At 33.5% G+C, this 144,179-nt stretch overlaps 2 protein-coding genes across 3 annotated transcripts in view; one reads left to right on the top strand and one right to left on the bottom strand.

The window, feature by feature from the left end:
* LOC129224055 (adenylate kinase isoenzyme 1-like) overlaps positions 1-37,625 on the bottom strand; it is a 72,853-nt gene extending 35,228 nt beyond the window's left edge. Inside the window, exons 1-2 of the mRNA XM_054858455.1 lie at positions 37,500-37,625; positions 19,427-19,457 (exon numbers count right to left, since the gene is read on the bottom strand). Coding sequence (XP_054714430.1) covers positions 19,427-19,457; positions 37,500-37,505 — 37 coding nt within the window. The 5' untranslated portion in view covers positions 37,506-37,625. The remainder of the gene's footprint in view (positions 1-19,426; positions 19,458-37,499) is intronic.
* Positions 37,626-63,085: 25,460 nt separating this feature from the next.
* LOC129224586 (uncharacterized) lies at positions 63,086-141,565 on the top strand. 2 transcript variants are annotated; one of them, XM_054859070.1, is made up of 14 exons: positions 63,086-63,289; positions 64,464-64,511; positions 71,321-71,369; positions 73,473-73,787; positions 91,056-91,188; positions 103,294-103,390; positions 108,386-108,428; positions 109,890-110,034; positions 112,295-112,420; positions 120,813-120,908; positions 126,754-126,921; positions 130,377-130,502; positions 135,302-135,395; positions 141,431-141,565. In XM_054859070.1, exons 1-13 carry the CDS (start codon positions 63,193-63,195, stop codon positions 135,380-135,382), a joined length of 1,524 nt encoding a protein of 507 aa, XP_054715045.1. In that variant the 5' UTR covers positions 63,086-63,192; the 3' UTR covers positions 135,383-135,395; positions 141,431-141,565. The 2 variants fall into 2 exon arrangements, with proteins under 2 accessions (XP_054715045.1, XP_054715044.1); XM_054859069.1 differs by lacking the exon at positions 141,431-141,565 and having other exon boundaries at positions 135,302-135,427.
* The last annotated feature ends 2,614 nt before the right edge of the window (positions 141,566-144,179 follow it).

Below are 144,179 nucleotides of genomic sequence, written 5' to 3'. Positions count from 1 at the left end.
ACGTTGATACTGTAATAATTATTAAACTATTTGTCTTCTTTACTAATAATAAAGCTCAAAGTTTGCCTGGATATCTGTCCGGATGTCTCTCTGTGACGAGCATAGCACCTAAACCGCTCGGCCGGTTTTCATGAAATTTGGCACAGAATTTGTTTGTAGCATGGGGGTGTGCCCCTCGAAGCGATTTTTTGAAATATCGATTTTGTTCTTTTTCTTTTTCAATTTTAAAAACAATTTACAGAGCTAATTATCATATCGTGGACGAGTAAATTACAAAATTATCATAACGTGGAACGGTAACATAAAAAAATGTTGAGAAGGCCAGGGCCCACCCAGGGCTGTCGTGCAACTGAGGAAGGAAGGAACCATAAAATGGCCGAGGAAATCAACATAGCAAATTGGGGAAAAATTCATCATCCATTGTTTGTAAATATACAGGCGAATCAAATGATCTTTTAATTTTTCTACTACGAGCAAAGCCGTGCGGGTACCGTGAGTAGAAAATAAAACTAAGCTCTGTTGAAGAGCTTTTTTAAACGGCTTTCAGATAATGTATTTGAATTTTACAAAAATATGACCTATTATGTAGTTTTAAGCAGTTAAACCAACGTACTAACCGATACATGGCGGCCATTTTGATGACGTCACCACAGGGGGTCTTGACCTCCAATCGATTGCCTCCCGGCGTTTTTTTGCTCTCTTATATGAACATAAGTGCTGTACAAAATTTCATACTGGTATCCGGAAGTGAAATGTTTTTGCACAAACTCCACCGACTATTAGGATGGATAGGAGGTAGGCTTTCATTGATTTTTTTTCCTAAATCATTCTGTACAGCAGCACCTACCAGGGCTACTAGTACTAAATCTTGCCCCAAGACAGAGGAGAGGTTCACCTACCATTTGTGTACTCGTCATCTCCAAATTTTTAATTTTACCATTTACATTCCTTTGCTTCTCATTGCCTCATATGTGTACGATACGAGGTTTTAAACTTATGCGTCGACAAAATTAATAAAATATAAATAAAAAATATAAATACCACAACGGACTTGAAGCTGAGCTTTTCCTGGTATTTGAAATATCAACTTTCTTTCATAAAGCATAATATTAAGCATACCTGCAATCGTGAAAATCGGGGCCTCTCATTTCTTTGATTTAAACATTAAAATTTTGTTTTTAAAGCTAACTTATGAATTTTTTTCCGAATTTTCGAAATTACGTTTTGAACTCGACAGATTTTACTTGAAATAACTTTAACTTTTAAACCGTTTTCAGAATCTTACATTTGAAGTATGCTATTGAAGAAAAGGTAGGGGTTCCAAGGGTTGTTTGGTTTAAACAACGTTGGTTTATACCATGGTTTAAACCAGTGGTCGGAAAAACTACATTTTTTTTGTAGCGAACTACAGCTACAACTACTTTAATATAAATGTAGTTTATTACAACTACAACTACTTTTTTCAAAATGTAGCAATTACAAACTACTTCTAAAAAGTAGTTGCTACTTCGCTACTTTTTAGTTACTTAAAAAAAAAAAAAAATAAAAAGCATTCAGTTATACACCGTTTGTGGATTGAACGAAAAAATTCATAAAATGATTTAGATTAGTAAACTGAATCATTTGAGCATGGTATATTATCAAGAACTATTCCTTCGCTTGCTGAGCCAATTTGTCATTCAAATATTTGTAACGATTTTTACGCATATTCGCTGCAACTGCAAGAAAGGATTTAAAAGTGGAATGAATTCAACCTTAAAATTTTTAATCCTTTCCTGACAGTGAATATTTCATTCAAGAAGTGCAACTCGGCTACTTGAAAATGTAAATAGATGCAGTCATAATTTGTTTTAAATTTTATATAGACATACATGTACATAAAATTGATTTAGATCATGAAAAACATCTTTTAAGCAAAAGAGAAAAACTTTAATTTTTATTATACAGTAGGCGCCGCTTAATGTGATCACTTTGGGAAAAATACAATTTGATAACAATAACCGAAAAAAATCCAGGAGACACAAAATAATGATTTTTTTTCCCAATTAAGGCGCATTTATTTTGGCAACCTCAAATTAAAATCACAGTGACTCAACTGAACGCAGTTTCAAATTATAAATTATTAAATTAACAGAATGGAAATATCTGAATTATAAAAAGCTAAAGCTATATTATGCAATTTTTAATCACATATTAATAGGTGAAGTAAAATATGACCATTTTCCCTGACATTCGTAAACCAGTTTCAAAGCACATTCAGCTTTTCTATCTTTTCCAGCATGGTTTCGCTTGTTGTTTAAATTTTAATTTAACTTCGCTTTGTTTTCAATCTCGACACAATTATTTAATAGTTTAAAGTAATGGCAACAATGGAGGTCCTGCATCAATGCTTGCAACATGTCCAGCGACTAAATTTTTTTAGGTGCAAAAGAAAATTTTCTTAGGGGGAGTCTGTGGTCACTGGGGGCGAACTTTCTTTAGCTTCATTCCTAGAAAAATTTTGAACTGCTATTGAAAACCACAAAATGCTACACAGAAAGTTAGTCTCGTCAGGGTTTGCCTACGTATTTCTGTTGATTGAGGAACAAAAACGGGGAAAAAATTGAAAGTTTATGAAAAAGTAATAACAATAAACGAAGACGCTGATTACAATATCCGACTTTTTTAACGTGTGTTAACATACAAGTGTTCCAGGACTTCGTGATTCTGATATAACATTACGCGAATGATAACATTAACCGCGATCACATTAAGCGGCGCCTACTGTATCAGTTAATTTTATAGGAACTTCTTTTTTTTTTGGCTGGAACTAATGAATTGATTTTGAGCTTCTAGCTAGAGGTCCGTACCAAAACACCATCTCCTTTCTTACGCCACTGATAAAATGAAATAAAAGCATTTTTTCAATTTCACCGAACAACCTCAAAAACTTACATTATTTAATAATTGACTTTTATCATGTTAATATATCCAACACCTAATCAGAAGGAAAGTTGCTTTTACATTAAAACAAAGCCATTGATTGTTTGGTGATATTTTGATAGTTGAAATTGTAACCGTAACTCCAGTAAATTAACCGTAACTCCAGTAGATAGCGTTAATTTTGTTGACCACTTTTTCGTTTCTTCATTCTCCTTAAATTAGTCTTACCTTTGTCGAAATCAGGGCCGGATTAGCCATAGAGCAGAAGTAGCAAATGCTACGGGCCCCGCGCCATGAGAAAAAATTCCAGAAAAAAAAAATAATTTCCGTACTTTAACCCGTTTAAATGCCTCTCTATCTCTCTCTTTTTATTTAGATCTAGCTTTTATAAATGTTCAGGTAAATTTAAAAAAAAAAAAATCTTATTTTTTGCGATGGATTGCTTTCCAGAAATTTCTCTCAACTGAAGACTTAAAAACGCAATTTTAGTTGATCTTTCTTAGTGGAAGGAGAAAAAGCTCTGTTGGGTGAGCAATGTTTCAAAACTGACCTAAAAATTACAATTTTAGTCAATGTTTGGAGAACGGAGGATTGGGTTTTCTCTAGATTTTTTTTTTTTTTTCAAAATGAAGTGCTATTCAAGCCTTAAAAAAAAGAAAATTTAGGTTGTTTGATAACAACAGAGGAAAGAGAAAGGGTTTTTTTTTTCCTGAAATTGTGTTCAAAACTGAAGTAAATTTCAGGCTATCTTTGGGAGGAAAGAGTTTGAGGTATGGTATAGCTGAAAACAAAATTTTCAAGCTATATGGAAAGATTAAAGAAAGAGATGAGGGTCTGATCTCCCCAGAAACAATTCTGACTTCAAGTTTCAAATCGCGATTTTAGATTATCAATGGAGCCGTTATCAGGGGGGGGGGATACGGGTTTGCATCGCAAAATGATAGAAACTGAAATCTTCAAGACGCAGGCTATCTTGAGTTCTAAATTTAGGTAAAGAGTGGTGGTTTGGAGCCTTTCCCATTGAATGTTGACTATTGAGAAGCTAGGCAAGTAAATGGGTATTCTCCTTTGAAATTTTTTCGAAATTTTGAAATCGAGATGGTTTAAGGGTTTTCTCTGGAATTTTTCGGAATTTAGGGTCTAAAAACTCAAATTCAAGCAATTTTTGTTGATAGCAGGAGAAGGAGGATGCTAAAACTTTTAAAGCACAAATCCTAAAACCACATTTTAAAGGTCTCTTTGGTGATGTTAGACAAGAGAGGGGGTAGGGTTACCATCCAAAGATTGTTTGAAATTGGCTTTCTTCTTAAAGCTTTTGAAATTGGAGTCCTGAAAAGGTAATTATTAGTCATCCTTAAACTCTCTTTGGTTACTTAACTTCACGTTATTTTGTCACCTTCAAAATTTTCCGCCCGCGACACGAGCCCGTAAATCCGACACTGTAAACAACAATGAGCAAAATTAAGAGATCGTGATAGAAGAAAAGAAAAATATTGTGAGACTTCACACTTATGCTGAGCGAAATAAATAAATTGTTAAGAGAATATTATATTTTCATAAACTAAAATAATTATGTGTAGAAGAAATACTTTAAATATCGTTTTAAATTTTTCCCTCTGAGTGGGAGGAAATTAGAAAGCTGCCGCCCATGCCCCGAATCTAACCCATTTCTTTTGCATCACCAAAGGTAGCCGAAATTTTTTTTATTCGAACTTGAATTTCAGAAAAATTCAGGAAGAAAATTGTTTAACATAATCGAAAACGCGCTAAAACTGTTTTCTGGAACTTCAGTTTCGATTAATTTCCATGGATGTAATCCTGAACCCGGTCCCGTCCTATATCGTCGCCTAATCAAGTGGCTTACAAGTGTGTATTTTTGACTATAATTTCGAAAAATTTCTATGGGAGTGTACCTCTCCCCCTCCAACATTGTTAACGATGGTCTAAAAAATGTACTTTTAAGACTTCAACTTCGAAAGTTTTCCGTTTTGCCTTGGAGAGTGCATGAACCCCATCCCATAAAGAAAAATAACCCGCGATGGCCTACCACAACTTCACTTTCAAGAAATTTACAGGGGATGGCTTTCGTGAACTCCGTCCCAAAATCACCAAAGAACGTTAAAAAAAATACCCTTTCAGAGTATATAGTTTTGAGAATTTTTGCTTAAAATTGTGTTTTTAGATTAATAATAGGTAACAAATTCGAAAAATTTCCCATGAGACCTCCTTAAACACCCCTCATCCCTCTCGCTACAAAATCATTAAAGATAATCTACAGTTTTATTTAAGACTTCAATTTTAAAAAACTGCCTGGAGAGAGTCGCTGTGAACCCAAATTTTTTCCTTTGATCTTACCTAAGATAGGATGCAATCGCGTTCTTTGACTTCAGTTTCTTCAAATAATGGCCTCCGAATCTTCTCTTCCTAATATCATCAGGAGTCGTTAGAATTTAGTTTTTAGAATTGAAATATCGAAAATTTTCTGGGGGGTAAGCCCCCGGATCCCTTCTTATTACATTGTCCAAAAATTGCTTCTTTGGAATTAAAAGTTAAAAACGTGTAGTAACAGGAAGACGAGGGGCAATATAAGGGGGTCATAACCATCGTAAGATCTAAAATTATATCCACATTTATGTATTCATGCGTGTTATAAGTGCACTCCCGTCTCCATGAAGAAGTGCTCTATTGTTTACTATATCATGTAAAAACGAGGGCCCCTTGGAAATATTTGCTACGGGCCCCGCGCTGGCTTAATCCGGCCCTGGTCGAAATACAACATTTCCCAGCATGTCAAACATTACCAAAAATTATTTTCAAATTATCATGGCGTCATTATTCATAGCGTTACTCAATAATTCGCTAGTATATGTATGAGGACATATGAAATATGAAACATAACTAAGTGCTTACTTTACTTCAATGTGAAATTTTGAACTGCAATGCACTCGCGCGACAGTGCGATTCTTTTTACACGAAATGTATATTTTGCGAGCTTTTCTCGAGTAATAAATTTTGGAGCTAACGCGAATTCCTCACCCCGTAACACGAATATTTTCGAGTGGGAATCACGGGGCTTAAGTTTCTCCTTCTTTACTAGCTACTAAATATTAGTTTCGTGAATGAACTTTCCCTTTAGATTCACTGAAAGCGGAAGTTCTCCAACCGAAACATCGCTTTGTTAATTTACAAATCGCCACTACGCATCTTTTTCATTCTAAATATGAAGTTGATGAAACATAATTTCACATAAGCGGCTGTTTATCTTAAGTTTGAAAATGGGAGGAAAAATAGAAATCTTTGAGAACTAAAGAAATGTAAAGATTTTCGATATGCTTGAACAACTAAAAAGTGTGTCGAATATAATTACAATATCTACTGTACAGTATTATTGTAGTGTTTCATTTTTTTTTATTGCTACATACTAAACGTACCGTACTGTTTCATTTTATGCCATTATCTCCCACTGATTTTTGTGCAATCTAACAGTATTTTTATTCAATAACACAGCTTTTTAAAAACTACAGTAAAGTTTCAGTTCTCTATGTTTAAATTTGGTAATAGGAGGTTAAGAAATGAGTAAAAATAATTTGAGAGATGTTTCCAAATGTCTCAAAATTATTGGTATGCTCATAAAAAATCGTATATTTTCCCCCTTTTCCACAACGCGAAATTTCAACCTACGCTAGGAGTCTTGGAACGCATCCTTCTCGTAAGTTGAGATTCGACCGTATATGCAGATGATAACTGACATGGATACCGAGAGCTTTTTGCTGAACGAGCATATTTGCAAGAAACTGTAAAATTTCCTTGTTCATACATTTCTATAACACTGTAATATTTGTTGTTAGCCGGCCCAAGACAGTTCAATATCATCCTCTTCCATAACATTTACAGTAGCTTTCATACTAGGTGGATATTTTTTTTTTTTTTTTTGGCGCAATAATCTCGTTGACATCTAAAACAGAAACGCGGCATGGGCGCCATTATGCAAAGTTTTAGGGGAGGGGCTAGATATTTTCCCCATAGTTTAGCAGAAGATGTTCACATGGAAACTGATTTCAGTACAGATTAGAATTATTAAAATTTGACATTTTTAATAACTAATTTAATAATGGCTGGACAAGAAATGTTTTCACATTTTGGCGAAGAAAAAAGTACTAAAAGCAAGGAAGTTCTAATTTCTAAAGGGGAGGGGGGCTTGAGCCCCCCTCCCCTTTAGAAACTTTTTGGCCCGAATTTCTCCAGGGGGTGGGGGGTGGAGCAATGAAACGTTTCTTGGGTTATGCGTGCCTGCAATTCCCCAGAAAGTGGAATCAAACAAAACTTGGTCCAACAAAACAAACAAAAACAAAATTTGGTCCATATGTTGCCCTTAACAGGCACAGGTGCTGATTCAATTTTGGTGTCGATAGCTCAAACGAGAGCTGAGCTATCGAACGGTTTTTGTCGTCACTTGTGACTGCTATATCTCAAGAAATAATGAGCGGAATCAAACAAAAACATTTGGTCTAGTAGCCATTACAGTGTACCAGAGCTTATTCTACTTTCACGTCAATAGCTGAAAGTGGGGCATGCGAATCGAACGTTCTCCCCCTCCCCCCCCCCCCCCATTGCGAGGGCTATATCTCAAAAAGTAATACTTGGTGCTGGATGAAATTTGGAATAAATGTGAACCTATATGTAAACAAGCGTTGGTTCAATTTTGGCTCTAATCGCTAAAGGGGGGAAGTGGGGCTGATTTTTTTTTTTTTTTTTGGTGCGAATAAAAATAGCCTTATTAATGCAACAATAAGAAAGATAAATCGTAATACACTGTCGTCTGCGCATTTCGCGTGACTTAATTGTTGGAAAATGATCGGAAATATTATCTCAAATGATTCAAACTTATTAACGGTTGCCACTTTGCGTATGTTAACAAATAAAATATTTGTGTAGTTATTTTAAGCAAAGGTTTCAAAATAACATTTAATTTTCACTCTTTGCTTTGCTCTTGCGATAACTCGTGAATGGGGTTGTTTCCTTCAGTCAAAAGTAGTACTTTTTGTCACTGAAATTGATAGAATAAGCAAAAAAAAAAAATAAATAAATAAAATAATAATAATAATAAGGGGGACCCAGAAAATACTTTCATTTTCCCTTCAGCTATTTTTTAATTAATTTTTTTTAAACGTCCGATTTTTCAAATAAGGCGTGGCCTTGATGACGTCACAAATGATGCTCTTTGGCGCATCTTTCTACCACGTTTCCAAGTTATGATAATCAAGAAGCGAATTAAAATTGCCCTCTATGCTTGCTAAAAACCATATCGTTGCCAATACACGTGAGTAAAGATGCGAATGAAGTATTTTGCTCTGTGAATTTCAACACTACTGAATGGCATTTCATCATTTGTGATGTCATCGGCAGAAGCGTAAACAATGAAAGCGCACCGATTTAAATAATTTTTTTTTAAATGTTAAACTTAAACGAATTATTTTAAAAATAGTCAGATACTATGTTTTTAAGCATGCTCTTTCATTAAAAAAAAAAAAAAATACTTTTAAAATTTTGGAAACGATCCCATTGGGATGGTCGTCAAGTTTTGCGTGTGTGATTTTGTTTCTGCTGGAAATATTGCTTTCTCGTCAAGCATGGGGAGGGATCAGAATTCATAAAAAAGATATAGAAGAAAGTTTCGCGATGACCACAACATATTAGTTTAAAAGAGAAATAGCATTCCAAAACGCATTAAACCATGAGAAGTAATCTCTACAATGAAAAACATAATGGTTCTTTTAAAGCTCATTTGTCCTATTTATATAAGCTTCAAGCCCGGTTCTTGGGATAGACGACCTAGGCGGCCGCCTAGGGCGGCAAATTTTAAAGTTGAAACTTTTTTTCTTTTTTCTTAAAGTATGAATATTTGTTTCAGCGCCATAAGACTCACTGCCTCAATGCTAAAAATATATATATGTATAATTTAGAGATAGCTTGCATATGCAAAACCCAGTTTGGAATTTAATTAGAAACTCACTTTAGTTTTAAGCACTTTACTAATACTTTCATTTTATTAATATATTATTTTGTATTACTATTATTATTATTCAAGGGGGGCGGGGGGCACTTGTCAATATCGCCTAGGACGGCAGGACTACTAGAGCCGACCCTGGTGAGCTTCGCAATGATACATCACGTAAATTTATAATTAGACTAATGGAACCCGCACGGCTTTGCCCGTTATAGAAAAACTAAAAGATCTTTTGGTTCGCCTGTATATTTAAAAAAAAGTATGGGGAATTTTCTTGCCAATTGGCATGTACCCATTTTACGGTACCACGTTATGATAATTTTGTATCTCGCTAATTGATTTGTTCCCATGTTACGGTTCCACGTTATGATAATTTCGAAGTTTACTAGTCCATCTAATGATAATTTTGTCCTTAAAATTGGAATAGAAAAAGAACCACATCGAATTTTCGAAAAATCGCTTCGAGGTGCACACCCCCATGCTACAAACTAACTTTGTGCTAAATTTCATGAAAATCGGCCGAACGGTCTAGGCGCTATGCGCGTCACAGAGATCCTGACAAACAGAGAGACTTTCAACTTCATTATTAGTAAAGATGACCAGTAACTTTTTTTTTTTTTTTAAATCTTGAAATAAAATATGGGTTATTCTTTCGATTTTTAAAATTGTGAAATGTACTAGTGATTCAGTTGTAGATACTGCAAAATACTTTCTATGCTCAGAATACTTGATTTTAATTTCACTATTAAAAAAAAATAAAATACATTCTTCGCAGAAAGCTATAATTATGAGGTAACTGATTTAGAAGATTTTATTCCTGGTTATTTATAATTATGTCTTAACTCTCACAGTAAATTACTTCTTTGATTATTCATTTGTGCCAAGGTTGATTTAACAAATTTATGGTAGTTTTTTAGTAGTTAAAGATTTTCTAACAATATTTCCCAATAGAAAGCTCTACTTATGAGGAAATGAAATTACGAGATTTTACTTTAATTATTTAATTAATTATTAAGTAATTAGGTTCAAACGTGAATATTAAACATTCACTAACAATTAATTCCTTAAATATTCATAGCTTTTCAAAAATAAAATCAATCTTCTTACAAATAGTGTTTAAACCATATAAACCCGATTCAAACCAAAAAACCTGGTTTAAACCAAAAAAAAGGACGTTTTTTCTTCAAAAAAAAGGGGGGGGGGGCTAGGTTTTTCCAAACCCTGGTTCCGCAGAAAAAGTGGACATTAAAACACCATTGAGGTCCACTAACTACTACAGTACAGTGGTGGTCAAAATTATAAGGACAAAAGGAACAAATCTTTTTGCATTTGATCAGAAAGTTATACAAATTTTTTTACTGGTAACTAATAATAAATGAAATTTTTTTATATTCGTTGAAGGAAGCTTGAGTTCAGATATCCGTGCGATATAGACAAAATTATAAGGACAACTAGATTTGTCCGTTCTAAATAAAGCTACAGAACCGACGGGCGACGGTGCTGATGCTGCTTGGTTGCTGAAATTAGAATTTTGAACACAACGTCAAGGATCACAGTAAGCCTACAAATTTTTAAATATGCCGTTAGCCAAGGCTCTCTCATTTGCACCCCTCTTAACCCCTCGTACAATTGAGGTATTGTCAAAGATTGCCTGTTCTCCCGAGGATACTTCGCCAGTACCAAGCTGCAGTTCGTTCAAGATTGAGAAGCCTCGCAATCGTGGAAGAACTGCGGTAATCACAGAATCACCATACGAAAATTATCTACAAAATGATATAAATATGAAGGCTGAAAAGGAACGGAAGAAAATAGAAAAATATAAGCAGGAAAATGGAGAAGGTTGATGAGAAAAAGAAGAAACGAAAAAGAATTTGGATGAAATGTTTTCCCCTTGACCCCATCAAGTACTAGTACAGAAATGAAAGTTGGCCAGTCAAAAGATAAAAACAAAAGAACGATGACTAGAAAATCAAAACTAAAACCTGTACTTAAGGGAAACAATCCGATCCATCATCGTCGTCTCAGCCTTCTGATATCGAATGCCTTTCTTGTAGACATTTATGTTCCCAATCGACAGAAAGATGGTTGCTGCGAATGCAAGAAATAGGCCCATTTTTCGTGTGCAAGAGAGGAGGATGAGGACAATGAAGCTGATCATCTACGTGCCTTATGCAAACACTGAATCTCATCTTACCCCAATTGGTGGGGTAAGGTGGGATTTAGACTGAATAAATTAAAACATGCTTCTACTCTTTTCTGTTGGAAATAGGACATTGAGTTAAGTTTTATGCATTTAGAATACTTGAGAGATAATAAAAGCATAGTTTTCCAAATTATTTTTGAGTTTGGTTTGCCTCCACAACTGTTTTTTGGTTAAGTATTTCATCTTGCCCCACCCTCCCCTACCGGGGCAAAATACTTCGGAAGGAGCTGTTTTTGAGCCGGATGCATTTTTTGGTATTGAGGAGTGTAATCTTCAAGATTAAAAATCCTTTTTAGCGTCACAAAATTCGGCAGCATTATATTTCTTATCATTTAATATTAACATTTAAATTATGGGGAACATGCCAAATTAGCGAAAACTTTTTCTACTGCTAAAATGACATTGTTGCGAGTTAATTTACACTTTGATTGAGGTAGTGAGAAGCAAAGGGATGCAAGTGGCAAAACTAAGAATTTGGAGATAATCAGTACAACTGGTAGGTGAGCCTCTTCTTTGTCTGGTGGCAAGAGATTGTACTAATAGCCCTGGAAGGTGCTGCTGTACAGCATGATTTAGAAAATAAAAATAATAATGAAAGCCTACATAGGATCTGATCCTTAAACGTGTTTTATTCGAAACTTAAAATAGTCCACTTGCATCCCTTTGCTTCTCACTGCCTCAATTGATCTTTGACTGGATTACAGTGACGTAGGAGCTTCCTAATGTTGTTTAATTTCGTTTTGGCGGATCCTTTTACATTTCAATACAACTGTTCATGCTCGCCTTTTTTTATTATTTATCAGATTACTTATCTCTTAAATAGATTAATTTAACTATCTGACATATTATTTTTACTCTTGATGGAACTTTTAATTTTACTTAAAGACTTTTTTTTTAAATTTATCTTTTAGCAGATTATTTAGCATTTTGTGGCACTTCTCATGTTTTTAATGGCCTAATTTATTTATTTTACGAAATTTTGACATTTTAAATGGACTCAATTTTGAACTATCACTCTCAAAAGAAATAATTTTGTTTTTATCTCATTAAAAGTTACCACAAAATCCCAACAGGTCACTGGACACAAACCGGTGTTTGTTTGTTTCTATATCTTTTTTGAAATGAAATAGCCTTATAAAGAAACGCGTATCATACATAAATAATTAAATTAACATTAGAGAAAAATTATAGAATGAAAATAAATCAAATTGCACGAAAAATTGTGTAAGACACATAGAGTAAGAAGAGAGAGGACATGCTATACTAAGAAATTGAAGCCAAAAGTTGCACCGATGGTTCAGAAGATTCTTAGCTTCTCACTAAAGATCTTGGGATACATTTTGATTCAAAACATTGCATTCCTGAATTTCAATTGGTGTTTAATTTAAACTGATATATTGCTTCAAGTTTATGAAGCACGCTTTTGAAATTGCATGAAAACGCGAATTAAAATGCAAACCAATCCGGCAGCTACTTTATTCGGTTCCTTAGCGACATTGGTGATAAAAATTCTAGCGATGAGACCACGTTATCATAACCTTGCCCATCATCGCACCGATGTCTCCCATAATTTCGACTTCAATTTCATCTCCTTTTCACCATGGTCTTGTCCTCTCTATGTAAATTTCTCTACTCTATGACAAGACGTTATTATGTTCATTTATTTTTAAAAAAAAATAGTAAGGATTATTTTTTTAACGTGAAAAAAAACTGTGGTCCGGTCAAACTTTTCTACGGACCGGTGCTGCACCGCCGGTTGAGAATCAGTAGACTCCTAGTAGGTAGGATGGAATGCCCTAACTAGTGGAAAACAATGCAGGAAATTTCCTCAACTTTGAAAATTTAGCAAGGAAGCTTCCTTCTGCTCCTGTGAGCACGAAGTATGTACATATTGTAAAAACGTTTCAAAAGAAGAAATATATGAAACTAAATGGCATGAACCAACACCACACTAGATACAGTAGTGTATCTAGTGCGGTGTTGCTTAAACTCAGCCAGAAAATGCTGAAAAACGATTATTTTTGCATCAAAATGTTAGGGTTTTTTTTTTCTTTTTTTTGTAACACATTCTTTTTTAAAGTGTAATTTTGAACTTTTTAGAAACAATTTATTGAATACAAATTACAATGCTTTACTTCTTTTTCAGTAGTTTTATGCATGAGTTTTACATGATCAGCAGTTTAATAATATTAAATTCGTTTTTTGTTTAAATGTGAAATCACATTAAATGTCAATCATATCTTTTCATATTTGTTATAATTAAATTTACTCGTTTTGGCATGATTTTTACTTATGGAGAACGTCGTCTAATAATGAGCTATTGAATGCAATTTTACGTTATTTTTTCTTTATCATATTAAAACTTTATTTTAAACATACTCTTCGAAATGGCTAAATTCATTTCGTCGAATATTTGGTAGTCACTATTTCTCCAACAGCATGTTCGGTAGCATCTTCGGTGCTGAATAGTGATTGAATATTAGTTACATCCAAAATGTTTACGATATTTTTGAACTTTTTTTTTTTTTTTGAAGAAAGAATCAGAAATTCAAATAGAAAAAAACTTTTATTGAAGCCGGCTTAGCTCAAAAAAGCACAAACAAAATCTAAATACGAACAACTTACTGTCATTTATCTATACAAATAATCGGGTATATTCGTTAATTCAATAAGCTCTATAAAAGCGTTTTCCTTGTATACGTATGACACCCTAACTTTCATTCGAAGCTTGCTTTTTTGGGGGTTGAATATATTGAGCATTTGTTTTATACTAGCTGTATTATTGATCGGTATCACATTACTTGTAGGTGGAAACATCTGCAACTGAAACATCTTTGGAACAGCTACTTCCAGTAGAAAATTACTTATAGGTACTGATGAGTAATTCATCGCTGCGACGTTAATAATTGTCATAACTGGATCGACAATCGCTTTTTCAAAATGAAAAGTTATTTTTAAGCCATTTTTATGAAGTAGGGTGAAAAACATTCCTTTTTGGTTTGAGGATTGCATCTCTGACGACACATCTACAATTAATGATGACGGCGAAGGCACGGGATCGGTTTCTAAACTTTTTTGATGAAACACTTCTGAAGAAACGGCTGTTTCTGAGTCATCTAGTAATAAATTAAGAATGGAAAGGTTCTCAAAACTCTCATGCTTTTCTTGTTTAAAATGCTCTTCATTTTGATCAGCAACCGCGTCACCAATATGAGCACTCATCTCTATTAAATTTTTGCTTTCCATTTCCGGCATACGATCCAATGCAATGAACCTCAAATTATCATGTTTTTCTACCATTGAAGAAAATTCTATAGATCTCTGTTGCAATTCCATATGGATATTAGTTCGGAAAGTACTAAGAACATTTTTAATTCTCAAGGCACAGACCGGAAAACGTACGCTAAGTTTCATCAAAGCTGTGCTGATGTATTCTTTTGTTATTAGAGTTAAGTGGGTACGGACAATTGCTTTCTCAAACCTATCTACGATATCATCAGCCGTTAGTATGTTTTCAGACTTCGTAGTTTGAAGTTCAGAAGGAACAAGTAAGTGCCCGAATTCCCCAATGCTCCAGGATGCTACCTGAACTAAAGGTTGTTTTGTTGTCAAATCGTCTTTTAGATGCATCCATAGCTGCTGGACAATGTGGAGGTGTAAAGAGCTTGATTCCGATATCAATTGAATGAGACTGCTCACGAAATCGTTGAACACAAAGTTACCAACGATTGTGAGCACCTTGATCATTGTATCAATGTGCCAACGCTTAGATGGAGCATACAGTTCGGCTGAAATGAAAAGACTTGAAGAGCACTTCGACTTCAATTCCGGGTCAGCTTTTTCCAAAAATATTAGCAACTCGTTGGTGATACAGTTTATGTTATCCGAATTAATCAGAGCTAAACAAAGCTCCATTGATCTCTTTCTGATCGATATGTCTGGATCTTTCAGACATTCCAAAACAGTAGTACGATGCCTTTGTACAGTGTTAGTATCAGTTTTTACTGTCAGTAGTAATGTATTTAAAGCTATATATCTAATGTTTCGATCGTTATTTTGCAAAAATCGTCCTAATATATTAACACCTAGAGTTTGAAGACCTTTTTCTAATTTCAGATCCATAATGGATAGGACAGTTTCGTACAAAATGGAATTTCCAACATTATTAACTGAATCAGTATGAGTAGCAACTTGAGCTAAAATATCTTCCATAATTTCATTCATTTGCGAGTCATTTTTCCCCAGTACTCTGAGCAATTTCAGTAATTTTATCTGTAAGAAAGGATCACTGATTCCGCGTACATCATAATCAAGAGAATAACTTGAGGTGATTAAATTTTTCAACATTCGTACGAAAGTCGAAAAAAGTTTCTTATAATGGTGAAGGATGTCTAAATTTTTACACATTTCGGTAATTAAAACCACTGTAGCTAAAAGAACAGCGTGATTTTTTTCGCAAAGCAATGATCTTGTTACCGGTATAAACATTTCCATGAACTCTGGAGCTTTTCTTATAATGCGAAAAGCACAAAGAGCCGCCTTCTTCCGAACATACATATTTGGAATTTTCAGAAGCTTTTCTATTTCACCAGCTAAATCTTTGCTCATATCCAGAGAACATATGGCACTAAAAGCACATAATGCGAGGCCAACTACCTGCTGATTTTGACTGTTCAAGTCATTCTTTAAGGAATTCGTTACTAAAAGGTGAATGTCATGTTTTTCATCAAGGAGTAACATAACACCAAGGTAACCAATTCTCTTATCTGAAAATCTAGAGGATGCTATCAATTTGAGACACTCTAATTCAGCAAAGTGGACTGGATAGCCTAATAAGTAAATGTAGAGTAAGTTGGCTACGTTGCGGCTCCTCCACTTATTATTTTCTGCTCGAAATAAAGAACGTATGGGTGCACACTCATTTTGTACCATATCTCTCTCTTCAGCAGCAGTACGAGCAGATCGAATCTTTTTAATTAAATCTCGGAGCTTCATGGGTTTAGGCATGTTCAAATAAGTTCAAAAGTAAATGCTGCTCAAATTCTGTGACAATATCAATTGATGGCGACTATATAAGGACACACTAGAGACATACACTTGAATCACCTTTTAAGAAATAAAATAAAGTTATCAAATAAATGAGTTTTAATCAATTTTTAAGAGTAATTTCAAATTTTGAAGACACTGGACATAGAATATTTCATTACGTTTTCATGTTAATAACTGCGAGAAAAATGAAATTTCATCGAAGTAGTTTTTTAATTTAAAACGCTCAGTTTGAATGAATTCTATTGGTCGTTTGAAGATTAATTACGTGGGAAGTAACTTATTCTATGCATGATTCCAGAGTTGGCCAGATTGGACCCAATTGGGTTGGACCCAATGTTTTTTTTTTTTGAAGAAAAAAAAAACATTTAAAAAACCCCATTATTTAGCCCACTTTTGGGTTTTTTTAAATTTTCCGAGATGTTTTTTAAAAAATTAATAAATTTAAATACTTTCACAATTTAAACTTTTTTATTTGTTCTTCACCACTGACAATGGACAAAAAAAAAATTAATTTTGAAGTTTTATAGTATTTCTTGTCTCTTAACGGCATTAAAAAAATACTTCAAAGATTTTAAATAAACGTATTTAACTTTTTTCTTTAACTGGTTAATAAATAACTCAAATTGTCTTGACTAAGTCCTGTCACGTCTGATTTTCTTAATATTTGTAGATTGTACAGAGGAAACTACTCTGGCTAAAAGGCTTTCATGTGAATTATTTTTTGAAAACCAACACGTCACAAATCTCGAATAAACAAGGTATATTTTTCAGAAATTAACAGGTTTTACAAACGGTGGGACAGAAAACAGAATAGGATATTTTCATTATCTTACGAAAAAGTTTAATATTTCTTACTCTGTACACAGAAATAGAAAAACAGGCAACATAAAATTCAAAGAAATGTCTTGATTAAGCTGGAAATTCAGTAAATAGGGATTTAAACTACTTGAGGTTCTACAGTAGTTTTACATAACAAAATGAAATACAATCCAGTAAAATGTAAAAAAAAAAAAAAAATGTAGCAATTAAAAACGAGCAAAAGATTTTATCACCTGAGAAGTAACTTTGCCTTAACTGTTGGGGTAATCATAGAAACTAAACAATCTGAAACTTCACCATTTTTGGGTTTCATCGTCTTTTATACTTTTCTTCAGAAAACGCTGAATTTTCCAGTTTTTTTTACCTCAGGACAATTTTTGTGCTTTGTACATATACTTACGCTACAATATGCTACAAATACCCCTTATTTTCCCTAAAAAAAGACAAAAAACCCCACATTTCTTTTAAAAAACTCAGATTTAGTTGGGTTTTTCGGGTTTTATTTAAAAAAACCCTGGGTCCATTGGCATTTTTTTTTAAAAAACCCGGGTTTTGGCCAACCCTGCATGATTCAAATGCATTTTTTTTTTTTTTTTTTTTTGCAAAAGAAGTCCAATTTAAAGTACTAGGGATCATGTTACACTGATACATTAACTGAATCGATTATTTCAGAAAGGGCATAAGTCATATTTCTTCCGAAATTGAGTTGGCAGTGGTTTTGATGTATTTTTATGAAGATAAATCGTTTGGCGTAGAAGGGAAGTGGTCACCATTTTTTTTAGTGCAGGAAGGGCACAACTCGATGACTTTTGGTGTTTCTGTTCTCAATACGAATCTTTCATAATTTCGTAATTTTTTGTGAAGTCATTCGTTTTTCCCATGCGACCGGGATTTTGAGATACTTACACGAATGTTTAACCGCTATTACAGAAGGACGACTACAGCGGATCCAGAAACTATTCAAGGGGAGGGTGAATGACTTTTAGCATTTATTACCCTTTACAAAGTATCCTAAATACCAGTACTAAATCTCCGAATCTCTTACTTTCGTTTAACGTAAAACGAGATGGCCTGCAATCGTTAGACTTAAATTCTCAAACTTTTTCAGGGTAGAACCCCAAACTTCCCTTTTTACATTACCGAAGATCATGTAAAATTGTGTTTCCGATTGTTCAATGCCAAAAATCTGCCGATGGAAAGTTACTTTATTTAGCGTCAAGGAGGGAGCATTGCGCAAAATGTTCAATAATAGATGCTCAATGTTGGAGCTTTTTTATAACACAACATACCATCTGTTAAGGCCCCTAATACGAGTCGGCGCATCAGCTTAAGATCAGCCGTTTTGGATCGGAGCGCGTATTTGAGTGATTGTCCTCTCTGGCGAGTAATCGCGTTTGGTGATTGTTCACTGCGAGTGATTATTAGCGTCACATGAATTGTTAATTAAATAATGTATTATTTTCAGAAAATTTGGCGAAACCCGAAACTTTGTTCTGGTAACCCTAGCAGCGCAACAATGAAAAATCCGTTGAATTTTTTGAAGTGTTTTCGGCATCGGGGAATGATGAACAGTATCTGTGACGTAACCCCATAAAAGAAATCCCATGGCATGTGGAACGAACTGGATAACAAATTAGACGTTTGCCGTGTAACAAAAGGGTCACACATCGAACATCTGTAACTAAAAAAACGATATATATATATATATATATATATATATATATATATATATATATATATATATATATATATATATATATATATATATACGAATTCATATATCACTTATTATAGTATGTGCAGTAATTTCGAAAAAATGATTCTTTGAACCATCATTTGTACTTACCCTGAAAACAGACATGCATACATGCCAACAAATATACATACAGTAAAGTAAGAATAACAACGTATGAAAATTGACATTTTCTTCTGTTTGAACTTTGGCTTAATCTTTGTCCAATTGCATTCTTTCTTTCGGCTTTCTGTACCTCAGAGTGAGCTTTTGGCCTTTGTTTGCATTCCTAATCCTTATCGGTTTATAATTTTCTCATTGTTGTTTAGCTAATCCGCTATTTTTATCTTTTAAGCTGTTTGTTTATCTGCTCTTGGCTTTTGTCGAATGTCGTTTTATCCATAAGCTCATTACTTTTTGCATTGAATAAGGCGTTCCCTGTAACGCCGAAACACGTGTCTGCAGTAATCTACGAATTTGTGCTTTTCTGACGTTGTTGTTCTTACTTTACTATTCAGAACAAAGGTATTTATTTATTTTAAATATACATACGTTTGATTACTTTTAGATTTTAATATATTGGTCATTTAGCGTTCGCATGACATTTTCTTGTTGAATTAAAATGTAAAGCAAATATTATGAGCTAAAAGCTTTAGTTATTTACTCTTTTAAAGAAATATTGTAATCATCTTACCTATGACAAATATTACAGGCACTTTGATTTCCTGAAAGCAATAAGTCTGATTTTAGAAAGGCATTGCATTTTATAACTTTTAGCAAATAAAAAGAAAGTCTTCAAACAAGGATTTTTTCAAACAAAGATCTTTATTTACAACATAACATGTTATTACGGTTGTCAGTTTATCAAACATTTTTTCAAGAAAGATGCTAATTATCACTTTATGCAGAATTTTAGAAAAATATGCAACAAATTAGTCGTTTAATATATTTTTTTTTCTTTTAGAACTGTTTAGCTGATTTTTAATTTATTTTATAATTATATTTTCAAATGCATTTAAATTAGGATTTTAAATGGATATGCTTTTACATTTCCCAAAAGACACAAAATAGATACACATTTTCTATTTTAAATTGGTATAAAGTAAAAAAAAAAAATATTTCAGTTAAAATTTTTTTAACCAGATATTCGGTATTAGGTACATTTCTGTTTTTTACAATTTCTCAAAACCTTCAATAATAACACTAAACACTTATGATGGTTTACCAGGCGTACACAACGGGGGGGGGGGGGGGGGGGGGGGGGGGGAGCCATAGCGCAGGCTACGCCATTGAAGCTTTTACGGAGGTGTTTTAAAACGTATTTTTTTTTTCCTTCTTTTGGGGTTCTACCTAGTGGTGGGGGTCATCATGGTACGTGGGAGTGCGCCCTTGCTCTTGAGGCATGTGGAGACACCTAGGTTTACTTATCTGAAAACTATATGAAGAACGAACAGTAGCATTTAAAACGTGATCTTTTTCCCCGTTGACATAGCCGTTAGAATGATGATTGTTAGTTTGATGAACTCTCATGTTATTATTAAACTAATTGCATTTCCCGGCGTTGCACGGCCTACCTCATAAATAAATGGTTTCAAGTGCCGCATGTACGGCAGCCAGGATTTCTAAAAATTTCCCATCAATTTTCAGAAAAGAGCAATATTTTTATGACTCAAAATTTAAATTTTGACCTCTTTGGATTTCTTTAAAATCCTAAAACTTCAGTCATCTTTATGCAATAATCAGCATCAGGAGCGATCTTTCCACTTTGACAGCAGCATGTATTTATGAATTAAATTCTGGAAACTTCGTAAAATGGTTTCAGACTATTAATAATTCTAAAATTAACGTACGTCAACTTTTCATAATTTAGCCTATATAGGGGAATGTGGGGCAAAGTGAAATGGTGAAAAGTTACTCCGCTTTTAGCGACACTTACCTAGTAATATTTTAACTATGTAGTAACATAATGAGATTATTCCAATCAAGAAAAAATTCCCTCTGAAAATCAAAGCATATGATAATACAAGCAATTTTTAAAATTTGACACTCAAATTGTAATATTTTGTAGTAAGTCAAAAGTGATTTTGATGTTATCAAATGAGAAAGTTCTTGTTATTAACATTTTTGATATTAAATGGGGCCTTCTAAATTCGGTGCAGTATTTATTTGGTAATATTTAGCTTCTTTGTACTTTTAATATATTTCACAGTTAATCAAGTGCGTGCAGGGCAAAGAAAATGAGGCTAAGTGAAATAGTTCACTTAGTAGTTCATTTCATCGACTCATTCAATCATTTACTAAATCACTCACGTATTCATTTATTAAATAACTTTTTTGAGTTCCTTCATTTAATAGCTCTCTAATGAATTATTTCATTCACTTATTTTCTCATTCATTCACTAATTAAAACACGCAGTTATTTTCTTCATGTATTAATTACTTAATTATTTTATTTATTACATTTTTTGTTTTATTATCTTTTTATCTTTTCATTTATTGAATTATACTTTTATTTGCTCATTAGTTTGTTAAAAAACATTTTTTATACTCGAATAAAACATATTTTATTAGATAAATACTTCATTTTTCACTTTACTCCATAAAAAAAAGTGAAATTTTCCTTTTTTTTTTTTTTTTTTTTTTTTGAAGGAATAATTTTACTGTCAAAAATAAAAAATGTTTCAATGCAAGTTTTATTATAAAATACAATATTCTTTCTTTATGTACTGTGATTTTCAAAACAAATTTCCACTTTGTTCATTTTGAAAAAGCTCAGTCCTCTTAACCATTTCCCTTTGCCCTATATTCCCCTACTACATGTTCCACAAAAGCTATTAAAATTGGCAGAACGCACAGGCGATATTAGAAAGAAAAATAAATAAATAAAACATGAAAACTAAATTTATTACAGTGAAACCTGTGTAAGTTGGCCACTCGCGGTGCACTACTTAGTGGTCAACTTAGAAAGGTTGATTTATATAATAAGGGCTAATTCCGTGCCTGAAAAAAAGCGGTAAACTTGGACAGGTGTTCAACTTACAAAGGTAGTCAACTTCACAGGTTTTACTGTACTTTTCTTCACGAAAACATCGCCTGCTACGAATCAGAAATTCAACTTTACTAAATTTCAATTTCGCGACCAGAAACCGCAGACGATACTTCAGAAATGAATCTAAGGTCTAAGCCTCGTTTTAGAACATGGAATTATCTTAAAATGAAGAATTTGGGGTGTTCTAATTATCCCTCGAACTTTGGGTAAAGTTCACATTGTGCAGCTATTTAAGGGCTTTAACATGCTGCAAAAATCGAACAAATATGACAATTTTTAGATGAGATAATTGCAAATTATGTTTTTCTTTAAAACTGGAATAAAAATCATGGAATGCTTTTATTCTAAACGAAAGGTACCCTATGTTCACCCTGGCTCTCATGACAACGTGTATACAAAATTTCATGATGATTGGAGTAGTTAATGCGTGAAACAAGCAAACAAAAATATATAAACAAACAAAGTTACTTTTGCATTTATAATATTAGTAACGATTATATTCTGAAATTTTCGGAAAACTATTTTAATACTGAGACTAAGTAATTCTAAAATAAACGTACATTAACTTAACCGATTTTTTGCCAATCTATTGTGTTCCACAAAAGCTACACTAAAACAAGCAAAAACACCGTCGATATTTTTTTTAAAAAGCGTGAAAACTCAATCTGTTATTAAAAAAAAAGTGTTCACTCATTTTTCCACAAATAACTATAATTATGAAACAGACGATATTTTTTTAGGATATACAGTGGCTCCCAAAAGTGTTCGTACACTTTTAAATTTTTTAGAAAAATCAATATAACTCGAAACTGAATTCGAATATGAAGTTCAATATTTTTTCACATCATTCCTATGCCATTCTAAATACAACCCATTGGTTTTTTCAAAATATTGACGGATCTTCTTTTTGAAATGAATCAGAAAACGAAGAGACAGAGAGATAACATGCCACAAAAGTCATCGTACACTCAAATATTTTCGAATAAATTCATGATTAAAATTATCATATGCCATTTTATTAATATTTTTGCATTGTGTTGACCCTTAAGAGTCATTTGGCTTTAATTTTTTGTTTATTTATTCCTTAATATTGTGCTTATTACTGCAAAATGGCTGGTATTCGTAAAAACCCACAAACACCATTCAAAATTTGAATTTTTTTCCCACAGTAGTGGTAAATTGGTTTGAAAGGTCTCTAAATTAGTTAATTTATTTGTTTGTATGTAAAGTGCTTGATAAAATGCTTTAAAGAAAGGAATCGGACCGAAAACAAGGTAAGAAAATGTTAACCGGCAAAGTTGACAAAACGTGATCGGAGATTTAAAGTTAAAAAATTTATGAAAAATACACATTTGAGTGCTGTAAAAGTTTCTGCAGAGTTAAATAAAACATTTTAACATTTAATTTTCACCTAAAATTGTTCGCCAAGTTCTCTGATTAGCTGGATTAAATGGGACCTCTTCCCGCAGAAATTTTCTTGGTCGTGCGAAAAATAGAAAGCTTACGCTTTTCGCCGCAAAATCAATGATAAATAAGCTAAAAACGTTTTAGAATCACGTCTTACTTACAGATAAAAATAAATTCAACATTTTTGGTTAAATTGTTGTATAACTGTATGTAGAAGAAAAAATTAGGAACTTAATCTTAAGAACTTATTTGGATCAGTTAATCAGGACGGTGGAGGTTTTCTAATGTGAGGGTGCATATCAGCATCAGGACTTGGTAGTTTGTAATTTTTTGATGAAATAGTGAATCATGCTATTCCTTTAAATATTTTAAAAACCAATTTTGAACTCTTAGCCAAAAATTTGGTTATTGGAAACAACTTTGTTTTTTATCAAGATAACGATAAGAAGCACACGGTTTTCAACGTTTGCGTCTAGTGACTCGAAAATTGTCCTAAAGTTTAGAAAACACCCCCTCAATCTCCAGATTTTAACTTAATGTAACGTATTTAGAGATATCTGGAGGCTAGATTTCGAAAATAGGGCTTTGAAACGAAAATAGAGCTAGAAACAGTAAGACTCGAAGTGTGGTTGAACACTTACTCAGAAATTACGCAAAAAAAAAAAAAAAAAAAAAAAAAAAGAAAGAAAAATAATGAAATCTTTTCCAGACGTTTAAAAAGCGTTATGAATACTGTATGATATTCTACTAATTAATAACTTAATAAAAAGTTAGATTATTCAATAAGATATAGCCATTTTATAAAGTGTACGAAGACTTTTGTGAGATGAAATATCCGGCACTTTTTGGTTTTTGATTTTTAAAAAATTAAGTTTTAATATTTTTAAAAAACTTTTCATGTAGTTTTGTTAAAAATTGATCATAGATTCTATAATTAAATACCCATTCCGAAGTATTAATTCTAACCAATGGATTGGGGCCTATTTCGTTGAAAATCGTAGGTGTACGAAGACTTTTGGGAGCCACTGTATATACAGTGGCTCACAAAAGTGTTCGTACAATTTGATATTTTTTAGTAAAAGCAAAATAACTCGAAACTGTATTCGAATATGAAGTCCAATATTTTTTCACATCATTCCTATGTCATTCTAAATACAATCCATTGATTTTTTCAAAATATTGACGGATCTTCTTTTTGAAATGGGTCAGAAAACGAATAAACAGAGAAATAACACGCCACAAAAGTCATCGTACACTCAAATATTTTCGAATAATTTCATGATTAAAATTATCAAATGTAGATTTTTTAATTTTTTTGTATTGTGTTGACCTTTAAAAGTCATTTGGCTTTAATTTTTTTGTTTATTTATTCCTTAATATTGTGCTTATTACTGTAAAATGGCTGGTATTTGTAAAAAACCGCAAACACCATTTAAAATTTGAATTTTTTTCTCACAGTAGTGCTAAATTGGTTTGAAATGTCTCTAAATTAGTTCATTTAGCTGTTTGTATAGCAAAGCGCTTGATAAAATGCTTTTAAGAAAGGAATCGGACCGAAAACAAGGTAAGAAAAGGTCGACCGGCAAAGTTGACAAAACGTGATCGGAGATTTAAAGCTAAAAAATTTATGAAAAACACACATTTGAGTGCTGTAAAAGTTTCTGCAGAGTTAAATGAAACATTTTGCATTTAATTTTCACCTGAAATTGTTCGCCAAGTTCTCTTATTAGCTGGATCAAATGGTACCTCTTCCCGCAGAAATTTTCTTGGTCCCCCCCCCCCCCCCGTGCGAAAAACAGAAAACTTACTCTTTTCGCCGCAAAATCAATGATAAATGAACTAAAAACGTTCTAGAATCACGTCTTACTTACAGATAAAAATTAATTCAACATTTTTGGTTAAATTGTTGTATAACTGTAAGTAGAAGAAAAAATTAGGAACTTAATATTAAGAACTTCTTTGGATCAGTTAATCAGGACGGTGGAGGTTCAGTGTGAGGGTGCATATCAGCATCAGGACTTGATAGTTTGTAATTTTTTGATGAAATAATGAATCATGCTGTTCCTTTAAATATTTTAAAAAACAATTTTGAACTCTTAGCCAAAAATTTGGTTATTGGAAACAACTTTGTTTTTTGTCAAGATAACGATTAGAAGCACATGGTTTTCAACGTTTGCGTATAATGCCTCGCAAATTGTCCTAAAGTTTAGAAAATACCACCTCAATCTCCAGATTTTTACTTAATGTAACGTATTTAGAGACATCTGGATTCTAGATTACGAAAATAGGGCTTTAAAACGAAAATAGAGCTAAAAACAGTAAGACTCAAAGTGTGGTTGAACACTTACTCAGAAATTACTCAAAAAAAAAAAAGATTTAAATCTATTCCCAGACGTTTAAAAGGTGTTATGAATATTGTATGATATTCTACTAATTAATAACTTAATCAAAAGTTTGATTATTCAATAATATATAGACATTTTATAAAGTGTACGAAGACTTTTGTAAGATAAAATTTCCGGCACTTTTTGGTTTTTGATTTTTAAAAAATTAAGTTTTAATATTTTTTAAAAAATTTTCATGTAGTTTTGTTAAAAATGGATCATAGATCTTATAGTTAAATACCTATTGCGAAATATTAATTCTAACCAATGGATTGGGGCATATTTCGTCGAAAGTCGTAGGTGTACGAAGACTTTTGGGAGTCACTGTATTGAAAACATATTAAAGAGGAAAAAATTAGAATACCATAAACCACAAGCCCAAAGATGCGCAAAGCAACTAAACAAATAAGCCAGATAAATATAAACATTAATAAAACAACAAGCAGACAAGGTAACAAAATAGATAAATGACAGAGATGAAGCCAGTACTCTTCAGCAGTGGAAACTTCATCCTATGGTCGAAAGGCCAAAAAAAATTATACTTAAATTAAATGTAGGATGTCCTGTTACGAAAAAGCTAACATTCAGGATTACATTGGGCTAAACGCACATGTGAAAAATGAATGCAAATTTTTGGTACTAAGACCTAAAACTAAGCACTGGGGTTTCGTCTCGGACATTAGAAGCCAAGGCTATCAATAATGTCCCTCCACCGTACCGCCAGCGAAAAATCACAAGTCTTACACTATGTGTCTGGGTGCAAATTCCAATCCATAATCACCAGTTCAATTTTTGTGCCAGTAGATGAAAATAAAAATTAAAACAAAACCATCAAATGAATAAAAAATAAATAAAAGGATCATCCGATAAAACAGGTTCAAAAACATTCCAGGTCGACCGAAAAACACATTTCAAAAAACATTATTAACTGAAGTCCAATCACATGGATTCCTCCAGAAAATTCATACACGTGAACAGTTAGAGGATTGCAGTGAAGCGAAGTGTTGATTAAAGGCTATGCTAGAGAAAATATTATTCACGAGATTATCTGGGAAATGAATTAAGCAGTTTATTCGCAACTCCAGAGCTCGAATACGCTACCTTGCGGTGATTTACAAAACTGCCGAAAAAACTAAAACATTGCGTTCCACGTGTTCATTTTGGGCAAAACAAACAGTTTGTTATGTACATTTTTTTTTATTTGCGTAATTCATAATTTGGAATCGTCATCAGCAACAGCGTAATATCAAACATATCTGATATAAACTGTGAGTACACATTTTATTTATCTTGTTCTGAGTGAATTTGAATAAATATCAGTTTTTCAATTCGATGAAAAAAAAGCGGACTTAACAACATTGACTGGACACCATGCTGAAAAGTTACAGCTTTTTCTTAACCTAATTCCACATAAATGATTTAAATAACCTTGTTATTATATCATCCAACTGAAATGGACAGTATGCAAATAAATTTTCTTGAAAATATTTATCGCAGAACAGATTGAAAAATCCAGAAAGAACGTAAGAATTTGAGCAATAAAAAATAAAAGCTTGGAACTTTTATCGCTAAAATATCGCGCCTGTCATTATCGGTGTTTCGCCAAAAATCTGTTTATAGGGTCATTGTTTTAGTATTGTGTGAAAGAATAATGTATCTTTACAAGATTTCGCATATCAGTTAAATCATTTCCATGACGAATGAATTAAATGCATGATGATTTCTTTTGATATCCAATCATATACTGTTTGACCACGGATCGTATGGAATTGGCAAACATCCAGTTAAGGCGACTCCATTTGAATGAGGGGAAAAATAAAAATGTTATGCGCGTATTCCGCTTATTTGAATGAGACTCTGCTTAATTTAGAGGCTAACATACATCTGCAAAATCTGACATCCCTGAAAATTAATAGATGCTTCATTTCCGCGTGTAAACCGGATGTTTGCCTTTCCATACAATCCGTGGTTAGACAGTAATCATAGAAATATATTATCTAGAGTTCAATGTTACTCTTGGCAGTCTGTCACGTAAATGCACTATGTGACAAAAATGTCAACTAATCCCGGAAATGTCACAAAAATGCCAACAAATGCCGGAAATGTCACGAAACTGAACATAATATGTACTAATGTATAAAAAAAAACAGTACAAAATGAAAATGCTGTTCGAAGCGAACCAAAAATTAATGAATACCGAATTCAACATCGTGAAAATGGCTGCTTCAGAACAACTTACTGTGTGTTCTGCATTAATTGTTTACTTTCGAAATACTTTTTGATTTCTCATCTCTTTCTACATGGGTCAGAATAACCAAAAGACTTTGAAAAATCTTTTCAAATGAATACAGAACAAAAAATCAAACATGCGAACAAAAATTTCTGTCATTTCCTAAGTTTAGAAGCAATTTATACATTACGGCGTGCGTTTGTTTTAGTTTTTTCATCCGCCATTAGACAGTGACTGCAGCGTCCCCTATAGTTTGTTGGAGTTACGAATTTTTAAGTAGATTTATTTCTTGGTTGAATCATCACCGTAAGAGTAAATGCCTGTTAACTGGCAACGATATATTTGATGACGTAAGCGCAGATCAGCCAGTTTACCTTTAAACTTTCTCTTTAGTCCAACGAAAATCTTTTTGGTCCATAAATGTGTTGTGTAACTTTGCAAAGGAAATTACGTTTTCGTTTCCAAAGGAGAGCAAAAAACGTCATTTTTGCTCTGGATCTATACGAAGTGATCCATTGGATGCTAGATTTGGGAAATATTGCTAATTAGCTGGATCATAATATAAGACAACTTTGAATCCGATTCATAAATGTGGTTGCAGCAGACTGTAAATGAGTCTTATGGATGCATATGAGTTTTGTAGCATTGTGAATACTTATTTTTATGATGAATTGCCGAGTGAGATGCACATAAGTAATATCTGTCTCATCTTATTGATGTTTTACCTCAAGTACAAGTACATAATGATGACAAACAAAAGAAAAAGTTATTCTGTGTTACCTGTTATATTATAGTTAACTGAACATTGCATTTTCTACATTAAAGTTTCAAGTGTGATGTCGGCTCAAGAAAAACTGATCGTCGATAGAAAATTATTTTTGAATTCCTAGCATCATTAGATTTAAAAAAATCCTGACAGAGAGGGCTAATTTACCTTTATCCCGCATGTAAGAAATGTAGTAGTTTTGTATAGTTACAGCATTAGGTATTCAAAAGTTGCTACCTTATCCACTTCGGTAAGTATTTTTGAAGTGTTTATATAGAAGTAAAAACTTGCCAATCGACAATGTTATCACTCAATGAGTATAATTTTGATTTTTTCCCCCTAGCCAACAGTCTTTGAACTAATTTAATACTATAGTTCAGTAAATAAAAAAAAGTTTTAGCTAACGAAACCTGTTGTTGTATTTTGAAAAGTTGTTGCTGTTGCTACGTCTAATAAGTCTTAGAAACGAAAGTTTCTGACACTGAAGAAACAGCTTTAAGATTTGTTTAATTTAGTTGGCGATTTATTTCAGAAGACCCATTCACGGTTTTCATTTAGCTTGTTTTTTTGTTTGGCGGACAATTTTCTTTTTATTAGCTTAATGCAATCATTAGGCGAACTAATTTTTATTTTAACGCAACATTTAGTCTTATTTAATGGTTCGCTTTATCATAAGTCCATTAACTTTAAGATATTACCTCGCACTCGTTTTATCAATAATTTCGTCAATTAAGTCCCAACTAAGACTTTCACGAAAAGAAATAATTGCCATTTTGCCTGATAACTCTCCAACATAAGACTAAAAAACAGAAAAATAAAATAATAGTTTAAAAAACTAAAAAAACACGCTTTCGTAGCAAAACGAACTAAAAAGTGAAAAATAATCTTTGAATGATAGTAGTTGACCAATCACTTAATTTTAATATAATACAAAAAAGCGTGGAGGGCTTCTTATCAGTTGTCTTGAATTTCTTCCATTTGTTGTCCAAGCAAAAATGTAAATAGACAGCACCCCCACGCTTTTTAGCCAACTTTTCCAGTAAAAGTCAGAAAAAGAAGAAAAAAGCATGAAAGAAGGCTTAATGCATCTTAAAAATATCGCGAAAAACAAAAAAAAAGATCAAAAATAAATAAAATAATTAAATAAATATCGAAAAATTAAAAATTGGAAAGTAGGGTATTGAGATGGGGGAAAATGTCTGTCGGTCTGTCTGTCCTCCCCCCCCCCCCCCCAATAACTTTTGAATGGATAGTCAGATTCGAACAAACTTTTTTTTGTTCGAAAGATCTCGGCGAGGATACCTCATTCCCATATTTCACTTTTTGATTTGAACTATTTTTTGTTTAATTTTGAACAGTTCAAAAAAACTTAACATTAGCGCCTACGGGGAAATTGAAGGCGATTCCGAACTGTGAGGCGAATTTGCTTCAAACAAACTTTGTAGGAAAAAGATTTTGATGAAAAACTTGTATATAAAATATTTTTTTGATTTGAACAATTTTCCGTTCAATTTTGAACAGTTCAAATCCTTTAACAATAGCGCCTACGGGGAAACTGAAAGTCAATGTAGATTCCGTACTTGAAGGCGGTTTTACTTCAAACAAATTTTATTGGAAATAGCTCTTGACGCCAAAATCCAGGCTCCGACTCTGAGAATTTAGGGGCACCTGACTCCGACTCCGACTCCTGTGCCCGATAATTAATCGGACTCCGACTCCCCGACTTCGACTCTGACTTCGTAGCTTTGGCAAAAATTTATACACGGAGGACAAATGACTGAGTCCGATTCTCGGATATTCGACTCCGATTCCTTTATCTCAAAATGATATTGACTCCGACTCCAACTCCGCAGCTATGGTTTTAACTGCGAAATAATTATTGTTGATATGACTTTTTTTTTATTTTCATGCTTAAGTTTTAATTTAGGTATTTAGTTTTCGGGGAATTCGGAACTCCAGCGCTCGAATACGCTACATTGCGGTGATTTACAAAACTGCAAATGAAACTAAAACATTGCCACGTTGCGTTCCATGTGTGTCTGTCCCTTAGTAGTATTCTCGAGCTTCTCAAAATAATGTTAGTTTTCATTATTTCCTTAATAATTGGTGAAAGCGAAAATTCTGGATTAACAAACGTGGATAACGTTATACAAGGTAAAAAATTTTATTGTTTTGTATGAATTTGTAAGAATATGGGGGTTTTTTTAATCTTAAATTAATTAAACTTACCATATTTTACAGCAGTATTTAGTTGGAATGGACGGTATGCAAAATATTTTCTTGAATATATTATCGTAGAACAAAATGAATAACCGAGAAAGAATTTACTTTATTCCTTTTATTCTCAGTTGAAAGTTTTCGCCAAATTTGTTTAGGGTTATAGTTTTAGTATAGTGCGAGCAAAGTAGCCTAGGCGAGATTTCGCGTTTTTAGTTAAACCATTTTTAATTTTTATCATGAGTGGAATAAAATGGTAGTAAGATTACAGAATTCGATAAGTGAAAAGAAATAATGGTCAATCAACTGAAAAGAAAACTACCACCATATATCCGTGAGAATTTTGTTGATGATTTGCATGACATGACACAATTAAATCGTAACTCAGAAATTAGAAAAATCGAAACAGAAAATTTTTAAATTAACCGATTCGGGAATTCGAGAGAAATAACTCAGCTACAAATGGAAAACAATAATCGCTAGCCAAGCAAGGCAAAAAAGTATCTTCTTTCGATAACAATTTGTAATGTCATATTGAAATTTCTAGCATTAATTGTTATTCTTGTCAGGCCACAATTATTATTTAGTTTTATCAAGAATTGATAAATATCGAATCCAACATCGTGGAAATAGCTGCTTAGAACTACGAACTACGTAGTTTGCATTAATGTTTGACGTTTAGTAATGCTTCTTGAATTCTCATTTCTTTCTACGTGGGCCAGAATATTCACAAGACTTTGAAAATTAATTTAAAAAGAATAAAGCGAAAAAATCATACGTACGAACAAAAATCACAACACTTTTAGCATTTTCTCCGTTACCATGTGCGTTTGTTTTAGTTTTTAAGTCCGCCATTAGACAGTGACTTCAGTGCCCCCTATAGTTCGTTGGAGTTGCGAATAAACTCGAAGTCATTTATGTTTCTACATAAAGATATGCGCAGACGATTATTATTATTTTTTTTTTTTTTTTTTTTTTTTTGACAATGAAAAGTATTTTTTAAGTTGACATTTTATTGTTTTTATTTATTTTGGTAAGTGCATTAATTCATTTAAAAAATTATTTTTGGCAACAGGGGAAAAAGAAACGATTTTTTTTTTGATATGATGTATTTATTTTAATGAGCTTATTAATTTTAATTATTATTTTTTCGTTTTGAAAGCTGTTAAAGATTTTTTTTAATGGAAAAAAGTGTATTAGCTGCTTTGTTTAAAAGGTTCTGCTATTTTATTTGTTCGTATTTTTTTTTAATTTTATTTGTTTATGTTTTTCATTTTTTACGCATCGAATTTTTTTAGATGAGTGAGGAATATTTCATTCCTAGAAATTAGCTTAAAATATTAAAAAAATATGTTTGAAACAATTTGTGATTTTAGCTATTTTTGGGAAATTGATCAGGTACTAAAAAGTAGTATGGGTATACGGGAAAGTAGGCTCGTATAGTTCTAGACAGAACTTCTTGTTTGTATTACATTGAAATTAAGTGATTGGTCGACTACTATTATCCAAAAATTATTTTTCACTTTTTAGTTCATTCTGCTACGAAACCGTGTTTTTTTAGTTTTTTAAACTATTATTTTATTTTATGTATGAGAATGAAAACTTGTACAGGGTAAAAGGAAATGTTAGGCTTGATCTAAAAATGCCAAAGTTGAAACCAGCGAATCAATAAATGATAGCTATAAAACATCATGAATCATTGTATTTTTCTTGCAAATGGTACTTCCGTTACTTTGATTTTGCCGTATGCCGGCTGATGAGTGCTAATGAACACGAAACTGGAAATGTGCTCGGCTGGAAATGACTGAGCTGGCGGTGTACTTCATGTAGTTCTACTTTAGCCCTGGCGGTAATTTACTTAGAATATAGTTATAATTATTGCGATTTAAGAGAAAAAAAAAGTTTTAAAATTATGTTGGGTAGGTTGGTTCGGTCTAGTGATGCGGATTGGGTAAATACCCAGCGGGTAGGTAAATATTTTTTGGGTATTTACCCAAGACCTGGGAAACATACCCAAAAACTGGGTATTTTACGAAAAAATGCAAAAATGAATGGGATTTTTTTTAAAAGCTAAATATGAAATAATTGGTAAAACTGATACATGCATATGTATTACACAGTTTATAATATATTTTAATGAAAGACTTGATGAAATTATGAAATAAACATAACGTGAACCAAAGAATCTTTCTTTTCAATGTCTAATTGGAGATGTATAAGCAATTCAATGATGAGCATCAGGATTTCAAAATCGCAATCTAGGTTAGTCATATCCAAAATGAAAAAAAAAATTATATTAATCTGAATTTTTGGCATCTTGCTTGAATTCAAATTATGTTTTTCGCAATCACGAGCGTGTGTGTGTATGAATGCGAGGGTTTGTGTAGGCGCATGTGTGTGTGTTTGTGTAGACGCATGTGTGTGAGTGCGTGTGTGGGTGTGTATGTAGGCATATGTGTTTGTGTCTGTGTGCAGGCATGATTGTGTGTGTGTGTGTAGGAGTGTGTGTTTGTGCCTGAGCGCAGGCATGAGTGTGTGTATATGTGTGTAGGTGCGTGTGTGTGTATGCGTGTGTGTGTAGGATATGGACGCAACCTGGAGACGGTTTTCGCAAGAGGAGCAGCACCGTGAGGCCGGTCGACGCGACGGTTGTGCTGGCGGGAAAATAAAATGATAGGAATTCAAAACAGTCAAATGAAAACAATAAGCAATCGTGATTGCTCAATAAAAAGGAAGCATGAGGGATGTTTGGAAGAATAAACTGAGAAGCTATTATGATATTATGATGTTATTTATTTATTTTATTGCTCTTTAAGTGATAATGTGTCAAATATAGAAACAGTTTTCACATTAATTAATAAGCAAAAAAAAAATCAAAATATTCTTTTCTGTTGCCTTGCTCATTTGCATTTTCTCCCCGGTACTTCATGATGAAAATTTATTCAAACAATTTTTAATACATGCAATTAGTGATGTAGGGTGGGAAGGTAAATATTTTTTGGGGATACCCTGCCTTCGGATAAATATCCGAAGGCAGGATAAATCCCCTAGTAATTGCGCATTTTTCAAAAAAAAAAAATAGGTAGTATCAAAAGGTGGTGATTTTCTTTTTAAAACATAAACCGTAAAATGAAAGATTAAAAATATAAAAATTTACAAATTATATTTTTTTTAATTAAGAGCTTAATGAAATCTAAGGCTTGATGGAAAAAATGCGATGCAGAATATGCCTGAACACTTGAACTAGGTTTGAAGGAAATTTCTGCAAAAGATATAGGTAAATAAATAGTAATAATAAATTGAGCGACATTTCGTTACATTTTGATGTCATTCAGGGACATATTACTGGATTATAAAAGGCTAGGACCTTAAAAATAGATATTTGCTTTTTTTTTTTTTTTTTTTTTTTTTGTAAAAGTTACGCTTTTTACTTTTGTAGAATGGCTTTTTATTCATGAAATTTGGCTACATTGATTAGGCATATACAACACATTTAATGTGAATATCATATTAGATTGATAAGTTATTTCACACAATAGTTCTTTAAATATGTGATCAAAATACAATTTTTGGGCAAAAATTTATTGTTTTGTATATGATTAGTTGTATATATACATAGTGGAATACATACAGAAAAGTATTTTAGTTGAATATAAATTTTTGAAATAAATGCCCGGGTAAATACCCATTTTGGGTATTTACCTGGGTATATACCCTGGGTATTTTACATCACTAGTTCGGTCCGACGTGCCCCACAAAGAGTGGACCAGCCTAGCCCATATTCTTGGTCTGAAAAAGTGATGTCATAATTTTTTTTCTTTTTGACAAAAAATGAAAAAAAATGCCAATTACTGTGAACTAAAAAAACTTACTTTAAGAAAGGAGTTCAATTTTTTTCCCGCAATCTTGATGAAAACCATTAATAAAAAAATAAAGTTACAATTTCCTGAAAATTACTCAGGACTAATGAAATAACACTTTCTGGAATAAAATTTGTTCAATATAATTGCACCATGCCATTTCATTATAGGATTTGTAAGACCATTGGTGCTATTTGTTGGTCATTAAATAAAATAAAAAATATTAATAGTATTAAAATAATTGCGACCGGTCCAACGTGCCCCACGGTCCAACGTGCCCTACCTCCCCCTACTTGTTCAAGTAGTAACAATTTAGCACTTTTTGGGAGTCGGATGATCAGTATTTTCCTCGAGGGAGCCCACTTAAAGGGGGTTTTGGCGCAGAATTCTCATCTCTCTTTTCTCATTGGGGGGGGCTCTTGATTTTGGGATGTCGGGATAATACCCTCCTTAATTGAGATTTCACGATAATAAGGAAGGGTTGCGTCCTTGCGTTTAAGGGGACCTCCCTGTTTTTACTTATGTTTCTTTTGAATTTTTATCTAACAGTTGATTCTCACTTTTGACACTGGAGTAAATCTGTGTATCCCACCCCGCCAGGTAAAACAGTCCAGTAGCTATTTCACGATTTAAGCACAACAGAGTGCACCTGTGTTGACTTTTTCAAGAGCATTTGTGTATAAAGAAGTTTTATGCATACACCATTTTCGACGAATTCTTCGAGGTAATTACAACTTTACAGCATAGTGAAAGATAAGAAGACACTTTTTAATGCAGCTTAAAACCTTTCACGTTTTTATTTTGTTAGATTAAAATTGATTTTGATTTTTCCTTTCGATGCTCAAGTTATGATTTGTGTTGATTTGCACTAATTTAGTCAATTTAAAACACTTTTTGCTTATTATAACCAGGGTTCGCCGATACATATCAATCGATATAAATCATAATATGTATCACGATATATATCGATATTTATTTTGAAAATTGATCTTTCCGATATTTATTTTTTGAACTACGGTATTTTTAATATAAAACTATATTAATCATAGTAATATTGTTCATTTATTATTGAAAATAACCAAAAAGTTATGTACTATATTTTTATGATGCAATACATATCATTTTTTTAACAAAATAATACTATATTCCTTTTTTATTTTATATTTATAAAATTATTAGTAATATAACAATGTTAATTCATAGTAAAAGTGCCCAATTAAATATTAAACGTTGGTCAGAAAAAAAAAGAAAGTGTCTAATGACTGTGCAGACTAATGCATATCTTTTATTTATGAACCATGTAACCATGTAAAAGTAGCTAACAGAAGAAAAATGAGTAAAACAGCTAAAGCTAAATTAACTCCATTAAAATTGATAAAAATGGTAAATGAAATATTAGATAAACATCATGAAAGAAACCTTAATTTTAAGTCTACATATTGTAATAACAATATAAGAAAATAAAGAGTGATTTGAGGATGCATTTACTATTTTGAAGACTTTAGTTTGTGCTAATGGAAAATATTGGATATATATCAAAATATCGGATATTTTAGATATTTTCGAAAATATTATGATATTTTCGAACCCTGATTATAACAAGTTTAGTGATGTTCCTTCAAGTGGGGCATTTTACCTGATTCAGTGAGGAGAATTTCCTATCTGTCAAGGTAATATACTTCGAAAAGCTGCATTTTTTTTTTTTTTTTTTTACAAGAAATTACATGGTCGATTTTACACAGCGTCTGGACCCACATTAAGAGAGGCATGAGGTGTTATCTTTTATTTTTCGTGAGCTTAAATGTTTTTAAAAAGTCCTCAGCCTATCTTGTAAAGAAAATCTTTTTCTTCCGCTTAACTTCTTTTACCACAACAAGTTTCTCAGTTTCCCTACTAATATCATTTATCAGAAGATAAGACAGGACTGGATAGACAGTTTAAAATAAATAAAATTAGTTAATAAATCATATGTAAAAATAAATCACAATTTACTATTTAATAACATTGTAATATTCACTAAAACTGCAAATAAAACAATTTATTGGCATTTTAAACAAGACAATAGAAGCAAAAATGGAGATCAAAGAAGAATATAGCAGTCAAAACAGTAAAAAGGAAAAAATAAGTTAAGCATAAAAACAGTAAACGTTCGCTGGATATTCTTTGGAATTGTAAATGTATTATGTGGACAAATATGTTTCGGGTTTTCAGGATTAGTTTTAACTTTATTTCAAAATAATGAATTATTATTGCTATTTCATCATTCAACATTGCTTTTAAAATTTTATTTCTGATTTTTTTCAAATTATCAATTTCGAACAATAAAAAATTATATTCTTCATTCATTTTGCAAACTTAATGTAGCAATAACTAAATACAAACATTTATTACATTAATTATTTCAACACAGAAAAGCATGATGACAAAAGCTGCATTTAAGTGACATAAATAAAATTTTATTTCGTTAATAAAAGCTGCGTTATTCTTTCAGTGGAACATCAATCGAAACCAGCGACAACAACAAACAAACAAACAAAAAGATATTTAAAAGAATATTCGAAAATTAAGAAGAAAATAAAAGGGCCAAAAACTTTTATTCTGGAACAGAGATATGCCAAGTAGAAAACGAAACTATCTAAAATCTCGAAATATTCCATTAAAAAATGGTATATAAAAAATTGGAATATGATACAATAAAATACTAAACAATTTAGTTGTTCATTCACAAAGAACTACGAAGAGGTAAAAATAGTAACAAATAAATCTTACTCAGAACACGTTCCCTATCCATGCTCTGAAAGTTGTCAACAGATCGTTAAAAAAGGGAAAAATTGTCAATCATTTTCTAACTTACCGCCATAGCTTTCCACAATCAGCTGTTCGAAACAAAATTAGGTCAACGGATGCAGGAGGGTGACCTCTGAGGAAGTGCGACAATTTCGCGACTGCGCCTTGCTTCGAATGCCGCGGAACCTGAGCTGTGTTTTAAAAATTTAGAATCCGAAAACAATGCCCTCTAGTGGCGATTTGAAATCTAACGAATGACTAATAAGCGGCAGAAGATAATAACGAAAGTAAAGCGGAAGGAAAAAAAACTTATTAACGCAATTCGAGCACACATAAATAGTTTATTTAATATGCTTTATATCATTCATGGTTGGTTAAAATTTCCTATTGAAAATAAAATTAAAAAATTCAAATATTTCTTTGTTTAATTGAGTACAGTAGCTTTGAAAGTTGAAAAGGCTAACCATTTTTTTTTAATGGCAACAGAAAAAGCTTTTCAGTCTCCATACAACGAAGTTCTAATTAGTTACATTAAGATTGAAGTAGGGGGGGGGGGGAGAGGGAACGCGGTTTGGCCGAAGCTGCTGAACATATTGAGCTTTTTAGTATTGAACGCGTAATAAATGTACATAGTATAATACTATGTTAGATATGTTTCAAAATTCTTAGTGTCGTGGAACATTTTTTGATTTCTTGTTCTTCTTCTAATTGATTTCACCAATTATTTATTTTGTTTCGCACTGGTAGTACCAGAAAACATATATTTCTCTCCTTTTTTTCTCTTTATAGTAAACTAGTGGCACCTGCACGGCTTTGCCCGTAGTAGAAAATTACAAGGTCTTTTGGTTCGCCTGTATATTTACAAATAATGTATGGTGAATTTCTCGCCAATTGGCTTGCCCATGTTACGGTTCCACGTTGTGAAAACTTGGTAATTTACTCGTCCATCTCATGATAATTTTGCTCGGGAAAATATTCTTAAAATTAAAATAGAAAAAGAACGAAATCGAATTTTGGAAAAATAGCTTCGAGGTGCACACCCCCACGCTGCAAACTAATTCTGTGCCAAATTTCATCAAAATCGGCCGAACAGTCTAGGTGCTATGCGCGTCATAGAGATCCTGACAGACAGAGAGAGAGAAATCTGGACAGAGAGATTTTCAGCTTTATTATTAGTAAAAAGATAAAGATAATGTATGATTAATTTTTCGCCAATTGGCTTGCCCATGCTACGGTTCCACGTTATGATAATTTTGCTCGGGAAAATGTTCTTAAAATTGGAATAGAAAAAGAACAAAATCGAATTTTCGAAAAATCGCTTCGAAGTGCATACCCCCATTCTACAGACTAACTTTGTGCCAAACTTCTTGAAAATCGGCCGAACGGTCTAGGCGTATGCGCGTCACAGAGATTCAGACATCCAGACATCCTCCAGACAGAGCGACTTTCAGCTTCATTATTAGTAATATAATAACTAGTGGTACCCGCACGGCTTTGCCCGTAATAGAAAATTAAAAGGTTTTTTGGTTTGCCTGCATATTGACAAATAATGTATGGTGGATTTTCTCGCCAATTGGCTTGTGCCCAGGGGCGGACTGGCCAGGTCGGCTAGTCGGGGTTTCCCGAATGGGCCAACCGCCCGGTGGGCCACTTCAACAAGGACGTAGCCAAGGGGTGGGTCCATGGGGTCCGGACCCCCCCCCCCCTTCCCGGAAGACCCCTGTCCTTTTTTCTCAGTTGTTGCATCTCGCATCAACAAAATTTTTCCGAAAGAGAATGTTTTTATAAAACCCTGCATTTTCCCCTTAATTATTCCCATTAATCGGAAAATTTCTCAGTCCTTGAGTCAATTCAGAACACGAGAACCTCGTGCAACAACTGCAGGTTCCCAACTTTTGTCTGCCTTTTACTGTCGCGCACTACGTCGGAAACCGGGAAATGTCCGTATCGTCTTTCAAACCAGCTGGGTCGTGTGACCTTGAAATTCAGCCCCTCTCCTTTGGTCCATCAGATTGCCATCGGCAAAGTAAAAACAAGCATTTATTGCCCCCCCCCCCCAGTCTCATTGGTGTGGTTTTCTTTATTTCTGTCTCCTTTCTTTTTGGATTTTCGCGGATTTCATAGACGCATGTTGCACGAAAGACAGCCAGAGTGAGGTGCGTTCCTGGTGAATCAGTAATTGAATTCCGATTTTTTTCTGTTTTAACACGCAGTTTTTTATCTACATCATACTTATAGGAAACATATCTTGAAGAAAAATATATGCAAAAGAAAATTAAGTTTACCCAAACTAGGTAAGAGCCAGTGCTCCCTTTTAAAGTTTTCTTAAAAATACAAGCAATTTTACGTGTTAATGTGTTTTTCCATTTAAAAACTAATTTTAGATTCTAAGCCAGCAGCGAAAAAAGGAATTCTACACATTTCATGTGCTTGAGGATGAGAAAAAATTATTATTTATTTTTTTTTTTTTTTTTCATTTTAACTCTTTATATTTTTGGCATGGTTCATTTCAGATTCATTTTATATTTTGATTACAATTTTATTTGAACTTTTAGATTATTTTTAACATTTCTCTCCTTTCTGAGTAAGAAATTACATAGATTTTTTTCTGATGTTTTCCCCCCAATATTTAAGCATGATCATTGAACATATTAAATGCCCAAAAAGAATTCGTGTTTGAAGGTAAAATAAATAAAATAAATGAATAAATAAAACTTGAAGTTGATGTAACGAATTTTTTGCGAAATCAAAATTTTATAGAAAAATAATTGAAAATTACTTGAATATTTTTCTGTGATCAGTTTATGAAATTACAAGTTCGGCCATATTAAAGCATGTAATAAGTAATTTATTACGAATTAATACTTTTAAATCTTACTGAATTGTGATTCTATGATCCCAAAAGAAAAACAGTTAGTTTTTTAATTGAAGAAAAAATATCTCTCTCTCTCATCTCTTATTCGATGTTGTCCCATAAAGCATATTTGTATTCCAATTGTACTGAGAAGTTATTTAATTAGCATCTATGCATCCATCTTTAGTAAATTGTGAAGGTAGCATTAAACGTAAGAAAAAACAGGCATTTGCATTTAACTATAAATTACTAGGTGAAAATTACCGCTATTTACTGCGTTACAAGCAAAGAAACAAAAAAGGTGAATACGAGATAAATTTTTTTGAGTTTTTCGTTTCTATATCGCTTTTTTTTTTAATTTTTTCGACTCTTATTTTCTTCAAGCTAACGATATTTGCTATTGCTTGCAGTAAAGTGTTTTGCTAACATCGTATTAAAGAAAAAAAAATCATTGCCTGCGTTGTAAAATATGATATGTATTGTTGTTAAAATTAACAACACGTTGTTAAAATAAAATCACACAGTTGTTTAATTTAATTCATTAGGTATACATTCCATTAATCGGCATGTAAAAGATCCCTTAGGTCGTTTGAGCTCTTGACAAAATTAAATTCCTTTTGCAGTTTCGCATCGAAAAGAGCTCAGGTGTCTCCATCTGGTGGAAACTGAGCATCAAATTTTTCTCTGACATTCACATCCGCGCCTTAATGGTGGCATATGAATGACTGGATGCCATATGGTTGGTTCTCACTTGTTCCGCAAAAGGCTAAAGCCTCTAACACAGCCCCATTAGAAAAAAAAAAATGATAAAAAACGGCAATACGCCTTTTCCAATATTTAAAATTTTTTCGAACAGCTTTTACCCTTTGAGGAATAGTGACTTCACTTGAGAATTCCATTTATTTCTTGCTTCTCTTTTTTTATTTCAGCTAACTGGAATCATTGTGTCAGTTGGCTGAAGAAAAAATTTTATATATATAAAAAAAGGGTTGCATCAAAGGAAGCCTCCGTCTCTCAAAGAGTTAATAGTTTGTTCAAGCTTTTAATTGATGAAAAGGAATGATAATTATAAAACGGATAAGATTGGAAATATCATTCTATTTCGCATTATCAAAAGAATATTATAAATGTAAATCAATAAAAACTAATTCAAGCTTTTTAAATGAAACCTTGTTAATATTTTCGTTGAGAGAGTTGTGGGATTTTGCCTGAAATGTTGTTCAAATCGGACAGGGTTACGTTATATAACATTCGTATAGTTATACATTCGACTCCATAGATGTAGATTTATTTATCTTCATATAAATAATGCCGATGATCGAGTAACCCGCGTGTTTCAACAATGAATTCGCGCCACGGCATGATATGTAATTTGATAATATGTTTTGGTAATGATTAACATTCAGGGAAAGGCTTTATTGTGACAAGGCTGAACTCGATCCGGTAACTTAACAGTTCTACTGGTAAGACTGTGTCATCTCAGAGGAATGAAGAAACGAAAACAATGAACGCTATCTACCGGAGTTTAGGGTTAATCCACTGGTGTTAGAGTTAAAATTTCAACTATCAAAATATTACCAAACAGGCAATTGCTTCGTTCAAATGTAAAAGAGTTGAAGCAATTTTCACCCGTCATACCTTGATGGGCTACTTTCTAGTTTTCAAATAAAATGGCATAAGTACAAATGTACATATTTTGCTGAAATATATTACAAAGTTTTAATATTTTATTAAATTATCGCATGCATTTTCCAAGTAATTTCTAGAACAGTTTTCGTTTTCCGTTTTTCTTTTAATGTGCCCTTTTTATTAATAGAAAATATATCACTCATTTTCAGGAGGACAGAGGTTCACCCATGTTTGGAAACTTTGTGTGTGATAACTTTCAGTTTAATGTTAATTTACAAACTTTCAATAATTAATTTACCACTTAATATAAAATTTTTGTTAACTAATTTTAACTAATGGCTCTATTAATTTCAATTATTTAATTAATTTTAGTTAATTATCATATTTTAATAATCAGTTTTAATTGGATTTATCTTATCTTGTGTAACTATCAGCTACTAATTCTGCTTTAGCATGCCTCCTCTTTTGAAGTTCGTGCAACCTTGGACCCCCCCCCCCTTAACAAAGTTCTAGCTACGTGCCTGACTTCAAGCATTTTTTTTTATTGAACTTAATGCATTTAAATTCACACCTAACATTTTTTTGGAGTGTCATTAAAAAATAAATAAATAAAAACATGTAATTCGTTTAATCTATGTAAAAAAATGCGTTTGGAAACAGGTTTATTTTTTTCCCACCCTAAGCAGGGATCAAAGTAAATAGCCGAAGTTCACCATGTACGAACGCTTTTCTCTCTTTTATCAACTTTCTCTCTAGTTTTTAGAGCTCTGGGGGCCATGGCTCTCTCCAGGGGGCTAGAGAAATTGGGGTCCTACGCGGCTTGGAATAACGCCCGGGACGAAAAAAGCGGGTTAAAAACTCGCATTTGCACTTATGTTAACAAAAATTGAAGGGACTTGCACCATTAGACAAAGCGGCCCCGGCACCGCTATAAATGTGTGGATCATGCTTTGTGGTGTTGATACATGAGCATGAGCAGGGGCATACACGAGGGAGGGGGGGGGGAGAGAAGGGACAGCTGTTGGCCCGGTTCCAATCCTGAAGAAGGCCCGAGATTTTTTAAATGAGGGGTGAAATATATGTAGGGACGTAGGGGGTAAACAAGATAGAGGGGGGCCCGTAAAAGTCATTTGTGACGTGCCCCAAAATTTCTGCTCTGTAAAAACGATTCAGAAACGTTCCTGGAGAATAATGGGCAGCCGATTTGCCAACCGTTTTCCGCTAATATTCAGTAAACTTCCTGAAATTATCTTGGAAGCCTCCTAAAAAATTCGGAAATCTTCCCGTTTGAAGCCCGTCACATCAATGGAACTTAAGAGAAAACTTTGGTAGGTATAACATAGCAGCTTGGTCCCTCCCTGATTTATTAAGGAAGTTCCATAAGCAGTATTGCAAACATGGCCAAAGCTAAGCCAGAATTGACAGCAAGTATGATTAATTTTGCTCGCCTGCAATTCTTGCAAAGCAGCGTAGTCCATACTTATTCAATCCTTCTGGGAGCTTAATCAGCATGGACGGACGTACTTGAAATAAAGCCGATTCACTTTATAAATACGGTGTTATATTAAAATCTCTAAACTGGGAGCTAAAAATAATTTTCAAACCAGTGAGACGCGTGCATTCGTGCAACTTGTAGCAATTCAGGTAACGTTTTGACAATGATGCTTGATTTTTCGAGGAAGTGGATAAAATCCATTGAAATCCTGACACGTTACACGGAAATAGTAACGTTTCGGAATTTTTTTAGTGTGTGCACGCCCCTGGTATTCATTGGTTGTGACAGATTCAACTAAATGCTGTCAGTTGGCAAGATATTTCATTGGTCTATTGTAAATTATCGCTATACGAGTATTTTCATTTCCGAATCGCATACGGGAAAGCTAAAGCAAGTCTGGACTACGATAAACTGAATCTGAAACAGAACAAAATTTCGACTTCGAGAGAGCTCCTGAACACATACGGATTTAGGACTGAGTTCCGGGGTGCTGGGGAGGGTAAGGTTTCTTTTCTTTTCTTTTCTTTTCTTTTTCTTTTCTTTTTTTTTTTTTTTTGAGCTACATTAGTTGAGGAGTAATTTATCAAAAGGGAACACGTCAAATTTTTTGAAAAATTCATTTTATGATATTTTCTAAATCTTTCAGATGACCTTCATCAAATCACTTACTCTCAAGAAGTCCGAACGTGGAAAATCCTATTTCATTTAAGGGTGTTGTGTGGCTTTTTGATCAAAAGGTAACAAATCCGTCCTCTGCACGTTTTATTTTGAACAAAAGGGGACATATCCTGAAAGAATCTGTAGTACGAAGATTTTTAGATTCAAAGGAACACATGTCCAAAATCCTCAAATTTTAATCCACTACTTTTAGGTTCGTGTACTTCGATAAGAGAATGAGAAGGTGAAATATTAGAGTTTTGTTGAAACTGGAATTTTCAACATTCAGGTTTTCGTTCTAAAGGGCACATATCCAAAGTTGAGATTTTTTTTACAAAACATTTCTTACTCTGGCCCTTTGATTTGCTGTGCTTTTGTGCTCAATTCTGTACCCAGAGAAGTTGATAACCCTACTATACTCTTATCTTAATTTGTTTTTTCTCACCTGCTGAACATTTTTGAAAACTGGATATGTTCCCTTTTGATAAATTAGTCCTCGGTTGTAATCAGGGCTAGATTTATGCTTAACGGGATACCTAAGGTATTTCAGATATAAGGTCCCTCTGTAGTCTAAAAGTCACCAACGATACTAGCCTTAAGCCTGCAATTGAGGACTTGGATGCAAGAACCAGTTCAGTCCAAACTTTTTTTTTAATTCATTTTTGCGTGTGGCCGATAGTATAGAAGTTTCGATTGGTGCTACAACGGGAACCAAATGTAAGATCAGACCTCTGCTTTCCAGTAAATAATGTGGGAAAGATATTAGCTTTTTTACCGGACACTGATGTTATTTGTTGGCCTTACCAAAAATGAGTAAGTCTGGACTTAGTTCTTGGTTTTTGCATCAAGGCCCTCAATTGTGTTTTTCAGATTTAAATATCGAAAAATTGCCAGACAAAGTCTTCGAACCTTCGCCGTTTCCTTAAAGTCACTAAAGATAGCCTAAAATTTCACATTTTGAAATTTTCGTGGAAGAGCTCCGAAATTCTTTTATAAGCACTATAGCCAGAAATTGATTTCAATTTCAGAAAAAATGTCCTGAGGGAACCAGTGTTTCTTCCAGACCAAAAAAGGGGCAGTGCGCTTTCAAGTAAAAGGGTACTGTTTAGAGAAGTTTTGTAAAACACAAAAGGTGCTTCTTTTACTTTTTGGTTTTCTAGGTACATACAATGTTCAATGGTTTTCCATAGTATTTATTCTTAAAACATTGAAAAGCTTTTTGATGTTTAGTTTTAAAGGTAATGCAAAAAATATTCAGATATATTCTAATCAGATCCTTGTGGATAAGTTATTGAAACGAAAGAGTGACGTTTTCAAGGACAGGCTTATGTGAATCTTTACCTTTTGAAAAAAAAAAAAAAAGCTTTTGTGCAGTTTTGTCTAAACTTTTAAGGGGCAAGGAGGAATGATCAAGTTAAGGCTCAAAAGTTAGCTTAAAAGCGGAAGGGCACAGCGTCCTCCTAAAAAATCTGTGGGGAAATCCTAGAGAAACCTGTCCCCTTTCCTTTTAATGTTTTCAAACACATTATAAGATTATGTTTTTAAAATTCCAATGTCGAAAAATTAAGAAAGAGAGTCGCCGGATTCCCTATAGTAACCAAATGCAGTTTAAAATTGGGTAGAGTATACTTCAGTTTTTAAATGCTTCCAAATGAGATGACTGAGCATCTTCTCTCAAGCGTGACTAATGTTAGTTTTTCGTTTTTTAATAGTTCAAAATCGAAACGTTTTTGTAGAGAGCTCCCGATGTTTCCCTGTTCCATTAATTTTACCAAGGGTAACCTAAAATTGTATTTCTAAAACTTCCCATTTTGGAGAATTTTTGGGAAGAGCCCTCGACATTCTATTTTGAACAAAGATAGCCAAAAATAGACTTCAATTTTGAAAAAAAAGAAAAAAGTTAAGATAGTGAAATCGTTGGGGAACCCTTTCTTTTTCCTGTTTTCAACGTTACCGAAAATTGAAAAATTACGCTTTTTGACATCAACTTTGAAAGTATCGCTTGGAGGTGAAGTCTAAAACCCCTTCTCCCCATTCTTTTCGCCTTATGCCTATACAGATCAACCAATTTCGAAAAATTTCCGGGGGAATTTACCTGATTCCTCCCTTTCCTCGTGTCCTTCCTATGTTGTCAGTATAGAAGCCTAAAGATGTGCCTTTTAAGATTTATACCATTAGTATACTTTGAAGGCACATAAAAAAATGTGTCAGTGTTAGCTTTATTTTACGTTTCACAATTTTCTTTTTTTTTTAACTTTAAAACTTGATTTAGAAACTTATAGGGAAATAGGAACTATAGCGGTGGTTTAATGTCTTTGCTCGGCTCGGAAGAATCGAGATCCGGTACTGGTTAATTCAACTTTTTTAATTTACAGAGGTGGGCCAAAATACTCTTTTGCCGACTGAGCCAAAGTCAGCCAGTCCGCCCCTGCTTGTGCCCATGTTACGGTTCCACGTTATGATAATTTCGTAATTTACTCGTCCATCTTATGATATTTTGTTTTTAAAATTGGAATAGAAAAAGAACCACATCGAATTTTCGGAAAATTGCTTCGAGGTGCACACCCCCATGCTACAAATTAACTTTGTGCCAAATTTCATGAAAATCGGCCGAACGGTCTTGGTGCTATGCGCGTCACAGAGATCCTGACAGACAGAGAGACTTTCAACTTTATTATTAGTAAAGATAAAGATAAGGAAAATTCGAATTAGTTTATTTGTAATTATGTTTTTAAGCTTAAAATTCGCGTAAATTGACTATTATTGCCTATTAAAGGGGGGAAAAACTACTTGCACATATTAATAATATTATGTATCGTTGGAAAGGGTAGAATTTTTCGTGTTTTTCGCAATTTGTTTCAATGCTCTAACTTAAATACGGCGGGATTTATTTGCGTTTTTAGCTCGAACCTTTTTAGACTTATCTAAAATTTAGGCACTACTTTCTTTATTAAATCTAAAAGTAAAAAGCAAATGAATTGTCCTACAGTTTTTTTTTTTTTTTTTTTTTTGACACCACTGAAAAGATCGGTTTTTTATACTCCAGGTCTATCTCGACCTTTGGTCGAAAAACTATTATAACCTTCTATTTCCAAAGGAAAAAAAGTTAAAAGCTGTTAAAAATTAAGTTCGAATAATATTCATCGCCACTAAAATTATTGATGCTTTATTTGGCGTTGCCATAGTTACGTCTTTTCGATTCGCATGTTTCTTCTTTCCCTTATTCACAAACTTTAAGGGTTTCTACTAGCTGCGTCGCCCGGCTTTGCACGGTCCACCTCGAAAATAAAAGTTATGTCAAGTGACGCGAGTTCAACACTCAGGCTTGCACCAAAAAAAAAAAAAAATCAGTGTAGTTTTGCGGCAGATTGCGGAAAACCCCCCAAAAAAGTAAACAATTTAAATCCCCTGATTACAGGAAAAGCCTCAAAACAAAAACAAGAATTTTACCTGTTCATATTCGAGAAAAAGAAATGGCAACAGATCTTTCATCTCAATGATTTTCTTCACGCTGTAAATTTTAATAAAAGCGTTCATCCGGAAAGTTGAGTTGAAGCACTGAATAATAATTTGAATGGAGGAAAGCCTTCGAAAAATATGGATTTTATTTTGAAATCTAACAAGAGTCATAATTAATAATTTTTAATTGATATCTCCGCTAATTATTATCGGAGGATTATGTTAAATAACCAAACATGAAGACGGGAAGATGACGAATCCATCGATACCTGGTTCGATGGTCAGTTCACTGTCGTTCGGGAGAAGAAGCTTGGACATAGATAGATAGATACTCAGATTTTATATGTATAAGACTAGCTGCGTGCCCGGCGTTGCACGGGCTACCTAAAAAATGTAAGAGCAGTCCAGTTGATGCTTTTGTAGTACACTGACACTAGTTTCTAACGCGTTAAGGAATAAATAAATGCGCGTAAAGCAAGGTTTGCAAAACACCAGTAAAACATATTTTTGCCAAAACACCTCATCAACGTTAATAATCGTTATCAATGATGCAAGTTATGAGTACATTTTCAGTCAGCACAAAAGGGGAAAATATATGCATTATCAACTATAATCTTTACTCACGTTAAACTGAATTACATCTGATAGACTATATCGGAAATATTTATGCACAATAACAATCCGCTTTTTACATAAAATAGTCTACTACCCGGCGTTGCCCGGGTGTTTATTAATGCAACATACCACTCAGATAAATATTTGGATGGATTCTATCCACATGGTCGTACAAGAATTACATCAATCCGTTTTCCAGGTACAAACCCTCAAAGAAATCAAATAACTTGTAAATCACTCATTTACTTTACGACGTGCACGGTCCTCCTCGAAAATGAAAGTTATGTCATGTGACGCGTATTTAACAATCAGGCTTGAACAAAAAAAAAAGAAAAAAAAACAGCAAAATTTTGCTGCAGATTACGGCAAAATAATCGAAAAGTAAACAACTTAAACACCCTGATTACAGGAAAAGCCTTAAAACAAAAGCCTAATTTTATTTCTTTATATTCGAGAAAAAAAATTGCAACAGATGTTTCTTTTCAATGATTTTCTTCACGCTGTAAATTTTAATAAAAGCGTTCATCCGGAAAGTTGAGTTGAAGCACTGAATAATAATTTGAATGGAGGAAAGCCTTCGAAAAATATGGATTTTATTTTGAAATCTAAGAGTCATAATTAATAATTTTTAATTGATATCTCCGCTAATTATTATCGGAGGATTATGTTAAATAGCCAAACATGAAGACGGGAAGATGACGAATCCATCGATACCTGGTTCGATGGTCAGTTCACTGTCGTTCGGGAGAAGAAGCTTGGACATAGATAGATAGATAGATAGATACTCAGATTTTATATGTATAAGACTAGCTGCGTGCCCGGCGTTGCACGGGCTACCTAAAAAATGTAAGAGCAGTCCAGTTGATGCTTTTGTAGTACACTGACACTAGTTTCTAACGCGTTAAGGAATAAATAAATGCGCGTAAAGCAAGGTTTGCAAAACACCAGTAAAACATATTTTTGCCAAAACACCTCATCAACGTTAATAATCGTTATCAATGATACAAGTTATGAGTACATTTTCAGTCAGCACAAAAGGGGAAAATATATGCATTATCAACTATAATCTGTGCTCACGTTAAACTGAATTACTTCTGATAGACTATATCGGAAATATTTATGCACAATAACAATCCGCTTTTTACATAAAATAGTCTACTACCCGGCGTTGCCCGGGTGTTTATTAATGCAACATACCACTCAGATAAATATTTGGATGGATTCTATCCACATGGTCGTACAAGAATTACATCAATCCGTTTTCCAGGTACAAACCCTCAAAGAACTCAAATAACTTGTAAATCACTCATTTACTTTACGACGTGCACGGTCCTCCTCGAAAATGAAAGTTATGTCATGTGACGCGAGTTCAACACTCAGGCTTGAACCAAAAAAAAAAAAAAAGTCAGTGAAATTTTGTGGCAGATTGCGGAAAACCCCCATAAAGTAAACATTTTAAATCCCCTGATTACAGGAAAAGCCTCAAAACAAAAACAAGAATTTTACCTGAGCATATTCGAGAAAAAAAATGGCAGCAGATCTTTCATCTCAATGATTTTCTTCACGCTCACATACATTTTAATAAAAGCATTGTTGCGGAAAGTTGAGATGAAGCACTGAATAATAATTTAAATGGAGGAAAGCCTTCGAAAAATAGGGATTTGATTTTGAAATCTAAGAGTCATAATTAATAGTTTTTAATTGATATCTTCGCTAATTATTATCGGAGGATTATGTTAAATAGCTAAACATGAAGACGGGAGGATTACGAATCCATCGATACCTGGTTCGATGGTCAGTTCACTGTCGTTCGGGAGAAGAAGCTTGGACATAGATAGATAGATAGATAGATAGATACTCAGATTTTATATGTATAAGACTAGCTGCGTGCCCGGCGTTGCACGGGCTACCTAAAAAATGTAAGAGCAGTCCAGTTGATGCTTTTGTAGTACACTGACACTAGTTTCTAACGCGTTAAGGAATAAATAAATGCGCGTAAAGCAAGGTTTGCAAAACACCAGTAAAACATATTTTTGCCAAAACACCTCATCAACGTTAATAATCGTTATCAATGATACAAGTTATGAGTACATTTTCAGTCAGCACAAAAGGGGAAAATATATGCATTATCAACTATAATCTTTACTCACGTTAAACTGAATTACATCTGATAGACTATATCGGAAATATTTATGCACAATAACAATCCGCTTTTTACATAAAATAGTCTACTACCCGGCGTTGCCCGGGTGTTTATTAATGCAACATACCACTCAGATAAATATTTGGATGGATTCTATCCACATGGTCGTACAAGAATTACATCAATCCGTTTTCCAGGTACAAACCCTCAAAGAACTCAAATAACTTGTAAATCACTCATTTACTTTACGACGTGCACGGTCCTCCTCGAAAATGAAAGTTATGTCATGTGTCGCGTATTTAACAATCAGGCTTGAACAAAAAAAAAAAAAAAACAGCAAAATTTTGCTGCAGATTACGGCAAAATAATCGAAAAGTAAACAACTTAAACACCCTGATTACAGGAAAAGCCTTAAAACAAAAGCCTAATTTTATTTCTTTATATTCGAGAAAAAAAAATGGCAACAGATCTTTCATCTCAATGATTTTCTTCACCGCTATACATTTTAATAAAAGCGTTCATCCGGAAAGTTGAGATGAAGCACTGAATAATAATTTGAATGGAGGAAAGCCTTCGAAAAATATGGATTTTATTTTGAAATCTAAGAGTCATAATTAATAATTTTTAATTGATATCTCCGCTAACTATTATCGGAGGATTATGTTAAATAGCCAAACATGAAGACGGGAAGATGACGAATCCATCGATACCTGGTTCGATGGTCAGTTCACTGTCGTTCGGGAGAAGAAGCTTGGACATAGATAGATAGATAGATAGATACTCAGATTTTATATGTATAAGATTTTAAGCGATGAACTATGTAGTGAAAGGATGATTTTGAGATTTAAAGCTACTCTTATTATTTTTATGTGTTTTGGCGAATAGTTTTGAATTCCAAAGAGACTTTAATAGGTCTTTTGAAAAGGTGTGTACTAGGGCTGGGCGATATACCGATATATCGTCATATATCGATATATAACTATTACCACGGTAACGATATTTAGATTTCTATCCGTCCGATAAATCGGTTGAAACGGAAATACGGGACATAATTAAGGAAAAATTGAAATATGGAGAAATTGACTCAAAAATACATAACTTTTTATAGTTCTGTATGATGGATGAGTGCTTGAAATTTCAAGAAATTAACTGCATTCTTCAATCAGTTATTTTATTCTTAATTATGGTACAAGGGAAAATTAACAAGGCTGCCGAAGGTCCTGGTGGACCCATTGTCAGATTGGTCTCCAGATCCCATCCCCCTAAAAAAATTTTCAAGAGCGGGGCCCTTCTAAGGACCGCGCCCCTAGTTTCTGACAAGGCTGATATGGCCTCTCGTGGGCCCTGAAAATGAATGCGTATTGGTTAAAAAAGCATCTTAATGCAACAATTAAATATTAACCAATGAAGGTATCAACACGGTTCATAATTCTAATTAAACGCTGAATAAAAGGTTTGCGAAATATACTGAACAAAAATGTTTGTATTAAAAAAGAAATGATAAGCGAAAAAAAAAAAAAACTAATGAGATTAAATAAAATACACCGCCAACTCAATCAATTCCATCCGAGCTGTCGTATCTCACTAAACGGAGGGCAACGCATAGCTGAATGAAAATAGTAGCTTTACCTTCTTTACTAATAATAAAGCTGAAAGTCTCTCTGTCCGGAGGGTGGCTGTAGGATGTCTGTGACGCGCATAGCGCCTAGACCGTTCGGCCGATTTTCATGAAACTTGTCACAAAGTTAGTTTGTAGCATGGGGGTGTGCACCTCGAAGCGATTTTTCGAAAATTCGATGAGGTTCTTTTTCTATTCCAATTTTAAGAAAAAAACTATCATTAATGAAGAAATTATCATAACGTGGAACCGTAACATGGGCACAAGTCAATTGGCGAGATACGAAATTATCATAACGTAGAACTGTAACGTGGGTTCAAGCCGATTGGCGAGAAAATTCACCATATATTATTTGTAAATATACTGGCGAAGCAAAATACCTATTAATTTTTCCATTACGGGCAAAGCCGTGCGGGTGCCACAAGTATGAAATATAGTTCAAAGTACATTCAAATTATTAAGACTGCTCTAACTGAAAGATTTAAACAAAATATTGAATTGAATATTTAAAACTTTTGCACTTTTGTGGTCTTTTGTCAAGGCTCAATGCATGACAAAAGTGCAAAGTCTTTTTGCACTTTTGTCATGCATTGAGCTATATCATTGAGCACGTCCTCCTCCCCTCCCCTGCAGGAAAGTTTTGAATTAGAGAAATAATATTGATTTGGAAATGTTTTTTGTTGTTTTTCGATCCTTTGCACCCCCCCCCCCCCAAGAATATATCGATATATCGAAAACATCAATATTTGGAGAGCGATATATCGCGGTATTAAAATTCTGATATCGCCCAGTCCTAGTGTGTACACATTTTAGTTGAAGAAAAATGATCATTTCACATCAGAAGGGGGGCCGGGGGGGGGCGTGGATTTTTTTTTTTTTTTGTTCGATGGACTTCCTTTAACTTCTTAGCACGGGCATCGCCGTGCGGGTACTGCTAGTAACTTATAAAGCTATTATTACTTCCAACATATAAGAACAGTGTAATCTGATTATTGTCGCAATGTGAAACTTTTCCAGAACTTTAAAACAAGCAAGCTCTTATCTTCACAACTGCAGTTCAGACCACTGTATCTGGGCACAACACGAAGCTTCAACTCGTACACAGACACAGCAAATTCTAACAATTCACTGCAGATGCTGAATGCATGTATCGGGCAACAATCTAGGAAATATTTAACAGAAAACACGCAAATTGCAAAAATATATGGAAACTTGTAAAGAAAAATAGAACGAAAGCTGAAAGATTAACCTAACTAAATAAAACATTATGTTATACCAAATAAAACGTTATATTAGAATGTGGAAACCCTTCAAAACCCAAGAAGTAAAATTTTGGAAATTTTTTTACATAGATTGAAATTAAAAGATTAGTTTAAGCTTGAACAAAGCTGAGATAAACGAGACTTGTTTATTTGTTGTTGTAGCATATAACTTATCAATAAAATGAGTTTTCAAAAATCATGATGAAAAACACTCCTATAATTCCCCAAAAGAGCTTAGACAAGTTTAAAATACTTTTAAAAGTTATAACAGATTAAAAATAGAAAAACAAACAAATTCAAAATTTTTGTAGGAATCTTGAAGCGATTCAAAACAAAAAACAGTCACCAATGGGGTCGTTTCCAAAATTTTAAAAGTATTTTTTTCTGAAAGAGCATGCGTAAAAACATAGGATCTGACCATTTTTTAAATAAGTTGTTTAAGTTTAATATTTTTAAAAAATTACTTAAATCGGCGCGCTTTCAATGTTTATGTTTCTGTCCGATGACATCACAAATGATGAAATGTCATTCACTGTTGCCATTCACAGAGCGAAATATTTAATTCGCATCCTTACTCACGTGTACTGGCAACGATATGGCTGAGAGTAAGCGTAGAGCGCAATATTTAATTCGTTTCTTGATTATCATAACGTGGAAACGCGGTAGACAGATGCGCCAAAGTACATCATTTGTGACGCCATAAAGACCATGCATTATTTTTAAAATTGGACATTTAAAATAATTAATTAAAAATTAAGCATTGGGTAATGAAAGTTTTTCCTTGCTCCATGTTATTATTATTGTTATTATTATTATTATTATTATTATTATTGTTTGCTTCTATCAATTTCAGTAACTAAAATAATACATACTTTTGACTGAAGGAAAGAACCCCATTATGTTTTTAAAACCAATAAATTTTGTAAAAAGTTTTAAAAAATATTTTAAAAGCAAATTATTTATAAATTAAAAAAAATAGTTTTTCAAGCACAAAGAGTTTTTTGGTTCACTTTCAAAAAGTCTTATTTTGTGTTCAAGCTGGCTACTGGTAACAGCACTGAAAAGGTATGGCCAATTGCGATGGCCAACGATGGAATAATTTCTCGACAATGAAGATTTGAATGTCTCTTACGTTCCATAATTCCTATTCTCTTATCTAATGTTTTATTGGATTTTTTTTTCAATTTGTGATGCATCAAACGTTACTTTATAAATAATTTATGGTTATAACTAACTTTTTGTCTTGTAATGTTTTGTGTAATATTTACTATATATTAACCTGTATTCAATATTTATAAAATAGTGTCATAATATAATTGATTATGAGCCTTCTCAATGTCTCATTGTACCTCATTCCAAATCGCTCTGTGTTCCCACGCGGGGCAACTCAGTTTCCTAATTGCTGTCCCCCCTAGCCATAATTCAGTAGTGAGAGACTCAAACTAGGGGGGGGGGGGAAACTATGACTATAAGCACTTAGTGGTGCATTAATTAGCGAATAGAACTTTTTAAATAACATAAGGCTCTTTTCGAACCATGAAGTTAGATTTTCAGCACGTGAAAATTAGTTCATTAGATCAATAGTGATTCAGGATAACGTATTTATGTGATGACTTTGAGTAAAAGCACTTGTTCTCGCGAGGCTTTCATTTTCGCAATTTTCCAGAGCTCGTCGTAATCACGAAAATTTAAACCTTGCGAAATAATTTTTTATTGAATAATTCTGTTCATATAAAATTCGCAAAATTTGCAACTCAGAAATTCGTAGATTTTTTCAATTTCGCTAAAATTTAGGCTGGGGCCGTGGTAGCCTGATCGGTAAGGCATTGGACTCGGGGCCGGAGGGCCTCGGGATCGATCCTTGCTGGTCGAAGACCCATCGTCGTCATTAAAGGGGACTGGGCGACGTTAAATATGCTCGTGGTCTCAATGTCCTCCAAGTGAAACGATACCTCTGGGGGTGCTAGTACCAGGTAGCTATTAGCTCTTGGACTAGTTCTAAATTCTCATTAACTGCTCGATCCGGTGATGGTGCTGCCATCTATCGGTATATAAAAACAATGGAGGCAAGGCACTTAGTATGCAGTCCTCGACATAAATGCAGTTGAAGTCAGTTGTGACTCTTGAATAGAATAGAATAGAAAATTTAGGCTCGTAAGAATAAGTGCTTTCACAGTATTTCATCCTAGTTAATGCAACTGTTTATTTGCACAAAAGATTGTTGATGCTTTTCTTCAAAGTTCATTGTAATCACTTTCAATGGGCACATAATTATGACATATTTTATTTTATTTGCATATTACACTTCTGATACATTTTTTCTGAAAGAAAGTTTTTGTTTTGCATTAAAATATAGTTGATAATATGGCAATTACGCAAAGTTAAAATGCAAACCTATTGTTAGATAGTGTAATATTTTCGCTAAAAAAAGTTTCAAATTTATTTGAATTACGTGGGGGGTCTGCTAGGATATGTATTTCCAAATCTGTATGTAAGCAAGGAAAAGGCTGCGTAGCGAAGCTCAAAAAATAGTGTAACGGATTCGCTGCGGCTTCCAACTTTCTCGAAAGGATGACACAGTTCTTTTAATAAAAATACAGAAAATTTATTTACACTATGTACAGGAAAGAGCGTCAACAACTGCTAAATTAATCATCAGCAATTAAACCAATATCACTCAACACCGTAAACTCAACGTTTACACACGTATTTACTTCCAAATACGAAAACAACACAGCGAAATGCCTCGCAATAAACACAGCTAATACACTCTCAGTTCGAATTCTCAATCGAAACTAACTCTTTATCACGCAGGACGCTTTTATAAACATCGAAGAATTTTCCACGACATTCTTACCCCTTCTCGAAATGCGTAGACCGTTATCAAATTTTATCAATGAAAAGAAAAGAAAATAGGGGGTCGTATACTTTAGCCGAATGAAAAGGGGTTGTATATTCATTACGGGAAACTATTTACAGGTTACGTTACTACAATAATTACTTTTTACAGGATTTGTAACATTGCCCCCTTCCTAAGGACTGCACGTCCCGGGCAGTACAATCCCCAGAAAGGGTGCCAAACTTCTATCACAAGTTCACAATTACACACATTAAATAACAACCAATAGTGCAAAGGAAACACAATAATAACAAGAAATATTACTAAGCATTAAAAGCAAAAATTATCTACAACTTTTATGTTATCAACCATTGTTGTTTACGTAATACTCATGAACTATGGCCATAGTATGGGGCTAACCGATCATAACGTACAACCCTAGGTTTTGCATTAGGTGATTTTTGGATCCTCAATACGACGTCATTCAGTCGGTTAAGGACTTTGTAGGGTCCATCCCAATGCGACTGCAATTTAGGGGAAAGACCTTTCCGTCGGATGGGATTCCATAACCAAACCTTGTCGCCTTCGTTGAATTCATGTCCAGTAGATCTTGTGTCGTATCGGGTCTTCATCTTCTCCGCCGCGATGTTGATTCGCTCTCGTGCGAAGTTATGAACGTCTTCCAACCGGGCCTGGAGATCCTGGATGTACTCCTCAGGCGATGCAGGCGCATCCGGAGGACGACCGAAGACGAGATCACAAGGTAGTCGAAGCTCTCGTCCGAAGAGCATCTGAGATGGGGCATATCCGGTAGTCTCGTGGACAGCACTGCGGTAGGCCAGCAGGAACAAAGGTGGCTTCTTGTCCCAATCCTGTTGATTTCTGGATACCATAAATGAGAGATTGTTCAGGATTGTGCGGTTAAATCTTTCCACCATGCCGTCCGATTGTGGGTGTAGTGGTGTTGTCCTAGTTTTCTCAATTCCGAGAATTTGACATAGGCCCTTAAACACAGCAGAGATGAAATTCCTCCCTTGATCCGAATGAATCTGCAAAGGTGTTCCATATCTCGAGATCCAATGTTGGACTAGAGTCTCTGCTACGGTGGTAGCCTCTTGATCTGGAATGGGATATGCTTCCGGCCATTTGGTGAAGTAGTCGATGGAAACAAGAATGTATTTGTTTCCATCAGCAGTTCTTGGTAGAGGACCCAGGATGTCAATCCCAATTCGTTGGAAAGGAACTCCAACGTTGTACAGATGTAGCTTCCCTCTGCTTCTCTTCTTCGGTCCTTTACGAGCAGCACAGCGTCACAAGAATGGCACCACTTCTCCACGTCATCCTTCGCCTTGCTCCAGAAGAAGCGCTCCCGAACTTTATTGAGGATTTTCAAGACACCAAAATGTCCTCCAGTCGCACTACTATGTATTTCTTTCAGAACATCTGAAATCCTTGATCGGGGAAGTAGTAACTGCCACCTAGACGTTTTGCCGTCATCAGATTCCCATTTTCGGTACAGTACGCCGTTCCGGAAATGGAGTGAATTCCATAAAGCCCAGTATCTTTTTGTTGCAGGACTAAAGATGGAAACGTCCTGCCAGCTAGGTCGCCGACTGTCACTTTCCATGAACTCCAAAATTGGTTTTATGTCGGGGTCTTCAAGTTGATCTTTTCGAACTTGGTCGTCACTCCATGGATCAGGTTCTGATGATATTGGAGTCACTGTCACCTGATAGGCGGTAGGGCTAGTCGTTCCATACTGTTTCTCGATTCGGGAACAATAGTGGCAGTTCTCAGGACAGGGTCTCCTTGATAAAGCGTCAGCATTACCGTGAGATAACCCTTTTCGATGCTTGATCTCCATGTCATATTCCTGGAGCCGCTGTATCCATCTGGCTATCTGACCTTCCGGATTTTTGAAGTTCAAAAGCCAAGTTAATGAGGCATGATCTGTCCGAAGCAGAAATTTTCGGCCGTAGAGGTAATGATGGAAGTGTTCTACAGCTTTCACTATGGCCAGTAACTCCTTTCTGGTGACGCAGTAATTTCGCTCCGACTTTAATAAGCATTTGCTCCAGTAAGCGATGACATGTTCATTGCCGTCAATTTCTTGGGATAAAACAGCTCCGATGCCCTCACTGCTCGCATCAGTGTCCAGGATGAAGGGTTTTTCAGGCTGAGGATAGGCGAGGATAGGCGTTGATGTTAAAGCCTCCTTCAGTCGTAGAAATGCATCTTCGCATTCTTTGGACCATTCAAACTTTTGCTTGCTCTCCGTCAGCTTATGCAAAGGTCGTGCAATGTTGGAAAAACCCTTCACAAACTTCCTATAGTACGTGCAGAGCCCCAGGAAACTTCGCAGCTGATGGATGTTTTCGGGACGACTCCAACTCTTGACCGCAGATACCTTCTCTGGATCGGTTTGCACACCCTCAGAAGAGATGATGTGACCAAGATAGTTCACTTCCCGGCGGAACAAATTACATTTGGACGGACTTAACTTCAGATTGGCTTCCTTAAGCTTTTGCAGCACCTTCCTAAGATTTGCCAGATGTTCTTCGGAGCTGCGTCCCACGATGATGATATCGTCTAAGTAGACCAGACAGGATTCGTAAGAGAGTCCTCTTAACACTGTCTCCATAAGACGCTCGAACGTAGCTGGTGCATTGCAGAGGCCGAAGGGCATCACTTTAAACTGCCATAAGCCTTGTCCAGTTGTAAACGCTGTCTTCTCTCGGTCATCAGGGTGTATCTCAACCTGCCAGTAGCCGCTCTTCAAGTCCAGGGTCGAAAACCACTTGTGTCCGGAAAGAGTGTCCAAGTTGTCGTCTATCCGTGGAAGAGGGTAACTGTCTTTCTTGGTGATTTCATTCAGCCGTCGGTAATCGACACAAAATCTGGTGGAGCCATCTTTCTTTCGGACCAAGACGATGGGAGAGGCCCAAGGACTGGATGACGGTTCGATTACATCATTCTCCTTCATCTCTTTCAGGAGGGTTTCAACCTCTTCCTTCTTAGCGAATGGTAGTCGTCTTGGATGCTGTTTAATAGGGGGGTGTTCTCCAGTGTAAATCCTATGCTGCGTTAAATTCGTACGGCCAACATCCTCCGATGTAGATGAAAACAGATGCTTGAAGTCGTCCACCAATCGTTCCGCAGCAGTTCTTTGATCCTTCGATAAGGGTGCACTCCCAATTAACTTCGATGTCAAGGACTCAGAAGACACAGCCTCGGGGGATTTGATTCTTCTAATGATGCAGTTTACGGGAGTACAAGTTGCTAACACTTCGCCTTTCCGGATATTCCTTGGCCTTTCACTCACGTTGGCGACTCTCACAGGAATTACATCCTTAGAAAGGTCCACAAGCGTAGATGCTACCAGCACTCCTTTTGGGTTATTGCTTAAGTTGGGGTATTCAATGAGTCCAAATCGAAAACTATTGATTTCTTCAATGCAGCCAGGTATTAATGATTCTGACCTTGAGGGAATCGATAAATCTGTTTGGGCTATTATTTGATGAGCTGATTTTACATCATTTTCTGCGTTGAAGATGGCTATGTCTTCTCTCATCGAGTGCAGTTCATTAGTCTTGAAATCCAGGGTGAAGTCGTATTTCTTTAAAAAGTCCAACCCGAGAATGAAAGGGTCCGTGATATCCGCGACGAGTGCCGTATGATGGTAGGTGGCATTCCCAAACACTATTTCCAAGTCCACTTTGCCTTCAATCTCGATTTTGTCACCAGTCACAGTCTGTAGACTTACGCGTGGCGATGTCCACAACAGTTTCAATCCAAATTCACGAGCCACATCTGTCCTAACGATTGTCACATTGGCTCCAGTGTCGACAATCAGTCTTCAGGGGTTCCCATTTACATGTGCGTAAATGAAAAGTCCATTACTGCCACTACTGGTAGAGGAAATCTGCAGAGCTCTGGTGGATGTGATTTCTTTCCCTCGCGTAGCTTGGCGAGCAGGACAACTCCTTCGCAGGTGCCCTTCACTACCGCATTTCCAGCACTTCTGCTCTTGTTTCTTTTGGGCTGTTATGCTGTTCAGATGTCTTGCCAAGTCACCGAGTTGTCTCTCAAGTTCAGCGAGATGGGACGACCTGGAATCAGACTCATCAGCTTCCAGAGTCCGGATTAGATGGCGATCCACACGGGTTGCTTCTTGGGTAGCCTCGTATCTCATCGCATAAACAACAGCAGAATTCAAGTCTTTAACATCCGCCATCCGAAGAGCTTTCTGGATTTCCGGATCTCGAACCCCGTCGATGTAGTAGTTGAGTGCCAGGTTGTCTCGAACATCCGCAGGACAGTCGCAAAAAGCAAGATGAGACAGTCTCTCGATGTCCGCCGCAAGCTCTTGCAGGGTTTCCCCGGTTTTCTGGAAACGGGACTTCAACTGGAGTCGGCTGAAATCTTTCTGGCATTTCTCACCGAAGCGAAGCTCCAACGCAGATGTGAGGTGTAAATCCAGGCGCTGGCCGTCCGGAAGGGTCTGAAGAATGTCCGCTGCGTCACCTCTCAGGGATGCTGCAAGATGGCAGGCCTTTGTAGCAGAGTCCCATCCGTTCGCTTCCGCCACTATCATGAACTGAGTTTTGTAAACCTGCCACGAAGTTTTCCCATCAAATGTGGCAAGTTTAATGGACTGTCGAGCAACCGATGTGGGAGCGCCACACTGTACAGAGCTGCTTTCCGCGGTCGCCAATCTCCTTTCCAGGTCTTTAAAGATGTCTTCTTTAAGTTGATGAAATTTTCTATCTTCTTCTTCCAGTTTATTTTCTACAGCATTGCATCGGCCTTCAACGAAACTTAATTTTTCTTCAAATTTCTCTTCGATTTTATTTTCCACTGCGATGAATCGGCCTTCAACTGCCTCAAACTTTCCTTCAATAGCATCAACTCGATGCTCTATCTCATTAAATTTATTTTCCATCACAGTCTTTACCGAAGTAAGATCGTTTTTAATTTCCTCTTGGTTAGAAACTAGGTCATTTTTCAGCACCGTTAAATCACTTTTCAATTGGTTTTGATTAGCCGCCATATCATTTTTTAATTGTTCTTGATTAGCTGTAAAACTTGCAGTCAAGTCACTTTTTAATTGTTCTTGATTAGCTGTAAAACTTGCAGTCAAGTCACTTTTTAATTGTTCTTGATTAGCCGCCATATCACTCTTCACATAGGTGATTGCGTCAAGAAGTTCTTTTAATTGTTCATCCATTGCGCGAGTAATCACCATAAAAATAAAGTCCTAATTCAAAAAAAGTCTTTATGAAAAAATGTCCAAAGTCACACTTACTCCAAGAAAGTCCAGAAGAAGCCCCACGTTGGGCGCCAATTGTAACGGATTCGCTGCGGCTTCCAACTTTCTCGAAAGGATGACACAGTTCTTGATTAAAAATACAGGAAATTTATTTACCCTATGTACAGGAAAGAGCGTCAACAACTGCTAAATTAATCATCAGCAATTAAACCAATATCACTCAACACCGTAAACTCAACGTTTACACACGTATTTACTTCCAAATACGAAAAACAACACAGCGAAATGCCTCGCAATAAACACAGCTAATACACTCTCAGTTCGAATTCTCAATCGAAACTAACTCTTTATCACGCAGGACGCTTTTATAAACATCGAAGAATTTTCCACAATATTCTTACCCCTTCTCGAAATGCGTAGACCGTTATCAAATTTTATCAATGAAAAGAAAAGAAAAGAGGGGGTCGTATACTTTAGCCGAATGAAAAGGGGTTGTATATTCATTACGGGAAACTATTTACAGGTTACGTTACTACAATAATTACTATTTACAGGATTTGTAACAATAGTCTACTCCAAGTTTAGATCCGATGGAAATAAATGCTCTCGCTCATTCAACCCTTAATTGCTGTCATCCCCTCCCCCTAAACACATGTTTTATCAATGAAAAGAAAAGAAAATAGGGGGTCGTATACTTTAGCCGAATGAAAAGGGGTTGTATATTCATTACGGGAAACTATTTACAGGTTACGTTACTACAATAATTACTATTTACAGGATTTGTAACAATAGTCTACTCCAAGTTTAGATCCGATGGAAATAAATGCTCTCGCTCATTCAACCCTTAATTGCTGTCATCCCCTCCCCCTAAACACATGTTTTTTATTACCCTGAAGACTGCCTGGAGACGATCTCCTTGCCCCACCCCAACAGGGGATAAAGAAGCTGTCCCCTCTTTCTCTGTTGTCACGGGCGGAAGGCGTGGTTAACACGGAAATACGTCAATTTTTGCAAAATTTTCCAGTTTTCCCCTCCCAATTACTCTCATCCTAATTTGAGTATGATTAAAAGAAAGGTATCCCTGAAAAGCCCAAACTTTCAAGAATAACGCGTAGTTTTTCAATTTGAGCAAATGTTAGATCTTGAGCATTTATGAAGCATTTAAACAGAAAGTACCTCTTCTTTTGTCAACTCATAAATTTAACAGCCATTTAGGGCCGTGGTAGCCCGATCGGTAGAGTGTCGGATTCGGGGCCGGAGGGTCCTGGGCTCGAACCTCGATGGTCGAAGATCCACCGTCGTCATTAAAGGGGACTGGGCGACGTTAAATATGCTCGTGGTCTCAATGTCCTCCAAGTGAAACGATACCTCTGGGGGTGCTAGCACCAGGTAGCTATTAGCTCCTGGACTAGTTCTAAATTCTCATTAACTGTTCGATCCGGTGATGGTGCTGCCATCTATCGGTATATAAAATAATGGAGGCAAGGCACTTAGTATGCAGTCCTCGACATAAATACAGTTGTAGTCAAAATTAAAAAAGACGCGTTATTTGTACTGCTGTGAAGAATGTTATGCAGAAAAAATTACCTCAAAATATTGAAATGCGAATTAGCAATCGGGAGGAAACTTCCCCGTAGACTTAACATTGACTTCGAAACTTCCGAGGCTCTCTCCAACGGCCCCTTAATCGGTAACTCTATTCGAACAAGACCAGAGTATATCATTTTACTATTATTTTTGTACTTCAATGTGGCATCATTGATTACATAATGGCAGACATTTCAAATTCGCTTTTGGAGGGTCTTTTGGAGCGATCTGCAATCGGCACTAATAAAACAGAAGCGTCGTAGAAGTTTCCTCTAGATTATAAATGAATTAGCATTGAAATACTGGTGCGAAGAGAATTCCCTAAATTCTAAAATGGCCAAAAAAGGTGATAGTTTGAGTGATATTGATTGTCCACAGTTTGTAGACTTCGCTGCGGGACTTACTGAGCAGGAAGATGATATATTCTTCGGTAATGATTAATTCTGATTAAATTTCAATATCTTTTTTTTTTTTTTGGCTATATTTTAGTTTTAGTCAAAGACTGAAAGATTCCTGAGCAGGTTAATTCTCTTTCTTCTGCCGTACAAGAATTTTATCATCAACTGTCTGTCATTTATGTACGTTTGTTAGTCTTCAACATAACCTACACGAAAATTGACGACACGACATCGGGGGCGAATACAGAGAGATGGACATGACCCACCCCCCTGAAACTTTGACACTATTGTACATCCACATTGTGTTCAAACAATTTATCAATAAAATATAGGGTCAGATGGGGAATTAGAATAAAAAACCGTAACATCTTAATATTTTCTAAAGTATAAAAGGTAAAAGGATTTAATTTGGCAAAGAATGAGCTAAAACAATAAAAATTTTTCAAATAATTTCTAAAATTGCATTATTATTTATTTTATTTCAATTTAATGAGTTATCTAGAATTTCCCCGAGATCAGAGCAATTATGGGTCACATGTAGGATTGGCAAGGTGGTTAAAACCAACATGGCAAAACCCCTTTCTGCCGCATTTGTGGCAGAAGCGCATGAAACGATATGGAAGTAATTGCTGAAATATAATAGGAAATGCTCGACCAACACATCATGTGTTGTTTAGTTTGAAGTTGATATATAGTTAATGTTTAACAAGAATAAATTTTCCTTGTCACACAAAATTACATTTTGTAGGTATTCAACTTTTATAATAGGTTTCTTCCGTCTTGTTTTTTTCCATGTTTTTTTGTTATGAATTAACTTGCCTATCATGCCCACAGAGTTTGATTTTTAAAAATAATGCATTTATTTTACGCTAGATATTTAGCGATCATCTTTATAAAACAAAGCATTTCTTTGCATTGTTGTACTTATACTTTATTGGAGAATTTAAGAAACCATTGAGTGCACTTAAGTTTCATTTTGTAATTGTGAAGTTTGAATTATTTAAAAAAAAATTTCTTTCATTTTGCATTATATAAATTTACGTTGAAGTTCAAATTAATTACCTTCTGTAATTTTGTCTAAGAATTTGTCTTTATAGGTTTGACCTATTTTTATTCTATAGAATTGTGTAATATATTAATTTTTATTGTCACATTTGTTTTCAATATTATGAGCAAAAATTAAGTTTTTTTTCCAAATACTTTTAGAAATGGCAAAACAGAAAAATTGTACCCCAGTTAATGCAGATCCACGCAGTAAGTATATTAGAATACTTTTCAAAATTTAAATTTTCCTTTTCATTGTATTTGTGTAATTTCTGAAGTTCTGTGTTTGTCTGAGTGTTCTCTTCACATTTAAACTGCATTGTTCCGCAACATATGTTACAAATTTAATAGTGTTTCTTCTGCCTTTGGGTTTGGGAGTATGTCTGTAAAACATCTACGAGAAGATAATGCAAAATTCTGTAGTGTAATGCCATGGACGGTGTTCATATCGATGTTTATGACTTTTACGGCCCTATTCTCAATACCGTCACAGCACGGAGATGAAACGCGACTCCCCAAAACCGAGAAGTAAGGGAAAACTAGTTTCGAACGCGGTGCGTATTCTTCAAGTCATTTCAAGCACAAATTAAGGGAACCGAGTTTTAACTGAAGTGGAAATGAAACGGCTGTTACCATTGGGTAGAGTGACTCACGTGACATTTTCTACCTGGCTGCATTCCACGTGGTAGTAAATTCGCGCGCTGAAGAATGATTGACATATTATAAGAATTGGAAGTAGCAAAATGGATCTATAGTTCATGCAATTTTTTTTTATTAAACTCAATTTGAAATTTAAAGACATCAATGCATTTTTTTAATGTTTCTGGAAAGAAACTTAAAAAGTTTTTTCATCTTGTTATTAATTAAATGTTTTTTTTTTCATCTTGTTATTAATCATGATGAAATAAAAACTAATTCAATAATATAGTCACGTTCTTGGCAAGGGTTTCATCTGGGCCGGGCTGTTATTTACGAAATCCCCCCTCCCCCCTCTTTCAAAAAGATGTTTCATGTAAATATCAAGTTCGTGTTATTTTTTAGAAACAGCAACTTATTTTTATTTTGGCGTTGTAACTATACTTGTAATTGGGCAGTTCTCAAAAGGTGGGAACAAAAAAGTTAACTTTGAGCAATTTCAAAAATTTTCAAATTTGACATCAATTTTGATTTTTTTCTATAGTATGCATACCTAGAACACAATATATGAACATGAAAAGACAGCAGGTATTTGTAAAAATTGTTAATTAGCAAATTAAATCAGCAGTCTGTAGGTAACAGATTTTGGACATTGTTGTCCTGTAGGTAACGGATTTTGGACATCATCATAACGTAAGTTTCACCATTTTTGACAATTGTTAATCTGATTTTTAACTTTTCCAATGAAAATTTTATTTACTACTTTTTAAATTTTGCAATTTAATAATAAAGAGGATAATTAATGAAATACTTGAATGGCTATACATGCTGCTCCTTACATATAATAAAGTTTTGGAATTATTTTGAAGAAATTGATGCAAAGTTAAAAAAAAGCTTCAAATTAAAAATAATACAATTGTAAAAAGTGACATCAGTTTTGATAATGAATATTTTTTCTAATTTCATAAGGATTAAAATGATGTCTAAAAAAATTATTGAAGAAAGAAATTCGTATTTCTATTTGGAGATCGTTAAATTATGTTTCCAAAAGAAAGAAGAGAAAAAGAATTCTAAAATAATAAAAGCGGGAAAAAAAAAAAAAAATGCTAGCGCAGGTGATAAAGTCGCCAAAACTGGTACAGCTGACGATAAACTACATTTGTGAAATTGGAATTCCCCTCTGGTAACCTTTAGCTTACCGTATACTGTGCTGCCGCCAACGGAGGTTTGCTTGGCGGTTTTAGCGCAAAATGGCTTTCGGTTCGATCATAAGCAGCCATGTTTCTACTGTAATTTATGTATTGTTCAATGTGTAACATATTAATTATGCAAAATACCAATGGATTAAAGAAGATAACATTATAATAACCTTTTTTATTGAGGTTAGAAGACAGTAGATCATCAAAAATTTTGAATAAATGGACAGAATTTATCGGCATCAAGATCGTAACGCCATTTGGACATCTCACATGTACGTTTAAAAAAAATTATTTTTCTTCTAAGATACTGCATAAAAGCTTATGAAAACACTTTTAAACAATTAAAAATTGATTCTGCGGCTCGATAAACACCTTTAAAATGAAAACATCATATACTTAGTTCTCAAAAAATAGCATTGTAAAGATCGTAAATTTTGGACATGCATCAAATTTCAAACTTACTATTTTCTAAAATCGTTTACAAAGTGAATAATCTGTCTTTACTTTTGTTATTTGAGTAAAATATTAACAAAAAATTATTCAGTGTAAGATTCATACCTTTAAATTTTTTTTGAAACGTATGGAAATAATTTAAAAAAATTTTTCTTTAATGGTACATTTGCTCAGTTAACGTTTTGGTATGTCCAAAATTGCGCCTTTTAGCAAAGAAAATATTTTTTTAAGGGCATTTAAAGAGCATTTTTTCCATAATTTATGTCAATTCTTGTCTCTATACAGTATTATAATTTAACTCAAAAATTTTTGAGTTAATTAAAATGAAAGTTATTTGGTGTTGAAGCTTCAAAGTTGAGGTCTGTGTTTGATCCCATCTTTTGAGAACTGCCCAATTAAAAAAAGAGTTTAATTACGAATAAATTCTATGTAAAATTTGCCCTAGACGCATATGTAACGTGCCCCGTCCAAGCGCAATATTGTGCTTTGTTTTCGTTGACATTTAATGGATTAAATATGATTTAAGAAAAATCGGGAAAAACTTCAGAGGATTAATTAAAATTTATTTATTTTATTAACTTTGAAATCTACTTTGGGTGCAATTCCGGGGCAGACCGTTGCCCCCCCCCCTCTAGATACGCTACTGATTAATATATTAGTCTCTTTCTAATATTGAAAATCTGTAAGTCATAAATGTTTTTTTTTTCTTGTGTGTGAAGTAAACATTTTTGAATAATATAGACGCTTAATATTTTCTACTATGTTGTGTATGCATTTGAAAGAAAGAAAGAAAAGAATTAAAAACATAGAAAAGAAAAATAATTTACAATATTATTAAAAACTTTTTACAATGTATTGGCTTTAGAACCCGATCACCTCCCCCCTCCATCAGTTCCATTTCGTGAAACATTTGTTAACATTTATTGTCTTTAAAATCCATAAACTTATTAATATAAACGACACAGGACAAATTCATAAACTGCATTTTGTCTTGCATTAGTTTTCCATGTGAATAACTTATTTTTTCAGCAATATAGTCCTTTTTAAAAGTTGAAAAAATAATTTTATATTTTTATCATCCCAAAATTCAAGGGCACCCATATGGGGAGGGGAGCAAGTGGGGACTCAAGTCCCCCCCCCCCCTTTGAAGTTAGAACTTCCTTGCTTTAGCATTTTTTTCTTTGCTAAAATGTAAAAACATTTCTTTTCCAGCCATTATTGAATAAGTAAAAATGTCAAGTTTTGTTCGCTCTGATCGGTATTGAAATCGGTTTCCACGGGAAAATATCCTGCTAAAACATGTGGGAAATATCTGAGCCCCCGCCCTCCCCTTAAAATTTTGCATATGGACGCCCATGTAAAAATTCCCTGTTATCATTCACACCTTAATTTTTACAATCACTTGTTTTTCAAAGCTCTTTCTCATCCCCTATCTTGTAATTATATGCGTGTTTGTACCCAAAAATAAAGTCACATTCTAATTGCTTCTATATTTACATTCCCTAGCACTAGCATAAAATCAAATGTTATTTCATCCATTGAGAATATTTTTCCACATTAATGTGTTCATGAAGCGAGTAAAAGTAATTTCTTCTGCAATTAAAAATCTCCTGAACCGTTTTATTTATAATTATTTGAAACAAAGAAAATTTTAAATTCGTTTAGATATTATTGTGTTGCGCATTGAAATTTTGTGGAACATTCAGCTTTATTCTGTCATTTTCTGTCTTGGAATGATTTATGTAATTCGGTCTCTCAATTGGACGAGATACCTTGCTACTTCAATAATTGATTTGAGTAAAAAAGTTGCAAAAGGTACTACTGTTTAAGAAAAGTAATTGATTTTTCCAGGGTTGCCTCCCCCCCTCCCTAAGAGTTGGGGCACACCCCTCCCTCCGGAACACTACAAACACCCCCCGAATTGGATGACCCCTCTAGAAAAAGAAGCAATTATTCCTTGAACACCCCCCCACCCCGAAAAATTTCATGGCATATTCTGCGCCATGACCCCCCCCCCCTTTCTCCCCCAGCCGAGATGAACACTCCTGATTATTTTGCTTCAGACCATTTTTTCATTTTCCCCAAACTCATAAAAATAATGGCAAGTGCTATTTTGTCATATTTTTCACAAATTTAAAACAAAACTTTAGCAGTTATTAAAGCTCCGTTGTGACGTTATATGACTATAATTCAGGGAAGAATTTGTTTAAAAAACTTTTAGCGGTTTAAAAATTGTTTGACCAGCATTTTAAAATTGGAGCAATGCTGCATTAAAAGAAATAATAAGTTTTCGTATACCAGAAATTATTTGATAAAGGATAGCTTGTAATGGACGAAAGTGTTCTAAGATATTCTCTCAGAAGTGGCATTTAATCCCCCCCCCCCAAATAGTTATTTTTTTCATGCAGTATTCTTTTGTAACGTTTTTGTTGTTAATTGAGGCTAAAGTTTAAAATACGAAGAAACAGTGCGGCAGAAATAAATCAGATTTCAAAAAGAAAAAAAAATATTTGCTTACCAATCGCAACTTTTCTGCAACAGTAGTTTCTAGCATTTGAAAATCGCTCAAAATAATCCAAACGGCAGTCGTCCATTTTGTTTGCTCACAAAGGAATGATGGGAAGGAAATCTAGTTTTAAACCGTCGGAAGTCCCGGTCACAAGCCGAGCTCTTGAAGTGGATGTTCCGTGACCGAGTTTAACGCCAAACCGGGATGGAGAATAGAGTAGTTTTTTAACTTCGAGGTTTAAGCCTCTGTCCAAGTTTTAACCGGAATGGGGAATACCGGTGCTAAGACTTCAAAGTATTGTGAGTGGCGTCGCTTAGAGAGGTGGGGGCACCCTGGGTGTCACACGTGTGGGGAAGTGACACCCAAAGTGGAATTGTTTTTGAAAGTTTTTGAAAAATATGAAGCTGAAATGCATTTTTACTACTACAAAATTGAAAAACTTCGCCCCCCCCCCACATCATGGAATGAATATTATACTCAGGATTTGGTTCATATTATCAACACTTAGACCTAGTAGTAACTTCCTCTTTTCCAAAAAAATTGAACCTCTTTACCTTTCCTTTGGTTGAAATAGGTTTGAAACAATTAAGGGGTCATCAATTTCAAACAACCCCTTACTTTTTTGACCTCTCGACGGCCTGCACACATGTGTCTAGGGCAAGTTATATGTAAAGGCTCATAGTTTTTATTTTGTGCATTAGCCAACCTAAATTTTTGTTACAAATTTAGTTGTTTCTGAAAATTGTATGAATTTCATGTTTACATTTTTTTTTTTGTGTTTGTAAGGAGGGGGGGGGGGGTTGACACCACAAATTACCTCTTTGAGTGTCACCCATGTTGACACGCCACTGGTGTTGTTCATAGCAAATATTCAATCATAACTAACATAATGTTGAGAATAAAAGAGGGGGAGGGGGGAGGTATGCCCACTTCTAAACTGCTCTGTAGGAGAAATAGTTTTTTAATCAAAAATATATTTATCAAAGAGGATCATTTAGGAGGATTTAGTAATCAAATTTGTTAAATTATTTTTCTTTTTATATTTAAAGCAAGTAAAAATATTTTTCCAAAATTTTTGTGGCTGTTAGTTATGAAATTATGATGCTTTGCATCTGTTTTCTGTGAAATTCTAGCGAATAGTTTGGTAGATATAAAGCTTATTCATAGAATATATGTAAAAATATTATTGTGACAGTTAATTTCGAAAATATAGTCACAATTTTAAAAAATGGCCAACAATAAAACTGAGACTAACAACCAATGGCTATTAACCTAATTTCCTAGTTATCTATACTTTCTCTCTCTCTCCCTTTTTTTTTTTCAGAATTCCCTTCCTCGACTCCCCCTCTTTTCTTTTTGAAAAACTTGGTAAGGGGGGGCACTCGATAAGAGAGACAGTTCGAATGAAAAATCTAAATCTGAAAATACATTAAATATTTTCAGTACAAGTGAGCAAAGAAATTCTTAGTAGACGTTTTTTAAAGATTTTATTAATAAATCATGATATGAAACTTATTTTATGAGATGAAAATCTTTTTTCCCTGAAAAGATTTTGATAAGGAAATACTAAATGATGTAGTCTTACTTCAGCTAGAATGCTGCCTGTTTTGGAATCCACTGGCTATTCCTCACAAATATTCATTCAAAATCCTTTAAACTTGCATAAGTGTTAATACCCAGAGATTTTATTTTTTTAATGTACAGTAATTTCACCATTTTTGTAAAAAGTTGCTACTTCCTTTCAATCATTTCAGTTAGTTAACTCTGATGGTCCTGGGTCATTCAGTAAGATGCTTAAAATTCTCCCGCATGAAAATTTCTTTTGGAGTAACTTGCCATGTAAATCAAGTGCCCTTCCTTCTATCAATTCCTAGCTATCGCCTTGCACCTTAGACCGTTTGACAACAAACATTTGACGTCGGAAAAATAAGTGTAAAATGCTTTTGAAACATGCTTGCTAGAGCGTGATAAGACATTCCAAACCATCAGAGTTAATTTCACAGGCTTTGGCATGTAAAAAGTTGCTTGTTTACATTAAAAGTGGAAACAAAAATAACTTAACTGTAATATTGAGTATAATGTTTATTAACAATTTCATAACTTGTGTAATGAACATTTAGAATGTTTCTAATCCTTCTGTATACATGCTCTGGCGCATGTCAAAAATTTAATTTCTAGATTATTTTTCTCATATTTATGTAGATTTTATTTGAATTTTTTAGTTGGCAGTAGAGCTGTATCTACAAGATTCAATCAACAGCAAAGTAAAAGGTGAGTATTAAGATATGAATTATGAAATTCTCTTTAATATTTTATTAAATGCTTTTGATATGTTGCAGGAATTTTTAGTTTTCATTCCTTTTTCTTTCAAATAAGGATGTTGTTTGTAATTAGTTGCATTTATGAATTTACTTGCTAATATGAAGATTCTGTGAAATCCCAATTATAACAAACACCAACAAAACCAAATATCCATTTCAACAAAATAAATGTTCTGTCCCGCTTTTATTTTCATAACTTGAACTTCATTACAACTAGTGATTGCAATTTATTTTCACAATGGAAATTAACTTTTAGCTTTGTTATATTTTTAAGTCTTTTAGACAGGGTTGGCAAGTTTCTGCCAAGGCAGTTAAAACCACTGGTAGAAACCGGTTAAAACCAGCATGACAAAAACCAGTTTCTGCCACATTTGTGGAAGAAACTGGCAAAAACTCACAAAATGACAAAAAATTAATTATTGACGCACAGTAGAAAATGCAAGGAAAAAATAATTATTTTAATGTGCACAAATGAGGAACTTAAGAATACTCTTGCAACAAAAGAGCTAGCAGGCAAGGCATCAAAGAACAAGCAATATTCGTGAAACTTTCATCAGTTGTATATTTTTTCAAACTGGTCCACCATCTAGTAATTGGGAAAGTGGTAAAAATTTAACTGGAAAAATAAGTTTCAAGAAATGCGACCAATTTGTTTTGCAAAGCTGTGACATTAGGTACATACAAAATCTAGGTTAATATTGGCAAGTAAAATTCTGACACTTTCTTCTTGAAGCATGTGATAATTTCAATCACAAGCAATTTAGATGAAGCATATAAAGCGAGCAAATTACAATCAGTAATTTCCTGTTTTTAGTTCTGTATGTCACTCCTCTTGCCTAAGAACCCATCTGATTTTTGTCCTTTGTTAAATTTATGCAAATATTACGAACATCTACAATTGAAAAGTTTCCTTTCCAAACTAAATCAAGGGCATTAGCATAGGATTTTATTTTTATAAGTGATGAAATGAAGTTTGATGTCTCAGTTTATTTAAACGAATATCATTTAGTAATTACTTTAAAAGTTAAATAAAGTTAAAGTTATTAAAGACACTTTTAAGTTTTTGCCAGTTTCTGCCGGTTTTTACCGGTTATAACCAGTTTCGGCCACTGGCACGGCAAAAACTAGTTTCTGCCGGCAGAAAGCCAACCCTGCTTTTAGACCTTTTGTTTTGTTTTATTTTTTCCTTAAAATTAAAAAAAAAAAAAAACGATTTTGCAGCAATTTTATTAAAATGAATTAAATTGAAATATTTTATTTACCTGGTAAATAAAAATTGTCTGCTTTTATTTTCCCAATTTTTATCAAGTTATGTTCAGTAAATTATTAAAATGCAGTGAAATCCTGTTACAACAAATTTCAAAGAACCACAAATTTTGTTTGTTATAGTAGAAATTTAATTGTAATGGAATTCAAGCAATGTAATGGAAATTAAATCAGGACTGAAAATTCATTTGGTTGAAATGGATATTTCGTTGTATTGGCATTCCTTGCAACGGGATTTCACTGCATTGTATAATAAGCGCTATTGCAACATTCTAAATGTTGAACTTTGAGTAAAGAAAAAAATATTTTGCTTTTTAAAGAAAGAAACCTTGATTCATTTCTGTAAAATTTTGTAACGCTTCTGCAAGCTACAAAATTTTCATTTTTTCTTTTGTCTTGTATACTTTTAATGAATTGTAGTTGAATCTTAACTAAAATTGGAAAATTCTTTTATTGAGCGATATCGATTTATTACTACTGATTCTAATTTAAAATATGTTAGTGTTTCCTTTTGATTAATTAAAAACGTTTTAGTTTAAGCTAATTCCAGGATGAAATGTTTATTTTGTCTTATTTAGAGTTTATACAATTCACTATTTGAATCAGTGAACTGTTCTAACAAAGTCAAAAAAAAGAAAAAAGTGGATATTTCTAAACCAAAATATTATTTGAAGTAGGAGCGTCATATGAGGCTTAGAATGAGGAGAGGGAGAATGTAGAATAATTTAATAACATTGTATGTTAGTTGTGCAATTATTTGATTAATCTTCCATTTTTGCTTCACTAGGCTGTTTGACAAAAACCAGAGATCTTCTAGGGTCATGAGCACTGAAATGTATTCTAAAACACCCAAACCATCGGCACAAACTGTGAAAGAACGACTTGAGCGATCACCATGTGTTAATTTAGAGCGCGGACCACCTTATGAAATCAAAGAAGAAAGGCACATAAGAAGACGGTCACAAAGCGAAAATAATGTTGAAGAGACTGTAAAACAGGTTGGAATTGCGCTGCCCAATCAGCACAAGAGAAGTTTGTCAGCTGATGATGTTCGCATCAGAAGGAAAGGACTTACATATCCTACTACTCCATTGTGTTTGAAGTGAGTGACAACTTTATTCATACTTTTGACAATATTCTTTTGATAAGGAACTAAAAGGGAAAAAAAAGTTGGAGATAGAAGAAGTTTTTTTGGGTCGCCACTTTTTGAAACTAGTCCGCCACTTGGCGAGTGGTAACTATGAGTTTTGAAACTTACCACATTATAATTACCATTTCTTTTTTATGGACACCCCAACGATTACCTAATTTACAAAATCTTCAGGATGTGAATGTTTTCTCTATTTCAAATGTTGGAACAAGAAACCCAATTAGCAATGTCCTATCGCAATTCATGACTGCGGAGGGAAAAAACCCCTTTGAACTCAAGATTTAAAAATTCAAATGAATGCAGGGACTGGATGCTAGATTTTTGAATAAATTTTTATCACTAACCTTGCAATTTAATACTTTTTTTTTGTTTTTTTCTTGTAATGTTTTAATCATGGGCGGATTTATGGGGGGGCAGAGGGGGCAATGCCCCCCCCCAGTTTTGGGAGGACTTTACGTAGTAACAACACATCTTCCAAAAATTAAAAAAAAATCATTATTTTTTCGTTTTTGAATAGTTCAGAGGAGCATGGGTGGATTTATGGGGGGGGGGGGCAAAGGGGGAAATGCACCCCAGTTTTGGGAGAAGTTTATATAGTAACAACTTATCTTTCAAAATCTTATAAAAAAAAATCATGATTTTTTTCTTTTTTGAATAGTTCAATTAAAATGAAGAGAATAGCGAATGTCCTTTTCTGAAAGGAGAAAAGAAAAAGAAAAAAACTGAACATTAAATACAAATAGTACAACTGACACTGGGGTACTGAAAATTAGTCTAAATTCACTATTTTGGACTGAAAACCATTTGGGCAAGTATACAGGGCTCCCAAATGGTCCGCTTTTCCCGCCAAAGTTCGTTTTTTAGGGTAAAGTCCGCTTTAGACCGCTTTTTAACATTTTGGTCGGTTTAGTCCGCTTTTGTATTGTTTTTACTAAAAAAATGAGATTTAAAAAATTTTCACTACATTAAAAGATACTGTGTGCTGACTTATGTTAAGCCCGAACACGCTGCCGCGGCGCCGTTTTTCTATTGAACTTGACTTTCTGGTATTTCGCTTTTCGCTTCAGATTGACGTCATTACTACTCCTCCTCCCACCGCTGTAACATGGAAATCTAGCAAATGGAGAAGTTTGGGGGAAGAGTTATGATGTGAAATCAAATCATTTTGCTACTGATATTTTTCACGGGTTCGTAAGCGCTTGAAAAAAATCAAGAATGTTTCATCAGTGCAATTTTCTGAACTTGTGTTCGATATGTAGCATCGCGAAAAATTACTTCCTGTGTTTGCGAGTTCAATCTTTTTGCATCTTGTTAATATTTTGATGTTTTTGACAGTCAGAAGTTACTTTAACATTCATTAACTTAGATTAGCTTATTTTATGTTTAACTAGCATTCCCGTACCCGGCATTGCTCGGGTAATGGAATTAGAACAGGTTAACAGTGCTTGGTGCACCTAGTTTCGAAAATCCCCTAAAATAATTACTTATTACCTATAACTTTTTCTAATTTGGGGAGGATCCCGGGGCTCCGGGTACCCGGGGTTGTATATATGCCCGGGGTTGTATATCCGGGTTGTATATATGCCCTTGTCCTTAACCGATCTTTAACTGTTACTAACGATCCTTTTAAAGTACTGATTATCTTTGCAAACACAGGCCATCTACATTTTATTGTTATACCTATGTTTAAGCAAGAACTTCTTTGTATACAACATTTTTAGTTTTTTTTCTGGTGCTAAAATTATTAAGCTGCTTGATGAACTGACTTCGGAGCAAGCTACATAAAATTGGCCGCGTGAAAAAAAAGTCTTCTCTTAAATCGATCCCCGCTACTTTTAATGTCTGTCCTTGTGACTTATTAACGGTTATTGCAAAACAAACTTTTACAGGAGACTGCACTCTTCTAACTTCAAAAGGATAGTCCGCCTGTGATGATGTTCTTAAAACTTTTTTTTCGGAACCATGATAACATCAAACTTTCTTGGACTTCGCCGAAAATTGCTTGCTGGGTTTTGAGATTTCAATCTCTTTGCATCTTGTAAATATTTTGATATTTTTGGCAATCAGAAGTTATTTTGACACACTCCACCATAGATTAGCTTATTTTTTGCTTAATTTTAATAGATAAGAGAATACTTTTTTTTCGAAACCATGGCAACATTGAACTTACTCGCACTTCGCGATCTTTTTGCATCTTGTTAATGTTATGATATTTTTGGCAATCAGAAGTTATTTTGACATAACACCTCCTTAGATTAGCTTATTTTTTGGTTAATTGTAATCGACAATTATTTTTTATATTTTTGGTACCATAGCAACATTGAACTTTCTCGCACTTCGCGAAAAGTGCTTGTCGTGTTTGAGATTTCAATCTTTTTGCATCTTGTAAATAATTTGATATTTTTGTCAATCAGAAGTTATTTTGACACACTCCACCATAGATTAGCTTATTTTTTTGTTTAATTTTAATAGATAAGAGACTACTTTTTTTTCAAAACCATGGCAACATTGAACTTACTCGCACTTCGCGGAAAATTGCTTGTCGTGTTTGAGATTTCAATCTTTTTGCATCTTGTTAATATTTTGATGTTTTTGGCAATCGGGAGTTATTTTGGCATACGCCACCATAGATTAGCCTATTTTTTGTTTAATTTTAATAGGTAATAAACTACTTTTTTTTTCGAAACCATGGCAACATTGAACTTACTCGCACTTCGCGATCTTTTTGCATCTTGTTAATGTTATGATATTTTTGGCAATCGGAAGTTATTTTGACATAAGCCATCATAGAATAGCTTATTTTTTGTTTAATTTTAATAGATAATAAACTTTCTTATTTTTGGAACCATTGCAGCATTGCACTTACTCGAACTTCGCGAGGAATTGCTTCTTGTCTTTGAGATTTCAATCTTTTTGCATCTTGTACATATTTTGATATTTTGCGCAATCAAATGTTATTATCACATATGCTATCCTAGACTAGCATATTTTTGTTCAGTTTTAGTCATGTTTAGTTTTAGAGAATATTCTTCTTTTTTTTGGGGGGGGGGGGGGAATTATGCCAACAGTGAACATACTTCGCGAAAATTTGATTCTCTTGTGCAAGATTTCAATCCTTTTGCATCTTGTTATTATTTCAATATTTTTTAAAATTGGAAGCTGTTTTGACATGTGCTACCTCAAATTTTTTTATTTAATTTTATTTTTACAAACTAAAAAACTTTGTATCCTTATTTATTTAAGTACTCATAATGAGTATTTTCAATTTGAAAATATAGCTGTATGAATCTAAACTTACACATTTATTTATTACATTAAGTTATCCAGTAAAAGCAGGCTCAAATTTACATTCAGTGTATTTATCGCTTAAGCAGCATTTGTATATTTTTGGGTATGGTGACTTTAATAAAAAAAAATTTCTTTCTCACTAATTTTTATATGTACTTGAAGACAGTTACAATATTTTTTTGGTGCCCGAACAAATAATACATACATATGAAGAATTGATTTGGATACTTAGCATACTAATAAATGATTGGCAAACCTCTAATATTTTTGAACTTAGTCAGTTAGTAGCGTAGCCAGAAATTACCTCCTGCTTTGGTGTTTGGTCATATGTATATAAACTTACCATATTTTGGCTGGAAATATGTGTAAAAACCAAGGGCTGTGGAGGGGTAGGGGGACCTCCTGGCCTCCAAACTATATCTTCTTGTCTTGTGGTACCTTATATCAAAATGAATTCTCTTTAAACTGGTTATGTGAAAATTTTTGTAAACTACTATGTACTAAGGTGTTTACTGTAATAACTGTATCTAAAAGGTCTTTATTAGGTATGCACTGATTGATCGGTCACTTGGGTGATTATTTTTAACTAGCCAGTTTTTACCTGTTAAGTAGTAGAAAATTTATTTTACAATTAAAGTTACTCTGTAAGATGGTCAGTCACATGCTTGCTTGTCACCCCCCCCCCCATCCAAATGTTTGTGTGAATGATATAATTCAATGGATAAGAAGTTCAGATGTACAGAAGGTGATAAGGATTTATCATTAAAAATCATTATTTTGGTTAATTAACGAATTATCTTCACGTATTTATTGCCAGACAGCTAATTTGCCGTTTGGTGCTACCCTGGGTTTAACTATGAATGGTCCTCCCAAGGTCCTCTTTTTAATCCTAACTGGTCCTCTTTGGTCCCCTTTTTAATTCAAAGTGGTCCTCTTTTACCCTTTTCTATGGCTAAAATGTGTTGGGAGCCCTGAGTATATGAATGAAAATATAGGCTAAACGAGCTATGCATTCAGCTGCAACACTTATAATAATTGAGGTTTGGGACCCTCCCTCCCCCCTCCCCAATTTGCGCTAACAGAACGATCTACTCGTTACGACTTGTTTCTCTTTTTTCAGAATGTTTATTTTCAATTTGCGTGATTTCAAAAACTAGATGTTTTGGGTTCTTACAGACGAAAGATTTTGAAGAACCTTCTGGATTCACACGTTCAAATGAAATTGGTTGATTTGAAATGTATGCTATTGCAAAAGAAGTACATAGCTAGGATGTTTTTGTACAGCAAAATACTATCAAATGTAACAGTTAACACCATACTCAACGAATGTATGTAACAATGAAACAAAAAACTGGAAAAATTGTCCAACCATTGAACAAACAGAACGTAAAATCACTGTAAACAATGCGTTAATTTTTTAGGTGAAAAAAATAGGAATCTCAATCCCTAGCAATTCAAAACTAAATTTCTGAGTTTATAGAATCATACATTATAAGGAAAGCGTCTGAATAAAAGAAAAAGTGAGGGAGATATATTTCCGGCACGAAAGTTTTGCACAACTCTTGTAAGATTGCATTATTACCTGAGGAAATGATTTTATAACTGTGTTTTCTTTATTTTTCAAAGGAAAAAATTTGTCTATATGAAACTAATAGTTAGAACTGTACTTCATATGCTTGGAAAATTTTCGTTTTTTTTTTTTTTTTTTTTTTTTTTGAGAAAGAAAAGTAAATACTGTCGCAAACTGAATAAACTTCAATTATCTGAACGTTTTGATTAATTGAATCTTTTTACTTAGAGGGAAAGTACCATTTTCCTTACTTTTTAAATACTGTTTAAAAATTTAAGTAAGTCATAATCATCTAAGTCTAAGTGAGACAGTTATTGTCAGTATTGAAATCTGAGTAATTCAGTCATCAGAAGTTTTGGAAAAATTTGCTGAAATTTGATAAAAACCGATAAAAACCTTACACAGATTGGTAAAATCGTAAAAATCCTTTAACTGTAAAAACTGAGAAATTTTCGTTACAATTACAAAAAATCAAACAAAAATCTGCAGGTACGAGTGAATTACATGCAGGGCTGGATTTGCCTTATAAGATAAACAAGCTATAACTTAGGGCCCCTGCTTTGAAGTTTGCCCCTAACTCCCAAAAAATTGTGATTCGTTCCTTAAAAAAATGGAAAGTGCTTGAAAAACTAATTTCATTTTCAAGTACTTGAAAACCTTGAATATTTGGAAACGTGTGGCTACAAACCTTAAATTTAAAATTTTCTAACAAATTGTAGGGGAGGAATGCCAAAATGGGTCAAATTTAGCTCCTTGCTACGTCCTGCATCAAAAATGCAAAAATCATTATTTTCGCATTTGTAACATACTAGCTGCGTTGCCCGGCTTTGCCCAGTTCTACTTGAAAATAAAAATTGCTTCAAGTGACGTATATTCAACAATCAGGTGTAAAAAATAAATTTTAAAAAAACATCATGATTTCCCTTCCTAACAATGATGGCAAATATTAAAATACTTTTAAGAAATTAAATCCAGAAAAATGGATTTAAAATGTGCAACCATGGAAACACAAAATAAATTTAAGGAATTAAAATGCAAAAGAAAATGGTTCACAATTTGAATGGAATCGAGATTTCTGAAACTTGATTTAAAAAGGCTTGTAACTTTTTTTCCTTTCGAGATAAAAGCTTATTTTTTCGACCATAGGTCGAGTTAATTCTGGAGTAAAAAAGGTCGCTTTTTCCAATGACGTCAAAAAGAAAGTTGTGGGACAATTCCTTCACTTTTTATTGATTTATTTAATGAAGAAAGTAGTACCTAAATTTCAGCTAAGCTTAAAAAAAATCGAGCTAAAAACGCAAATAACTCCCGCCGTAATAAAGTTAGATCATTGAAACAAATAGCGTAGAACGCGGAAAATTCTACCCTTTCGAACGATATGTAATAATATGTGCAAGTAATTTTTCACCCCCATATTCGGAAATTTGTGAAAATTGGGCCTAAATTGGAATAAAAGAACTATTCATCAAATTGTTTTCGAACTGGTCTGCAAACCTTCTCAGGACTTAAAGGAACAAACTGTTAAAATTTCAGCGCAATCGGCCGGGTAGTTCTCGAGTTTTGCGAGTTCAAACACACAGACGCCTTTTGGGGACTTCATTTTATACTATGTAGAGATTTTTCGAGCATCATGTTTAGGCAGGTTTCGTTTTTCTGCGATTTTAATTAGCGATGATATTAATTGAAACATCAATTCTCAAGGAAGTTTCATTCGCTGCGAAATTTCCGATTATCTTTTCCCCTCATAGTCCTGGCCCCACAATGTAGTCCCGTAAAAATTTTTAGGTCCAGAGATTTTCTTTTTAGAATCTGGATCTGTAGGTGTTCTAATGTGAGAATATCTTGGGTAGACATGTTGCTTTTTGGAGATTTCATTTTATACTATGTAGAGAAGAGATTACTTGAAATAAATTTTTGTGACTCACATGCTTCATATCTTGCTATTTATTTAATCCCGAATGCAGAATTTCGGAAATTCTTTTGTATTGATTGCTTTTATCTTACTTTTACTGCATATTGTTAATCTGTTTAGCCCGGGAAAAAAGTGATACATTATCCCTCTTTCTTTTCGTATTCTGCACTACTTATAATTTAAAAAAAGTTGTAATGAGAAATTTAAGTTTATTTTTCCTTTTAAACTTAAAATAGCCGTTTCTTACAAAGTTTGAACAATACTGTACAACTGTATAATATACTACTAAATTTCAGAGACTGGAAAGTGCAAATTATTGACAGGTTCTAAAATCACTGAAAAGAATTGGTGCAGTATAGCCTACCAGGGCTCTTGAGCCAAAAACCCAATCTAACCAACCAAACCTTGAAAATAATTAGACAAGTCTTTGAAACTCCTAAGCAAAGTGTGCTTCAATTTTATTTCTTATCAAGTGTATAGATTAAGAATTGTTCAAATGGGTAGTATGTTACTCTCTTAATACGTATTCTCTAAATCTGTGCACCATTTCCTTTAAAGTATTAACTTGCATCACAAAGCACTTTTAAAGCATAAAACTTTTTAAAAAAATATTTGCCTATTATTTCCAATTAACCCTTATAAAGACATGAAAATGCAGAATTTTATATCCATTTTATATAATTTCCTCCGGGGGAGTAACCCCCGGCCCCCCTAAAATTAGAGATATTCTATATCCCACTTAAAAGGGAGCCCTGTGTCACTCTCTTAATACCAGCCCCCTCTCTTTTAAGGTCAATTTAAAAAGGACAGCATGATTACACTCAGTAATGAAAACAACACATAAAAAAGTGAAGAATGGTCTTATGCATCACAGAAAACAGACAGAAACGTGGGAGAGGGGGGGGGGGGGGCAATTAAAAATGTTGCACAAAAAAAAATCCTGCCCCCCCCCCCCCCCCCAGGAACTCGGTCCTAAATCCGCCTATGGTTTTAATATACTTTTTAGTCATACGTTTTTGATGGTTTTTTTATTAAGGTCTTGTTTTTTCCCCTCAATAGTAGCAAGTAGTAGCTCTTTTATAATTTTTTAATTATTATTTTTCTGTCATTTCAAAATGGTCCAAAAAGCGTATTTTAACCAAAACTTCATATACTACCTAATTTGCTTGATTACTTAAAAGATTTATTGAGTTGGATTATGTACCATTGAAGCGATGCATAGTGTAAAAATATCTTAACACTAGAAAATTTAAATGACAATGGAAGAGGAAACAAAAATAACGAAGTCCAAGAACATTTAGAATAGGAAAAAATTGCGCTTATAGCTGCACACTTTTTGCATCCCCAATAGACGATGCAGTCAGAGCAAGAAAAGAAAATATACAAAATTATGAAAACAGAAAATATTAGTATATGACTCTGCTCTTATAAAAAGAAAATTAATGCCAAATTTTCATCTTTCAAAGAACTTTTTTGATCCCAATATAATAAAAGAAGTCCCATGTATAAATGGTGGAAGAATCGATAAACATTAATTTTTATGACAGTCTTCGTTATTAAAATATGTTAAAAGAGAATTTTCATTTAAGTTTGTACTGAAGCTTTTAGTTAAAATGTTTTTTTACTTTCTTCTATATCTAATATATAGAAGAAAGTATTGGATTCGTGCAAATTTTCGAATTTCGAATTTTGACGGATTCGAACGTTTTGAGGTGTGCTGAGTTCATTTCGACTATTTTTGGAAAATGTCTGTCTGTGTGTGTGTGTGTATGTATGTATGTGTGTATGTATGTATGTGTGTATGTATGTATGTGTGTATGTATGTGTGTCACGTCTGTGTGTGACCAGTTTTTTGTGGCCGCTCTACAGCAAAAACTACCGCATGAAATCGAACGAAATTTGGTACACATATGTGCCCGTATGTGAACTTGTGCCCATTAGTTTTTGGCGCGAATTCCTCCGAGGGGGGTGGAGCAATGGGACGTTTTTTGAGCTACGCGTGCTTGCTATTCCTCAGGAAGTAACTGGCGGAATCAATCAAAATTTGGTCCATATGTTGCCATTAACAGGAGCAGGTGCTGATTCAATTTTGGTGTCAATAACTCAAAGGGGGGTTGAGCTATAGAACGTTTTTTGTCGTCCATTGTGACTGCTGTATCTCAAGAAATAACGAACGGAATCAAACAAAAATTTTTTGACAAGTAGCCCTTAGTGGGTATAAGAGCTGATTTTATTTTGGTGTCAACAGCTAAAAAGGGGGTAGCGCAATCGCCCGTTCTTTTTTTCCATTGTGAGTGCCCTATCTCAAGAAGTAATGCTACGTTCTGGTTGAAATTTGGAATATATGTGAATACATACGTAAACAGGCTTTGGTTCAATTTTGACGCCGATCGCTCCAAGAGGTGTTGATTTTTTTTTTTTTTTTTGCGAATAAAAATATTTTTATAAATGCGACAATAAGAAAGATAAATCGTAATAGATTGTCGTCTGCGTATTTCTCGTGATTTTAATTGTATGGAAATGATCGGAAATATTATCTCAATGATTTAAAATTTTTAACTGTTGCCACTAATGTTTGTTAATAAATAAAATATTTGTAATTAATTCAAGCAAGGCTTTTAAAGTAACTTTCAATTTTCGCTCTTTGTTTTGTTTTTGCAATCATTCAGACATTGGGATGGTCGTCAAGTTTTTGCATGTGTAATTTTGTTTCTGTTAGGAATATTGCTTCCTCGTCAAGCATGGGGAGGGATCAGAAAAAGGAAAAATATAGAAGAAAGTTTCGTGATGGCCACAACATACTAGTTTTTCTTTGATAAAAATATTGTATTCCTAAATGCATTAAACCAGGAGAAATAATGTCTTCAACGGAAAACGTAATGATTTTCTTAAAACCTACTTGTCCTGTTTCTATAATTGTTGTCACTGATACATTAGGTAAATAAATTACATAATTAAAAATAAAATAATTTTTTTAAAACATTGAAACAAAATATGTGTTGATCTTTTGATTCTTAAAGTTGTATAATGTACATCAGACTCATTGTAGATACTGCAAAATACTTTCCATGTTTAAGAATGCTTGACTTTAATTTTACTTTTATTTTATTTATAGTAGATAGCTATGATTATGAGGAAATTAATTTGCACGAATTTATTTTGTTATTTGTAATTAATGTGTAAACTACCACAGTAAATTATTGCTTTGATTACTTATACCAAGACCCCTTTTTTATAAGAGTTAAAGATTTTCAAGTAATATTCTCCAATTGAAATCTCTAAGTATGAGGAAATGAAATTACAAGATTTTACTCTTAATTTTTTAATTACAAAGAAATTAGGTACAAATATGAGTATTAAACATACCCTAACAATTAATTCATAAAATCTTCATGATTTTCCCAAAATAAAATTGCTCTTCTTACAAATGGTAGTAAAAACCAAATAAACCCAGTTTAAACCAAAAAAACCTGGTTAAACTAAAAAAGCCCTTTTTTTTTCCAAAAAAAAAGTTTTTATCCCAATCCTGGTTTAGGCAAGAGAGCTCTAGAATCTCCCATATCTTTCCCTAATATTACCTAACATATCTTAGAATTTTTAGACATCAATTTCGAAAAGTTTCTGGACAGACTCCCGGTCCCTGCCTATACCTTTAACATTAGCTAAAACGGGAAAACGCCCACCCTCTCTTCTAAAGTCTCAACATAAAGTGCATTCAATTGTTTTTAAAACTTGAATATTTCAGTACAAATTCGTAGAAACAGCACTTGAACCATGATTATCCTTGATCTCCTAACGTGGTCATAGTTAGCTTAAACACAAAAATGTGTTTTTAGGACTTCAATTTCAGAATTTTTCAGAGACAAATCTCTTAGAGCCCCTCCCTTCTATCATCTAATGTCTCCAAAGAATTAAACTGCATTTTTAAAACTTCAATTTCAAAAATTTTCTGAGGAGAGATGCCGAACCCCTTATCTTTCTCAAAGATAGCCTAATATAGATTTCAGCTTTGAGAAAGAATTTGGGAGGTAATCCTTTCTCTCCTCCTTTCCCACTTAACATTATCAAACAAAGCCTAAAATCAAAGGACAATTACACAAAATTTCCAGGAGAGATTGGTGCAAAGACAACCTAAGATTGTGTTTTTTAGATTGGTGTTGAAAAATTTCTAAAGAAAGCCCCCAAACTTTCCCCATTCCTCCAAACCACCAAAGATATCCTTGAAATTCATTTTAACTTAGAAAATATTTCAATAAGCCTCAGCGCCATTCTTTCCGCGTACGCCCACAACTGCTTTAGAATACACATACAATTGCATTGTAAAAAGATAGCCTAAGTTTCCATATTTCAGAGCTTAAAGTTTTCGAAATAAGTATCCAAACATTCCCAATTTATTTAACATCCAAACTAACCTAAATTTGCATTTTAAAACTTTTCAGAAAAATTCCGTTTGGTGCCTCCAACCCTTATTATCTACAAAGAAAATGCTAAAACATACTTTCATTTTTTCTAACAATTGGGAGCAAATGCTAAACCACCCTTTCCCTGAACATTACTAAGAATTGCCTGAAATCGCGATTATTGATGTAAATATGCCCACTTTTTACTTTCTTCTATATCTAATATATAGAAGAAAGTATTGGATTCGTGCAAATTTTCGAATTTCGAATTTTGACGGATTCGAACGTTTTGAGGTGTGCCGAGTCCATTTCGACCATTTTTGAAAAATGTCTGTCTGTGTGTGTGTGTGTGTGTATGTATGTATGTATGTGTGTGTGTGTGTATGTATGTGTGTCACGTCTGTGTGTGACCAGTTTTTTGTGGCCGCTCTACAACAAAAACTACCGCATGAAATCGAACGAAATTTAGTACACATATGTGCCCCTATGTGAACTTGTGCCCATTAGTTTTTGGCGCGAATTCCTCCAAGGGGGGTGGAGCAATGGGACGTTTTTCGAGTTACGCGTGCTTGCTATTCCTCAGGAAGTAACTGGCGGAATCAAACAAAATTTGGTCCATATGTTGGTATTAACAGGAACAGGTGCTGATTCAATTTTGGTGTCAATAACTCAAACGGGGGTTGAGCTATAGAACGTTTTTTGTCGTCAATTGTGACTGCTGTATCTCAAGAAATAATGAACGGAATGAAAGAAAAATTTATCGGCAAGTAACCCTTAGTGGGTATAAGAACTGATTTTATTTTTGTGTCAACAGCTAAAAAGGGGGTAGCGCAATCACCCGTTCTTTTTTTCCATTTTGAGTACCCTATCTCAAGAAGTAATGCTACGTTCTGGTTGAAATTTGGAATATATGTGAATCCATATGTTAACAGGCTTTGGTTCGATTTTGACGCCGATCGCTCCAAGAGGTGTTGATATTTTTTTTTTGCGAATAAAAATATTTTTATTAATGCAACAATAAGAAAGATAAATCGTAATAAATTGTCGTCTGCGTATTTCTCGTGATTTTAATTGTATGGAAATGATAGGAAATATTATCTCAATGATTTAAAATTTTTAACTGTTGCCATCTTATGTTTGTTAATAAATAAAATATTTGTAATTAATTCAAATTAAGCTTTTAAAGTAACTTTCAATTTTCGCTCTTTGTTTTGTTATTACAATAATTCAGACATTGGGATGGTCGTCAAGTTTTTGCATGTGTAATTTTGTTTTTGTTAGGAATATTGCTTCCTCGTCAAGCATGGGGAGGGATCAGAAAAAGGAAAAATATAGAAGAAAGTTTCGTGATGGCCACAACATACTAGTTTCAAGTGTGGACCCTGCCCCCCCCCCCTCCTTTTTTTTCTTTACAAGAATCTAGAATAAAATTAATCTTCTTTTTTCTTAATTTAAATTAAGAAACACCTTTAATAGTTAAGTTTGTAGTTTTAATTTAAACAACTTTTTTTTGAAATATTAGGTACTTCACGACAAAAGGGCGGCAAATATTGTAACTACGCTCGGCACATATCAATATTTTAAAGTTTTACAACTTTTTATGTATAAAGGTGGTGCCTTGAAATCCAGCTACTAATTTTTATTTGCTTGCTTTCTAAAAAATTTATACAAGATTCGTACGGGTCATGGAAATCCTGGAAAGTCATGGAAAAAAAATAAACCAATTTCAGATCTGGAAAAGTCATGGAAAATTAATATTTTCGTTAAAAGTCATGGAAATTTATTTTAAAATCATGGAAAAATTTCCTGGGCAAAGAGAAAGTAACAATTGCTGAAAGAGCGTTAGAAGTCATGAATGATTTAATAGTATTGCATATAAATCCTATTAAAGCAGGAAAATTGAACAATCCACATAACAAATCTGAATTTTGAAATCCCATTGCATCCACTTCTGTAGCAGTTGCCCTTCTTCTTTTGCAATGTGATTTTACTGCTTGGACATCACTAGTTTTGAATTTATCATCATTTTTAACTCATACATTTTATATTCTGTCGTGGTGAACTTACATTTTCTTAATTTTGCTGCGCTCACTCAAAAAACGTTACGTTAATTGCTTCCGAATTTGTTTCAATCATTCATGAAAACCATATTATTAAATTTATTAGAGGTTATCCAGGGTTGCCCACTCCTCTTAAGGGCAAGCCTCACCCTCCTCAATATTGCAGAGACCCCCCAAATGAGAAAAATACCCCTCAACCCCCCTAAAAATTTCAATGGTGCAGTCTGCCCTATGACCCTCTATTAGGTGGGCACCCCTGAGTTTTCTTGGTTTGTTGAAGCTTTTAGAAAATAAAGTTCTTTAATGAGGCGATAGAAATATGGTAATTCTAATATTTTAAAACAGTAGTGCCCAATATACGGCTCGCGAAATTATCCATGTAGCCCACTGTTAGGTTCAATTTCAGAAGAATCAAACACTATGTTCTGGAATTTCTAAACCCTTTAATTTATATGCATTTGAAAATGTGTAAATTAGTAAACAAGTACATTTGAGTCAGAAGATTTATTTGCTACTGAATGTTTTTACTTTCTTCTATATCTAATATATAGAAGAAAGTATTGGATTCGTGCAAATTTTCGAATTTCGAATTTTGACGGATTCGAACGTTTTGAGGTGTGCTGAGTTCATTTCGACTATTTTTGGAAAATGTCTGTCTGTGTGTGTGTGTGTATGTATGTATGTGTGTATGTATGTGTGTCACGTCTGTGTGTGACCAGTTTTTTGTGGCCGCTCTACAACAAAAACTACCGCATGAAATCGAACGAAATTTAGTACACATATGTGCCCCTATGTGAACTTGTGCCCATTAGTTTTTGGCGCGAATTCCTCCAAGGGGGGTGGAGCAATGGGACGTTTTTCGAGTTACGCGTGCTTGCTATTCCTCAGGAAGTTACTGGCGGAATCAAACAAAATTTGGTCCATATGTTGGTATTAACAGGAACAGGTGCTGATTCAATTTTGGTGTCAATAACTGAAACGGGGGTTGAGCTGTAGAACGTTTTTTGTCGTCAATTGTGACTGCTGTATCTCAAGAAATAATGAACGGAATGAAAGAAAAATTTATCGGCAAGTAGCCCTTAGTGGGTATAAGAACTGATTTTATTTTTGTGTCAACAGCTAAAAGGGGGGTAGCGCAATCACCCGTTCTTTTTTTCCATTTTGAGTGCCCTATCTCAAGAAGTAATGCTACGTTCTGGTTGAAATTTGGAATATATGTGAATCCATATGTAAACAGGCTTTGGTTCTATTTTGACGCCGATCGCTCCAAGAGGTGTTGATTTTTTTTTTTTTTTTGCGAATAAAAATATTTTTATTAATGCAACAATAAGAAAGATAAATCGTAATAGATTGTCGTCTGCGTATTTCTCGTGATTTTAATTGTATGGAAATGATAGGAAATATTATCTCAATGATTTAAAATTTTTAACTGTTGCCATCTTATGTTTGTTAACAAATAAAATATTTGTAATTCATTGAAGCAAGCCTTTACAATAACTTTCAATTTTCGCTCTTTGCTTTGCTTTTGCAATAATTCAGACATTGGGATGGTCGTCAAGTTTTTGCATGTGTAATTTTGTTTTTGTTGGGAATATTGCTTCCTCGTCAAGCATGGGGAGGGATCAGAAAAAAAAAGAAATGTAGAAGAAAGTTTCGTGATGGCCACAACATACTAGTTTTATAAATATCTGTATTAGAAATCTGAACATACTAAAGAATGGCATGTTCAGATTCACTTTAAAGAACCAAATACTGTCACCATGTTCATATATATACTATACCATGTATATACTATACCATGTTCACTTTAAAGAACCAAAATACTGTCATGTTATATGGATGATAAGATGCATTATTGACACTAAAAGGCAATTTTTAAAGCAAATTTATTGATACTTAGGGGGAATGACTCATTCAACCTTTGTCCCCTTCTTTATCATTCTACCCTTTTATAAAGAAAAATATTAAACATTTAATCATAATTATATTGCACTTACTGTATTTTTACTTCACTTAAATTAACGTAAAGAAAACAAAAAAGAAGAAATTAGTTTTTGCAGTGTGCACTAATGTTTTATCAACCACAAAGAAGTGTTTCAATGAGGTAGTTGCACTCACATAGAAGTTTTGCTTACTCACATTTCCAAAAATTGGCCAGTTTGATATTAAATAGTACTATTCTCTTTGTGTATCAAGGTCATAAAATTTTTATGAAGTCATGGAAAAGTCATGGAATTTTTTCTTCAGAATAGAGTATGAACCCTGTGTATACAATCAACCCTTGTTTTATGCAGGAATTTTACGCAGTTTAAGATTTGACACCTTTTTTTTTATGTGAAAGTGGCAATACAAACAGATAAAATTTTCCCCTTTTCAAAATCCAAACTCCGGAGATTGTAGATTACACATAATGAACTGCATTTTGGCGTGCTAATAATCAAGCTTGGGCCATTGGAGACATTTTATGCTGTTAGTTCTAGAGCTCTTTCCAGAAGTAAAGTAATTAAACTCTCACAGTCCAGAACTTACTGGAAGAGCTTTTAGAAGTAACAGAGGAAAATGAAACCAACGTTGATATCAACATTGATGACGCATAACCAAAAGCCTTTCACATTGAAAAGTTTAAGCCATTCCTTGACAATGTCAAATGATCTTTGTTAGTGAAGTAAGATCCTATCATGGAAATAACGCGAGTGATCATGGATGCATTAAATTGAAAATAGATATAGAGGAAAAAAAAAGATTGCCATAGAATGTCATAACCAGCTCTTTTTTTTTTATAAACACTAGACTAAGTTAATTCATGTTCTCTTTATGCATGTTGTGCATATGTATTGGAATAAGTAGACATTAAACTTTATCTATCATTAGAGTGAAGTTATTTTTTCTATCTATGGAACCTAACCCCCATCTAAAAACTATTATTAAATCTTAATTTGCTCAGAATTTCAGTAAAACTTAACCTCTGCGTAAAATAAGGGTCTACTGTATTTCATTGCTTATAAGTTTAATTATTGTAAAAAAAAAAAAAATAGAGCTACTGCCCTTTTAGTTGGAAAATTCAATTTGATGAATGTTTTTTTAGTACTTGAAAAAGAAAATGTATGTGCCTAACATTTTTTACAAGAACTCATGGTTGAAGGAATATTAATATTGAGTTTCCTTTTCCATTTTGTACAATGATGTGTACATTATAGCAATAGGACTTCTTTGCAAGGACTTTTCTTCACTCCCTCTGTTTTTCTGTTGTGCTTTAAGATTTCTTAATTGTTTTCATTACTGAAAAAATGTCCTAAGGGCAGTGACTGCTATTAAAAGTTAGTAGAGATTAATATTAAAGTGTCCACTGGCCACAAACTAAATATTTGAATTTTTATTTTGGGTAAGGAGAGAATCTGAACAGTTAAAAATGGTAAACCACATAGGACAAAATCAATCTGAGGAACATGGGTTATGCTAAGAAAAAGTCAGAACTAGTGAAATTTAGAGTTTTTAAGAGGATTTCTTGCGTTGAGGTTAAAAATTGATTTAAATCAGTGATGATAAAAAATGATTTAAAATCAGTGATTAAAAAAAATATTTGATTTAAATCAATTGTTTTAGATTGACACCCTGGTATTTTTTTATAGTTTTTACTATCACTCGTATAAACCTGACAAAGCTAGTCTAGCAAAACTTGGAAAATTGAACTGAGAGATTTAGCAATTTTTAATGTTTTGTTTGTGTATGTATTTTCACCACTGACTCTAGTTCATTTTAATTGTAACTTTTAATCTTATACCATCATCCCCCTTTTGATTTGAAATTATAAACTTGACTCTTTTGAATCAAATATTGTTTATCAGCACACTTATTAAACATATATATTCAATTAATTCGGGATACACTGTGACGGCAAACAGTTCAACGTCTGTGAATCTAAAGATGTACAATTTTATCTTATTCTCAATCTCTAGAGTTATTAGCTTTTTTCCTTTTTATTTTTGGTAGAAGACCTAAACGAGCAAAAGAAATTAAATCCACTGAGCAATTGGAGCTTGAAAAAATAGCACAGCTTCAAAAAGAATTAAGTGATCACTTAAGATATAATGCAATGTCAATGAGACGTTCAGGACTGAGAAAGGTGAGTTGCTCTTTTTGATATGTTATGTTTATATTAAGTGTTTTAATAAAGTGTTAAAATAGACTTGTTTCCTTGATTTGAATCATTATATTCATCAATGTAGTTTTCCTATGTTGTTACTGTACGTTTTCAATTAATTATGTCATTATATTTAGGTACATTATGAACATTTTCCTTTTGAATACTTAAACAGCTTATGATTCAATTCAGCCCAGATGGAACATGGGGCCAAATCTTAAGTTTTTTTTTTTTTCAATTTTTATGTGCATAAAAATTGTAAATTGATAATTCATCATGTGCAATTAAATTGAATTCTTTTTCATAAAGCTATGTGAGTAACATAAAATTAATTTAAAATACCACTATATATTGAACTAGTTTTGGAAAATAAACTTATTTACTTTTATTATTGGATAAGATGACTATTTTGTTTAGATCAACAGTCAGCGCCTGGTGGCCACGGTCCAGATCCAAAGTACAGAAGGTCAAGCACTGGACCGCAAAAATGTTTGTGTAATTCTAAATTACACAAATAAATTATTTAAAAATAATGTTATTTAGGCAATAATCTCTTTAGGCACAGCTTTAATTACTTTTTCTAGTGTTAGAAAGCAATTGCTAGACTGATTTTTGTTTTTAATGGTTAGGGTAACAATGTGTCCTGGCCCTAACTAAAATTACTTGCCAACCTCTGGTTTAGATAACATTAATGCTTGAGACCTGTAAACCCAAAAAACATTAGTGACTACTTTGAGGCTGTTGATGGTAAATATATGCATTAGGGTGAGCGGAAAAAAAAAAAAAAAAAAAAACATTTTTTCTAATTTTGATGATCGGTAGTCTTAAAAATGTGCCATTGGAGCAAACTGCACATAAAATACCCAATTTTTTGAATAATATCTTGAAGTGCCGCAGTTGTGTTCGAGTTTTGACTAAATGTTACATCTTGATGTTTTTAGCAAAATTAGTAAAATGAAGTATTTTGTTAGACTTGCCTACTGCAGTGGATGAAACAACTCGAAATTCCTCGAACATCGGGTTATTTCATCTAGACTGACATTAAATGGTAACCCTCAGGTTTTATCCTCAAACAAGATGTTAGTCTTTTGTTTCATACATAAATTCAATGTAGCATTCAAAAATATTCAAAAGAAATAGTGTAATATTTATTTGAACGTAAGGCAAAAGTATCAAAAAGACACAACACGTAAAGGGGTTATAAGTTTGACGTGTGTGTATATGTTACGGCCAAAGCCCGAAGTTCGGCCAGTTCGCGAATTGGCCAGCCATTTCCCGTATTGGCCAAGAGGTTTGGCCAAAGCCCGAAATACTTGCAATTACTATTGTATTTTCTACTTTGGCTGGCCATTTCGCGAACTGACCGGGAATCCATGGCCAAAGCCTGAAATGATAATGGCAGATCGTAGATTGACTGGTAGACGGTACATGTGTCATTTCCGGTATGACAGCGCTGCAAGTGAGAGAGACAAGAGACTCCTCTACTTCTCCCCCGAATGGTTGCAAGACCTTGTGGGTTTAGGTGAGAGATGTGGAGTGACTAACGTTTATTTTAATGCGTGAAAACTCCCAGCACCGACGAAGATTATGTAGTTTTGCTGTTTTTGGAACTTAAATATTGAAAATATATACCTGAAGAAGAAGGTCCTGTATCTCGCTCAAAGAAGGGGCGATCACCCCTCCCTTGTAACCGTCCTTGAAGAGGGATAAATGTTTATGCAATTCGAAATGTCATGCACTGGAAAAAAATTGTGTAAGATTGCCATTATAAATGGGTGTAATGTTACACGAATTCTGGAGTGTGTAGTATCTCTGTTTAAAAAACTCAAATTGTTGGAGGAACCTTGCACTATGTTTCGTGTATGTCCCAACTGCAGTCAGTAGAATTCAAAATCTATGCGTAAAGATCAATATCGGCAAAGAGTTGGTAAAATCTTATGAGCGAAATGAAAACGGATCTTTGTGGCCGAGCAGTTCTCTTGCTTTGCGACATGTCTGTAAGACTCCCGTTGTGAGTTCAGACCCTACTTGGTGTTTTGGGTATTCCTCTAATAGTGCAATAAAAACGTTTTGTTTGTAATTGGTGAATATTGATTGTGGGAAAAAATGAACTTGATAAATATTGAATAAACGAATGATTGAAAGCAAAAGTTGTAAAGAAGACAAAAAAACAAGGGATTTCTAGCATGATTTTTTAAAAATACTGTTATATTGAAATTTCAAGTATTTTCACCTACTAATTTACTTTTGTACTTTCAATTTAAAACGTGTAGAAAAAATATTAATTGATCATTTAATGTACCTACCTGGTTAATTTAAACCATCAAATAGTTAACTTGAAGTATAAGTCCACTTACAGTTGAAAATGAGAACCAGTTCAATGGTCTAACCTTACGTAGAAATGAGTGAGAAGCTACGCTATAGTTATATTACCATGGTGTAACCTTCCACAAGCGATGTGGAACTTTGCACCAGTTATATTAGTTAAGTTACTCCAGAGCAGTAGATGCAGCTATGCTTCCACCAAATTTAAGGAGTAAGGTTGATTACAAAATTGTTTTTTATAATGTGGAAGTTCACAACTTGTAGTAATAAGTGATGGGCTTTACACTACGTAATTGTTTTCTTCATTTGAAATTAGTAAAATGAGCTATTAAAGTAGAATACTTAAAAATCAGTAAAATCTACTCATTTTTGAGAACTTCATGTTTTGATAATAGAAATGTTATTTTAATCCTCACGGTATAATAATAGCCTGAAGATTATATTAACGCCCTTTATTATAATCACGTTGTGTATCACATAATTATAATAATCACGTTGTATATCACATATCATACGTTCACTGAATAATATCTATTATGGCTTAAATATGAGAATAGAATAAGACGAGATCATATTTTTATGCATTACAAGCTTATTTTTCACACAGAGGTATCGCTTATATTTGAGCTTGTTTCTGGACCAAGTGTACTTAAGAAAAAATTGTGCACCGAAGTACTCATTTCAAAATATTTTATTTTTAAAAGTTTATGAAAATAATCTGCTCTTCATTTCTTTCTTCCTACTTTGGCCGATCGTCCCTAGCCACTTCGCGAATTGGCCGGCCAAAGCCCGAAATCAAGAAAATTTCGGGCTTTGGCCGGTAAGTTTTCAGCAATGCCGGCCAGTTCGCGAATTGGCTGGCCAATTCGCGAACTATCCAATTTCGGGCTTTGGCCGTAACATATATATTTTTTTGTTTCTATGGCATTGTGGCTTCTAAATGGATTAACCGATATTGATCTTTTTTTTTCTCTGTTTTACAGATGACTTAAGATTATTCTTAGCTAGAATTCATCATTGCAATGCTTTAATTACTGAAGATATTAATTAGTGAATTTTTGAAATGTCGTAAGTGGAAACTCACTTGCACATTAAAAATATTACTAGCGATCGAAAGAACAAAATTTTCTGCACCTGTTGGAATTTGGAACTTCCAATTTACATAGCTCTCGAATCAAAACCTCTTTTAGCAGATTTTCAATACAATTCTAAGCATTTATACACGCAATTAGTAATGATTCATTTTTATCGATAAGAAGGGCTTTAAAAAAGATTTTCAGTGTTCTCTCTAAATTCTGCTTTTTCAACTAGCAAATTTTAGTTTAAAAAAAAGTTGTGATTGTTTCCTTTTCCCTTTTTTCCTGTGTTATCTTGAAAAAATTTCAATACATTTTCGTTCTGACCCATAAGGTTCATTTTGATATGAGGTTGGCCCTATGGATTGGGTTTTTAAAATTTTTAAATTTAGTATTTTATTAATATTTTATCAATTGCAATGGCTGGGGCTGCAAAAATATCAGCACTTGTAGAATAGGTGCCCATGCCCCAGGAAATTCAAAAATCAGCCGAAAAATCAAACTTGAAAATAAAAAGTGCAGGTTTAAGTTTTTAGATTTTCTGAATAATAAATAAATAAATGAAATATATATATATATATATATATATAAAATTAGGCAAACAGAATTTCAAATATTAAACAAATCATAAATTATTAATGATGATAAAAAGGAAAATTGCAAACAGCTGTTGAGTAGGAAAAGATAAAGTATGAATTCAGAGCTGATCAGCCATGGAAGATTCATTAATTATGGTCAAAAAACCAAAATTTTAACTGTGAACTAAAAGAGAATGTTTAAGCTCCAGTGCAATATAGAGTAACAATGGGCAAAAGCACCACTTGCTAAACTAAAAACAATAAACTAGAGCTCAAACCTAAAACTAAAAGCATTGCTTAAAAGTTTTTTAAAAGTAAATATTAAAATACCTTTTGTGAAAGGAAAAATTTATTAATATTTATTATTATGCTTAACTTTTGCATTTTTCATCCTTTAAGGTCCAAGTAATGAATGCTTAAGAGAAGCATTTTTTTCTTTTTCAATAAAAAGTAAAGTGCAAATATTCAGCAACCAGGCTCTTTTTTTTAGTTTTAATGAATTCTTTACTTTCTCTCTTTTTTTTTAAATATTCCTCCACCCCCCCCCCCCCCCCGCCCATGATAAAGCTATCAGAATATTCATGTTCTTATTGGAATTTCGGCATTTACTCTTTTGTAATGCTGCATATGTATACAGAGAAAACACAGGGAATTCTCCCCTATTTCTTAGCATCAACCCTGCAGAAAGATTTGCCAGAAACTTTGATTGAGCTTTCACTTCTAGTTTTGAATTCTTATTCTCTGAAACTTGAAACTGATGTTGCATCAGTTCAGTTTCTCTTTCCGTTACTTTTGCTTTGTCTTTGTCTCCAAATGCAAATATTTTAAATGGTTCAATCCCTGTTGGCTTGTTTGAATCCTTTCATTGTCATCAATAGTTCATCATCAGTAAAGTTGCATATCTTTTAATGTTGTTAGATTTCAGAAATTTTCTTATACAATAGAAGCGTTTGCCACTGTTATTCTTTTCCTTACGTCTTGGGGCTTGGAATTGTCTGAATTAATTTCAGAGCCAAGGTAAGTGGAGAAATTCCCCTTTTCAAATTTGTATCCTCCCAGTTTGATGTACTTGAATGTATCAGCATATGTCACAAATAAATTGCATCTACTTAGTTTTACTCGGATTAATTAAGAGGATAATTTTCTTGGCCTCTTTCTAGATCCAAAAAAGCCTGCTTGAGGTCAATAGGAGTTCTTTCTATGATGTTAATATCATAAGCATATGCAATATTTTGGACAGTTGTAGAGGAAATGTCTCCTAGTAATTTATAAGGTTGGCTCTAAGGGTTTGGTTTTTAAATTTTTAATTTAATATTAATATTTCATGAGCTATGATGACTGGAGTTGGAGGAATGTAGGCATTTGTAAAAGGATTGGCCAGAGGCTTCTAGTTTTCCCCTTCAGTTTTAAATTGTTATTCTTTGAAACTTGGAACTAATATTTACATCATTAGCTCTGTTCCTCTCTCAATAACTATTGCTGGAACAAAGTCTTTGTCTCTAAATGCAAGTGTATTAAGGGGGGAAATCAGTTTAGACTGGTCAAAATATCCACTTTTTTATGTCATAAAATGTTAAACTATTAAAGAATATGTTGCCAAAAATTTCAGTGAAAAACTCTGATTAGTTCCGAAGCTATGAACTCTTAAAATGACTGTGGAGATTCGAAAACATACACAGAATTTTTTTTTTCAAACGCGTTTTTCTCAAAACGACTTTTTTTCCAACTGGTGGGTACTAGCTCAAAGAGTTATTGACCAATCGTTCTAAATATTTGTGTGAATTTAATTTATTCAATTATACTCTATATGAACTCTTTGATGATATTATTCATAATTTTTTTTTAATGCAAGAAATGTGAAAAAATGGTAGAAAATCATAACATTGTAATCAAGCAACTTAAAAACGTGCAATTTTCAATTTTTTTGATCACAATTAGGTTCGTATTCTTAGTAAATATGTTGTATTGGGGTAAGAAAAATTGTAATGATTACAGACAAAAATTGTGGCTTCTGTAGTGCCCACCAGCGATGGTGACTGCCCATGGACAGCAGCTTTTAACTTCACTTAATCTCGTGGAAATGACTTCAAAAAATTATGAGGTGTGCTTCAAAAGTTGAACAAACTATCCTCCAAGTTTAAAGAAACTCTGATTATTTCTTTCCTGTTAAAAAACTTCTTAAAATTGCTTCTGTGTTTGTAAAGCTGTTTATTTTGGGTAGTTTGAATTTTCCTTTCACATATTTCATGCTACATAAAATAAACAACCCTACAGGCAAAGAGGAAGCCGTCATTAATGCCTTAGGGTCATTCCATGTCAAGTGATCCAAAATTTGGGAAATTTTTTCCCTCACCCTTTTGTATTTCTTTGAAATTTCGCTCATCGATTGTACCCTTCGAGGTAATCAAAAGTCCAAATTTTTAGATTTTTATCTTTTTTTTTTTATTTATGACACTTTGATTTTTCAAAAAACCCTCTTTTTTTCATGGATGCTTGAACATAAAATGGACGATAACTCAGCACCAAATATAGATAGAAAGATTTGGTGAAAAGCATTTTAAAGTACATTAGTTGTTGTTTAATGGAATATAAAACATAACTAATTTCAAAAAAAAATTAATTTTTGAAAAATTAAAATTTTAAATTTAAATTTTTCAGAAAAGGTATAATGAATTTTTTAAAAAATTCTCAAAAATTTGTGAGTATTTTATCTTCATTTGTGCAAATGTTCAAGTTGGGATCTCAATGGGATCATATTTTTATGAATTTTTAAATAAAATTTGACTTATGAAATATAATGGATATTTTTCAGATTCTAACTAGTTAAATATGGGGTTCTCTTACTGGGGATGGTCTAGTAAGTAGTAATTGATAATGACTATGCTTGAAATGAGCTGACATGAATTTGTAGATTGGTAAGCTCCCCCCCCCCCACTTTTAATCTTTTTTTTTCAAAACTTTTCAAAATGTAAAAAAAATAATAATAAATAAATAAAAAAAAACCAAAATGAATAATAAACTTATTAAAAGTTGATAAATGTTCTTCTTTAATGCAAGAAAAAGCCCCACCCCCCGCACCACCACTTTTATTGTTATTTTTTTTTTTCAAAACTATTTTCAAAATGTAAAAAATAAATAAATGAATAAAATAAAACAAAATGAATAGAAAACATATTAAAAGCTGGTAAATGTTCTTTAACACAAGACAAAGTACATTCCCCCCCCCCCCCACCCATACGATTAACACTATACTAGTATCACGCCTCACCTGATGCTTTTTTTTTTTCAGACCAAGTGTTTCTTTTTCAATCCGTACTTTACAAAGTGTACTTGATTAATTCACTATCTGATAAGGAAATTTATGATTCATTTCATCCCATACCCCTGCACCAACTTTCAATTTTGAAGGGAGGAGAGAAATAGTTTGCCCCGAGATCATAGCAAAATAGAAGTGTTTCCCCCCCATGTTGTTCCATTCTTTTCACACTAAACTAAAAATAAATCTAAGCATCAGATCATATGTCTGTCCGCATAAAACTATCTTTCTACAACATAACATTTGAAGTGCAACTGTTTTTTTCTTTTCTTTAACGCTAGTTTTCTTTTTAATTTCAGTTGTAAAGGAGAGCAATGCAGCAAGATCTATTTACAGATATATTAAAAATAGTTATAGATCAAACAAATTTTGCTAGTTTGAGCGTAACCTTCCATGTTGTTAAGCTTCATTCCAGATTGCCCCCCCCCTCCCCCCTACCGTCCCACTTTCCGAAAGAAAAAAAGCTGCAAATGAGTGGTTCTATTTTTGTCTGTTAAAGTTTTTCTGACTTTTAGTTTTTATGACCCCCATCCCCATTTATAAGGCTTAGTCACTACTGATATTTAGCAGCTTTCCTCCCAGTTTATTATGAATATAACTCTTACGTGCCAGCTTTTTTTTTTTTGAATACAGTTTTGAAAAAAAAAAAGGATAAAAAGTGGTTGTGTGTGTCGGGGGGGGGGGGGGGGGGGGTACTAATCAACAAATTCATGTCAGCTCATTTCAAGCATAGTCATGATCAATTACTACTTACTAGACCATCCCCAGTAAGAGAACCCCATATTTAACTAGTTAGAATCTGAAAAAATGTCATTATTTCATAAGTCAAATTCTATTTAAAAATTCATGAAAATATGATTCCATTGAGATCCCAACTTGAAACTTTGCACAAATAAAGATAAAATACACACAAATTTGAGAATTTTTTTAAAAAAATTCATTATACCTTTTCTAAAAAATTTAATTTTAAACTTTAAATTTCATTTTTTTTAAATTAAAATTTTTTTTAAATTAGTCATTTTGCATATCCCATTAAACAGCAACTAATGTACTTTAAAATGCTTTTTACCAAATCTTTCTATCTATATTTGGTGCTGAGTTATCGTCCATTTTATGTTCAAGCATCCATGAAAAAAAGAGGGTTTTTTGAAAAATCAAAGTGTTATAAATAAAAAAATAATAGAGATAAAAATCTAAAAATTTGGACTTTTGATTACCTTGAAGGATACAATCGATGAGCCAAATTTCAAAGAAATACAAAAAGGTGAGGGAAAAAACTTTGGATCACTTACATGGAATGACCCCTTAGCTCCCTTGCCTTTACTCATTGTCTTGAAGTAATTAGCATACTGTAATTATGATTTCAAGAAGAAATCTTGGTTTTTTAAATAAATAGTGATGAAAGCTTAAGCCATTACTGCTTCATGTTTTTAATTTAACTGCTAAAACTGAATGAAAATTTTGCCATCATGTTATTTGCTGTTGCCTCAAATTATACAAAGGGTTTTTTTTCTTTGATTTTAAAAATTCTGTTATTTTAAAACCAAATTATATACATACTAGCAGTACCCGCACAGCGATGCCCGTGCTAAAAATTTAATGGAAGCCCGTTGAATAAAAAAATTGATTCCCCCTCCACCTCTAATGTGAAATGATCGTTTTTCTTTGTATAAAATGCGTACACACCTTTTCAAAAAAAAAAAAACTATTTAAGTTTCTTTGGAATTTAAAATTTATCATTAAATTATATTTGCAGTTGCTTTAAAACTCTATTTAGCGAGTGAAGCGGTTTTTACTGCAATTTAAAATATTTTGCCAAATAAACAACAAAAAAAGCATCAAATAATGTCGTTCATATGTAAAAATAATTCCGCGACTCTATTGTTTATTGCCAAACTTGCCCAGCAACCACGCTATCATAATCGATCCGTCTAACGAAAGAAAAAAATACATCCCGTGGAACATTCAAAAATCGTCGTCAGGAAAAAAAAAGAAAGAAAATGTCGTACATTTCACTTGGGTAAAAACAAATCAAAAGTTTCTTTTCTTTCAAAACAATGACTTAAATTAACGGTTGCCTTAAAATAATAATCCTAGACTGAACCTGCTCAGCGCCTAACACGCCAAGCGACCCGGCCCTTTTGCGAGTGAAGCGGATATTTTTTGTTGGTAATAATAAATGTTTCGCCAAACAAACAAAAAAGTATAAAATCACATTCAGTAGCTTTTAAATCTTTATATATTAAGAGCTGTGTTGCCCGTCTTTGCCCGGTCTACCGTGAGAATAAAAATTGTTTCAAGTGACATATATTCAACAACCAGGCTTAAATAAAAGAAGAAAAATAAAACACCATGCAAAACTACCCTTCCAAACAATGACGACAGATATTAAAATACTTTTAAGAAATTAAAATGCGAAAGATGGAATTTAAAAGTGCAATCATGGAAATACAAAATAAAATAAGTTTAAGAAAGTGAAAAGAGAAAAATGGAAAGAATTAATGGATTCAAAAAGCGTAACCATGGAAACTCGAAAATAAAATGGTTGACAATCCGAATCAAGATGACATATTTCGAAATTGATTTAAAAACGCTTGTAACTTTTTTTCCTTCGAAGATAGAACCTAATATTTTCGACCATAGGTCGAGAGAGATCTGGAGTAAAAAATCTCGCTTTTTCCAATGCTGTTAAAAAGAAAACTGTGGGACAATTCCTTCACTTTTTATTGATAGATTTAATGAAGAAAGTAGTGACTAAATTTCAGCTAAGCCTAAAAAAGTTTGAGCTAAAAACGCAAATTACTCCAGCTGTAATTAAGTTAGAGCATTGAAATAAATTGTTTAGAACGCAGAAAATTCTACCCTTTTTAACGATATATAATAATATGTGCAAGTAATTTTTCACCCCTTTAATAGCCAATAATAGGCTTTTTACGTGAAATTTGGGCCTAAATTTGACTAAAAAAAGAACTATTTATCGCATTTTTTCGAATTATAGCCTATGTTACTCAGTAAGAAAGCACCTTTCATATAGTGAAAGAATTTTTCAAATAGGTGCAGTGGTTCCGAAGATTACCTCGAACATATAAACACACAAAAATCCGCCCTCTCTCTTTATAATATTAGTAAAGATATGTTTTGAAATTAATTGATTGTTTTTTGCATTTTAATGTTTGTTACAAAAGTAATCTAGATTTATTTTTGACAAATAATGAAACCATTTGAAATTGAATTACCTTGTTTACGTAAGTAAATAAATAAATATATATATTAGTGATTAAAATGCTATATTCATTCATTAAAACCTAAGTTCTTGATTAGAGAATTGCTCAAGACTGATTGTTAAAAGGTTTCAGTTTGTTTTACATAAATATGTCTATTATTTATCTAAGAATAATTATATTCTATACTATCACTCAGTTCAAAATTATTTCCATATTTACGTTTTATTTTTATCATGATTAGATAGGTCTTTAAGTGTGGTTTAAATAATTTCTTAGAATTCTTATTCTAGCTGGTTACTGGTTTAGTATTTGTTTTAGATTTCCTATAATATTTCCTTGCAGTTAATATACTATTTTTATTTAAAAAAGGAGCACCTTTTCAAAATATATTTTCTATTAACAGCTTAGAATGTTTTAAACACTGCATTTTATTTAATGTGCAATGGTTTGCAAGAAGGGCAAAGAAAGGTTATTTTTATTATCATTGGTAACGTAAAGCAGGGAAATTTAGTGAACTTAATCAGGGAAAAGTCGAAAAAAAATTTCAGTTCCTGTCGCCATCCTGCTTGATATTGATGCATTACCACAAAATTGTTGGGTTTTAAAATTTCAGATATTTGATTTTTCACAAAACAGTTTGATTCTTTTCATTAAGTAAAATAATAAAGTTCATAAAAAAGGAATCCTGACAAAAAGTCCTAGACAGACCCCTTATACTAATTCCCCGGGGCGCCGACTTGCAAAAATTATTGGAGGGGGGGGGGGGCTAAATATCTTCAGGAGTCTAAAGGGGCATGTAACTCTAAGAGGCCTCTTTGCCCCCCCCCCAAAAAAAATTATCATATTTTTGTTCCTTTAAAATGCCAGTTTACATATTTTCTTTTCTTCTTTTTCGGAATTATAGTTTCCAAAACGTAATTTGGAACTTTCCTGTGGAATTTTTGAAATAAAAGTTGCAAAATACTAATCCGAATGATCTTTGGTGATGTTAGGGATAAGGGCAGTGTGTGTGTGGGGGGGGGGGATTCCCTGTGGAAATACCTCGAAACCTTAATGTTAAAAATAGCATTTTGAGACTATCTGTGGTAATGATGTGGAAGAATTTCTCCATTTCAATTTCTCCAGAAATTTTTTGGAACTGAATTTCAAAAATTGCAATTTTGGACAATCTTCAAAGAGGTTAGGTAAAAGGTGGTTAAGGGGTTCCTCCCAGAAAATTTGGACGCTTAGTTCTATAAACTAAGTGGGCCATCTTTGATGACGTTAGGCAAAAGAATTCAGTTCAGAGCATTTCTCCAAAATTTTTAGAAATTGAAGTTCTGAAAATGCAGCTTTAGACCATCTTTTAGCAATGTTAGATAAAAGTGAGGCTTGAAGACTTCCCCCTGAAATGTTTTTGAAATTATACAATAGGCTATTATATTTCATAACGTTAGAGGAAGGGATGGGGCTTGGAATCCTGTCAGAAAGTTATTCAAAATTGGAAGTCCCAAAAATGCAATTTTTTCTTTTCAAAATTCCCATTAAATTTCATCATTTGAAAAACTTTTTAATTATTTTCTTTCCAGAGGGTAAACCTCCCTTGTACTGAATTACCTGAGGAAGCTCCTGGTTTATTCAAATTACCTGAACCACCAAGAGAAGAGAAATTCAATTGTCCCACAAGTATGAAATGCATTTTGCATGTTGTCTCTTTTTAAACAAATAGTGATCTTATTTATATTAATTATCTGTGCTTGTTTGGAAGTTACTTTAGCAAAAGTGATGGATAAGCAGATGTTATATTTTGGTCATTATCTTTTTTCATATGAAATAATGTGGGCGTCGGCACGCCAGAGAAGACCATGTAGACCAATCCCTCATTTTTCCATGTAGGACACCAAAAATTCACTTGATTGTGATTTACTTGTTATTAGAAAGCCGAACGTATGATAAAGTGCTATCAACAAGCAGTTTGTTATCAACTGGGAAAAGTAAACAGTTATAATGAAAGAGTCTTGTCAAAATTGCCTGATAATTTGTAAGTAAATTTGTTCGTTCATGGTTTGGCAGGGTTTACCAGTTTTAAAGAAGTTAATTGTTCTAGAAAACCTTCTTAATGTAGTTGACGAATTCAAAAAGGAAAATCTTGCTGTGTGTAACCATTTTTTCTTGTAATTTGATACCTTAGACATGTAGACTGCTGTGCAATAGGGCCATGATTAGCATTATCTGAACTCTGGTGTCCTTATTAAGACACTGCAGGTAAAGGGTACAATCTAGTACTGCATATGTTGTACAATGTTCATTGTATGTTTATACACACAGTTCCTGCACACATGTGCAATGCACATGTGTGCAGGAACTGTGAGCAGGAGTGAACAAAAAACAGAAAATAATTTCAGTGAATCGAGTGTCAAGATTGATTTTTCTCTTTTCTACTGAAGTAAATAGGGAATTTTTGATAATGTTTTTGCATTTATCAAATGTTTATGAATATGTTTTTATGTTGACTATGAAGAATTTTTTGTTTTTTTTAGCTTGATATTCCTTTTTGGCCTTTTTTTCAGAGTTATGGCTTTATTAGGGAACTTTGTTCCTAATAAGACCAATTCATCATTTTTTGTAAAACTGCTAAAAAATGTAATTTAAACTTAAGTTTTGGTATGGACTAATTTTTTTTATTTCTTTTATACGAGTCATTTGGCGAATGTACTAAACTGTTTAGCCGTAAAACATAAACATGTAACAATAATCAAAAAATAAATTTTCAAAAATAATCCATTTGTTGTTGTAGATAAATAGGCCGTTTGAAATCTTGAACAGGGAAACAAATTGGAATATTTAGGGAAATTGGGGAAAATTCCATTTAAAAATTTTTTTTGAAAATATCAGTTTTTAAAAATTCTTATAATATTTTGCACTGGGGTGAAGTTGTTTGCAAATTTGAGTGAGTTAAAAACTGGTAATCTTCAAGTTCTTAAATGTGCTTAAAAAGGCACTTTTTTTTTCTCGTTTTACTAGCATGTCCTCCAAGTTGGTGATTTTTATATCTACCTGAAAAATAACCATTTTTCCCTTCAAGCATTAAATCAGCAACTTTAATAAATGTTAAAATTTATTGTTATCACCAAAACTTTAAAATGCAGAAATTTGAACATTTCTTTGGTTTAAAATAAAAATTCAGCCAATGTGAGAAACATATTTTTCTTGAATGCATTTATATAGATAAGATTGAGGGTACATTTTTTGTCCATGTCCACCACATTTCTTATTGAACCCCCTTGTAGGTCCTGCAATGTATCCTTTCCATTCTTGTCAACAGCGTACATAAAGACTTTTAATTTTTTTCGCCCTTTCTTTTTCAAACTTGTCCCTTTCTCAGTGTAGGTCTTACTACTGTGTTGCCCTTAAAGTTCCCATGTAAGATCATGCCTTTTCTTTTGTTTTTTCAAATCTATGGTGTAGTTTTCCTAGAGTAAAATATTTAAAAATAAAATAAAATAAATATTTAAAAGATGAAAAATAAAATGATGCATGACCATTGTGGTAGTCCTTTTGTTCTATTAGATTTGTTACCAATAAATGTATTAGACAGAAAAGCTCTATTACTAGCGCTATTATATTTTTGATTTAAAAATAATTCTTGAAATGTGAAATTTCTATTTTTGTTTAAATTGGGAATTTTAACAATTTCATTTATTTATTATTGATCAAAATTCTCTTGAAGCTTCGTAACTTTGGAGCTTCGAGCTTCCGCACCACAGACCCAGGTTCCGTCACTGGATGTGTTCAACTTGGCCCTCATCCCTTTAGTGGTTCAATAAGATGCCTACCCTGCATGCATTGGAACTAAACAAGAAAATATCTCAAAGCAATACTTCAAATATTTTCCATACTTGTCTAAATTGATTGATGGCTTGAGTTTTTACGAAAATGTCGATACTTTTTAATGCAGTGTGCCCACATAAGTCTGTTTCCACCTCTATAATTTCTCAACAGTAAGAGCTATCATCTTGAAAGTTGGGCCTAAGTATAGTAAAAATTTCATGTGCAACACAATGAAGCGGGATATAGCGAAACCTGCTTGTAAAACTCGGAGTTTGTATTCTTAATCTGTGGAAGAAGTATGAATAGTACGGGAAAAGGTAAATTACAAAGGTTTTCAGCATCATTGATTTCGGAAGAAACAGGTACATTGTCTCCTGTTTATGTGGGAATTTTCAAAAACAATTTTTAAATACTTCATTAATTTGAAGTAATCTCATTGTTTAACATTTTGCTGCCATAGTTATTCATGGTGTTCTGTTTTAATGTGCAAGACCTCTATTTTCGTAACCGTTAGTCCTAGATGCATACTTCCAATTGCAAAAATGTTCAAAATGGTGCAGGGTTAAGTCATTAAAAGTTTGAAACAAAAATAAAAACAAGTCAAACATTCAAAATTTAACTTTTTATATGGGTCCTAGGTCCCTTAACTTATGTTTAGGGAAATAATCTCCATCAAAAATGATTCTGACACAAAACGTTTGACATTGGTACAACCAATATTCACGGAGATATGAAACACAGCATTTTGTGACTTACACCACTTTACAGTCGCTGTCAATAACACCTTTTGGAGGGAAATATAGCAGTTAACAATGGTTTAAAATTATATGTCTGCATAGAATGCGGTTTTACAAATCGATTGAGGTTTTGCAGTGTGTTTTTGCATATCATGGCATAACATTTGCATTTTTTTTTGAATAGAAATGAAAAATATAAATAATTAGTTTTTTTTTCTTCTACAACCTGTCATTCTTATGAAAGGACGATAAGTTCCAATCTCATCTTCTATATAGTCCCTTAAAACTTTGAATTCGAATATCTCCTTGAATTTTGATCGCACAAGTATCAAATTTTTTGTGTTAATGACTTGCAATGGAGATTAACATAAGTTAGGGGACCTAGGGTTCGTATAAAAAGTTAAATTTTGTATTTTCTGACTCATTTTTATTTTTGCTTCGAACTTTCAATATCTAAACTCTGCATCTGATTTTAAACATTTTTTCAATTGGAAGTATGCATCTAGGACTAACGGTTGCGAAAATAAAGGTCTTGCAGGTTAAAACAGAACACCCTGTATATAAAATCGTTACTTTTTTCTAAAAATCACTCATGAGAAGAAGCTTCTAACTTGAAATTTTAACGGATACTGACATTGAAGTCACATAAAAAATATAGGTTTTTTTTTAAAAGTAATGTGTTACCAGAATAAACTTTAAACTTTTAAGTAAACTTTAAAATGTGTTCAAATAATAAAACTATGTAATATCAATTTTTTAAGCTTTATTATGATAATTACAACTGTAGCACCTTGTGAAATGCATTTATATTTTCATCAATAAAAACATAAACTTATACGTACATCTTTTTACTTTAATTGACCCTTTTGAACCCTAAAAGCAATATATTACATCGAAGGTTTTTTGTTCAGACAAGTGAAGGTCGATAAAACTTAGCCACTGAAGAGTTGAATTACAAGTTGAAAAATTATTCACCGTGTCCAACATTTTTGTAATTGGAAGTATGTACAGGGTTGCCACGCACATGGAAAACCTGGAATTGTCTGGGAAAATAAAAATTGCCTAAAATGATCAGGGAAGTTCAAGGAAAAATCACAAATTATTGAAATTTCTGGAAATGTTAGGGAATTCTTCTTAATTTTTTCAATCTGATAGTTAAAACAACTGCACAATTTGTTAATGCTAAAGTACAGTAAATGTCGCATTCCAGGTATGCGAATTTTCCTGATAGACGAGAGAAAGAAAATTCAAGCTCATTTTTAAAGAATGAATGTAATAAGGTTACAAAGAAAAAGAAAGAAAAGAAATATCCATACAAAAATCATAAAGTTCTGATTTATATCACTACATTTTATTTTGCCTCTTTAGAAAAAAAAATCCAAGCCATGCTTAGCTAGAAATTACTAGTATTTTCCGCAATGCATCTGTAGCCTTATTTGTATTTTAAGGGCTTTCATTCTGCTTTTTTTCCCCTATGAAATGAATGATGTTCACAACAATTAAAAGTCTCAACATTTTTGCTTTTATAGGTTAGAACTTTTTTTTGGAAACATGCCAACATTGAAACTGTGGCTTTGCCGAAAATTGCTTAGTGTGTTTGAGATTTCAGTCCTTTTGTAATCAGTGTAATTAAACTTTTAGTTTGTCTTAACTTAACCCAAATATAGATTACAATTATTGATAATTTTTTTCTAAATTTGAAATTTTTTTCTAAAAGCGACTGGAAATTCTGGAAATGTCAGGGAATTTCATTCCTGAACTTCTGTGGCAACCCTGTATGTACCTAGGAGTAGCAATTGCAAAAATAGAGGTCTTGCAGGTTAAAACGGAATATCCTGTATAATATTAATACACATGTGCCCTCCATATGTAAATATATTAACTGCAGTGATGTAAAATCACATAATTTTGTCAAGTTCTTCCTCTTAACTTTTTATTTGTTTTAAATTAAATTTATGATTTATTTAATACAATATAATAGTAAAACCAAAAATGATTTAATGCAATAAGCCAGTATTTGTTTATTTTGTATAGTCTAATAGTTTTTATGTTGATTGAATATAATCATTTGATTCATAAATTTAAAATTAATCACCAAAATTTTTGTTTATAGAAACAAGTGTTTTTAATAAATTGAAAAGGATTGAAGACGTCAGGTAATGTGTATTATATTATTGAAATTTATTCTTTATTATTAAGGTAGAAATTTATAAACTTTGAGTTTTAATACTGCCTAATGATTTTCTTGCTAAAATATGCATGTAAAATCACAGACTGGTTCAAGTTCAAAATTGAAAAGTTCTCTTTATGCCAAACATTTCTATAGCATTATCATTAGGATGTAAACATTTGAAACAACTGACAAGTTTCTTAGAAACATATTACATTAAACAGAGGTTAGACATTTTACATGTATATCATGAAAATCTAGCAAAAATATTACTTGAAAAATTTAAAACTAAATTTTATTCTTGTATCTGAATTTTATGTATTATTCTTGTATCTTCCTTTAGACCAATTTCTGCCATGGGCAGCTAAATGGCAGCATTTGCAGAAATGAGTTTTTGAGATATTTGAAGAAACACATTTTGGATCCAATGCAATATCGTTATATCTCTTTCGGACATATTGCTTTTCTTCTGTCTCCCAAAATATTTAGCCTAAAAAAAAAAAAACTTGCTGCAAGTTTGAAACCATTCATGAAAACATTAGTCAGAAAAGGTCTTTTTCGTCTTTATTTTGTCAATGAACAAAAGAAAGATGCTTCTACTCTTCTGAATTTGCTGGAAAAGCAGCTTCAATTCCTCTCATCCAAATGAATGTACCCGAAGAATATTTTAATTTAAGATATAGTTTGGAAACTACTTGCAATTTTCTTTTGTACTGATACTAAGGCCTTTACAATGAATGAGAGACAGCAGGCAGGTGTCATACTGGTCCAAGTAGAAGAGAACATATGTCTCTGGCTGCCTTTTAGCACAAAAAAGATTTGGTTGGTTGCACAAATCGGGATTTGCATCAAAGAAAGGAAGAATGACCTGGATGGGCGAAAGAGTTTTCTGGAAACGTTATGGTTACTTATACTTTTCACATCCTTTTTACAGCAAATCGAATGGATTAGAAAGTCTATTGGTAATAAGAGGGAAATGGAGTGCTCACTCTTAACCTTCCAGTAGTTAAGAAAGATAGTCTTCGTTTAGTGTTTACCTTTCTGATGCTGAAAATGTACTTAATTTCAATCTTTTTAATAGGTGTGATAGTATATTCGTAAATTCCATTGAAACCATTTGAGAATTATGTCAGAAAAAAAAATGCTAATTTACTTGTATGTTGAATGGATAACTATTTTTTTATAATCGATATAACGAGATTACTGTACTAACAATAAGGAAATGCTGCAACTAGACTGTTTTTTTTCAGCGGAATCCGAATAAGCAAGCTTGTACAATACGTAATAAAAATGCAAAAAAGAAAATGAAGCATTTTGCAGTTACTGCCCTTTATCTGCCCACCGTAGCTTTAATAAATGGTTGATCGAACAATGGTACCACAACCATTTTTTGTAGATATTCATATGCCATTTTTCCCGTGGATGATTGTGATATCTTTTAATTTAGATCTAAAATTAGAAACTCAAAAGCAGCTGCTCAGTTTCTTGCACCTCCAACATTCCAAAATGATAAAAGTAGCAATTCATCTACCACTTCTTATTCATCTAGAACTGATACTGAAAAAAGTATAGAAGTAGTACCTAAAAGAACAGTAAGTACTTTTGTTTTCAGATTTTTTACTTGCAGGAATACAATCTTTTACAAACATATTGCTATAAAAAAAAGCTTCCCTTTCAACTATTGCTCCTCCCCCTACTCATCACAAATTCAAACCCCTTCCCCCTCAAAGTGAGACATTAATTGTGAAGGATCCTTAAGTGCTTAGTGGTTGGGGGTGGGGGGGGGGGGGTCAGTAAAAAAAAAATCTTTTTCCCCAGAGAATGAATGTTTTTACTGTGTTTCAATGGTCTAGTAACCATGCACATCAGACCTAACGTTCGACTTGGTAATTCTAATTTTTAACTAAGTTGTTTATGTTATTGGTCCAATACATCTAAATTTGATCTTGAGCGCCAAATGCAATTTTTGCATAATATGAAAAAAAAGTGAAATTTTGGACTATTCTATAGTTTTGCCGATTTTAACCCTAGACGACTAGCTTTTCAATAATATCTACTATGGATGTTTTTAAAGTGGGCTAAATTTGCTACAATATGATACTAGAACTGTCTAGACCCAATAGTTACCGAGATAAAACCTTTACAAGTTTATTTTTTTCGAACCTCACAAGTGTTAGCAACATTTTGTCATTCTAAATGAACTTAGACCCTGTTTCTGCCAACCCTTTCTCTCTCCTTCCCTCAGCACATTTTAGTGGGACCTGAAGAAGTTTAAGCCCCCCCCCCCCCACACACACATCAGGTTTCTCCACCACCTTTCATTTTTCAAATTTCTCATTTTTACTCCTTGCCTTGTACGTTTTATGATGGGATGTTCAAATAATCAAATAAAAAATAGGACAAGATTTAATAGATGCATCAATTAAGGTAATTTTATAATCAATTATTCAGTTAAAAGCCTGCTTGTGTTTTTTGAGTGGTTTCTAAAAATTGAGAAGTTGAGAAAACAGATACATTCTATAAGCCTGTATCTCGGAAACTATTGGATCCAAGTTAAAGTACAAGTAAATGTCATGGGACTTGCGTGATTCTGATAACATTGACCTTGATTACACTCAGCAGTGCCTACTTTATATTGAAATCTTCTACCAACATATATATATATATATAATGTTAATCTTCAGTGTTAGTTACAGACAGATGTTAAGGCATTTTATTTAAAAGTATTTTACCTTTTCTGTGTATGCATCTCAAGTTGTTCCAATCATGTTGCACTACAGTCGACTCTAGCTACAACGCGATCTGACTTACGCGAAATGGCTATAACGCGAATTTTTCACGAGTAATGAATTTTAGAGCTAATTCGAATTTTTCGCCCACAACATGAATTATTTTAGAAGGAAGTATCAGCTTCGTTATTGGCTACTAAATATTGATTTCGTGAATGTTATTACGTCCCTTTGAGCATCACTGACAGCCAAAGTTCCCGCGCCAAACTAGTTTAGTGCATCAAATAACCATAATGGCACCTTAACCTTCATCTAAAGTTTGAAAATGTGAAGAAAAAGAAAGTTTCTGATAAAAAAAAAATTTAAAAAGGCTAAGATTCTCGATATGCTTGAACAATTACAAAACGTCAAAGGTAGCGCGACAATAAGTATGAGTGGATCTTCCATATGTACAATTAAAAGTCAAAACAAAAAGATATCCGTAAAAGTTTAGAACTTAGTTTCAATATTGAAGGTTGCAAAGCAGTCTAGCAAAGTAAAAATTATGAAAATGGAAGCTACTTCGCGCTCTTGCATTGTGGATTAATAAAAAGATCAGGTAGAGGAGATGTAGCCACAAATTGAAACGTTTTAAATAAAAGGTGAAGCGTATTTAAAAATGTATTAGATAAGAATAACGATCTGATCTTAGAGCATAAATCATCACTAGAATCCTCATTTTTAATTTGTAAATATTGCTACTGTATCTACTGTACAATACTATTTTGTGCATCATTTTAATTTTACTGCATGCAGTGCGTACCGTGTTGTTTTATTTTATATCTTTTATTCCCATTGGTCATTCATTTTGTACATCTTAAGTGTTCCATGTTGAATAACAGTTTTTTATTTTTTTAATACAGTAAAAGTTCAGTTCTTTATGGAAGAAACTGTAATGGTTAAGGAATGCTTTAGAGCAGTTTGAGGGGTGTTTATAAGTGCCTAAAAGTATTTGGTATGCTTTAAAAAAAATGTATGCATGTATTTTTCCACAACGCGAAATTTCAACTTACGCGAGGAGTCTTGGAACGCATCCCTCGCGCAAGTCGGGACTCGACTGTATTTTGTTTTTATTGTTTCACAGTTTGGAGCTAAAAATACTGACCTCCATTCTGGATTCAAGCTTTCCTCAAACTTTCAGAAAATGACTATTGTGAAACCTGTTGCCTTTGAGAAGCCTAAGGAAGGAAGTTCTAAGGCAGTGAACAAAGTATGTTTCAATGTTTTTATTGTAATTAGTAGTCATTTTGTTAGGAAAGCAATTTAAATGTGTTTCGACTTAATTTGATTAAGTTGGTCTCACTCATCACTTCTTTTTCATGTTAAACCTTTGGTAATTGTTAAACTGTTTAAACTGTTGTCCACAGCTGATGAGCTCTGGATTCACACTTTATCTTTTCCTACTTAATAGCTGTTTGCATTGTTCTTTTTTATCATCATTAATTATTTATAATTTGTTTAATATTTGAAAATCTGTTTGCTTAATTTTTTATTTACTTGGCTTTTTAGTTTTGCTGCGTTGCGCATCTATGGGCTCTTGGTGTGGTCTTTTCAATATTTTTCAGTTTTATTATTATTATTATTATTATAATATATATATATATATATATATATATATATATATAATATACATATATTTAACTTGATTCACTCATGTTAGGTCCTGCAGCCTGGGATGTTCTTGCAGGGTTGCCAAACTTTTTTAAGCAGTAATGTGTATTAAAAGTGAAAAAAAAAATGTAGTTTCAGGCATTAATGTGTAGTCTTCTAGATACAGGCCCGTCATTTTGAAATTTTCCCTGTGGGGGGGGGGGGGGGTAGACAAATGGTTTGTATTCAATACATGTTTGAGGGTAAAACTACAAAATAAATACAAAAATACATAATTACATTTTATTTTTTAAATTTTAGAGGGGGCAATTACCCCCTTCCCATTTGCCAAATGAGAGGCCTGTCTAGCTAGCATGGTCCCCACCCCCACCATAAAAGGGAGAATTACAGTTTTCTTATGCTTTTAAATTCAAATCAAGCTCAAATTAAGCAAAGAGATGCAAATGCGTGAAGAAAGTATGAAAAAGAAATAATAAAAATAATCATTAGGAAGAAAAAACTAATCTAAGGTATCATACATTAAAATAATTTTCTAACTGTCAAACTCTTAAAATAATTACAAGATGCAAAAGGATTGAAGTCTCAAACAAAAGAAACAAATTTGCTTAATGGCACAATTCCAAAAAATAAATTATGTCAATAATTATCAAAATAAAGAATAAAATAAGCTAATCTTTAGTAGTATGCATTAAAATAACTGCTAATTGTTCAAAATATTAAAATATTTATAAGATGCAAATGTATTAAAATTTCAAACATGGAAATCATTTCCATGACATATTCGCTCAATGCTGGAATGTTTCCAAAAAAATGTTTCACTTATTATTGAAATTAAAAATAAAAATCTCTAATTTTCGGTAACGAATGTTAAAATATCTATCATTTATCCAAAATATTTAAAATATTTTCAAGATGCAGAAGGGTTGAAATCTCACACACAAAAAAGCAATTTATTGTGACATATGTGATTAGTACTACTGCCCTCTTTAGTAAAAAAAAATAATAATTTTGTAATAACTATAAATTAAAATACATTGGTGAAAAAAAAAAATGCATCACCCGCAATATCCAAATATTTTTAGCATTTATAAATAATTATGAAATATTTAATGGTTCTTGTATCATATAACACGAATTGGCATCGGTACATGACACAAGCTATTGCATAAGATTGCATCATTCTTCTAACTGTATAAAAAAAACAGTTGAACGTTTGACACATTCATTTACGATCTGGACTTATGAGTTTCAGTATGTCGAAATACGTTCAACTGACACCACAAAGAAAGTGTTGCCAAATGCATTGGACAAAGGATTGTCGTCATGTTCCATAGCAAAAAGAATAAACTTCCCAATCGACTGTTGTTCGACTACTGAATAAGCTAAAGAGCATTGGAAGCACATTAAGAAAGAGTGGCAGTGGTTGTCCACGAATATCCAATGCAGCGCAGGACAGGTATTTGATACGACTCAGTCTTTGGAACAGACAATCATCTTCCATAGATCTTAGAAAACGAAGGAGGAAAACAAATCGTGTGTTCAGGCCACGTCTACTGTACGAAAACAACTGTGTGTTGCAGGTTTGGTGGCATGTCGACCACGAAAGAAGCCGTTGACCAAAAAGAATGAGAAAACAGCGTCTAGACGGGGCAAAAGCTCACCAAGGGTGAACTGTCGATCAATGGAAATCAGTTGTGGTTTCGGACGAGTCCAAATTCAATCTGCATGGCTCTGACGGGTAGCACACAGTTAGACGCTGCAAAGGAGAGGAATATCATCCCGACTGCATTCAACACACAGTCAAGCATCCCGTATGCCAGATGGTTTGGGGATGTATTTCTGATCAAGGAGTTGGTGGGCTTCACTTTGTGCAAGGAACAGTAAACGCTCAGGTGTATATTGGCATTTTGGAGGAGAAATTGCTTCCTACTATCCGGGATCGCTTTACTTCAGTTCCAAGCGTCATTTTCCAGGATGATTCTGCTCCGTGCCATAGGGCAAATCTGGTAAGTAACAATTTAAAAACCTTTATCCTGCCATTAGACTTAAATTGACATGGAATTTAGTAATTTTTTTTCTCTAAACTCACAAGTAGGTTCAGAAATGGAAAAATGAGCATGGGGTCAGTGCCTTGGCCCGGAAACAGCTCCGATCTGAATCCCATCAAAAACTGTTGGAATAGAATGGGTGTAGAAGTGATGAAACGTAAGCCAACATCACTTGCAAAACTCGGGGAATCAATAATTCGTGTCTGTCACCATGAACTCAGTAAAGAATACATTCAATCACTCATTCATCCAATGCCCCGTAGATGTCAAGCTGTCATTAAAGCTAAAGACGAATCAACAAAATATTAGGTTATATTTCATGATGTTCAAACATTTCCATGTTACTTCCAAAAAAGTTCAAAGTGTAAGCTTGCAATTTTGCTTCCTGCTTGAAAAGTCAGCAATGGAATAGTTTACCAAATGCTTCAACAAGCTTTCAAGAACGATGCTTTGAGACATACACAAATTTTCGAGTGGTTTGGTCGCTTTAAACGTGGTAGCATGAGTGCTGAAGGTCATGCTCGTTCTGAGCGCCCTTTAACGTCTCAAAATCATGAAAATGTTGAAAAAATCCACCAAAAAATCTATCAGAGTCATCATTTTACGATTGACGAAATTTCAGAAGAAACGAGTGATTTGGAACTCGCACAGGCGATGGGACGAATGGTTCCTTCACCATGATAACGCTCCCGCACACTCATCCTTTATTATTAAGCGGTACTTGGCCTCTAAGGGGTGGCCAGTCGTTCTTCACCCTCGTGTTCGCGAAACCTAGCCCCCTGTGATTTTTTTTCTGTTTTCAAGGATGAAAAAAAAAAAGAAGCTTTTTGATGATGTAAAGGCTGTAAAAACAATTTCGCAATGGGCTCTGGACATGGTCAAAGTGAAAGAGTTCCAGGGGAAGTTCTAATAGTGGAAAAAAAGAATTAACCAGTGTATTGCATATAGACCAAGAGCTGACCCCCCAAAACACGATTTATCTCTTTTATGGCTTGTGGCCGGTTAAAATAATAAAAAAATGCAATTTAAAACTTTGGCTCGAATCCCCCCCACTAATTTTGGGTCACACGGCTGCGTGGGTGGATGAAAGGTCAAAAAAATGAAAAATATCAAAGTGATGAGTTAAATGGCTAAAAACTATATAATAGCATTAAATTAATAAGAAAAAACCCGTAGCTAATTTCCCCCCCAGCTATGTTGGGGCGAATGTGGTGCCCCCCAGGGGTAAAGTATCGATTATGAAACTTAAAAAAAAATGATCACTTTCGTGGGGGGGAATTTTACAGGGTATTAGTTTCATTATTTTGATTGCCAAAAAAAATTCCCCCCCCAGTAACTATGGGTCAATTTGTCAAAAAAAATTTTTTTTGTTCCTCTTTATTTGGTTCAAGTCGAGTATTGTTCGAACTTACGCATGACTGTTTAAGTTGCAAAAAAAAACCCCCCCAAAGTTTGAACGTTTTTTCATTAAAAAAAACTCGTAGCAATCCCCCCCCCCCCCCACACCTATGGAGGGGGTTGCTACGCGGTGCGCAGTTTTACAACGTGGTGCCCCCCCCCCCAGGGGTGAATTGTCGATTGATTAAATTAAAAATAAATGATCACTTTCGTAGAGGGAATTTTACAGAGTATACATTTAATTGCAAAACAAAATATCTCCTCCCCAGCAATTATAAGTCTACTAGCTGCATTGCCAGGCGTTGCACGGTCTACCTCAAAAATGCACGTATATTCGGCGTTCCAAGCATTTTATACAATTATATAAATTTTCTCGCTTTCATTACATTTCTTATTGCTGCTCCACTCTTATTAGTCAAAGCGCAATGTTATATAGCCTATAGCCTTCTCAATAAATGGACTATTCAACATAAAATGAATTTTTCAGTTCGAACCCGTCGTCCCTGTAGACCAAGAGCTGAGCCCCCAAAACACGGTTTATCTGTTTTATGGCGGGTGGCCGGTTAAAATAATTAAAAAATGTGATTAAAAATTTTGGCTCTAATCCCCCCCCCCCCCTCCGCCCACTATTTTCGGGTTACACGCTGCATGGGTGGATGAAAGGTCAAAATAAAAGAAAAATATTAACATAAGTGAAATGGCTAAAAATTATATAATAACATTAAATTAATTAAAAAAAACCACGTAGCAAATCTCCCCTCCAGCTATGTTGGGGCGAATGTGGGAGCCCCCCCCCCCCCCAGAAGTGAATATCGATTGTTAAAATTAAAAAAAAAAAAAAAATCACTTTCGTGGGGTTGGGGATGGGGAGCTTTACAGGGTATTTGTTTCATTATTTTGATTTCCAAAAAATCTCCCCCCCCCCCAGTAAGTATGGGTAAATTTGTCAAAAAAAAAGTTTTTTGTTTCTCTTTATTTGGTCCTAGTCCAGTACTATTTGAACTTTCCCATGACCTCTTAAATTGTAAAAAACAATTTCAATTATTTATTCGGTAAAAAAAAACACGTAGAAAATCCCCCCCCCCAGCTATGTTAGGGCGAACTTGTTGCCCCCCAGGAGTGAATTATCGATTGATTAAATAAAAAAAAAAGATTACTTTCGTAGAGAGGAGGGATTTTCTCAGAGTTTACATTTGATTGTAGCAGGAAAAAATATCCCCCCCCCCAAAAAAAAAATGTTTTTAATTTAAATTAGAAATTTTGAAATATTTTTCAAAATGAAAGGAAGCAATTCAGCGTCCGTACATCTGCTTCTACCACTGTGTGCTCAGCATGAAAAGAATGAAGGGGAAAGTATACGCCTGTGATGATTTCTTCTTGCTGTTTCGAGGGCAGTTTCGTCAGTGATCAACTGTAGCCAACACAGTGAAGTCGTTATAGCTGTTGGTTTTTCTTTTCGGAGCACGCTGTACCGCATCCTTAAACTGAAAACGTAAAAAAATCCTTTTTTCAAAAATATATTTTGATGTTTTTATATTATGAGTGTTTTAAAGGGTAATTTTAAGTGTAGCCAGCCACCAGATAAAAGATAATGTTTTGACAGAAACTTTATTTGAAGGAATAAAAGTTTCAAAGATTCGAAAACACTGAAAACTGAAATTCCGTGATTTAGATTTTTCCGAGTTCTTAACAGAAGCAGATTTATATCATCGAGATTGCAAGAACATTTTTATCAAACTAGATAGACACTATTACAACCAATATGCTGAAGGTAAATAAATCTATATGAATTTCCAAATTATTATTTTAAAAATTCATTTAACGCATCGGATTAACGCATTAACATTTACAAGTAAAAACGTCGTTATTGCAATTTTAACATAAAATCACTTTTGTTTGTGAAATAAACTCATAATTACTGGGGTAGGGGGAGATTTTTTTTTTTGCAATTAAAACAATTAAATGTATACTCTGGAGATAATATACTAAATTATCTTTTATCTGGTGGCTGGCTACACTTAAAATTACCCTTTAAAACACTCATAATATAAAAACATCAAAATATATTTTTGAAAAAAGGATTTTTTTACGTTTTCAGTTTAAGGATGCGGTACAGCGTGCTCCGAAAAGAAAAACCAACAGCTATAACGACTTCACTGTGTTGGCTACAGTTGATCACTGACGAAACTGCCCTCGAAACAGCAAGAAGAAATCATCACAGGCGTATACTTTCCCCTTCATTCTTTTCATGCTGAGCACACAGTGGTAGAAGCAGATGTACGGACGCTGAATTGCTTCCTTTCATTTTGAAAAATATTTCAAAATTTCTAATTTAAATTAAAAACATTTTTTTTTTTTGGGGGGGGGGATATTTTTTCCTGCTACAATCAAATGTAAACTCTGAGAAAATCCCTCCTCTCTACGAAAGTAATCTTTTTTTTTTATTTAATCAATCGATAATTCACTCCTGGGGGGCAACAAGTTCGCCCTAACATAGCTGGGGGGGGGAGATTTTCTACGTGTTTTTTTTACCGAATAAATAATTGCAATTGTTTTTTACAATTTAAGAGGTCATGGGAAAATTCGAATAGTACTGGACTCGAACCAAATAAAGAGAAACAAAAAACTTTTTTTTTGACAAATTTACCCATAGTTACTGGGGGGGGGGGGGGAGATTTTTTTGAAATCAAAATAATGAAACAAATACCCTGTAAAGTTCCCCATCCCCAACCCAACGAAAGTGATTTTTTTTTTAATTTTAACAATCGATATTCACTTCTGGGGGTGGGGGCTCCCACATTCGCCCCAACATAGCTGGAGGGGAGATTTGCTACGTGGTTTTTTTTTAATTAATTTAATGTTATTATATAATTTTTAGCCATTTCACTTATGTTAATATTTTTCTTTTATTTTGACCTTTCATCCACCCATGCAGCGTGTGACCCGAAAATAGTGGGCGGAGGGGGGGGGGGGATTAGAGCCAAAATTTTTAATCACATTTTTTTATTATTTTAACCGGCCACCCGCCATAAAACAGATAAACCGTGTTTTGGGGGCTCAGCTCTTGGTCAACAGGGACGACGGGTTCGAACTGAAAAATTCATTTTGTGTTGAATAGTCCATTTATTGAGAAGGCTATAGGCTATATAACATTGCGCTTTGACTAATAAGAGTGGAGCAGCAATAAGAAATGTAATGAAAGCGAGAAAATTTATATAATTGTATAAAATGCTTGGAACGCCGAAAACACGTACATTTTTGAGGTAGACCGTGCAACGCCTGACAATGCAGCTAGTAGACTTATAATTGCTGGGGAGGAGATATTTTGTTTTGCAATTAAATGTATACTCTGTAAAATTCCCTCCACGAAAGTGATCATTTATTTTTAATTTAATCAATCGACAATTCACCCCTGGGGGGGGGGCACCACGTTGTAAAACTGCGCACCGCGTAGCAACCCCCTCCATAGGTGTGGGGGGGGGGGGTTGCTACGAGTTTTTTTTAATGAAAAAACGTTCAAACTTTGGGGGGGTTTTTTTTTGCAACTTAAACAGTCATGCGTAAGTTCGAACAATACTCGACTTGAACCAAATAAAGAGGAACAAAAAAAATTTTTTTTGACAAATTGACCCATAGTTACTGGGGGGGAATTTTTTTTGGCAATCAAAATAATGAAACTAATACCCTGTAAAATTCCCCCCCACGAAAGTGATCATTTTTTTTAAAGTTTAATAATCGATACTTTACCCCTGGGGGGCACCACGTTCGCCCCAACATAGCTGGGGGGGAAATTAGCTACGGGTTTTTTCTTATTAATTTAATGCTATTATATAGTTTTTAGCCATTTAACTCATCACTTTGATATTTTTCATTTTTTTGACCTTTCATCCACCCACGCAGCCGTGTGACCCAAAATTAGTGGGGGGGATTCGAGCCAAAGTTTTAAATTGCATTTTTTAATTATTTTAACCGGCCACAAGCCATAAAAGAGATAAATCGTGTTTTGGGGGGTCAGCTCTTGGTCTAATATAATGGTGAATACTTTGAAGGAGACTAAAGAAATTTTGTGAATATAAATATTTTAGAACAAAAATCCGGTTATTTTTGGGTCCCCCTCGTATAAGGGGGTCTAGGAGATCATTAGCTGTAAGAGAATTCATGAAAACACATGACAAAGTAGGTGTAACATATTTTGTTCTAGTTATGCTATTTGTGTCTTACACTATCTATATTCATATTAAGCTTTCTTATTTTCATAAAAATGAATATACTTGATAATGTCTTTTGTGTTTGAGACAGTTTGGTTGAAGGGTATTTTCGATTTTAATAGTTTGTATAATAATAAGTTTTAGATTTTGTTTTATTTGTTTTGTTTTTTTAATTTTTGCAACAGCCTTAATATATATTATTATATATTTGTTGACTTACAATTTTAATGGAGCTTATACATCTGAAATATCATAGGAATTTTCACAAAAGCAAAATAAAAGCATCTTAAAGTGTTTTTCACCACTTTTATTTCATAATTTACTGATTTCATTGCAGCCCTTCCTTCCAGATCCTCTGAATATTCCATCTAGGAGCAACATGAAAGAAAATCTCCCGTCGAGAACAAATACTGATGTTGGAGGTCACAGAAAGGTGAAACATGTTTAATTTGATTTTTATGCATCCGTTCTTACCTTTCTCTTTATATATATATATATATACCAGGGGTCAATCCAGTGCCAAATTGGGGCCGCTTTGCGGCCCCTTCACAAAATTCCGCATGGCAAAAGCGGCCCCATTCACAAAATTCCCCATCGCAAAAGCGGCCCCATTCACAAAATTCCGCGTCGTAAAAGCAGCTCCTTCACAAAAATTTATAAAAAGGCAGCCTTTTCACAATATTTTTTAAACGCAAATGTGTACGCATCTACGCGGGAGCCTCTTCCACCTTCCCCCATCTTATCTTTTTGCTTGCTGCGTGAGGTGTTTTTGCTTGAGAGCGTCAGAGGAGGGACGGGAGAGGGACACTTGTGATTGGTAGCTTGTTTTCAGGAAAATCTTAAATTTTACTTTGATTACGCAATATATATTTAGTATTAATTTGTGTTGAGTTTCAAAATCCAATTCTAAAATAACTTTACTTAAAATAAAATTATTTTACATGCTGTTTTTATTTTTTTATTTGTTTTGAATATCTTGATTTCCTTACATCGGCCATGGTAAATGAATTTTTCGCATTTTTTGATGTTTACTGTACCTTGTTAAGAGGCAAACAAATAAAATTTCTTATATATTTATTAACATCATTAAATTGCAAAGTTTTAAACGAAATACCTACTCTGTAAGAACGTCAAAAGTCAAAAAATTAAACGCTGAATGCTGGTGCAGTATTATTTTGGGTTTTAATTACTTTTAAGTTTTTCAAAGACATTTATGGAATCTTTAATGAGTATTTCACTTCTGTGTTAAGAAATATGTGATATCTTTGAGTCTGTTCATATTGTATTTATTAGGAGTTATCATTACGTTCAGCAGCATGTGCAATTTTCATTGCTCTTAAAGTATTTGAGAGGGGCAAACAGGAATTCTGTTGTGAGACTTTCACCTTAAGAAAGTGTGCCTTGCATATGTATATTTGTAAAAAGCAATAAATGTAATGTATGTGTCAAATAACGAATAAAATGTTAAGGGTCTTACTTCCCCCCTCCCCCAGCGCATTTTCTCTTGACAGCTTTCAGGTATTCTTCAAGAACTTGCAATCACCCCTGAAACCTGTCTAAGGCTTTTCTATAACGATACGACAGCTAAAAATGCTTTAATATAATCTTTTCCAAGAAAAAAATCACAAGAAGGTCTTTTTTACAAAAATAAAGAAAATTCACAAAAATATTTTGCTTTTTCACAAAAATAACGAAATTTCACAAAAATATTTTGTCTTTTCACAAAATGGGGATCCAAAAAATAAAACCTGGATCGACCCCTGTATACAAAGCCGTTCAATGCATTAGTGCCTAGTTTCCCAAACATTCCCCTTATTAGCACATCCATTTCATGTTTAAAATTAAAACAAACAAATTGCAACAATTGGTTAGATTAAAACCAAGGCTGATTTTTCTCTTGTTTCTGAAAAAGGAGAATGATTGTGAAAAACTTCTCAGGTTTGGGGGGGGGGAGGTTTGGATTAACAAAAATCCTTTAATAAGAACTTGAAAGTTGTAAAAAAAGTTAACCAAATGAGAGATTTTGTTTCCTTATAAATTATTTTGAGGAGAACAACAAACTCTTGCAAGTTTTCCAGTTCTTGATTAATAAGCCATTTTCGAGGCTTTTTTGCAATTTTTGAGCATGAGCCATTTTTCTTGAAACTGTTCGACTCCTAAAACGACTTCCAGACAGCACCTTCCAATGGCATTTCCTTTTAGTGCTTTTTTTTATATGTTTTTTTCACAAGTTAGTTAGCTTTACTGTTATTGTGAAAATGCAGTAACCGTCTTATTGCAATTCCAAAAAAGAACTAGTTTTTGGAACTAACTTGAAGCAAGATGCAGTCAAGTTGTCCCCTTCAACCAAAAGTAACTGTTTTTAATAGTTGAAACAGAGATTTCAAAACGAAAAGCTGCACACACACCAGAAAGAAGTTCCAATCCTCATAATTTGTTAAATCGGAGTAGTGTTTGAAGATCAAAACTCTGCAAAAAGAATATTTAGTGTCACAATTCACCGTACCCTTTCCTCTTGTCTAATGTTACACTATATTTAACTAACATATGGCTACATACAGGGGCGGCAAATAGGGGGGTCAAGAGGGAGTGGTTGCACCCCCAAATTTTATGAGCAGAATGATAGAAAATGGGTGAATTCAATTTATGTAAATCGGAAATCAATGTTCATTTTAAAAATCTCACTGGTTCTCAGTAACTATTTGATGAAACTCGACGCTACTAGAGACCCAGACTAGAAAAGGTGTTTTTCGTTATTTGGATGATGACTTAAATTCATGAAGTATTTTCCGGCCTTTTCAGAACATAAAAAACTGATTGAGAACTATGGTTAATTTTAACTAAAGACATTGCCTCATTTTGGCTAAATATTCCATACTTGTGTGCCCAGTGTAACGATGGTATATCCAATATGAGAGGCTCGTGCAAAATGGTGTGGTTGCATGGTTTTTACAAGAACATTCCTTGATATTTTACAATCACTTTCACGCTCATTTTTACTTCCTTTTACAAAAAAGGAAGTATTGTTTTCGCGAAAAAATTTTCTCTCAAAGATCGGCCTTAATTTAAATTTTGCTCACCCCCGAATAAATGTTGAGTTTATTTTTCAACCCAACCACACGTTGATATATGCCTAGGAACGTACAGACACCCGAAATACCCTTTTTGACGATCCCCGAGTTAATCATAACGTGTTTTCTTGTGACGTCTGTATGTACGTATGTATTGGGTGATTGCAAAAGTTCGTGCAGAGTTGCAATAGATGGCGTTAGAACAGGCGTAACGTGTTGTCATTAATACCACTATCTACGTAAGTCAGATTGTTGGAAAGGTGAGAGGTGTGCAGCTTTCCAATCAAAATAGTTTGTGCAGATACAAACTGCTTCGAGAAAGATTACTTTTAAAATGAGTGTTGATAAAGTACATTTACGGCATGTTATGCTTTACGAGTTTCGGAAAGAAATAAACGTTGCAGCAGCCGTAAAAAACATTCAAGACGTTTATCAAGATCAAGCACCAGCTAAACGAACTGTGGAAAAATGGTTTGCAAAATTTCGTTGCGGAGATTTTAAGCTGGAAGACGAGCCAAGCTCAGGTCGACCTTCCGACATTGATGACGACATTTTGCGTTCTTTAGTTCAGAATACTCCGCGAATTTCAACAGAGGAAAATGCTACAGCACTTAACGTTGACCGATCAACCGCTTTTCGGCGTTTAAAAAAATCGGATTCAATTTAAAGCTTGATATGTATGTGCCCCATTTGTTGACCAAGAGCAACAAAATCCAGCGAATTTCTGCTGCCGTGTCTTTACTCGGGCGGCTCAAAAACAAGCCGTTTTTGGATCAATTAGTGACGGGCGATGAAATATGGGTTCTGTACAACAATGTTCAGCGCAAACGCACATGGAAACGGGTAGGTGAACATGGTGACGTAATGGCAAAGGCCAGTTTGCACCCGATGAACGTGATGCTCTGTGTTTGGTGGGATTGCAAGGGTATAATTTATTTTGAGTTTCTCCCCGCCAGCCAAACGATTGATTCGGACAAGTACTGTGGTCAATTAACTAATCTGAACCGAGAAATCAAACTAAAACATCTGAGTTTGTCAAATCGCAAAGGCGTAGTCTTTCATCAAGATAACGCTAGACCACTTGTTTCAAGACAGATGCTACGCAAACTGAACAGCCTGAAATGGGATGTCCTAACTCATTCACCGTATTCTCCTGATATTGCATTATCGGATTATCACTTATTCTGGTCATTGCAAAATTATTTAAATGGAAAAAAACTTGACTCTTTGAATGCCTTACAAAACGTTGTCTTCGTTCTTCGAATCTAAACCACGCAGTTTTTATGATCGGGACATCCGTATGCTGCCAGAACGTTGGAAGAAGATTATAGACAACGATGGAGAATATATCATTGATTGAATAAAGAGTTTTGCTTGCCTAATCACTGTATGACTTTCTTTCATAAACTCCGCACGAACTTTTGCACTCACCCGATATGTGTGTAGGTGTGTATGTATGTCGCATAACTCAAGAACGGAATGTCCTAGAAGGTTGAAATTTGGTACTTAGACTCCTAGTGGGTTCTAGTTATGCACTTCCCTTTTTGGTTGCATTCGGATGCCTAAGGGGGGTCTTTTGCCCCTTTTTAGGGGGAAATCATTGTTAATTTCGATGTAAACTCAAGTGGTGTTATAATTTGGCGGACACTTGGCGATACATTGGCCGTCTTTTGGTCGCCAAGTTTTGGCGACGAATTTGGTGATTTTTTTAATTTATTTTTTCTTTTTTTAAATCTGGTTTTAATTTGGCCACTGTTGGTGATATTTAGAGAGTAAACTACTGAACCACATTAAAACTGCCAATAATGAGAAAATGACATTAAATTGGAGTAAAAGGAAGTCATGTGATGCACACATCAGCTAGTTTAAGTGTATATTTAACGAGGGTTCATTGCTTTCTTCTGCTAGAAACAAGTTTCAGCTGCTCAATGCATTATATGCTTTCATAGAAACTTCTTAAAAATGCATGTGATTATTGAATAAAAAAAACATATCAACAAATACCTTTTATGGGGCTATATAATTATGCAATCTCAGCGTGACAGAAGATGGTCTTCAAGAGTTAAAATTATTTCTCTATAACTTCAAAGCAGTGTTTTGACGACTGGAAGAATTATTGCAAAACGATTCTTTCAATGGTGAAAAAGTTCATAACCTTTACGATGTATGACTTTGTTTCAATTTTTATTCAATTTGTTTGTATTGAGGAAACTTTTTGAAAATGCTTTACTCTACCAAAACATCTTCAATCTGCTACCCTTAATTTTCGGACTATTCAAACCACAGTTCAGTCTGCAATTGATCTGTGCAGCATACTACCATAGTTCAATCTACAATTGAAACTGAAACTAGATTTTATATAGATGCATATTTCAGTCAATCGTGAAACGTTTCAAAAAATATTCTTCCTCCGAGCCAATTTTAAAAAGGTGCAAAAAAAAAAAAAAAAAAAAAAGTGACGAAAACTCACATGATGTAAAGTCAAACATTGTTTTTTTAATATTTTGTATGAAGTAATCAATTCAGTTTCGAATGAAATTAACACAAGATTTTATGATACATAACTTTGTTACTTCAATTATTTTTTAACTATTCCAATCAGCTTGGCTAGTAGAGAAAGAGTTTTTTGTCTCAGGATGTTAGAGAATTATTTTCGAAACACAATAGGCAAAAAAAAAAAATCTTATTTTTTTGTAGTGGCAAAACAGCACGACACTGGGCACTGACAGATTAGTAACACGATTCCCTGCTCTTCCGAATTCCAAAAATCATGCGTTAAAACTTTTAAAAGAGGTATAAAAAACTTTAGTATCGAGATGTTTTGTATGATAACTTATTAGAAAATTAATCAAAATTTTAATTGTTTCCAAACAAATTTTTATTCATGGTAAACCGATTTTATGACCACTCCCTGTTAGCTAATGTGTGTTTTGTACCGCACTGTAGTAATACATATTTAAGAAACTCGAACCTCCTAAATGAAATGCTGAAATGCCGCACCTGGCTACATAAAAGGATTCTATTTCAATGTCCCTTACCCTTGTCACAAATTCACAAAAATCCTCCCTTCTCAAAAGCATATTGCATCATTTGTGGATGATCTTTAGCATGTGGGTTTCTTTCCTCTCTGTTGTTTTTACTGACATGAATACTTGTTGAAATCCGAGTTTTAAAATTTATTGATAAAAGCATTTTAAATTTTTACAGGAATTGCTATCTAAACATTTTCTTGTGGCTCCAACATTGCGAAAAGATATTGGTTCTGAAAAAGAAACTAGAAATTTATTTAATTATTCTTCTAACAATTCATCTACTATCTCTTGTGGTTCTCAAACTGAAGCCGAAAAAAGCAAAGGAGCAGTACCTAAAAGAGCAGTAAGTACGAAGTAAAATAAGAAATAATTTCAGATAGCACAAATTACAGATTACTCTTTTTCAATGCAAAAGAAATGAACTTATGGATGAAAAAACTTCAGACTAAAGTCTTTTGTCTGATGTCTTTTCATCTATAAGCTCATTTCTTTTGCATTGAAAAAGGTGTTCCTTGTAATGCTGCAACACATACATGCCTGCAATAATCTGCAATTTTCTATTTGACCTTGTTATTTCTTATTTTACTATGTATGCACAAAGGTATTTATTTAACTGAGTAAGTAATTAGTTTTTTTTTTCTTTTTCAGATGCTTTTACAGTAAACCCTCGTTTTACGTGGGGGTTACGTTCCACGGAAATGCTGCGTAAATTGAGACTTAATACTAGTGTTAAAATAGGGATTTAATTCCGTAGATTAAAAAATAATTCATTCTAGTGATGACTAAGACTAATTGTTTATAAGTTTAATTCGTACTTATATCGACTTTTATGCACAACATGCATAAGGAAAACATAAATTAATTTCGTGTTCTGTTTATAAAGAGGAGCTGGCTATGATAATCTTTTGGCAGTCATTAAGAATTTTTCTCTAATTCTTTGCAGAGCATTAACGCATCCATCATCACTTATGTCATTTCCATGATAGAATCTTCCTTCACTAACAAATCAGAAAAATCACTTGTATTGCCTAGGAATGGCTCAAAATTTTCAATGTGAACGTTTTTGGTTATGCGTTACAGACGTCATTATCCTCGTTGGTTTTGTCCTAAAAGCTCTTCTTCCAGTGAGTTCTGAACTGTGTGAATTTTATAACTTTACTTCTGGAAAGAGCTCTGGAACCAATCGCATAAAATGTCTCCAGTAGTCAAAGCTCCATTATTAGCACGCCAAAATGCAGTTGATTATGTGTAATCTGCAATCTTTAGGAGTTTGGATTTTGAAAGAGGGGACAATTTTATCTGTTTGCATTGCTGCATCCGCGTAAAACCGAAACTCATCCGTATAAAACAAAATAAAGGTGTCAAATCTTAAACCTCATATAATCGAAATCGCGTAAAATAAAGCCACGTAAAACGAGGGTCTACTGTACTTACATGAGTACTTGCTTGAATTCGGTGTTTTAGGAATTATTCATTTGAACATTTTAAATTTTGACTGGAATTAAATTCCAAATTTTTTAAAACCACATTTATAGATGAAGTAGATGCCCGAATAACATTAAATAATAAGCAGTTAGATAATGCAGGACCAGTGGTGTAGCCCTGATTTCATTTCGGAGGGGGTCCAATCAGTGGCATAGCCAGGAAGTTAGGGGGGGGTAAGGAAATTTGACAAATTAATATGGAGATCTTCTTCAAAATAAGCAAAATAGATTTTACAGATGAAAATTTTATTTAATTGTTTTATCTGACAAGCAATAATTTTGAATGCATTTGAATTAAAAAAAGACAGCAAAATTTAATGCAAAATAGATTCCCCACTTCCCCAGGAAACCCACACAGGGACAAAATTCTAAGAAATTTGGAGAGAACTAAACAAAGGAGAAGTGCCTTTCGTTAAATTCTAAACAGGTATATTCTCAGAATTTGCATCTACTTCAATGATACAAAGGAAACCAATGATTTGGGGACTGCAGAGAGGAATATTTTCCAGGGTTCGTACAGGTCATAGAAATCCTGGAAAGTCATGGAAAAAAAATAAACAAATTTCAGACCTGGAAAAAGTCATGAAAAATTTAAATTTTCATTCAAAGTCATGGAAATTTATTTCAAGCTATGGGAAAATGTCCGGAGTAAAGAGAAACTAACAGTAGCTAAAGGAGCATGATAAATCTTTAGTGATTTAACTGTATTGCACTTAAAAGCTATTAAAACTGGAAAATTGAACAATCCCAAAACAAATCTGAATTTTGAAATCTCATTGAATCCACTTCTGTGGTAGCCACTCATCTTTCTTTTGCAATGTGCTTTTATTCACTCATTTTGAATTTACCATTATTTTGAACACTTATATTTTATATTCCTTAGTAGCGAACTTGCAGTGTAGATCTTGCCACACTCACTCAAAAAGCGCATTTCAACTGCATTCAAGTTTGTTTCCATGACTAATAAGAACTTTATTGTTAAATTTATCAGAGTAGTTTATCTTAATTTGTTGTAATTTGTTGGAGGTTTTAGAAAATCTTTATTCAGGCAATAGAATACAGAAATAGGAGAATCCTAATACCCTAAAACAGTAGTACCCAACACTAAAACCCGCAAAACTAAAACCAATCCACTGTTCAATGTCGGGAACCAAACACGTTCTGGAATTTCTGAACCTATTAATCAAAATATGCATTTGAAAATGTGCACATAAGTAAACTGTTGAAAACTGTTGTTAAAACGGCTTTTGAATCAGATTTATTCACTACTGAATGGTTTTTTGAAATAAATATCTGGTTTAGAATGTGGCTTTACTTTAAAGAACCAAAATACTGTCAAGTTATGTGGATGATTAAATGCACTGTTGGACACGAAAAGGCAACTTTTGAAGCAAATTTATTGAAACTTGGTAATGACTCATTCCACCTTTGTCCCATTCATTATCATTCTGCCTGTTTATAAAAAAATATTAGACATTTAAGCATCATTGTATCACATTCACTGCATTTTTACTTTACTTAAATTTATATGATGAAGACAAATAAGAATAATTTAGTTGTTTAGGTGTACACTGATACTTTTTTAATCACCAGTAAATGCTTTGACGAGGTAGTGGCATTCACATAGAGGTTTTGATAATGCACATTTCCAAAAATTGGTTTGAAATACTACTATTCTCTTAGTGTAACAAGGTCATGAAAATTTTTATGAAGTCTTGGAAAAGTCCTGGAATTTTTTCATCCGAATCGAGTATAAACACTGATTTTTGCACACTAGCAAAAACTTAAGAATCATTGCAAAAAAGCTCAACGCTTTACAGCGCTCCCTCATTTCATCCCCCGTTTCCCCTCATCCATTTTACCTTATCAATTTTCCTTTCAAGGTTTTTTTTGTATGTTATACATTGTACAAGATAACAATTAAAATGTCTATAATTATGGAACACCCTATTTTCTGTTTTTCTCATTAAAATCAACACATGATGTTTTTTTAATTAATTTAGTTAATTATCTCTAACTTGTGCTGCCCTGTACAAATTTTTCACTTATGCCAAAAAAAAAAAAAAAAACCCTCCCCGATTTGTATTTTTACTGTGAAAAATATTCTATGCTTGTGTCTAATTTTTGGGACAGAATGCATGAAGGTTTCATCTATGACTTTTCTTTTCCCATCTTCTGGCATCATATGTTTTTAATACCATACTTAAGTATTTGTTACAGATGAGTTTTAAGGCTTACTTTAAGAGTATGTAACATTTTCTGCATCAAAAACTGTCCCAATAATATTGCACTATTTAATATTATTGCTTTACAGCTTGGAACTAGAAATGCTGGCTTCCATTCCGGAATCAAGTTCTCAGACAACTTTTCAAGAGTAACTGTTGTGAAACCTGTTGGCCTTGAAAATCTTAAGGAAGGAAGTTCTAAGGCAGAGGATGAAGTATGTTTCAACATTTTTATTCTAGAATTCAAAACACATTATGTAAAGGAAGTATATTTGAATTTTTTAGGCAAGAATAATTTTTTTAGAGTGCATACAGACTTTTTTCACCCCTGGAAAACTTCTTGGGAGGGAAAAAAAGAATCTTTTAGAACTGAGAGATGTTGTAGAATTTATGCATTAAATTAATGTATTTTGAACTAAAAAAGCTTGATAAAACCATATTCTTTCCTCAAATAACATCGTTTAAAATCTTCCTTAACTTGGACTATTCCTTAACTTGGTTTATTCATTTCACAAGGTTGGCAGGTCTGCAATTGACATTTTTCTGTTTGCATACATATGCTTAAATAATTGTCTAATTTATCAGGGATAAATAGGTTTTAATACATAAGGGGCATTGATCTTGAGTTAATCATAGAAGAATGTAATAAAAAAGGGAACAGTAGTTAACCTCCTTTTAAGGTAACCTTTGATGTGCCCTGTCCTCTTTTTCAATGCTCCCTCCTTGTTTCTTAGAAGTTTAAAGCAACGCTTGGCTTCAAAAGCAATGCTTCTTTCTCGAAAGGTAAAAATTCACACAAGCATGTCATTGAAATATGACTTCCTCCTTTCCGTTAATCACTTGAATTGCATCAGAATGATAATAAGTAAATTTAAATTAAGTTTTCAGAAATAATTTCTGATTTCTAATTTTGTATTTACTCTGTAATTCAGACCTGTACAAAGGTACAAATTGCAAGCTGATAACCATACTGATAAAAAATCACAGATGGATGACAGGATATGTTCTCAGAATGCAGGCAACAGACCCAACAAGAACTGCTCTCACGTGACCCCTGATGGCAAGAGGAAGCGCAGGCATCCAAAACAAACTTGGTGTCAGATGGCCATACAAGAAAGAAATGCCTTTGGTTGGCCAAGCTGAGGGAGTGCCAGGGAGGCGGCATTAAGCCGGTCGGTAGTGTTCCCGCTAGGCCGTTTTTGAAGGGCGCAGCGCCCTGCCCTTTTCCATATCAGCAGAATGCGCCCTGCCCTTCTTTTAGATCGCGAAATGTGCCCCGCCCTTTTCAAAAATAAGAAATTGCACCCTGTGTTTTTAAAAAGATGCCTCAACCATCGTTTTGACCTGCTGCGATATCGGGGCAATTTTAATTGTCCAGCAATCATCTGTAAAAACACCCATGTCTTATCCTTGTTCCCAGAATTTCTCCTTGAAAACGGCCCCATAAACAAAAGGGGAAGCAAACACCTAGGCAAAGAAGGGATGAGATTTTCAGAGTTCAAACAGGCTTATCAGTAGGAAACAAAGGCATGTTCTTCCCTTCTACTGAGGGCAGGTTTTTGAAAGGTTGTGGGAAGGAGTAGAGTCTTCTGGGAAGGGAGAGATCTTTGTTTCATTCCTTCCCATCCTTGATCTTCTGAGAATCAACAATGAGAGAGGGAATGGGAATTTTCCTTACATTTCAGCCCTTTGTGTCCGTTTTTCGTCTGCACGTGGAAATTAGGCTTGGCTAATTTTAGCGCATTGCTAGTGATTCTGTAGCAATCTTTTCACATCTGTTTCTGGAAAGTTAACTTTCTGATTGTTTCCTAAGAAAAACATGGTACAAAGCTTACTGGGCTAAAACGCAAGGGTATTTTTTAAATATCTTGGATTTTTAACCCCCATCCTCAGCCCCCCCCTAAAAAGCTGTTTGAAATGGAAACATCGCATTGACAGGGCGTTCATTCAATTCTTTTCTTTTTGCTGTGTATTTTTATTATCTTTGTATATAATTCATATAACAGATTATTTAAATCACTTATTCACATAATAAAAAGCATACCTTTGACATACTTGTGCTTTTTTTCTTACAAAAATAATCTTGCACTGTTTCCTTTTCTTTTATAAATATTATACAATTGATTTTTAAAAGAAATCACAAAATAAAAGTGCCGAAATATTTAGACACAGGGCAGTGTGTCAGCCAAGTTCGGAAATCAGGCGACACACCTGCCAGTGTGTATCTTACACGAACCATTTCAAGCTACTTTTGACTCCCTCATTTCTCAAAAACTATTAAATCTACGTGCTTGAAATTTTACATGTCTGATTGAGCTGCCTAGCAGACCTATAATCCAAAATTTCATGAATGTACCTCTTATAGTTATAGAATTATTACTATCTGAAAAGTGTCATTTTTTACACTGACTCACTCACTCATCAAAATGTTTACAAACTTCCAAGTGTCTCACATACTTGAAATTTGGCATAAAGATAGATTTTCATGCATATGTAAAGGGGAAAATCTAAAAAGTCAAAAAACTACATTAAAATAGCAAAAAACTACGCTATTTTTTATGAGCATCACGGCGTAATCACTTCACCGAGCGATTGCAAAATATTTCATTAAATGAATCAAAACAAATGGGCTCGTCAAACGTTGCCAAAACATGAATGTTGAAGTTTTAAATTAACAATTTAACTTCTAACCAAAATGGGGCTTGAAACAATACTTTAAGTTTTGCTAAAATGAAAAATGATCCATCAAATAATTAAAATTGCAAATCTAGAGCTAAGCTTTTAAAATCAAAATTTACCGGCTTTAAAATTTTATAAAAACTTTAGATCTCAATTAAATGCAAAATTTTACAGGAGGAGCAAAAATGGCAGCAATAATTTCAACAGTTGAGATATTTTCGCAAATTCTGCATATTTTACGATCTACATTATGGTAATCCTCCCAAACAATAACAACTCCAGACAGGTTTTGAGATGAGTCTTAGCAATTTTCCTAATTGTTCGCAAATATGAGGATAACAAATACCAAGAGCTAATGTACGTTGGCCTTGCTGATAAATGGGAAAACAGATGATTATTGCCCAGAATTGGCGATCGCGCCAAGTCCCCAGTTATCAAAATATATTCATAACTTCTAATAAAAAGAAACCGCAAACCAGTGCACCGTAACAGCAGGGGAAAAAAAAGGAAATCATACATTTGTAATATACGCTTTTGCATTTATAACTGTCTAAATTAGAACATAACCTCTGATTTAGCTTTTCAAAAAGTAGTGATATCCCAACAAAACATAAATGTGAAAAAGAAGCCAAGTTCGGTTGAAATGAGATGCGGGAAAGACGGTGTCGCCGACAAAAAAAGTTCAGATCTAAACAGTGACCAAGTTCCACAGCAGTTTCTCACAGAAGTTGGGTTTTCCCATGTTCTTCAATTCTTTTAGAAAACAATTTTTTACTTGCTTTGATAATGGATTTAAAACTTGGAAAGTTTGAAAAAAAAAAATAAAAAAGTAATGATGACTAAAACTTGCCGCAAGTTTAAAATCCATTATCAAAGCAAGTAAAAAATTGTTTTCTAAAAGAATTGAAGAACATGGGAAAACCCAACTTCTATGAGAAACTGCTGTGGAACTTGGTAACTGTTTAGATATGAACTTTTTCTGTCGGCGACACCGTCTTTCCCGCATCTCATTTCAACCGAACTTGGCTTCTTTTTCACATGTATGTTTTGTTGGGATTAAATTTTCACAAATTGTCTGAGATGAAAATCTTAGCTTGGCCCAAGCTGCTTATGCATTGCATTTAGGAGCGCATACATCTGCCAACACATTTGTGTTGCGAATTTGAACTCCAAGACTAGGAAATAAAGCTGAAATCAAGTCTTTTTAGTTTTGCAATTTGCTATAACTGCATTTTTGAAGCACTGGCACACAGTATTTTAAGTTAATTATTCTATTTGAAATGTAATATATTTAAAAAAGGAGAATTTACACTCATCAAAATTTTGATGTGTACTAAAATAATTAATGGCACAATGCACATTACTAGGCAGTTTCTTTTTTAGGAAAGGGAGATCAGTAATTAAATACTGTCCTTCTTAAATTGAAATTCAAAGGCTTTTGAAATGCCTAGAATTTTTTTTACTCTTATAGGTAGTTAAAATTATGGCCTGAAAAGTGTTGAAAAACACCCAAAGCCAAGTTTCAGCATTAGGCTAAATGTTCCTATGAAGTGTGGAAAATGTGCTTAGCTTAGTTGGCATTTTGTGTGTGGGGGGGGGGGAGCTAACCCTATTCTGAAGACAAGTACGTTTTCTGGATGAAGTCATATGTAATACTAAAGTCAGTGGTGACGGCGATCAAGGGGGGGAGGGGGGTCATGGTGCAGACTAGACTGTTTGAATTTTTGCAAGGTGTTTTAAGTGTTATTTCTCTTAATTTTTTTGTAGGGGGGGGGGACACTCAGTACTTTTTGAGTGGTGCATCATTGGTCTTGGGGGGGGGGACACCGCATTGAAATAGTGCCCTTTTTAAAAAAGATGCCCCTTTCAAAGGCCAGCACCCTGCCCTTTTTTTTTTTCTAGAGTGAACACTACCGATCGGGAAGGAATGCCATGCTAGCAGCCTCATGCGCCATTAGGGGTTAAGAGAATCAAGAAGAATTTATTCTGTATTCCTCATGAAACTTGAATTTTGTAAAGTCAAACTTTTAACATAATGTTTACTACTTTTCCAAATGAAAATTTTGTTATTGGTTTTGGTATTGGTTTTCTCATTGACAGATAAGTTTTATTTGAATGTGAATTACAAATTTACTCAGTTTCTAACATAATTAGTTGAACTATTAGCCGCCAGGACAGCAGCTTATGTAATTCGCCTGCGGCTAGTCGGTGTTTGCAACATTAATGCATGTAATGTTGCATGTTCATTGGCACACAATTAACAGCAAAAATTACAAGAAACAATCTTACTGTCTTTTAACCACTTTAATTTCATGTTTACTGATTTCCATTTCAGCCCTGCCTTCCAAACCCTAAGAATGTTCTATCAACTAGAAACATGAAAGAAAATGTTCCATTGAGAAAAAATAGATGTTAGAGGCATCGAAAAGGTGAAATATGCATCCTCCCTAATTTGATTTTCATGTATTCTTTCTTTTATTCCTCTCTTTCTCAAAAAATGAATAAATAAATAAATCATTACTGCCTAATTCATCAAGCTTTCACACTTTTCACTTGTTGCATGAGAAAGGAGATGGTTGAGAAGAAATCTCAGGCCGGAGAAGAGTACTCTCGATTCACCAAAACAAAAATTTTTGATAAGAGAGATTTCACTTCACTGAAAATTATTTTGTGGAGAGTGACAATCTCTTGCAAATTTTTCAGTTAAATATTCTTGACTAGCAAACCATTTTTGAGCACGGACCATTTTTCTTGATTTGATGCATAAAACAGAGTTCCAGACAGCACCTACAGCTTTTTACTGCTTTATTTTTTATGTCTCTTTTAACAAATGAATTTTACTGTTATTGTTAACATGCAAGTTATAACTTTGCCATATTATTTTGCTGTCAAAATGAGAACTGAACTTATGCTTGTGAAACTGTAGAGTTTTGTTAATCTTAACTGCATTTCTTCAAGCAATATGAAATTGCTCAATGGTATTCCATTCCAAGTTGCAGTATATTAAAAGGAGATTACTTTACACATAACATAGTATAAGTGGAAAGAACAAGGTCCAGTGGTGAAAATATATATTAATTTGTGTTTTTTTTTAATTATTATTATTTTTTTAATAACTCTGAAGTTTTTGTACTTGTCTATTGCTTGGCAAGCAGTTTTCTCGCCAAGCAATGTGTACAAAAATGATCTGGAAAAGTCAGGGAATTTCATTCTTAAATTTTTGTGGCAACCCCCGAGATCATTATCGTAGAGTTTGTTTTGGATTAAGTACTACACAAAAAAAAGAAAAGACTTGAATTGCACTAGCACAGTGGTTCCCAACTGGTGGTTCGCGGAAAAAATATTGTAATGGCGGAGTTTTAACATGCCTGTTCTGATGAAGTTTCATGTTCAAGTGGTTTTGGGCAAATTTTGCTCCTTTTTTACTGATCTCCCAAATTTTATTTTCTATGCATGTGTGTGCCCGCTCGTTTTTTGTGCCTGTTACTTATAATTAGTACCCAGGGAGTTTGCCAACTTCTTTCTGAGTTTGGAAGGAGTTAGCAAGGGGAAAAGGTTGGGAACCGCTGCACTAGCAGAAGTAAGAGATGAGTTTCGAAGCTTCAAGGAACATCTCTTTCAATGCAAAGTATAATGCCTCATCCACACTCTTGCACGAGACCCCAAGAAGTTCAAGATCGATAATGTGGAGGGAGCTCTTTTCTTGCCTCACCTCGTCAAAGTTGCGTCTCATGGAGTCTCCGTTTTCTGTTGGTAATCTCAACACAAGTCGAAGGATTACGAGAACTATTGCCACGCCATTATGGCACTGCGATCTGTTCACACACGGAATTTGCTTTGTAATCGTTTTTAGTAGAGCGTACCGAGTATCACTTTGGCCGAGTACCGAGTACCCGGCCTTTCATTATTCGGCCGAGTTACCAAGTACCAATTATGTTTTAAGAAAGGGGTGATTGTGTTCCGGTATTTTACCGAATTTCCGGTATTTTCGGACCAATTTCCGGTATTTTTATGTCAGAAAATACCGGAATTATGTTTTTTTTAAAATGCTTTTATCTCCCTACCTCGGTATTTTTTAAAAAATTATTTAATACTCATCAAATATACCTGCAAGAGCCTTAAGATGGACAAATGTCAAGATAATTTGTATAACACCAACTCAAAAGTAACTTTGAACCCATTAAAATTTTAATTAAATGTACACACAATATTTTGACTCAGAACTTTTTAATACTATAGCAAAGGTGCACTTAAGTAATAGGGGTCAAAGATTAACCTCCCCCCCTCCCCCCGTTCTCGCTTTGAAACTTTCAGCTATTTTTTGATGAATTTACAATCACCCCTGTAAGAAGAACCACCGACACACATGTGATGAATTTTGAACTTATTGGAATAGTAGTATAGACCTCCTTGTCCATATAATAGTTTTTTAAATTAAATTCCTGCTGAAATTTAATTACCCATTATATAAACATTTTTGTTTCTGTCAAAAATTTTACAAAAAAAAAAAAATTTTAATTAAAAATAAATAAAAGGTATGATTAATCAAGTTCGAATAAAAGCAAAGTACAGTAAAATCCCTCTAATGTGGACACAAACAGGACAAATTTTTTTGGTCCGTAATAGAGAGGTGTTCACAGGACAGGGGTTTAATAATGTTATTTGCATTGGAACTGGGGAATTAAAAATTGTCCGCATAAGAGGGGTGTCCGTTAGGAGGGGTTTCACTGTATACCAGTCAATTATAGTTCTAGTCTGCCAAACATAAATAATTTTTAAAAGCAGATAAAACAAATATGCAGGAACACTGCATGCACGTGTTTCTACCCCCCTTCCCCCCCCCCCCCGTTACAAGGAACGTCTTTTTCAGTGCATAACATGTGAACTAAAGAGTATAAAGACATTCAACAAAAAAATCCGACTTTTGTCGGATTCCTTTAAATCTACGAGCTCTCATTTTGTGCATTGAGAAAGGAATTCCTTGTAATGCCAAATCACGTGTCTGCAGAGTTCCTGCACTGTGCTTTTAACTTTGTTTTATTTCCTTTTATTTTTTAAACAAAGGTATTTTTACATTTTTTATAACTAATTTTTGTTTGTAGCAAAACTCCATTTTTAATATAAAAATTCCATATTTTCTATACTTACCTTTTTTGCGTTATTTTTTAATAAATACGTTTTATTAACTTTGGGGACATTAAAATGAAGATTTATTCCATTGAAGCATTGCAAACTTCATTATTCTCAAAATTTAAATTTGACTTATAAATTTTAATTGTAAATGATTGCAGAATATAATGGTTTTTTTTTTTTAGAAATTTTAGTACCTGTCTTGGACAATATTCAATTTCTTGCAACTACTCGGTATTGGCTGAGTATCTGATCAGAATTTGGCCGAGTACCGAGTACTCGGCAAATTGGCCTAGTAGGCCGAGTACCGAGTACTCGGTACGTCTGTAGTTTTTAGCAAGCATTACTCATTTCTTCGCTTTTTGCTGCTTGTTATGACTGGTAATATATTTAATATTGTATGGAAAAGTTGCTTATTATTTTCTGCTTTTTATTTAATTTTTTAATTAACTATGAAATGCTAGTGTTATAAGTTTTATTTTAGTACATTCATATGAAATACTCACGGCTGAAAGCTCCAAAAATATTAAGAACTCTTAATCATGCTTTACAGTTATTTGTAAAACTTAATTCATCTGTACTTAAAACAGCATTATTAAAATGAGTTAATTCAGTTCAATTGCTTGAAAAAAAAAATATTTTCAAAGTACTCCGACAAATACCACGTCTTGTTTGAAAAATCGGACACTTAAAAAAATTAAGTAAAAGTTAAATGTTTTAAAAATTAAAGATTTTCCTCGCTCCATGTACTTTTTTTTTTTTGCTCATTCTATCAACTTGAGTGACTAAATATAGTACTTTTGACTGGAAACAACCCCATTAGAATCGTGTGCATCTTTCTTGATTTGAAAATTCAAACTAATTTTGTGTTTTGATGGATAGAAAGATAGCATTGAGAACAAAAGTGAAAAAATTTAATCCTCCCTGAAATTTTGTTAAATCAGTTTGTAATTAAAATAAAAACTGTATAAAACTATATTAATTTGAAACTTTAAAAAAAATCTACATGAATCTGGGAGAGGTTGAAAAAATGCTGATTTTGCCCCTCTTCACGTACCTGAAAATTCTAAAACCCCTCCCTAGGAAAACTCCTGAGTGTGCCATTGTTCTACTCCCATAATTTCATTTTCTGTTTAATTGCATTATTACGTTTACAAATTTACCAGAGTTTCAAACCAATCCATCTCTTTCTTGTCTTCTTGATGTGGTAAATATGCACACACATCAGGCAAAAGCTGCAGCTACTTCGTGGTTCATTTTGTAAACAAATAAAGGGGATTTGACATTGACAGTTAAAGTGCGAGAGTGTTGTAACGTCTTTGCGTGCAAAACACTCTACCGAGATTGTGTACGCCTCTCTCGTTCAGCGCTCCCCTCGCCAACCTCTCGTGCTCTCAGGGGAGAATGTGAAGCTGGGGTAAGCGGTTAAATGAAGGGACATTCTACAAAAGCATAATATTTGATTTTGTCTTTTTTTTTTTTTTTAGCATAATTAAGTATATTATGCTGTTTTCAAAAGTATTTACCAGGGTTGCCAACATTGGAGAAACAATTTGAGGAGCATATCTCGTGATTTTAAGGAGCAATTTAAAAATGTGCGGAGCAGTTCAGTATTTTTTACAAAATTCAATAAAAATAATGAAAACAACATATTTAAATTTGTTTTATAGCTTTAATAAATCATTTTGAGCACAAGTATAAAATAATTGTTTTTAAATTAATAAAACATTCAATCTTTGAGATTAGCATCTTTAATTCATCACATTTACATGTTTGTTTGGATAAAATAACAAAATTTAAGTTTGAAAACTTTTGACCGGGAAATGCGGAGCAAAAGAACTTCTTTGCAAAGCCATGGAGTTTCACTATTTTTGCGGAGCAACTCCACAGAATGCGGAGAGTTGGCAACCCTGACTTATTCTTGTTTGTGTCTTCATTGTCTGTGTAACAATGTGTCTTATAGTTTTATTTATTAGAACTGTAAATAAATATCTGTACCTCAGAGTCAGACTGACAAGTCCAAAAATTGAGATTTTCCGTTCCTTAGTACATTGTATGTAGGAGCCTATTCCGCATAGTAAGTCTTCAAAAAACAACTTTTTCAAACTTTTACAAGGGTTAAAAGAGTGTGCATCCCATCCTTTGCAAGCGCGCCAAGGTTCAAAATTATATTTTCGAAAATATCTGATATTTTGATATATATATCCGATATTTTCAATTAGCATAAACTCAAGTCTTCAAAATAGTAAATGCATCCTCAAATCATTCTTTATTTTCTTATATTATTGTTACAATATGTAGACTTAAAATTAAGGTTTCTTTCATTACTTGTATCGAATATTTCATTTTACATTTTTATCAATTTTTAATGGAGTCAATGTAGCATTAGCTGTTTCACTCATTTTTCTTCTTTACACAGTTATATGATTCAGAAATAAAAAATGCATTAGTCGGTGCAGTCATATGACATCTTTTTTTTCTGAACAATGCTTAAAATTTAATTAGGCACTTTTAATATGAATTACAATTGTTATAATACTAATATATTTATGAACATAAAATAAAAAGGAATATATTACTTTGTTATATTAATGATGTATTAATACATCATAAAAATATAGTACATAACTTTTTGGTTATTTTTAATAAACAATATTACTATAATTAATAATTTTTATACTGAAAATTGTAGTTGAAAAAGTAAATAAAAAAAATATCATATTTTCAAAATAAATATCGGATATACAGTGAAGCACCGCTTATACGTTTTTAAAATTGGTCCCTGCAGAGTCTAATACACGTTAACCTATACCTATTATACTTTTTTTCATTTGTACGTACCCTTCGCAAATGTATAAACTGTGCTTTTCACTGTATATAGACTGATATATATTGGCGAACCTTGCATGCGCCAGAAAAAAAGTTTTTTCCTCTCTTGTAAAATTGTCATAATGTGACTTTCTTCAGTCTGGCTCTGAGGTAGATATTATTGTTGTTCTTTGATTTAGTTAATATACTGTTGAGGAAAAAAAGTTTTTTGGAATACTTGAGAATCAAATAAGGTGAAAATACTTCACTTAGTATTGACTTTCTTAAAATACAGTATTTCATCAAGAAAGGAACACTTTTGAATATGAATTATTACTGTCAAATGTATAAAACGTTTAATTCTTAAAGGCAATACAATATGATGTGGTTTAACTAAGGAATTTCTTAAAAATAAATTTAAAGCTGTTCTTTCCTTTACATTTTTCTTTTCATATAATAAAAATGTCAATTTATTTTGTCTTATTTGTATGCTTTTCAAAACTTTTCTCTATTCTTTATATTCCAGAAACTGCAGAAATGTACTGTTTTTATCTCAACTTTTTGATGTTTTTGAAAATATATATTGCTATGTTTTATATGTAGTGTTTAGAAATGTTTTAAATTTTGTAAAGATATTATTTTAATAAAATTTTGTGAAATGCAAATGATCATGTTTGATTTAAAAGTACAACTAGAGGACCCGACAGACGTTGTTCTGTTCAAACTTAGTTTATTGAAATTTTTCAACTTTTCAATTGACAATCAAGTGTTTCAACCGTTTTGTTGAAAAAAAATAAGTAAATAGAAAATGTTTTAAGCTGCTTGGTGTCAGAATGCACATATTTATTAAAGCCTGATTTATCTAGTGCCCACATGGTTTAACTACGACGAAAAATACGCATTTTGCGTGAACCTTGTGAAAGAAATCCGATTTCTTCCAGTACTTTACTTTAAAATATATCACTGGACCTAAAATCGTTGCTTTCAAGAAATGAAGGCTTCACTCACTCTCTCTACGTTTATGTATTCTCCATTATGACATGTCACAGTTGGAAAGTTCATTACAAAAAGCAAAGCTGGCTTTCTTATCGTCCTTTGGCAACAGTTTAAATATTTATTTCAATTCTCGCTCAACAATAGGTTAAAATTAATATTGATCATTTGGGAGATATAATCATCTAATGTTTAAATTAGTTAATTAACAAAAACGTTTCCGATTCGATCCATCACGCTTCGAAACCATGCTTACCACAACTAATTACACACAAAAAATTTGATCAAAATCGGTCCAGCCGTTTAAAAGCCTTATGGTGACAAACGTCCGCACAGAAGATTTTTATATATTAAGATAACATTTTTTAAACGTAGAATGCAGGTGAACTGCAGTGTATTTGAAACTTTTTCAAAAATTGCATGGAATAAATCTTCAGATTTTCTGACGGAAATATATAATAATGCATAAACAAATTCAACGTAGGCATGTTGGCCCAATGCAATTTTGATAGGCGGATACTTATCTGCTTAACTTTTTTTTTGTCTTCATTTTTTTAATTTTTTCAACCATAGGATGGAGTTTTCCACTAGTAATGAGACTAACTCCATCAATTTCATTTTAGATTTCAATTTTAACTTGTCATACCCTTGTTAGTTTGCTATTTGCTCCTTTTATTGTTTTTCTATCACACTATATTACTACAGTGTTCTAATTAAGGGACTTTAGACTTTGTTGTTAGCTAGCTCCAGTCAGTTGCTTTAATAGTCTAAGATCCCACTTGGTTTGACCTACCATCATCGAGTTTCTTAAAATTGTTACCATAGATTAAGAGTAAAAGTTGTGAAATAAAATGCTCAAGTAAGGTTGTCCACCCTTTCCAGTTCCGAAGGAGGGTTGCCAGAGGCTAAAAAGTGCCCAAAAATGAGTAATTTACCCTTAACAATGAAGAGAAAAAGCTAAAGAAGTTAAAGTAAGGTTGCCTACCTGTTGCATGTGAACTAGTTGAGAGAGGCTAAAAGGTGCCCAAAAATGAGTAATTTACCCTCATCTAAATTCCACATAAGTTATGTAAAAAAATTGAGGTAAAAATATTATAAAACCAATGGCATAGGGTTGCCTAAGCAGAAAAACTTTCCAATCATTGGGTTGCCGTTGTTCAAAGTTTTAATATTGAAACAGCGACAACCCTATGATTGGTCCACATTTGCTTTTTTTTTTTACCTACATTTTTTCAATATAACTTATGGGTCATTCTGCAGAAAATAACTTCTGAACGAAATATTTTTCAATTTCAAAACCTTTTATTTTCCTTTTTTTATTATTCCAACCATAACCCCCCCAGCTAAGTTCCAATTATTTTACTCATATAATAAAAAGTCTTGTTCACGGAAATTTAAAAAAAAAGAAAATGTTTAAATTTGAGGCCAATTTAGTATCAAAGTAGTAATTTTATTAATTTCGCAAACATTGAGCTATTTTAATGATTAGTGGTCATCTAATATTAAGCTCTCTTAATTAAAGTACAGCTTAATTAGTAGTTATCCTTTTTGTTCAAATAGGTGTTAAAAATAGTATTTAGTAAATTTGAGAGTATACTGGCAATTTATAATTTTGCTAGAATGCCTAAGATTGATATATTTCCCCTCCATTTATTTTCACCTCACAAATAATGACACTGATAAGGTCTGTCACGAAGGTGAGGAATTTTCTCTTAATATAGGCCTAATGGACACATATTTCAGATAAATGTTTTTCCTTGGTTGCTACAAGCTGCATATGAAAACATGTGTTCACTTTTTTTACATTAATTTACATCCCTGAAATTGAAGTTCTCGGAGGTGATAAGTCTCAACCACACTTTGTTTTTAAAACTAAATCTATCTTCTTTTTTTTCGACAAAAATCTCAGAACTTCTTTATGGCTGAAAATAAACGAGGAGACTTCCTTGCATTATGCAAAATATAACTTTAAAATAAAAAAAAAACTGCCTTCAAAAAATACCCAGGAACTAAAAAGCAAAAAATAACTGATTACACTTACATTCTATTTCCTACCCAAACATAGAAATGAAATTTATTTTACAATTCCAGTACAAAAATCTACTAAACTAAACACCGAATTATAAAATAAACACCGATTTAAATTACTATACGATGAATTATTTTAAACACCTAACTAATTATATACGCTCTTAATTTTTAATGACGTTTTGAAGTCGGGGGGCCTCCTATAAAATACTACCTAACGTAACTGAGTAGGTTTAGTTTTAAAGGCTAATTTT

The sequence above is a fragment of the Uloborus diversus genome, chromosome 6 (assembly GCF_026930045.1).
Source record: "Uloborus diversus isolate 005 chromosome 6, Udiv.v.3.1, whole genome shotgun sequence".
NCBI lineage: Eukaryota > Metazoa > Arthropoda > Arachnida > Araneae > Uloboridae > Uloborus > Uloborus diversus.
Note: the sequence above shows the minus strand (reverse complement) of the source record. Positions and strands in the feature narration are given on the sequence as shown.

Excerpts from the sequence above, each read along its gene's own strand:
- LOC129224586 (XM_054859070.1), top strand. The coding sequence starts at position 63,193 with ATGGCCAAAAAAGGTGATAGTTTGAGTGATATTGATTGTCCACAGTTT. Across the intron at positions 73,788-91,055 it reads ACTACTCCATTGTGTTTGAA|AAGACCTAAACGAGCAAAAG; the intron begins GTGAGTGACAAC and ends TATTTTTGGTAG. Across the intron at positions 126,922-130,376 it reads GAGCAGTACCTAAAAGAGCA|CTTGGAACTAGAAATGCTGG; the intron begins GTAAGTACGAAG and ends ATTGCTTTACAG.